The 144,179-nt window shown below is 39.6% G+C and overlaps 1 protein-coding gene and 2 long non-coding RNA genes across 4 annotated transcripts in view; 1 reads left to right on the top strand and 2 right to left on the bottom strand.

Moving 5' to 3' along the window:
• LOC116694299 (uncharacterized) overlaps window positions 1-336 on the bottom strand; it is a 731-nt gene extending 395 nt beyond the window's left edge. The window contains exon 1 of the long non-coding RNA XR_004333101.1: window positions 278-336. This is a non-coding gene — a long non-coding RNA (uncharacterized LOC116694299). The remainder of the gene's footprint in view (window positions 1-277) is intronic.
• A 26,769-nt stretch (window positions 337-27,105) lies between these two features.
• lrrc4ca (leucine rich repeat containing 4C, genome duplicate a) lies at window positions 27,106-92,462 on the bottom strand. 2 transcript variants are annotated; one of them, XM_032523956.1, is made up of 3 exons: window positions 92,327-92,462; window positions 48,869-48,942; window positions 27,106-32,867 (listed from the first exon to the last, which is right to left on the bottom strand). In XM_032523956.1, the coding sequence occupies exon 3, from the start codon at window positions 32,814-32,816 to the stop codon at window positions 30,873-30,875; it is 1,944 nt and encodes a 647-aa protein (XP_032379847.1). In that variant the 5' UTR covers window positions 32,817-32,867; window positions 48,869-48,942; window positions 92,327-92,462; the 3' UTR covers window positions 27,106-30,872. The 2 variants fall into 2 exon arrangements, with proteins under 2 accessions (XP_032379847.1, XP_032379846.1); XM_032523955.1 differs by lacking the exon at window positions 92,327-92,462 and adding an exon at window positions 83,137-84,743.
• Window positions 41,261-53,593, top strand: LOC116694302 (uncharacterized). Its single transcript, XR_004333102.1, has 3 exons — window positions 41,261-41,347; window positions 52,173-52,182; window positions 53,583-53,593. It is a non-coding gene; the product is annotated as an uncharacterized LOC116694302 (long non-coding RNA).
• Window positions 92,463-144,179: the final 51,717 nt, after the last annotated feature.

Here is a 144,179-nt window from a genome sequence, read left to right as displayed (position 1 = left end):
AGTGTTTCCTTTGTCTCTTGTCGGATCATTCTGTTTGTTCGCCTGTCAGCACGTCGCTTTGTCCCAGTGTCCCTGATTTTGTTCCTGTTTCCTTGGTCCTGGTGATTATACGTTTTGCCTTTTTTTTGGATGTTTGCTTTTTGCCTTGTATTCTGGGTGGTTCGTTTTGTTGAGGCTTACTTTGTGTTTTTTGGACAATAAACCCCTGGTTACTACCCGCCTGCCTGCCTGCTGTCCTCATCTCTGCATTTGGGTCCAATCCCCACTCCTCCATAACAGACTACCTTTTCAAAATTAAGAAGGGACTAGTTTGTTGACACAGATTGTTGCCAAGGTTATTGTTCATAGAGTAAGATGTATATAGCTTTGTATGGGTATGTGTATTTACAGTATGCAACATGTGTTTTGGCATTTTTGGCACAGCCTACTGCACACAGACACATGCACTTTTGCATATTCTGCTGTAATAGAGACCTGTGTGCAGTGGTGCAATGTCTACAATCTCATTCAACCATTTCACAAACTGAGGAAAGGGTTGTGACATGGGTCAGAGGGTATCAGAGGTCACAAATGATGGAAGAATCCATCGGCTGTGCTCTTATAGGCACCTTGGTGTCTGTATGGACTTCACGTTTTGGCTTGAAGGTCTGTGTTGAAAGTGTTTGTTATCATTTAGAGCAGACACTCACGGTGGATCAGAGGGTTTAAGTCATACAAGTCTGAATTACAGAGCATATTAATATTGGTCAGAAAGCATGGCGATATCTAAAACATCTAATTTAAAGTTTGCTTGTCAGGTGACAGTCATGGAATAGTATCCATCTCTCCAGGCAAGCACGCCATGGCATCCATCCCAAGTATGAGCTCTCATCGTCTGGCAGAAATATGTCTAAACTATGGGCCTAATTTCAACCTACCTCAATTAAAATTGTAATTAATATTGCCCAAGGCGGCAGGGGTTATGCAATAGCTTCATGATAGAATGCAAAGAGTTGTGTGTAGGTTGCTGTTGTCACTGTTTGTGAAAGATGAGCAATAGAGTGTGGCTGTGTGATGTGCTTCAGTCTGGCTACATATTACTTTGATTATGTTTTTTTTTTTTATTGTAAGTATATGGCAGAGGTATAATAAAACAATATGTCAAGTGTTAAGTGTGAAGCATTTGAACTCAAGTCCCTCTGGGGACAATAAAGCCTGCAAAGAGGTCTCCATGTTATGTAAAATGAAAACGTCGTAGGACTATAGCAAACACATTTTTGGAAAGGTCTTAACCTTGACAGTACCATACATCAGTCTGAAGAGGATACGTTACTCCTGCTTTGAATGTTGACCTCTGAACCTTGAACCAGTACATGTTTGAAGGCTTGTCATTTAGCAACAGAAGGTGCTACACACCTAGAACTAGCTGTTATAGAAAGCTCTGGACCTTAGCTGTCATGTAGATATGGTCACCAATGTTTACCCACTGTAAGCACTGTTGAATATTGTAATAAGCTATTTTCACCTATTTAACAATTCTTTCTTTTTTTATATCTGATGACACCAGTGTGTTCCCTATCCCAAAAGAAAAACACGGTGTATCCACAATTCTACACTGCCAACTTCTACTTATAAGAAATTTACCAATATAATTTAAAACTACAACTCCCACTAGAGACACGCCCCAGAACCTGTTACAAAGCTAGTGTACTTGTAGTTCTTCCGGGGTGGGTGGGTGGACTTGTTCGACTTTTGTTCTTCTGCTGTCTGCCGTGAATTGGCTTCATTCAATTTCAGATCGCCGCCACCCGCCGGCCGGCCGAGCAAACAGTACATCAGACTAATACATGAAACTGTATTTTATTAGGGCTCAAGTGCCGACAGCAGTGAAGGCCCTGTTGAAACTGAAGGAATTATTATTAACAGGAAGTCCGCCATTTAGAATTGAAATTTTGAAATTAGTTTTATTTGGGCCATTTCCACATGTCGTACTTTAATGAACTCCTTCTAGAGATTTCATAGGATTAACTTCAAATTTGGTCTGTGCCATCTTAAAACCTTAGAGATGAAAAGTAATTAAAAGAAAAACTTTTTCTGTCGTCATAGGGCATGGCCGTGGCGGGGCGGCCATTTTGTGCGTTTTGCCATCAAAACAGGTGCTGTGTCTCAAATCGCGCACTTCTGTACTAAATACTAACTATTTGAGTACATAGTGCGTTCACATTGTCGAAGTGCGTCAAATGCAGTGCACTTAAAGTACCCGGATGGTGCACTCAAAACGTCCAGACAGTTGAGTGCGGACCGATGGACACTTTCCACACTCAACGGTCGCCATCTTGGCTACGTAGCGGAAGGGGCGGAGCTAACAACCGTTGAAAAACTTGATAGCGGCGGCCGAAGACGCGATAGCGAGACCGACGGAGCAATACAAAGTTGAACGTGAGTCTTTTTTGCTATACATATAAGCCCCTTGTAAATGTATATTTGGTTAATTTTACAGTCGATAATAATTTTTATACCATGAATTAACGTTTATTAGTCTCGTAATTTGACGTGCTAGCAAGCCAACCTTAGCTAACTAACAGCGGCAGTTTAACCATATTAGCAAATAAGTTATAAGCTAACGTTACATGTGTTGTAGTATACTGTTGTTTGTGTTAAACTTTCGTCCCATTGTAGACGATTTTAGTGTTAGATGTATGATCTTAACAAGGTGTTCATAATCTGATGTGAGCGTTAGCTCAGCAAAATAGCGATCAGCTGATTGTCTGCCGGGAACTTTAACAGTAGCGTAACGCTAATGTTAAAACGTATCTGCTGTTACTGCCTCCACCTGATGTAGATCCTGTATATACTGCCTCCACCTGATGTGTATATACTGCATCCACCTGATGTGTATATACTGTTTATACTGCCTCCACCTGATGTGTATATACTGTTTATACTGCCTCCACCTGATGTATATACTGTTTATACTGCCTCCACCTGATGATTATCCTGTATAACCCGTCTCTTCAGGGACAAACGAGGAATAGAGGTCCATCATTTAGGGGCAACGATGGCCATCAGACCGTAGAAGGATCCCCTGGAGAGTCTGAAGTCCCCCCCTCATGTCCCTGTCCCCATCAGACTAGCTACGGCCTGGGGCGAGCCTGCAGAACTACAAGCACATTTTTAAATAAAATTATATTAAAGTATAACTTTGTTATCTTTTGTATTACACGTTGCATGACTGTAGCAAGCATATAATGAATATAAAGGAATGGGTCTATTTAAATGTCAATTCTGTTACCTCTGCTTTCTCTATTGTATTGTCACTGTATGAAGACCATTTAGAACAAAAATACAACTTATATAAAAGATGTAATGATGGTTTGTCTATTAGTAAGTTGTATGGTTAATGCTTCATAACAACAGTCTTATCTCTGGGCCACAATGTCCTCATGAAACCGTTGAGCATTAAAATGAACAGTAACGTAATGAAATATTTATTTTACTTATTTTTTAGAGCAGAAACATAAGCATAAACATAAAAGAGTGGACTGCAAAGAATAGGTATAATTATGAATTAAGAGTGCAGTAACAAGAACGAATATTACGATACAGTTGTGTGTACTGTTTTCAGCTAATGGGGGGGTGACATGACGGCGGTGTTGCAATCGTCATCCTGGCGTGACACGGAGCAATATATCACTTTTTTTTTTGTTAAAATATCAAAAACAAAGCAGAATAATTTTTCGCGAAACACAATAGCAGACTGGAACGCTCTCCCGAGGTGAAATTCCCAATTGTACAGAAGAAGAAGGGATGAAATGTGATCGTCATTTCCGGTAAGTGCACATGGAAGTGCGCGATTTGAGACAACACTCATCTGTCAAAATTTACGCACTATGCAAGATAGTACGTAGTGCACGAAGTGTACTTCTGTAAGTGCACTAAGGGAAGTGCGCGATTTGAGACACAGCCAGGAAGTGGGTGTAACTTGAGTGTACATTGTACAATTGGCTACATGAGAGTCCAACCCTGACATCATCTACTGATCGATATTGGTTTAAAGTCATAATGCCCCCTAGTGGCAACAGGAAGTAGTCCTAAAAGTCAAGGTGCTATACTTTAACAAAATCCTCCTAGAGATGTCATCCGATGGACTTCAAATTTGGTCTGTACCATCTCAACACCTTATAGATGAAAAGTTATTAAAAGAAAAACTTTCCGTTAAACGGTGTGGGCGTGGCGGCCATTTTGAGGGTAGCGATTAGTGAGAAAGTGGCTGTAACTACAGTGTACATTGTCACATCTGCTTGAAATTCCCAAACCCAACCCCAATGTCCACCAGTAACCCCAACGCGCACAGAGGAGCAAATTAAATTATTATTATCTATATTGTTTGAATCTTCAAATACAATTTCGGACAAAAACATCAATATTACGAATAATATGTATTTTTATCTTTCCTTTATGCTGAGCCTTTACGTCACTTCTGGAGTATTCCGCTGATTTTTTAAAATGCTATTATGGTGCATAACTTACTGGAACAAAATTGAGCAATGTGTTGTTGCTGGTGACAAAACCCCTGATTAAATATGTACTTTGAAGCAATACTCTCATCAAGACCCACTGATCACTGTCCGATTCTCTGATATACAGTAATGCCGGCATTGGATTGTAGGATATCGGCTTTGAATGCGCCCAGCTCGGACCATATTATGGTGTTCTTACATCATACTGTAATATTTCATCGGTAATAAGACTGAAATAATATTATTAAAATAAAGAAATAAATACCATGATCTAAATAAATGTTGATAGATGTAGTGTTATAGTTTTAAAAATATCAATAAACAACAAAGCAATCCAGCTTCCCTGGCCATAAGACCAAAATAATCACATTAAAGGAAATACACATGAACCATGATAAGAGCTGGTGAATAAATGTTGATTAAAACAGCAGTTATATGGCTAAAATACCAAGAATAGCAAAGCTGTATACAGCTTCTCTGCTGCAGCCCGACTGGCAGAAAGAATCTTCCTGTAATCACAAAAGATGCTTAATTTACATTAGTTTAAAAAATATGTTGACCATTGCACAAAAAAACTATATAAACATGTCTGTGTACACAAATCAATAGATTAAATTACGTGGACATTTCACCAGCTGCCGGGAAACTGGGTTGTACTAAGCTAGTAGTAGCCATGCCAGTAGAGTTAAACATTTACGATTAGGACATGGCATGATATAAGGCACTATAAAATGGGTTATCCAGTCTTTCTTATGACTGTCCCAGCTGCCAGCAAACACATCTGTAAGACTCTTGAAATGAGAGAGAGCGTGTCATTCCTTTGCACCTGATATTTCATCACTGGAGCCCATTCAGAGAGATACAGGACAAAAGCTCTTGGAAATTTTGAGCATCTCATTTGCCAGTCATCATCATGGGCCATAAAATCAACACAATCTCTTCACCTTAGTCTTGCATTGGCAATACGCGCCAACAGTATAAAATCACTCAATGTGTATCATTATGCAAGAGCATTATACACACATATTGAGAACCATTTAAGTTGAATTTATTACACTTGAATAATTCATCAAAGTAAACTGGTCATTATTGTTGTACATAACTCAAAAGTTACTCAAAGGTTCTCCATGACTAATTCATTCATACATTTCATTCCCTTAGTGGGGTAAAGTAAAGACTGCACCTTCTCTGCCGCTCTAGAAAGAGCCCTACATATTCTCCAGTATCTTCATGGCTATCTAATAAAACAATAACTTTAATTACATACTAGAAAATGCTGAAAAAACCGTAAGGCGCTGAATACAAAGTCAATGGAATGAGTCAAAGTCTGCTTTATTGTCAATTTCTTCACATGTCAAGACATACAAAGAGATGAAAATTGTGTTTCCCTCTATCCCACGGTGCAGACAAGACATATTTTAACAATTAGGTCACAGACAAACATAACATTCAAGTAAACAATATAAAAAGTAAAAGTGAAAATAAGAAGGCACATACAATGAAGAAAATAAGACCAGCAAAATTTGAGTTGAAATGTGCAGTACAGTAGACAGTCAATATAATAAAATAGTGCAAAAATCAGGCCAATAAATGGCTGAGGTAGTTCTGTTTTACCTAAGTATGCAAGTGGCATGATGGTGCAAGTTATGTAAGAGCAACAGAAGTGTGTTCAGAAGTGTTTTCAGGACAACAAGTTGCAAAGTGTGCAAGTATACAAGTGGAGTAGTGCAAGTGGAGTGGTGCAAGTGGAGTGGTGCAAGTCAGCCATTGTGGGTCCAAAAGTCCAGGTTATGTAGCTGAGGGTGGAGGGGGGAGAAGGGGGAGAGAGTTCAGCATCCTAACAGCCTGGTGTATGAAGCTGTTGGTGAGTCTGGTGGTGCGGGAGCGCGGGCTTCTGTATCTCTTTCCAGAGGGCAGTTGATCAAACAAATTGTGAGCGGGGTGACTTGCATCACTCACAATTGTGGTCGCCTTGCGGGTGAGGTGGGAGGTGTAAATGTCCTTCAGGGAGGTGAGTGAAGCACCAATATTCCTTCCAGCTGTGTTCACTATGCGCTGCAGTGCTTTCCTGTTGTATTCAGTGCAGCTTCCGCCCCACACAGCAATACAGCTGGAGAGGATGCTCTCAATGGTGCCTCGGTAGAACGTGGTCATGATGGCTGGTGGAGCACTTACTCGCCTGAGTTTCCGCAGGAAGTACAGGCGGCGCTGAGCTTTCTTCACCAGTGATGCAGTGTTGGTGGTCCAGGAGAGGTCTTCACTAATGTGTACCCCCAGAAATTTGGTGCTGCTCACTCTCCACCACAGCACCGTCGATGGTCAGTGGTGGAGAGAGTGAGCAGCACCAAATTGTAAAGGACAAAAGCAGATGCTGATTCACTCTGCTCTATCGGCTGTCTGGGAATGCAACTCATTTAACTGATCCCTGATCAGGCTGACCATTAAATGATCTGTGAGGGTGAGAGAGCACACCGATCTGCATGGTGAGAGGGTACTGTGAATCCCTCTAAAATGATGGCCAACAAAGTTTTGCTTTACTAGCAGTCCATCCATGCAAGTAATTCATGTGTTTTGTGTCAGGTGATGGATAGTGTAAAATAGTTAAACTCCCATTCTTTGTCTAGCACCTTTCGGAATTTAAGTGACAAAGATTTGTTCATGTCCGCAACACTGCTTTAACTCGTATTACATATGTAATACAGTAGCAATGTTTCGACCCTGCAGGGTTTTCTTCTTGCCTTCCTTTCAGAGTTTACCAACAGCTTCAGCTGCATTAGCACCACCCAGGAGTAGGGCCGACCCACATTTGCATCTAACAGGGGAAAAGCAAAAATAATTAGTTTTACTTCCTTTTTTCCATAGAGTTTAATGTTCAAACATGAACTACCCATTTAAGTTAAATTTTGAATGCATATTTACATTTGCAAGAATAAATGGCTGAGTTTTAATGGAACTCCCAGGCATGAGGATAAGTGTCAGTCCAGCCCTGGGCAAACACTAGTGTGTCCCAACCCGTTCTCACTCCAAACGCGTAAAATATGGACGTTTGGACAGTGGCTGTTCATGTCTGATGTAACAAAAAAAGTACCTTTCGGCATGTGTGTAGAATGTACAAGGGAGAGCAGCATCTAGACATGGTTTAGCGAGTAGTATGTAAGGGGAAAATTTTGCGTATGGAGGTTGGTCTGGGAGGTCTAACAGCGTCAAAAGGGACGCCAATAGTCCAGACCAAGCGCGTTATATGATGCTAAAGGAGACTTTTGGTGTCAATACCAACAACAAAGGAACCTGACTAAGCTTTCATATTTTACGAGATGGGAGTGAGAATGTGTTGTGTATCCACACAGGCCGTCAGATGTATGATATCCATTACTTTACTGGAACCTCTTACTGCTGTACTTTTGTGGCACACATTTAGCCATCATTTTCATGTAGAAAAATATAAATTCAGTGATAGCAGTGAATCTAACTAAAATAGGAGTGTCAGTCTGTCTGTCTGTCCTTTCCCCCCAATCGACTACACACTTGGCACATTTATTGGTAAGAACCCAAGAAAATGCTGTGTTGTGTGTGAGCTCTTGAGATCTATTGGGCATATTTCTTAGTAGTGTGTTATGTCTACGCTGTGTAGTGTATTGAGGAGGGACCCCTATTTGAATCAACAGAATATGGAGTATCAAAATAGTGTTTTCTAAGCAGAGATGGGATCTCCAGCATCACGTAAACACTTGAGCCCCCGGTAAGCAATGGGTCACTGCAGTTTGTGAATTCAAATCTCTGACAATAGAATCACTGACAATCACACAGATGTAGGACTCTGCAGTGGGGGCTTGCAGCAAAAAGACGTTGACTTGGCCCAGGGAGCGACAGGTCTGCCAGCTGACAGGAGGGATAGCCAGCTTCGATTGGTGACCAGAGGGATTGGTGCACCGGTCAATTTATGACAGAGCTTTTCTGGCGAACAATCAAAACGCAGCGCATACAGGACATTGTAGCATCATCCAAACTGGCCAAGCAAACTGCCGTTTCCAAACAGCAGCATTTTGAATGGTAGCAATATATAAATCTGTGTATGACATTATGCAAACATTTAAACAGCCGTTTTCTACAGGCCTCCTCATAGTCTGGCTTTGATTAATGTTACCTAGCATTCAGTGGTTAGATCCAAGGTCGTAGCGCAGTCAGAAATTCAAAAAATTAATAATCTGATTTAGCTTTACTTCAATATGTTTAATATTGACCTGACAGAAACAGATGGGTTCTATTTCAATTTATTGACCATTCCTTTTCTACAATGACTCATTTACACTATGTGACCACCACTACTACGTCAGTTACTAAAGATTCCCTGCAGCACCTGAGAATTTCCTCAAGAGACCCTGGTCAATTCTAAATTCAGTGTGAACTCCATCCCAGATTGAACAAAGGCCACTTTGCAAATTAGAATATTTGCGAAACTGTGTTTTATGGCCCTCAAAGAAATGTATAAGCACTGTCTGCATCCTTATTCAGTCCTCTTCTTCCACATTCTATGCAAGAAAAGACCAAGAAAGGTTCAGGCATACGAAAGATTCTCTCCCAGGTAAATTGCAAGAAAAAAAAAAGAATTTCAGTAAAGGAGTGAGTCACTTCTGTTATAACATAATTTACAATGTGAGATATATTATTTATGCATGTAATTGAGAGAGACAAAGACCCAAAAGATACCCCCTGCAAATTTATAATCACCTGATTAGTGACAGGGCTCAGGTGTACTATAGCCCCCTCCCTGACACTGCATCGATTTTCACTGCTGTACAGATGATATGCAGCTGTGAATTTCATACCTCCCAAAGATGTTAGCTCTAAGTGGTTCACTGCATTGATCACATCAACTTGTGAATGTCACAGAAGTCCTGTCAGCTACACAGAGGTAAGACACTAATTATTTGTTATATAGCCACAAGGTCTGTCAACAACATCTGGAACCAAAGCTTGGAGTAAATTCTACTGAGCCTTGATATAAAAATATAAGATCTCTTTTATCAATTTAAGGAATGTTGCCAGAGTACACACTTTTCTTCTCCAAGCAGAGTCTGAATGCCTTCATCACCAAGAAAATAAACTGTAAGATTACTGCAATTTATCCAAAAAGCATTGTGTACTGACAACACCAAAAGAAGAGCACAACATCTTTACTCTAGCACCCGGATAACTTTAAAGTGCTCATATAGAGAGATTCTTTCCCGAACTATTATGCAAGAAAAACATATTTTTCAGTAAGAACTGAGTCCTTCTTTAAAAAAAATAAGTTACATCACGAAGATATTTAGTTATGTATGAATTATGTATGTGAGAGTGAGAGTGAGAGAGAAGAGAGAGAGAGAGAGAGAGAGAGAGAGAGAGAGAGAGAGACAAAAGACACCCCCTGCAAACTTATAATCACCTGATTAGTGACAGGGCTTAAGTGTCTTAAAGCCCCCTCACTGACACCGCATTGATTTTCACTGCTGTACAGATGATATGCAGCTGTGAATTTCATACCTCCCAAAGATGTTAGCCCTAAGTGGTTCACTGCATTGATCACATCAACTTGTGAATGTCACAGAAGTCCTGTCAGCTACACAGAGGTAAGACACTAATTATTTGTTATATAGCCACAAGGTCTGTCAACAACATCTGGAACCAAAGCTTGGAGTAAATTCTACTGAGCCTTGATGTACATATATATGTGACAAAGTGGGTTTGCTCACCACTTCGTCCCATACAGGTCATTAGTTGTAGTAAGTAGACACACAGTTATCGTTAGTTTAGTTCCATTTTATTAGGTTGAAAGTTTAAACATGGTTTAAAGGTTTCCCTGTGTTGATACTTACAATTGTTTGTTCCTTTGTTGTTTGGGGAGGGGTAGGATAGTAGGATTTGTGCACCCGAGGAAACACGGAGGTGAGGCTGTGCTGCTAGGAAGCAACATGTCTGTTGTTAGCGCTGCTACTAGTTGAATGTGTATTTGTTTTAAGTTTTGATTATTTAATTATCCATGTACTGCAGACCACAGGAAATAAATTATTATCTCTGGAAACATACAATGTCTGAGTCTGCCTACCTATCACCATCCTTGCCACTCTGGCCAACCTACCACAACATAAAATTATAACATCTCTTTCATCAGTTTAAGGAATTTTGCCAGAGTACACACTTTTCCCCTACAAGCAGACTCACAATGCCTTCATCACAAACCACATTAACTGTAAGACAACTGCAAATAATCCAAAAAGCATTGTATACTGACAAGACCAGAAGAAGAGTACACCGTACACCTGTTCCACACTGGCTCATTCTCTGGCTGCACAGTGGTTTCCAAAACAGATCACAGCCGATGTGTCAGTAATCACAGGGCATGTGAGCTGAGCATTGCAATCTCATAGGAGGCGCAGCACATTTCTGTGCTAAACCATCTTTACACAAGCCCCCAGATAACTTTAAAGTGTTCATAGTATGCTTTTTTGGCGTTTTCCCTTTCCTTTATTGTGTTATATATATTTTTTTGTGCATATAATAGGTTTACAAAGTGAAGAAGCCCAAAGTCCACCCCAAAGGGACGCACCATCTCCAACAGAACACACTGTTCACAAACTACTCAAAACAGCTCTGTTGTAGTCCAGCCTTTACTTCTGTGATGAACAAATGGGTCACTTTGTAACACACATTAAAATGATTGCCTAGGCTAGCTGCTGGCGTGGCATGCCCTCATACTCTGCTTCTGATTAGCTTGTAGTTCTGACCTAGCTACTGCGAATGTGCAACTCCCAACAAAGACGGGACAGAAGTGCGATGCCTCACTCTGTAGCTCAAACAGAGAGCTCAACACACAGGGGGAAAAGACGAGCTGCAGCAGTGTGCAGTACAACAAAAATATGTTTTTTGAAAATTAAACCATGTAAAGCTATTCTGGTACAACCTCTAAATACAGTAATGAGCCTGAAAATTAGCATAATATGAGCACTTTAAAGGTCAATTTATGACGTGTCATAATGTGTTGATGTAAATCACAGGAAAAATTGTTGATCTTCATTTTTCAATAATTCATTTCATTGATTTTAATGTACAGAAGGTTCAATTTCCTTACATTACATTCTCCTTACAAAGATGTGTATAGGCAAGTTAATATAAAACGTTTTTTTTCTACTAATATTGTTCTCAAAGAAAACCAGACACGTCTTTTTTGGTTTACAATTTACTTTGCACAGTGAAAATCAGACCAGCTGTAAGTACTGTATTTTTTTTTCCTCTACTAAGTATTTATTTAGCCCCAACTCTTTTGATTGTTTTCCTTTTGTATTTGAATCAAAATATATCATATTTCTATCTGTCTGTAATTTATTGCTTTATGTGTACATGGTTTACATTACAGGGATTTTTGCCTGCAAGGGGCTGTGAATATAAATGTTCATATGATTAAAGGAAGTAAAATTACTCTGAAAAATGTATAGTTGGATAACTGGAGTATAAGGTTGTGACAGGTGCCAATTTTAAAGCGAGGATTTCTGTGCATGGCTAACTCTTGGCATGCTAAACAGGGTCAGGCAGTGCATCCTACTATCACAGTTTCCACGGGAACACAGACAGTGCTGCAGCCGTTTCCGCCTCCAGTAATCGCCCACACAGAACAAAGCCTGGCCATGTCCACAGAGTTTTTTTGGTAAATGCGTATGTGTGCACATATAAGAGACCCAGGGAGTGAGACAGAGGGTTCATATGGCTGGTCACCCACGTCTACCGTGTATGCATCTGTGTTGTTGCTTTGCTGCAATGCTGGTAAGTTTTAAAATGATGAACACACCCACAGCATGTAACTTTCCATAAGGGAAAAGGAAGCTCTACGATGAGGAGTTGGGTTTTTAGATCTTGCATGCTCAGAGTTTGAGCACTCCTGGAGTGCAGCAGGATGACAGTGGCTGCACTGGGACTTCTCTACCTTGTTATTCTTTAACAGACATGTCTGGGTTCAACGCATTTTCAGGAACGGGTTTGTAGGATATCCTTCGTCAACCACTGGCCGGTCATGTGACCCTGAACCTGTCACATTGCAGTTAACATTAGTGGTCTTTACAATTAAATTTAGCAGAGAAAGGCTTGTGAGCCGGGTACAGGGCATCGTGAGCTCCTGGTCGTTTTAGCGGCCGTTGCTGTTACGTTTAGCTGACATAAGGTGACTGTTTCAGCCGGCATTGCAGTTAAGTTTAGTTAAGTTAGGCCGACAAAAGGTGACTTTGCTGTGTCAATGACAGTCAAGTTTAGGCACCAAAATGACTAGTTGAGATTATAAAAAAGATTGTGATTTGTGCAGATTTTGTAGCCTTCCTAATGTTACTATTTAGATGATTGATCCTACTTTGCTGGAAATCCCCTTCTCCTCCCTCATTTGAGTCCTGGATCAGAGATGCTCTCCCTTTTAATAGGCTAGAAAAAATCAAACACACGGTACGTGGATCCTCAGCCAAATGCGTATTTAGGTAGCCATGCACATACTTAGACTTGGCTTACTTTTATACATGCTTCATTGTCCCTTTTTATTTCATTTTAATAATTACTATTTTTATTTTTATTTTATTTTTGTCCTATACACAAATCACAATTTTACTGAAAAGTACTTTTCTTGAATAAATGCTAATAAACAGAGTTTTTGAATGAAAAGAAGTACTCCCGGGACACACAGTAGGCTCCCCCGCTTAAAAGCCCTGGTTTTAGGACCATCCACCTTCACACCCCCCCTGCGTGGATATTTGTACTGTTATAAAGTAGCAGTCTTTGTGGTGGATAAATATGTAGAATACATACAACTCACAGTGCATTACTTTGCGCAGTTATGCCTGGTAATACGACAGAAGCTGCTGTCAAATTGTCAATTACCTGCAATGGCCGCAATGTCTTAAGCTACTCAAAAGTGGACCTCAGCTTTGCACACATCTCAGTTTCCCAACGATTTCCTGTTGAACACTGTGGCTGTAATTACATGTTGCCCTCTGGATAAGCAAGTCACCCTAAAGGCATTCTCTGCCCTGACTTTGCTTTCCTGTATGTCAGCCTCCCTGTGGCAATGAGCTTGAAATTAAAGTTACCTCAGGACCACACATTACTTTTCAATTTCTATTTTTCCAGATCTTAGGGAAACACAAAGATGACATAGTGATTTCTTTGCATTCCATTTTTTGGGTTGTTTTTGAAATTGACACATCAATGTTTAGATCTATTTTTCATGTATTCATGGTCAAATGGTGCAACTTAACCCATAGTGTAAGGAGGATAATAGGCCCTGGTGTTTAGGATTTGGACTTGGTATAACCAAAAATAGATAAAGATGTTTACCACATATTCAAATGAACTTCTTATATCCTTAGATTTTACATCTTCTTGAAAAGAAGAAGTTATGCATTTTAATTCTCATTTGATATCCTAAAGTTTAAATTATCAACGTTTCATCAGCTGTGAAAGCAAAATTAGTTGTATATCAGGACTGTGGTGTTGATGAAGATTTTCTGACTTAATATCAATTCTTTTTGTTTCTGAAATGTTGCTCGAGCTAATTACCATTTTAGATCTACAAAAGTGCTTTACATTTGAGTCATTAAAACACAGTTATTACGGTATGATTTGATATGATTTTGAAAAACTTGTTAATGCTTTTTATTTAACTGAACATTCTCTTTAGCAGGTTACTTTGTTCTTAAGGACATTGATGGTGATGTGATGGCTGCTGTAAAGACTTTTTTTTAATCACGCAGGCGCTTACTGGCTCTGCAGACTTGCTCCCTCACGACTGTGGAGCAGTAAGAACTGAAATTTGCATGGACACGTTCAGCCACAATGACCCCAACAACCCTACACAGTGCAGCCTGTAAAAAGAGCCATCATATCACAATCTGACATCCACGTTCTTCAAGTGACTTAAAAAGCAAAATGGCAAATGAGGGAATTACCTGCTGGCAAATATTCCTCCATTCCTAGTATACCTTTTGTCCTAGAATCACTGCTGCTTGATCCCTCGCTGCCAGGGAGTAGAGCTTGCTGCCGGCAATCCAGCTCCAGTTTTCCACTCCATATTGCTTCCTTCTCTGGCCTTATCTGACAATATATGCCTGGAAATCGGGGAATATGGAGCTCTCCCTCTCTTCAAGGGACAATACAGACTGTTTTTAACATTAGATAAACAAAGACTCCTCCTCTGTCCAAAATATGTCCAAAGCCTGCCTCACTTTCCGCTCAACCAGCTCCAACATCAACTTACTCAAGCCCTTGTTTTTTCTTGGATTTCCATTGACTGACTTTTTCTCACATCGGTCTGAAATGTTCATATTATCTTAGGTTCACACCCTGATTCCCAATACAATGTGCAACCTTTTGCATACAGTACATGCTAATAGGGTGATTTCGCCCTGTTGATAGAGAACACACTTTTCTTTGATCTCATTATGAGCTTGTCTGCCATGATACAGTATCTGAAGGAAAAGGGCAGCTACTGACCTCAAAAGAGGAACTGTCATCTCAGAGCATCTGGCTGCTTGAAGTCCCAGGGCAGTGGAGAATGTTAACAAGGGCACATCATCGAAATAATTAAACATTTTTTTTCTTTCTTTCTCTTCTCTTCTCTCGCTCTCTTTTAGGTTCTAGCTTATACGTTTATGAATCTAGAGCTTCACTCTGTGTAAAAAAGCTTACCAGATAACGTGTGTTGCATTCTGGTCTCCTTTGAGTTCGATGCTCGTGGTCTACACAAACTGCCCTTTTTTGTTAAAAGGGCCTTTTTTCCCAATTTTTTCTTTTTGGGGCAAAAGTTTTTAGATCTGTACCCGCCATTTGGGGTCTATAAAGTTTTTTTTAAAAATTTAAAAATTTAATATTTTCATTTTCTGGCGAAAAGTCTGAATTGTCTAGGGAGTGTGGGTTGGGCCCCTATATACTGAAACTGAGGGCTGCCAGACTATACCCGATTTTATGAAAAAGGGGCAACCCCCTTTTGCAAAGGGCCCTTTAAGGGGACAACCCCCAAAAAAACCTTTTCCCATGTTTTAAATAGGGCTACGTTTCCTTTTGTGTCTAAAAAAAATGCATTTAGGGCACAGTTGGGGGGGATAACTGTGGAAAAGAAAGTTAGGCAGCTTTTGGCAGGAAACATTAAAAATTTTTTAAAGGGGAAAAGTGTTTTTTAAAATTTAGGGACTACAGCTCGGACAGTGTGACCGGGTTTAAATGGTGGGGTTTTTCTTCAGCATACTTTAAAGCCCCCATATTTTTCAATAGGGAAACAAAGGTAAAACCCCTACCGGTCAAAGTATTTGGGGCCCCCTTACAAATTTCCATTTCCCCTCGATGTTAGGGCAGAATACCCGTGATCTGAGGGGGGGGGCTGATCTTTAAGGCAATATCTACAAATTTCCCATTTTCAGCAACCATTTAAACCCAAAATTTTTCCCAAAAGGGCCCCCCTGTTCACTAAACTGATATAAATTTAAAAAAAAACTTACCTGAGAAAAAATTGGGGAAAAAACCCTTTTGGGAAAAAATTTTAGCCAATAATGTTTTGAAAAATTGGCCCGCGGCTGGTTTAAAAAAAAAAAGGGAAATGATCTCAACTGGGTTTTTTTTTCTATAAGGAGTGAAAAAGGAAAATTTAAGTGACCCCAAACCTTTTTCCGGTAGTGTATATTTTCAATTTTATTTCATATTTTTTAAAAACATAATTTTTTTGGGAGATCCCATCCCAAAAAATATTTTTGCAAATCTAACCCTAAAAGGGAAAAGAGGAAAAAACCTCTTTTTGTTCACGGGTTTCTACATAAACTCAAATTTATACAATTGGAAAAACACTATCATACAAAACACAGCGCTGGCATTAAGCACCCATTAATTTACTGGAGCCACAGGAGCAGAATAAATAGGAAAATGATGAGTTTAATGGTGCATTAGTGAGGAGCCGGTTGAACATGCCCTGGGCCGTGTTTTGAATAGGAAACTATTATGAAAACCAACCTGTCACACACTTGAAATAGCAGACCAGTTGGCTTTGTGCACATTGTAACGCAATGCTTCCTCAAGGAGTAGTCTGCATGCTCATCAGTAGCTTGTTTATGACTGGATGACACAAATCCGGGTAACACTTTATAATAACCATCATTAGTGGATGGTAAATTGATAGTTAATTACTCTTTGTCCTTTAACTGTTAGCAAACCATCATTTTACTGTTAACAAACAATTACATTATAATTAATAAAATATGAGTTGTTCTGTAACGTAACTCATATACTATATTAGGTTTCGAGTAATGATTAAAAATCCCTTTTTAAGCCTGTAAGAAAACCATTTTTAAACTTCCTTAAACATACATAGATGATTCCCACCTTTGCAAGGGTATAGTTGTTTGAATGTCCTCTAAATCAGTGTCTGGATGGTTATACAAAGGTTGCAACAGATATAAAATACTTGTTAAATAGTTAATAAGTTTTTAAACCATTTACCATTATTTAGATAGACAGTTAATACTTTGTCAGTGGTACTGTTTATAGTAAACTTTTCTATAAACTGTCTGGATGGTTATTATAAAGTGCCCCATTAAAAAATATGTTTATACAATACAGTATTATGCAGTCATACTGTATATTGCAAAGGTTTTAGCAGTTTTTGACAAAATGCTGTAACTATGCTTTCAAAATCGACGTGTTATATTTTTTTGGTTTGAACAAAGAGATCTTAACCCAATATTTGGTGTGACCACCCTTCCCTTTCGAACCCTCTCTGTGTGTTGGCACGCTGCCGGGGTTTTTATTGGTTTACTATTTCTACCCTGGTTTTCCACGTAGTTTCTGTTGGCCTGCCTGTTTGCCGTTGTTTCCTTTTCCCCTCTCCCTCCTGCTGCTCCCCGCCTGTGCCCGCCACATGATACTCTCCCATCACCCCCTTCTCCTGCCGCCCAACCGCCTCCCATCTACAATAAAGATCAGTATTTTGACCCTCGGCTCTTCAGACCATCTTCATTTGACGTAGTCCACTAACCCTGGTGAAACGCTCACAAGCTCTATTATTTCTTGAGTGTTCTGTGCCTCTGTGTTGAATGTTGACTAACCTTTTTTGTTTTTCCTCGCAGTTTCCATCTCCACTCCTGTTTTCCTTCTCCGGTCTGCTGGCTTCCCCTCTCGGACCCCCTCCCACAACATCCTGCTTCCGCCTGCCTCTGTCTCCACTCCCAGCTCCAGAGTCTCCTCCTTGGCTCCACGGTCCCGGCTCCCCCAAGTATCCTCGCCCCCAAAACTCCCCAATTTTCCAGCTTCTTCTTCCCTGTCCCCGGCGTCTGCCTCCCCACTTCCCATCTCCCCATACCTTAATAAATCAGTTTGCATTTGAGCCTAGCATTGGAGTCTGATCTGTCACCCAGTGTAACAAATGGAGTTAATTTGTTAAGTTAGGTTCGGGAGCAGGGCCACGCCTAAACCACAAAATGTCTAATCCCCCGACAAACCTACTATACCGTGCTGCGCCAGCCAGGCTCGTTGTCTGTGATGCTTGACCCACCTCCTTTTTCCATCTCCTTCATCATTTCCTTCCTACTGCACTTTCTTCTTGTCTTTCTAGGTACGTCTGGGGCTGAAACTATTCGGGCGAAAACTGCTTCTGAGACAAAAAACCCCACCCTGAGTCCTTCCCCCGGTCATCACACATCCTCCCAGACCAGCCATCAGCCATCAGATGACATCCACATCCATATTGCACATTCATAATGTTCATTAAATCTTTAACTACCACATGGTTGTGGTGTGGTCCATGCTAGTGAATCAATTATCCCAGGTACACTTGCACACAATTTTTGAAGGAACTCGGCTCAGAGGTAGTTCCAAACCACAGCTCTTCTGTCGGTGTAGGTTTCCTCAAATCCTTCTGTCTCTTCATGTAATCCCAGACACACTCAATGATGTTGAGATCAGGACTCTGTGGGGGGCCATGCCATAACTTCCAGGGCTTCTAGTTCCTCCTTTACACTGAAGATTGTTCTTAATGACCTTGGCTGTATGTTTACAGTTTTTCTCAATTGTTTACACACAAATACTGGTACTTGAGACACAATGACCACAACATGTAACTCAGTCACCAACCCCCCGAACCAATTCTGCCAACTACAAGCACAATTCCTGCCTACACTCAGACTGCAGTTCTAAAACCACTTTTTTCAAAAACACAACCACAATTCTCTGCCTTTGGCACAATTTTCATGAAGAAATCTCTTGTCTTCACAAGGAAAACACTGCCTTTCAATATGCACTGACTCATCACAAGGCAAACACCCGTCACACACTTTACAGTTAGCAATCAAGCTTTAGCATAAACGGCAAAAGGTGAGGTCTCTGTTTTGGAGGAATGGATGCCAACATTGGAAACGAGGGGAGAGCCAGAGAGTGACAGTAGGAGGGGGACGAGGAAGAGGAAGAGGAAGAGGAAGGACGTAATCTCTGATGGGCAAAGAGTACAGCAGGTACACTGTAGCATACATCATCCCCAATTCCGAAATGGAATAGGTAAGAAATCTATCTCACTAGAATATGCAGTACTGCACAGTATTCCCACTTGTATTCCTTCACAGTATTTACAGTATTTTACTATTTGTTTGGCAGAACAACACAAGGGGTCGGGGAAAGTCTTCCGTCTCTTTGCAGGAAACTGAACTCATGAAATGGTCCTAGAAAATAATCCCTACAGAACACTACGGTAAATCAAAGAAAAAAAATGACATATTTCAAAATATTGACAGGGTGAGCTTATCAACACTGACCGTTTCTTTTGCAGAAATCATTCAGGATAAGCAGGTCTACAGGGGCCATTTGAACGCAATTCAGAAAGAGTCCAAAAATTGCAATATTACAGTTTTTCCAATTGCTAACACACTAAAATGACATGCACAGCACAATTATTAAACGACACACAGAGAGCAAACTTTTCCCCTCAAGTCTCAGAAAGTTAAACACATTTTCGCTTTACACACATTTGCATTTCAAAAAGGCACTTTTAAATGACTGAACACAGGTTTCCTGCATAAGACACAAATCTGACATAAAGTCACATGTTTGCCATTTCAAAACACTGCCATTTAAAATGACACTACATGAGCTAAATGACTAATTACATGTGCCACCTTGCCAAACACCCATTGTTAATTGTAAACACTCCCAATCAGGATGTTAGCACTATGAAAAGAAAATATTTAGGCTGCATTGTCCAAGCCCTATATATTTCTTTATTTGTTTTTTCTAAAAGGGCTGAAAACGACACCATGGTGGAGGAACATTGTTTCCTGTATACTGGATAACACCATATTGACAGATTTGTATGTTTTTCAGGGGTACTGGAAATGGATGCAATGCAATCCCACAGGTTGTCTTTATAGATGGGTTGTTCAACCTACCAAAGAGCAAAGAAGGGGGAGAAAAGTCATTGGGCCACAGAGCCATTAGATGTTCCTGGCCAACGTGGTGGGAACATCACAGTGTGCTCTGCCATCTCCAGAATGCATGTTGTCCTCCACCGTCATGTTTAACCTTGGACCATACAACACAGCACAAAATTCTTTACATTTCTGGACAACTTCACAACATTCTCACACAAACCGAGCTATGAAAGATGCAGACCATCAAAGGAAACCGTACGTGTAGAATGGGACAAACGTGAGCGTTCATCGTGCAGCCGCTGTACAAAACTGGTTCCTGACCACCCCATTTCTCGTGCGATACCTCCCACCATTTCACCATGTCTGAACCTCAAGAACGAGTTTTTCGGCATGGCGGTGTTGGAAGGTTACGACGCGGCCCTTTGTGCGCGCCTCTTGTGCAGGCTATGGAAGAGGCATGTGAGAGAGGTGTGGGTGCAATTCAGGGATGGATAAGGCACTCAAGGTGCTCCCCCCTCGATGTCTGTGGGGGGGCATATTGTCTGTGATGCCGAGATGTTGTGGACCGAACCGGCTGTGCGGCAAATGAAAAAAAAAGTAATTTTTTCTTGCTTCTTTTTTTTACTGTGATATATTTGTTTTGAATTTTTTTTTCAGTTTTTCTGTTTTGTAAGAATATTTTTTTTCAGTTTCCCTGTAAAAATATCTGCAATTTTTTGCACTGACTTGTTCACTGTAGTGAAACATAAAATAATGTTTTACCAGCATGTGTGTGTATCTGCAAATATTCTGTGCATGTGAACAATCTAAAACATATTTTAGTATTATGGCAAGGCATAGTAAAGATGAGGGTGCTTTTCATTATGCCCAACAGTGTGTAGTTGGTTAGGCAAAATCTGGTAATGTGAATGAAGTGTGTGGCATTCATGCAAAAGTTTGATTTTGATAATGCTATGTGTAGTTTTGGTTGCAGTGCTTCATTTTGCAGGATATATGAGGTGTTTTGCAGTTTGGGTGTGTGGTTTTGTGAATTGTGTTATGTATTTTGATAAAACCAGACTAGTTTGCAAAATTGTGTGTTAGCAATAGGAAAAAACTGTACTAACAAACAAATTATATTTGGTACAACGGAATTTTCCACAGGGTTGCTCTGGTTCCTAACTGGTTCACTGCCCCCCCAGGCTTTTTAGTTGTTTATCTCCCTCCATATTCTCCATTCCTCAATCCTATTGAGGATTTTTCTTCTGCCTGGAGATAGAAAGTGTTTGACCGAAATCCACAAATGCGTATACCTCTTCTCCAAGCTATAAAGGACGCATGTGGACATATAGCAGCTGATGCTCTTCATGGCTAGAATCGCCATGGCGATATTTCCCCCGCTGCTTGGCCCGGGAAAACATTGCTCGTGATGTGGATGAGGTGCTGTGGCCAGACCGCATCAGAAGACAGGATGGAGCATAGTAGTTTTTTTAGTTTTCTTTTTACTGTAACTGTGTACAATGAATTCTTCTGGTGTTTTGTATGTAGTGTATGTGCAACTTTGTGTTGGTTGGGAATGGGATGTTCACTGTGTACATGGTTTTTGTGGGATACATAAAATATATTTGTTACTGTGTATTTGTGTTTTCTGAGTATAAAAACAAATATTTTACAACACACTTATGTATGTACTGTCTGTAGTGTAACACTGAACAAAAAAACAGCCTAATTCATTATAATGAATGGAGAAGAAGTGTTTCCATTCATCATAGTGTTTTACATTGAGCACATCAGTGTTCAACTGGTTCTTATGAATGTCTGTTCATTTGATGGTTTGTGTGTGTCATTTGAAAACAAAATACCATTTTGAGAAGAAACAACATTGTTTCGAATGTCAAGTTTCATTTTGCAGGAGAATTGAGGGGTTTTGCCTATTGTGTGTGTGTTTTTGGATTTGTGTGTAGTGTTCTGAGAATATGAGGCATTCTTTCAGAAAATGTGTGTAAACAATCGAGAAAAACTGTAAAATGTATGTATAAATTTGGGGCCAATCATTCGCCTGCATGATGTATAAGTATCTGCCTGCATTTCCCAGCCTTGAGGACACCATTCATCCTGTCCAAATCTCCAACTCCAGTTGCAGAAATGCAGCCCCAAACTTGCAGGGAACCTCCACCATGCTTCACTGTTGCCTGCAGACACTCATTATTATAGCTCTCTCGAACCCATCAACCAACTTTTTGCAAATGTGCCTATAAGAATTGATGCTGGTTTGAAGGCAAAGGGTAGAAACACTGAATAGTAATGTGATTTAGATTTTTCTTTTGATCACTCACTTTTCATTTTGTAAATTTATAAAAATAAACAGTTTGAAAGCATTCTTAGCTTACAGCATTTTTTCACCCCCCCTAAGACTTTCACATCTGCCTCATATCTGACTTTTGCACAGCATTGTATAAACACATATATGTATTTATTGTATTTAGATAGATTTAATGAAGGCCACTAAGCACTTACTAACCAATAACTAACTATGAAAAACATCAGTTGGTACTTTACAATAGCCATCCAGATAATGTTTATAGATATTTTACAAAGTAAATTAACTATCTAACAATGTATTATAGTCATTTGTTGCAACTTTAAAAAAATAATAATATAGTCATAGTATAGCATGTTGAAAAACATCATAGTATAGCATGTTGAAAAAAAGTAATTAAAAGTTATAGTATTATATATCAAAAAAAGTAATAAAAAGTAATAGTATTGTATATAAAAAAGTCATAGTATAGTATGTTAATAATCTAATAATCTAATAATCTAATCAAACCTAGATCAGAATCTGCTGTGACTATTCACTGATTGCCTGTTGGATCCGTGCTAATCTCTGAGCCACTGTGCTACCAAAGAATTTGTTTTGTAAAAAACAATAGAGTGATAGTATATCCATCCATCCATCTTCATCCGCTTATCCGGTATCGGGTCGCGGGGGCAGCAGCTCCAGTAGGGGACCCCAAACTTCCCTTTCCCGAGCCACATCAACCAGCTCCAACTGGGGGATCCCAAGGCGTTCCCAGGCCAGGTTGGAGATATAATCTCTCCACCTAGTCCTGGGTCTTCCCCGAGGCCTCCTCCCAGCTGGACGTGCCTGGAACACCTCCCTAGGGAGGCGCCCAGGAGGCATCCTTACCAGATGCCCGAACCACCTCAACTGGCTCCTTTCGACTCGAAGGAGCAGCGGCTCTACTCGGAGCTCCCCACGGATGACTGAGCTTCTCACCCTATCTCTAAGGGAGACGCCAGCCACCCTCCTGAGGAAACCCATTTCGGCCGCTTGTACCCTTGATCTCGTTCTTTCTGTCATGACCCAGCCTTCATGACCATAGGTGAGGGTAGGAACGAAAATTGCCCGGTAGATCAAGAGCTTTGCCTTCTGGCTCAGCTCTCTTTTCGTCACAACGATGCGATAAACGGAATGTAATACCGCAGCGGCTGCTCCGATTCTCCAATACCAATCTCACGCTCCATGGTCCCCTCACTCGCAAACAAGACCCCAAGATACTTAAACTCCTTCCCTTGGGGTAAGTACTCATTCCCTACCCGAAGAAAGCACTCCATCGGTTTCCTGCTGAGAACCATGGCCTGGTGCTGATCCTCATCCCAGCCGCTTCACACTCGGCTGCAAACCGATCCAGTGAGTGCTGAAGGTCACAGACCGATGATGCCATCAGGACCACATCATCCGCAAAAAGCAGCGATGAGATCCCAAGCCCACCGAACTGCAACCCCTCCCCGCCCCGACTACGCCTCGATATCCTGTCCATAAATATTACAAACAGGATTGGTGACAAAGCGCAGCCCTGGCGGAGGCCAACCCTCACCTGGAACGAGTCCGACTTACTGCCGAGAACCCGGACACAGCTCTCGCTTTGGTCATGCAAGAGATTGGATGGCCCCGAGAAGGGACCCCCTCACCCCATATTCCCGCAGCACCTCCCACAGTTTCTCCCGGGGGACCCGGTCATACGCCTTCTCCAGAGCCAAAAACACATGTAGACTGGTTGGGCATACTCCCAGGCCCCCTCCAAGATCCTTGCGAGAGTAAAGATCTGATCCGTTGTTCCACGACCAGGACGGAATCCGCATTGTTCCTCCTCAATCTGAGGTTCGACTATCGGCCGAACCCTCCTTTCCAGCACCTTGGAGTAGACTTTAGTGATAGTATAGCATGTTGAAAAAAAGTAATTAAAAGTCATAATATTGTATATCAAAAAGTCATTGTATGTTGAAAAAAGTATGAAAAAATGAAAAAATTGATAATATAGTCATAGTATATTATGCTGAAAAAAGTCGTAGTATGGTATGTTAACAAATGTAATTGTATAGCATGTAGAAAAAAGTGACAAAAGAAGCACGATACAGTATGTCGAATTGTCGAAGTTGAAAAAAGTAATAAAAAAGTAACAATATTGTGTAATATTGTATTTAAGTCATAGTTATTAAAAGGTTTATATCTCAAAAAGCCATTCAAAAGTCATATTATGGTATGTTGAAAAAAATTATAATATACAGTAGTTATATTACAGTATGTTGAAAAAAGTCACAGTAAAATATTGACCAAAAGGCATAGTAAAGCATGCTAAAAAAGGGCAAAAAAATTGTACTGGCTATCAAAAAAGTCATAGCATAGTATGTCAAAAAAGTAATAAAAAGTTATAGTATAATATATAAAAAAAGTGATGAAAAAAATCTGTATTGTATATCAAAGAAATTGATAGTAAAAAAAAAAAGTGAAAAAAAGTCATAGTATAACATATATTCCTAGATCACAGTCTACAGTGACTATTCCCTGGTTGCCTGTTGGAGCTCTGCTAACCGCTGAGTCACTGTGCCATTAAAGACATTTGGTTATAGCTTAGTATGGAAAAAAAAGCCATGAAAAGTCATAGTATGGTATGTATGAAAAGGAACTCCCCGGACAGGGAACCGAACCTGGTTCAGAGTTTGCAGTGAGTACATGCTGGTCTGGCCTATTTGAGCAGTGCTAACGCCTGAGCCACTGTACCTCCAAAGAAACTATAAAAAGCCATTCAAAAGTCATGGTATGGTATGTTGAAAAAAATGACAAGAAAGTCATAGTATAGTATGTCAAACAAGTGATAAAAAAGTAATAGTTTTTTAATTAAAAAAAAGTCATAGGGGAATAAATTACTAGATTATAGATTAATAGAATACTGTGTCACAAACAAATGTTATGTTGAAACAAGTGGAAATATAGTCATAGTAAAGTACCTTGAAAAAAATCATAGTATAGTATGTCAAAAAAGTGTTAAAAAAGTGTTATAAAAGTCACAGTATGGCATTTTGCAAAAAAAATCAAGGTGTAGTATGAAGAACAAAGTCATTGTACAGAATGTTGATCAAACTCGTAGTCTAGCATGTTATAAAAAAGTGACAAAAAGGCATAGTAAAAAGTTATAAAAAAAGTCATGGTATACCATGTTAAAAAGTGTTATAAAAGTCATAGTATGGTATTTTGCAAAAAGAATCAAGGTGTAGTATGTCGAACAAAGTCGTACAAAATGTTGATCAAAGTCGTAATTTAGCGTGTATAAAAAAGGGACGAAAAAGGCATGGAAAAACGTGATAATAAAACATAGTATACCATGTTAAAAAGTGTTATCAAAGTCATAGTATAGTATGTCAAAAAAAATGTCATATGAAAGTCATAGTCATAGAATCAGCATTCACACAATTAGTGAACTGTCTTTGTTACACTGGTGTAAGAAAAACCTGTTATACGTTATATTATATACTGCCCCTTGCTATCATTCATTATTTATCTGACTGTTGGACATTTTGCAAGCCAATGCTATAACCATTGCTTACATTCTTATACTCGCTATGGATTGGCCCAAAGGATTGTCATCACTCTTAGATTAAAATATTGAATGTGCGCCTGGCTATGTTGGGATATGACTTGGTCACATGGTGATCCCAATCCCAATCTTATGCTATTTGGCTAATTAGTGAATGGAACAACACCTCACAAATGCTAATGATGGAGCGATTAATTAAAAAATGTTGTTTATGTTGCAGTGGAATCTGCTCGGGAAGATCCCAATCACATGATGGTTTACTGATACGGTTTTATTAGCTCGCCATGAGATAACACAATGGTACATTGTTTGGATTTTAAAAATAGCACCACTAAGTGTCATTAACTGCACTTTGAGTGTTTGAGTAAGATATTGGTTGAAGTGTAAACTGAAAAAGGACTGATCCCCTCATCTTTAATTCGGTAAAACAAGGAACATGTTTAGAATACATTATGAATTCAACTTTAAAAGGGAGGTTTAAAAATTCCACTTATTATCAGTATTGTGTATGTGTAATGCAATTGTAATATAGTACAGAAAACCAAAGTGTTTTCAATAGCTCTTTTATCATTCAGACACATTTTTTCAAGCCATTTTTTTTTATAAATAAATCACATATAAGGTAATCAGAGCACTGATTTATGTAAAGACACATCATTTTAACTTTTCTTTTGAGTTAAGAATATGACAGCATATTACAATGGATGTACTGTGTGCATTATAAGTTGTCTCGTATAGTCTAACATTGCAAGGTATTTCAGGGTTATGCATGTCAGTACGTCCATCCAGCAATGGCACGAAGATGAAAGCCTTCCATTTCACTCTACTTGCTGAACTGAGTCTAGTTTTCCACTAATGCCATGTAACAACACTTTAGGCATTACGATTGTATTGTCACCATGAATCTACATTTTCATAAATATTGTTTAAAACAGTACAGCCATTTATTAAAAATAGGTAGAAAATGTGGAATCAAGCCCTCAAAGTTCTTTTTTTTTTGTTTTGTTAGATTATGAATGGAAACAGTTATAAATTAATCATTATAATCAAATTTGAAAATTTCGTCAATTGAAATGAACAACTTACAGGTTTAAAATATCATTTTGATAAATAATGACATCACAGATCATACATAGTTTAATTGTGGAGGGGGAAAGACAACGTACTGTACTATAGCTTTGCATCTTAAAGTGTGATACTTCCACCCGTTCTCACTCCAAACGCGTAAAATACGGACGTTTGGACAGGGACTTTCACCCAGGAGAGCGGGGGGGGGGTTGTGTCCCGCATGTGTCCTTCGCCGTCCTGTTATTGCTGCGTGTCAGGGAAGCCGTTTTCTTCTTTAACCGGCCCGTTATTCCCGCGTGTCACGGAACCGTTAGCCCACCCACGACCTTTTCCTAAACCCAACCACGTCAAAATGGACGCCAATGGTCTCGACCAAGCGTTATATGTGTTATATGACGCTAAAGGAGACGACCAAGCACAATAACGACAAAGGCACGTGACCAAGCGTCCATATTTTACAAGATTGGAGTGAGAATGTGTTGCAAGATACTTTAATACTGTTATATCCCTACCAGTTCTCCTGTGGCACAAGATGAAAGCAAGAATCAGACAATACAGAAAAAACAACAATAGTTTATTTTAACCATATTTTGTGTATGAACTACAAACTCTGGTTTCTATAATCAATCTCCATATCTTTTAAAGGTCATGAAAGAATGCTTACATGAAAATCAATCTCTTATTCTTTTACAGCATGTTTCTCTTTTTCACTATTAGAACAGGTTGTAAAATCAAAAAAATAAAATAAATAAAAAGTTTTTTATTTTGTTTTATTCTCAAAATGTATTTTATATAAATCTACCACTAGAACAGCATTCCCCCTCAGTAAAAAGAAAATTATGTGAAGAAAAAAAAAAAAATATTGACCAAAAATATTTAGATACCATACATACATGAGACAGCTTGACTAAAAATGCAACAAATTTACCATTTCAATTTTCAGACGATTTACCTCTAACCAAAGGCAAAAAGAGAGGATGGTTAAACTCTTACATAAACTAAGTGGAACTGTGATCTGCATCCCACCGCTAAGAACTCAAACACAAACTAAATGACACACACCCATGTCATTCTATTGTTTACAAATGTGCCAAACTCCACAGAAGTGCAATTATGGGATAAATAGTACACATGATGAGGGGTAATCAATTATCTCATTCCTTCTGGACTCAAATTATCTAGGGGGGGGGTCTTGAAATTTAGGAATCTACCCACCGCCCCCATCCCCCACATCAGTGTTGTGTGCTGCACATTCAAAGTGAATAAATCAATTTATTGAACAAATCTCCAGAATTGTCTTAATGATCAAATTATCTTGAAACTTGCAGTAAAGTGGGTCTCCATACTGAGTGGATAGTGGACAATTACTTCCTGCATTTGTACCACAAATGGTATCAAAGCTCCCATTAAGTCATTTTTACCTACCGGAATACAAATATTATAAAAAGTTCTCTGTAAAATATGAAGGGCAATTTGAGTTTTCATTTTACTACCAGATTACATACAGTACACGGATTATTAAAAAATATAATCTAGGCAATTGTTGTATTACATATCACAAGAGGGTCTTGTGGAAATAGATTATTACCGTACTGTTTAATTCAATTTTCCTTTTTATACAGTATTTTAGTCATGAGATCATGCGAAAGCTACTGCATCTTACTTACTCTGCCTGTTTGAAAAATGTGGATGCATTAAAATATGAGAAGTAGACCATCTTTTAGGTAAAACAAACTGTCTTTCTGTGTAGAAAGCACTCATCCACTAAACCCAAATTGGCTTAAAAGGTAGCTGTAAAAGGTTTCTAATTATGTTTGTTTGTTATTATTCTCCAATGTGGGATAGTGAACTCTTGTCAAACTTGTATTCAGCTGTACTCTGCTTTGTTTAAGGAAGTTGAGAGTAAGGCTAGGCAGTATAGTTCCGGGCGGTTTTGAACAATAGAAGGGCTAGAGGGAGGTCGGTGCCGTAACATGCATGGATCTACAAACAATACAGCTCGTAAGCTTGACAGTGTTGTGTTTAAACCAAATGGTGAACTGTGACTGCTGATAACAAACTGAGCATGCAGATGGACAGCAGAGGTGTTGATTATTCAACAGGGCTAATTTGAGAAGTGTGCACCTGTGAAAACCACCATTGCAACCACTTAATTCACTGTAACCACCAATAATCCAAGCCGACAACTTTCAAGCCTACGGAAGATATGTGTGTGTTTTAGGTGGAGGACCACTTCCAGTTTTAAGGTTAATGGAGAGCATGGCGACTCCACAGAAGGTGAATGCCAATATCTCTAACATGAGTTTTTATGAGTCATTCTACTCTATGTATTTCCTAATTGTAACACATTGATTTAATGCAAACTAAGCATGTCAGTGGCCTAACCTTTTTATATATATTAGTGTTGGGGGATAAAAAATGCCTTTATTTCCTAAAAAATAAAGCTGGGGCATATCCCTAAGGGTGTGATCTGACAAATGTCTACCTAACCTCTGCACTGATGGTGCCTGCCACCATTTGTCACAGTGGGGACTTTGAAATGGTTTCCAGGGTATGGGTGCCTGCAGTGCTGTGTTCATCCAAAGCTCATGGGCACATCAATTAAAATGGAAATTGCGTTGACGCAAAGGGATAGGGGGAGAGGCAGGTGCAACACAAACATCTGGTTGATGCCCTATCCCACACATTCACCCCTAAAGCCTCTAGCAGTATAAACCCTGCCGCTCATGGCCAAGTCCTGTGGTTGGCAAGGGTAGGGCGTGAATCTGGGGCTGCCAGGCATCGCCCATGTGAAAATGTGGCACACAGATGACAGCCAATGTGCTCATACAGCTGTATAAAGAGGTTAAGCTCTTTCTTCAGCTCATCAGTTTGCTTCTGACAGCACTCAGTCCAGCAATATTGCAGATGAGGTAAGGGGTCCCTGCATGAAAAAGGTAGCTTCAAAGAAATCATCTTCATATGCCGCATACTACAGCCCTGTAAGGTAAAGGCAAGGCCATGATACATTGGAAAGATTTGAAAGCAATGGATTTTTTCCAGAATTTAAGAGATTCTACATTCTTCACAATTGTGTAGAATCTAAAGTAGCCATTAATGCTACTCCTGTATCACAACCCTCATAATGTAAATCGGTTTCAATTCAATTAATACATGTTCTCTATAATAATAATCAGAAGACGTCTCTGAGAAATTGGAACTTGAGTAGAAACAAGTAGAGATTAGGGATAATATTTTGCATAAGATGAGAAACACAAAAACTAATCTAGTTTTTTTCATAGTTAGGTAGAATTTAATTGAACTAAAATGCACTTTTAACAGTGAGCCTCGACTTTTACAACAGCAGAACGCAGGAAATTTATCCCTCGTCTATTGGTGACAGAGCAGAGAGTGCGTAACACGTATGTGACAGATATGATCAAACAGTGAATTATGATAAAATGTTGTCAGACAGTTCTGTCGCTCATTGTAACAAGTGTTCAATTCATCTCAATTACAGATGGTCACAAAATGTTTCATCACTTAATCTACAGCTGGAGTAAATTACTTATTTGCACTAGATTCCTTTGATACATGGGGTAAATGAGGTTACTATCTTATCAGATCCAAAGACTGCAGTTTACCAAATAAGAACAAAAATTGGCTTCAGGAGTTTTTCTTCAACAGATTTCTTCAAACAGAGTTTGAAAGCATATTAGTAAACCAATCCCGTGAAATGAGAGGAAGGTGAAAAAAACATGAATTAAGTGCTGAAAAAATAATTGCAGAATACAGTTTTTTCTTGGTTTAACCACAATAGTTTTTTTCTTAAATAAATAACTTCTGTTTTGTAAAGACACTTTTTGAAACAGTAGGCATACCCTAATTCCCAAAGTCACTGAATAAACATCACCAGCCACTGATTTGCCAAACACACAAAGTCTGTTCTTCCATGTTAGAGCCATAGTTCTCACAACCAATTGTCAGTTATGTCCTGTCAGTAATGTCTTCATGTAATTCCATCAGTTTTATAATGTCTCATTTTGAAAAAAAAAGTATTAGATTTGGGTCTCTTGTACATTGTCTTTCGAGCTGGCGCGGATTAACAAAGGTTCGTGCGCTGAGCTGTGTATGGAGTTGATGGTGGAGGCATGGTTGTAAGCAGTCTTATAGGTGTTGTAGTGGTTGAGGTGCTCGTGCTCTAGAGGAGGCAGGGTCAGATGGCCCTCCATGCCCGGGCCTCCTGTTACACAGTCCTCGTCCACATTGATGATCTCAATGGTGCGTGTGGGTGCGTGGTGGTTCTGCTGGTGGTGCTGTTTGCGCATCTTGTAGAAGATGATTAGCATGACTGCTGCCATGAGTGTGATCGCAACAAAGCAGCCAATGATGATCTTGGTGGTCTTCATTACCTCATCCAAGCCATTCAGCGAGCCCTCCCCACCCAGCTCTGTGACGGGGATTGTGTAAGTCTTCTCTGTAGCGCGGGTGGAGAGCACGGTCCGGGCTGTAGTGGTAGTTGTAGAGGTGGGTGAAACAGACTCCCATGTACCAGCAGAGGGTGTGGGCCCCACCTTCAGCTGCACAGCAGTGGTGAAGCCTTCATTATGTGGTGTTTCTATGGTCTCCACTGTCACTGTGGTGAAGTAGCTGAAGCTGCTGTTCTCTGTAGAGGACACATTGAGTGTGGCAGATGCTGTTGTGTTACCCGCAGAATTACTGACCATACATGTGTACGTGCCTGTGTCTTGCATGGTAACATTGGTGAAGTTCAGAGTGCCATCATTCAGCACGGAGATTCTGATCTTGTAAGCACCATGTGTCATGATGGAACCATTGGGTGTAATCCAGCTTACAGAGGTCAAAGAACTGGCTCTACATTTCAACTCTGCAGCGCTTCCCTCTGTCACATTAAGGTCTGTGGGAGGCTCCACAATAACAGGAGCATAACAGTGAAAGTAGTTCTGGTCCAACTCGCCAATGTATCGTCCCTTATGCTGGGTTGGTGAGCTGCAGCGGGCACAGCAGCTGGTGTTTGCTGGCACCATCTCCTTAAGCCACCAGCTTAGCCAGAGGATGTCACAGTTACAATTCCACGGGTTGTGGTGCAAGTGCACCCTCTCCAGGTGATGTAAAGGAGTAAAGAGATCATGGGGCAAGAGGGTAAGGTTGTTATGGGCTAGATTGAGCTCCACTAGTGACTGCAGGTCATCAAAAGAGTTCCTTTCTATGGTCTGGATCTGGGCATGCATCATCCATAACTTCTGCAAATGGATGAGCCCTTTAAAAGAGCCAGGTTGGATGACGGTAAGCTGGTTTCCCGACATCTCCAGCTCATCCAGCTTCACCAGGGGAATAAGGTTGGGAATTTCCTTCAGATTGCACATTCCCAGATTTAAGTAGCGCAGATTGCTCAGCCCTTCAAAGGCCCCCTCAGATATGTAGGAGAGCCGTTTGAGCTCCCCAAGATCCAAACGCCTTAACGAGGGAACTCTGTTGAAAGCATAGGAGGGAATGCTCTCGATGGGGTTATTCCTCAGCCAAAGCTCCTTTAGTTTGGACAGGTACTCAAATGCCCCGTTTGGGATAGTAGTGAGGCGGTTGTCAAAAAGCTCCAAGGTATTGAGGCTGGCCAGCCCATTGAATGCCCCCAGCTCAATTTTGCGTATGTGATTTTTGCTTAGCTGCAGAATCTCCAGATGTCTTAGGTGCTTGAAGCTGTCCACCTTTATGACCTGAATGAGATTTTCTTGCAGATTCAGGTAGCGTGTGTTGGTAGAGATGCCATCAGGGACTTCCCGCAAACCTCGTCGGGTGCAGATGACTTTGCTGAACTGGTTACTACAGGAGCAGACAGAGGGGCATGTCTGTGCACGTACCAGCCCTGCCACCACCAGCAGTTGCAGGGCCAGAAGCACCACAAACAAAGGGTCGGACAAGGCCCGGTTCCACCTAGGACCTCGCATCATCTGCTGCTGCTGAGAGGTCATCTTGTTTAACATTCATAATTTATTGACTGGTCTTCCACTCTTTGGAATGAGGATTTGGGCTCACTGGAATGAAAGAAGAGAGAAAAAACACATTAGATAATTGATCATTGAGATTCCCTTTGATCACTTCTAATAATAAGCACTGTAATATTAATACTAATTTAAAAAAAAAGTGAAATTATAGGAATCCCAAAAAGTCAAAGTTGAAGGCTTCCACCTATAGATATTCTTTAGGTTTGTGTATCTGTTAAAGCCACTAAACACACACACACACACACACACACACACACACACACACACACACACACACACACACACACACACACACACACACACACACAAAACTCGCAACCTTGAGAGTGCCTTATATCCATCTCTGCTTCTGGGCGCACTGTCCTCCATGCACTCGGAATCTCAATCACGTAAAATAAAATCACAATGAAGCCGCCAACTTCTGTGCTTCTGTGTATCTCTGCGGGGGGAGGAAGGGAGGGGAAAAAAAGCAGCTTTGACTGCTGTGTTGTGTGATTTATATTTGAGACTCAAGACATAAATAATAAGGAAGCTTGCCACCCACCAGTCCTTCAATCGAGTTGAGATATCTGAAAATGTCTGATTACAAATTACAGTTCCTCAAAGGCACGTATGTGACTGGAATGTCAAGCAAGCTAGCCAAAATGGTACCGGGGAATTTGTTTGCGTAACTTTTTATGTCTTAAGCCAAAGGAAACTGGGGGAATACAAACAGCGTATTCTTTGATTAAGATTTGCTGTGTGCAAGAGAGATTGATGCTGTGGCAGCAATGGAGTGTGACTAAATGGCAGATGTTTATTTAATTGATTTAGCATATGTTAACTTCCCGTTTTCTATTCAGCAATACCAGTATTCCTCAAAGTTGGTCATGTTTTCATGGTTGCATAGTGAATAATGGCAACAAAAAGTGCCATTCATACAGTATAAATGACAAGCTGGACATAAAAACTTTCACCAGTAAAGCAAAAACCTTAAATCATAAACTGAAGTTTTAAAAGTGACCTATACGTAGAATGACTTACGACGATACAATAATTAGAGGCATAACAGTATCATCATAAGTACTTTCAAAGTGAACACTATACCATATAGTATATCTAAAGTATTGAGATGGTGCTTCTGATTGAATACTACTTCACAGAGTAGTATTAAAATATCAAAACCCAGACTTCCTATAAATCAATTTATATTATAACTTCATAAATAAACTTATCAGCACCTACTGATGTTAAAGGGAGTGAATTATATTTTAACAAATGCATTATTAAACACTAGATAAAAGCTGAAGTGTTCACTAATACATATACAGTAAGGACTTACTTAATTAATGCTGTTGCTGTTACTATTTTAGTAGTGCAATTGCTTGTTGTATAGCTGAAAGATTCATTCAAACATTATTTTCCATCTTTGTACAAAAAGCTGGATTCTTTTCCCTCTGTAAGTGAAAGGCTGGTCAGGTCGGAAGTGAGTCACCCAGCTAACATAGATAAAGAGAAACATTTATAGAGCCTCTAATCTACCTGACGTGAATGTTTTTTGAATGTGGGAGAAAAATGGAGCACGTTCAGAAAATCAATGTGAACATGAAGAAAAAGATGTGCACTTCACACAAAAAAAGTGCTAGAGTTACAACCTGCACTGACATGACAGTGATAAACAGGGTTGTTCATCGTGTTGAGCCACAAATAGCTACAGCAAAGCTGTCCGACTGTCACACAAAGGTTTTAATATAGAAACAGAGTAATCATGTGCACTCTAAGAGACAATTCTTCTTTTGGAACGTGTTTGATGGATAAAGTGAAACAGCTGTCATAAGGTTATCAAAAATAAATGTTGCTATTTTCACTGACTCAAGTGTCGCTGACATTGTGAGTTTACAAAACAAACTAACAAAATCATAAAAATTCGAAAAGGGTGTATGATGTTTTAAAAAGGCTCCCTTTTTAAAACATCATACACCATTTTCAAATTTGATCATTTTGTTGTTCTTGATCTTTGAAATATTGACAATAAAGATGTGCATTAACATATTTTGCTCAAATGGGAATTGTGCTCACACAGGAACACACACACCCGCATGAACGTCCGCACACATAAACATACACACAGACACACGAATGAACGCACACACACACACACACATACACAGTATGGCAGTGTAACAACATTAGCATGATACCTGATTTCTGAAAAGAATAGAATAACAATTGCGTACATGAACACAGTTGTGGGATTACAGTATTTTCTTTATAGTTTGTTCAACACCCAGCCTAATCCGCAAGAAAAAGCTCTTCACTTACAGTAAGAACGAAGAGGCTATTAATGTAACTACTGATTAATTGCTTGATTACTGACGCCATTAATTCTTCAATTACAAAATTTAAATTCCAAGCAGCTAAAACCTGAGGGTGGAGAAAGAAGGCATTTCCACACAGGTGTCAAGGCAATGGGCAATGGCAACTATTCTGAAAATCACATTGCTTTATAGATAACTATAAATAATTATATACAGCTTTTTTGTTTTTTGTTAAGAATAAAAACCTTGCATTAAACGACTAGCTACAGTACAATCCAGGGTTCTTGCAACTGATATATATATATATATATATATATTACACCTTGAAAAATATATATATATATATATATATATATATATATGTTTTTTGATAATTTGTAATTTGATTACTGTAATAATATTACCAAGTTGACCAACTAGAAAATATTCTGCAGTTTGGATTTGTGGATAACTATCATTGTCTTTAAGATACTTAATTATCCTCCTTTTCAAGAGATCCAATCTTGAAAAAAAGATTTAAGAAATTATGGCAGCAGAAAAGATGAAGTTGATATCCAAAGCAAACAATGTGTCCTCACGCTGACAAAGAAAGCAGCAAAATTGGATTTTTGTAGTGCAGTGAAGGAATTAGATGAAAAGAGATAAGGAAAATGAGATTAAGAAAAGAATGCATTTTCAACTTTTTTTTTTCTCCTAGCAGATTATAAACTGCCAGCAGTCTCTTTGTCTGGGAGAGAGTACTAAAGCATGACCCAGATTAGCAGGACTGCAGACAATTGAAGAGCAAGATCCGCAACATTTCTGAATTCATTTCTGGTTTATGAAATGGAAAAACTTCATACTGAAGCCAAACATACACATCTCTGTATGTGGACTACACACAGCCATTTAGCAGCATAGATGACAAACAAGCTAAACACACAAATCAAATCTTACACTTGTGGCATCAAAGGATGCTACAATGTCAATTCATCTGATTCATATGATGAACAATTATTATTGTTTATTATTATTTTTATAAGAAAATACAATGACTGACTCGCCAAAAGCTATAACATATAAATGATATATAAAATACATATATGGTATAATATTCAAGCGGCAGTGTATGAGAGATGCATTGTAAGAATAGTTAGTGCGGTGTGAAAGATGCCAAACAATAGCTGCATTAGCCTATTATATATAAACACAAATCTTTGTGACAACACAGTGCATTTATATAATAACAGTGCCAGCTCTGACTGGTATGAATCAAATACTGTACAGAAAGCACTTGTGTGCTTTATAGAATCTCACATGGCACACTACTCCTTACATCAGGGTGTAATTACAGCAACCAGCTCTTCACTCCTTTTCCCCCAAACCCTCCCTGAGGATCTGCCATCAGACCACTTAAAGGTAACCAATGGGGATTGAATTTGGCAGCCATAAAAACAAAAGACATGTCTCTTTGCATAACTCAACTAATCAATATTCATACTGAATAAATAAAATGGCTTTTTCGTTGATATTACTGAGAACTACGGGCACACCAAACAGATATATTTAGATTCTTCTCAGAGGATTCATACAAAATAGACAGTATGTTTCAGAGACACAATGGTTTTGACACTTCTTTTTAATGTAGCATCGACAGATAACTGGGGGTAATACGGATGAAGCTTTTTCACAATGCTCATTTGTATAAAATCAGCTGGTTTTATTAGGAAAAACAAGTTAATCACATAAACTACTGACCCATAGTCTACCATTAATTCACAAGTAGAGGACATCTATTCAGCTAGCTATGTGTGTCTCTACACTAGTTATATTCTAAATGTATGTTACGCTTGTATAAATCCTGTTTCATCATACCGTTCTTTTAGTTTTTGGCTGAATGCACAGATTTATGTAGCTGGTTTCACCAGTGCACATACAACGCTGCACAGCAGTTTCCACTGGGTCTTACTCCTAGCCCATTTCATGAGTAAAGTATTTCTAAGGGCTGTATCGTATTTTTGCATTATAAATCTGCCAGAAAAGCCAGAATGAATTATTTAGCAGGGCTATTGGAAATTCTAGTGGGGCCAAAGCCCCCTAAAATAGGTCTGGTGACGCCACTGCTTGGCAAAAAGCACTAAGTGATTTTTTTTCTGTCCTCCTTTTTGGGTCATCAAACACTTCCTGTCGTCAGTCTTTACAAACAAATGTATGGCTTCATTTAAAAGGTGAGGAAAGTGAAAGGGGACTTGACCTTAGGCGTTCTACACTGACTTAATGCTTGAGTGCCCACTGATTATGAACTGTTTAGTGAGTGACAGACAGAAGTGTTGGCTTTAACACAGCATGGCAGGAAGGGCAAAGAATGATGAGAGACTGTAGAGGGAGAGACATGTGTGACAGAGGAAGGTCGGCGTGTATGGTATGGACAGAGAGAGAGAGAGGAGAGGGAGAGAGATTGAGAGAAAGGAAGAGCAACTGATAGATAGATACCGAGAGTGAGATTAATGAGATATAAATCAAATCAGGTCACTTCTTGATAATGGCAGCAATCTTGTAACAGCTCCAAATATAAACCGGAATTCTTTATGGATTCCAGTGCGGGAGGGATACCCACTACATGAATCGTAAGCCTTGTCCTTTCTTCCTTCTCTCCAGCATTACAGCATAAACATGCAGGAAGTACCCTGACTAGTGCAATGAACTGGTTGAATAACGGCAGTTTTGTGAGTAGATGCTTTTAAAGTAATTTTAAATGACATGGAGGCAGGCACATCGGGCTGTTAATGTTTTTTTGACAGATTGATTTGTTTTATCCCTGATGTAGATAACTTCTGACAAACATTGATAAATATTTTTAATTTTTTATGATCCTGTAATGTATTATCTATTTTCAATGGGGAATTGTAAATATGTATTATGTCTGCAACTGTGTTAATTGTGCTGTTGCCTGTCTTGCGAAACAGATTCTTTATCACAATGAGTCAATTCCTGGTTAAATAAAGGTTAATTTAAAAAACAAAAAACATATGTAGGGAAATGTTTGTGATGCAGTCATGTTTTGCATACAGTGTTTTGTGACTCATCTGACATAAGTATGAATCAACTGTTTTGCTTCTATATAGGGTAAGAAAAATTGACCTTTTGTAGATATTTCATTGATCTACTGTATGTCTTCTAGTGTATGTCATTTTCCCTGCCTTATAATCTAATTAGAATTGTTATCAAGATCCCGGATTAATGTCAGTGATGGTCTTCACTAACAGCTAAAATGGTAAGACATCTCACAAGAGACTTGCTTATACACATTAATTTGTACACATCAGAAAGAAAGCAATAGGAATGCGGGGCTAAGTTTTTCTCATAAAAAGTATATGTTAAGCTCTTTTTAACATAGCTCCAAAACTATTAATAAATTACTAAGTGTTTAATCTGCCAATAACCTGTTGGTCTCATTTACTCTCTCTCTCTCTCTCTATATATATATATAGCATATTTATAGCTACAAAAAAGTAACATTCTTATAATGTTACAGATTTCAAGTAGGTTCAATTTCTGATCCTATGCAAATATGATAAGGTGCCAAATACTGCAAAATCAGAATTTCGAATGTATTAACAGCAATATTGCAACCAAGCTGTTTGACCAGTGTTTAACTTAGAGGCGAAAATTTGATTAGTTCTTCTGTTTTTTCTCTATTTTTGCGATTGCCCTGTTTGTATCTGACTAGTATAGTGCCTAAGTCTGAGAAGAGTTTCACAGCTGAATTAATTAAAAATACTCATTTTAGACATGTCCAGTTTTAACAGTGTTGTGCAACTTAATTTTAACCATATAACCAAAAGAGTCAGTATTGGCAATGCATTGCTGTAAACACTCAAAGTATCATAATTGTAGTCCATTGCATATGAATATCACATACTGTACGTATGTATCTATTTTGTACATTGCAGAGTTTTACACTTGTAAGTACAATATTCAACAACGTGTGTACTGTGTATTGACACTCTGGACTCCCATGTGTGCGTCAGTATGAATTGTGTACAACTAACCTTTGTCACAGCTTAAGATACAGAGTAATGCATTGATACTGAGCCCCATACAATAAAGTGCTTATGGAAAAAAAAAAACGTGACGATGGTCACACTGTTGGTCTCTTTCAGTGTCTTTTGTTATAACCAGCCGAGCAAAACAGACAAGCCGAGTACTTTGAATTGGTGCTTACTAGCCAAGTGAGACAAACTGACAGCTGCTCCCCTGCCCGCAGCCTGACACGTTTCCACTCACAGCGTGTCTGTCTCATCCATAACAAGATGGTGAAATGAATTTGATTAATCCAACAAACACCAATTCTTCCAGCAATCACCGCATGGAAATGTATTAAGAAATTACTGTATAAAAGAAGCAGTCCTCATTTAGAAGCCTACCCTTGTTGTGTGATTTCAACTATAGCCGCACTTATCAACAATTTTCATCCCATCCTGTATGTGTGTGTGCAGTTACTTGATTAACTCTGTGGTCCTTCAATAACATCCTCATCCTTGCACTGTTTTCATGAATCTCCTGAGGTTCAGTGCTCTCTATTATTTGCTTCCTCTCAATTCCCAGTTTGAGTTTTATGTGACGATGGAAAAAGCAGAAAAGGATTTTGCCAGCTCATTATCATCAGCATACAGTCCTAATTGGAAACGTACACAATGAAGGGGGAAAGAAGAGAAGAAAAAAAGCCATTAGTAGATGCAAGCTCATCTAATGAGCAGCAGTAACGTCAGCTACAAGTAAGCATTCTGTCTCAGCTCATCTGCCTATAACCTTTATTTCCCTTTCTTTATTACAGTGTATATATAGACATAGGAAATGTGGGGAAGGTAAAGGAATATAGCGTGCAATAAAGGTCTCCAGCCAGATTGAATTGGTAATGTTGCGGTTATGTGGCATGCGTTTTAACCACATGGCTGCCGGATGCCTCCAAGCAGTTTTACTTTTAATTATCAGTGTACTCAGATAAAAAGCTCATTTTCTACAGACTGCTTTGTTTATCCAACTATTTATTGGACTGTGTTTATTTAAAAACCTTTAACAAACTTATTTAGTTCTCAATGGTTGAAAACACAAATCCATAAATCATTTGGACACAAATTGAAGCAGGGTGAATTTGGCCTTACGTCAGTAGCAATTTTTCTTTGTGTAGTTCTGAACCTGAAAACATTGGCATTACTCAATCGGTAATGCTGAGAGCCATTATTAGCGGAGACAAGGGTCACATGCAGTAGTACGCGCAGAATTACTTTGCTTGCCCTTGGAATATTACTTTAACCTGAATGGACCTTAGATTATAATTCTGTGTATTTCATTTTTACCATAACAAAAGAACAATCTATTTGCCTTGACAGAGCTACAGTTGAAAGTTGTACACAGCTCGGAATTTCAAATGTTGTTGTGAAATGAAATCAAAGGAATGGAAGCCATATAATTAATTAAAGACCACCTTCATGACTCTGCTTGGAATAACAATTAGTTTTGTTTTCTCACAAAAAACGTTTATTACGTCATCCAATGTTCTTAAAATCTTCTCCTTTTCCCTCAGTGAAAATTCCAAAACCATGAATACGTAAATATTATTCATTTCAAATGGACTCTCAAATGTCTTTTCTCCGTGTACGTGCACTGGAGGATTCAGGTTTCCACAGTACACTTGTTTCCAATTTGGCTTCAAACTCTCATACATAGGCTACTGTAGTATTATCTCACTGTTTACAATGATGCGTCATTCTCTATGTTTTTATTTTTTATTTTGTTGGTGACGATGCTTTACTTGTGAGTCAACGTTCCGGTATCTGCAAGAGAGATTGGTGTGTCACCAGAGCGTGAGGAGGGCGGTGTATCATTACTGAAGGACATCACTGACACTTGTTATTCAGATGGAGGCCAGTTCTACAAAGAGACAAGTGAGCAATTGGCCTAACCCTCCATCAGAGAGTGACACATACCATGCAACACATTTTCCTGATAAATGAGTTACAGTGATTTCAATTGGACTCTTTGGACACAAGTTCTAGACTGGGTAAACCTAGCCTGATCTTCTGGCAATTTGATTTTACCCTGCAGCTACGGCTGGAAACCTGTACATTTGTAATTTGTCACACCTCTGATGCAGTAGAACATACAGAGCACCCTGACTAGTGTTCAATCTTAAAAGATTGAGCTTGGTCTGGTGATAGCCAGACTACACAAGTTCTCGACCAGGAGCTCATTTAGGGCAGCTGCCATTGAAAATACATGCAAGAATACGTACACATGTGCATCTGCAGCTGCATGAGCTGGTACACACACACACCGAGAACGGACATACACGTTAAATATGCAAATGCAAATGTGAACACACATACAGTAATAATTGTAGTAATGATGATGATAATTAGACTGGGTAAACCACGCCCACTCTCCATGCGATTCGATTTTGCCCTGCAACTCGGTCTGGAAACATGCATGTTTAATTCTCCAGCTTTAGTTCACAACTTTACGGGAACCAATCACAAAACTGGATTATCTACCTGGTGCGCTATTGGCGGGTTTAACACGACAACAATAGAGAAGCAACCGAGCAGCTTTTTGATTACTTTTTGAAGGACTATCCAATTGCGTACAGTCATTTGAACTATGCCCGTTGGTCACGCCTCTTGTGGAGAGAAAATACAGAGCAGACTCCCCAGACCAACGCTCAATCTCAAATCTATTGATCTTGGCTTGGTCTGGTGATGGCCAGACTAGATGATAATTATAATAATACATCAAATGTATATAGTGCTTTTCTAGGTATTCAGAAGTAGTATAGGTGACGTGTCCACACAAGTATCCATACAGTACAGTCAATGTCCATTAGACATTTGTCATCAGAAACAACCATGGTGATGGTCATGCTATTATTCCTGATAAAAACATAGTCTTCTTTGGTCCTTCTTGCACAATATTTTGATTCCTGTTATTCCTGTTGAATTCCTGAATTATAATAAATTAAATAATTTGTACCAACTGCACAGATTATCAACAGAAGGTGTGTACCTGTGAGAATGTGTCAGTGGTGTATGCTTTTAGCATGTGGAAATCTTTACAAGCTTTGTACGTGACAGGCTTATTGTTTCCCAGTGAGCAGCGTATTGGCCGTGTGGGCTTGCGGGTGACAATCATTTGTCACCGTGTGAACATTTAAGAGAGGCTGTGGGCAGCAAATGGCTGCTAACTACTAGTCTTCAAGGATGTGGGATGAAGGAGTCTGCCCATAATACCGCTGTCATTCCGGTGTCCGGTTGAGGTCAGGGTTAGAATGCATTACTTGGAGTCTGACCGAGCCATACAGAGGTCATTCCAGGGCTGCAAAACCCCGAACAGGCAGCGCAGTGTCCCTGCGGTTGAGTTTGGGGCTTAAGGGAACATGTGAGATAAGAGGGAGATAGGAAGCACATTGATGATATCTACAAACCAGAGACAAAACCGGAGGCTACAGTGTCAGAAAATATAACAAAATTAAGTCTGTTAAGATTGTCCGAAATTTAATTGTACACCTATTATCCTTTGGGACTGACACTGGAACTGGATAAACACTACACCAGTGTTCTCCTTCTCTGAACATATGACTGATTTTAAAATCTGTTCATTGTTGACATATTCTAGGACACATGCTTGCAATGTCTCCTTGATTGATGTGTTAGTACATCTGTGACATCAGTTGGACTGAAGATCATCTGCTATGAGAATGTTAGCTAACTGACAAGAAAAGCAATATGTGTGGTAACAACAACAATTGTTGTGATGGTAACAATGAGAGTGGAGGGACCTCTGGTGGTTTGGAAACACGTCATTCAAATAAAGAAACCTTTACAACAAATATATCCTCACTCATCTTGATTTGTATTTTCCTGAATATAAATATATGCTTAAGGGGAAAATATTATTTCACTTTAATTAATAATTTAAGTACGATAAGAAATACCTAAAAAATGATTGTCAGCTTTGTAATGTGTGTGTGTGTGTGTGTGGTGTGTGTGTGTGTGTGTGTGTGTGTGTGTGTGTTTCTTTATGGGTTTGTGTGTGTGTTTCTTTGTGGGTTTGTGGGTTTGTGTTTGTGTGTGTGTGTTTCTTTGTGGGTTTGTGTGTGTGTGTGTGTGTGTGTGTGTGTGTGTGACTAAAAATGCCACCGACAGATGACAGTGTGCCTAATTAGGGTTTAGGAAGTTTTACCTAGAGTCGTATCTTGTCATGCTGGAAGATTGTGGGATTTAAAAAAAAAAGAATTGCAGCTAACAGTGAAAGATTTAGAGCCCTTGTTTATTTCACAATAACACCAATTTTGTTTCTCTAATTGATTAAATACACTGAAGAAAGAACAAACCTAACAGATAATTGTATTTGACACCTTGCAGCTTCTCCGCTCTGAATCCTGGATATCACCATTGTTCTACTTAACAACACTGCTGTTAAAATGTTTCTAACCACAATTTAGAACTTAGACTTTATGACCTCTAAATACTACCTATATGTGTATTGATTTAATCTTATATTTCCAAATAGTACGCCACAAAAAGTATTAATGAAAAGATAAACTGATTAAATGGCACAATACCATGTACTTTAACTGTCTCCCTTCACAATGCACTTCCTATTCATACACACACTATCCTAATTTGGAGACCACACAAGGCAAATTCACAAAATGATTGAGTCGGGTATGGGTGCAGCCTGGATACCTCCTGTATCATGCCCTCCCGGGTGGTGCCTTCCCCCGAGCTTCTAATTTTCAAAATAAAAGCTTGGATCTGGTCCTCTATGTCTGTGTACTTCATTGTTTTAGATGTTTTTTTGAATTAAACAGTATCGCAATCATGCTAATGAAGACAATTATTTTTTTCAACAGATTTCTTAGATACAACACGACTGAGCAAGCAAATCAGTTTTGTGTTTGTATGTGTGGTGGGATTTACTCAGTTTGGAAAACTACAAAGTCTCTACAAAGCTACAGCTCAAAATGCCTGGCTTTCTAAACAGGGAAATATTACACTCGAGGGTACACTTCAGTGATGCTTACGGACCTCAAAATCAAACACTCCCATGTAATATGGTTTAAACAAACGTCAATGTTTAACGCTGATGCAGTTTTCAATGTTTCTTGATTTCAGAAACGAGGAGGTTTCATATTTTATCATAAACCAAATTTTACAAATGTCATATCTATAAACAGCTTTTAAAATTATAGATAAAAATATGTATACTAATAAATATGTAAAGTATTGGTTAAAGGTCCCATGACTCTTTGGATGCTTTTATATAGACCTTAGTGATCCCCTAATACCATATCTGAAGTCTCTTTCCCAAAATTCAGCCTTGGTGCAGAATTACAGCCACTAGAGCCAGTCCCACATTAAGCTTTCTTAAGTATGTGCCATTTCTGATTCTGTAGCTATAGAGGAGGAGAGATTTTGGTCATTTTAAAGTCATGATGTTTCTCTCTCATGGGTGGGCCAAATTCTCTGGGCGGGCAAAGCAGAAAAAGGGGAGGTACCTGCCCCCTATGGCCTCATAAGAAACAAGATTCCAGATTGGCCCATCTGAGCTTTCATTTTCTTAAAAGGCAGAGCAGGATACCCAGGGGTGCACACCTATCGCCATTTCTAGCCACTGGGGGGTAGGGGAAAAAATAATAATGATACAAAAATCTCATGAAGTGAAGTTTTCATGCTATGTTACTTTTTTATGCCTTTAACCGACCTAAATTTTAGATTATATCAGATCCTCTTCTGGTGGGAGGCATGGAAACTTGTTTTTATTGTAGCCTATTCTTGTGTGGTCTAACTGTTATGTATTTACAATTTTTTATTACTGCTTTATTTGAAAAGTCATTGCAAGTTTCATTAAATATACAAAAGGCTATACGTTTTGTTTAGTTTTTTCAATGCATACGTCACCATTATGTGTACCTTTTAATTTATAGTGAATGAGTGCTGTATGCTGGCTGTCTTTGTTAGTCCTATGTCACCTGCCTATGGACTACAGATGAAAAGTCATTATTCTTTACTAATTCTGGCAAATTTAAATGGGACGAGAGGTCTCCAAGCTGCAGCCATACACTCTTGGAATAAATGGGGAAAAGAAGGTGAAGAGAGTGACATCTGTCTGCAGTTGAAAAGTAAAATAGGACATTACATTAAAAAACTATCAGATACGTTTCTAATTGAATGATGCCAAGAATCAAAGAACAGTAAGGCTAAGATTCAGAAAACACAGATTGCGTCTCCAGGGAGGTCTGTTGTAAAGTTCTAGCTGTGATAGTCCAGAAATAAAGTAGGACTAATTATGATGTTTTTCATTCAATAAGACACTACCCCTTGTGAATTGACATGCTTGTTTTTTTAGACTTGTAACCATGGGAAAAGGTGACATTAGGAGGAAAGAAAAAACAAACAAACATGTAAATTGATTCCATTGCATCAATTCAATATCATTTTCATGAAAAAACCCAGTCTCCCGCCCCACTGGGAAATAAATAAAGGGTGGAAGAAATAAGAAAAACACCACATGAAAAGGAGCTTTGAAGTAATAATTGTATTAATAGAATAATGTGAGTCATAACAAACAGGATGAATGCCATTTTGCCTTTTTAAAGAGCTCTGACAATCATCACTGTTATATGTGAGTCTCAAAAGCAACGTGGCTACTGACAGCCTATCAAAGAGTCCAGATAGTCAGTGATTGATTTGCTTCTGTATCGGCTGTGAAAGAATTCCAGAATGATTTAATGCGGCAGCAATAATAGACGCAAAACTGTAAATGGACTGTTCTTATATAACGCTTTTCTATTCTCAACAACTACTCAAAGCTCTTTTACATAGTACAGGAACCGTTCACCATTCACACGCATTCACACGCTGTGGCCGATTCTGCCGTGCAAGGTGCCACCTGCTCATCAGATAAAAACTCGCACACATTTACACTCAACTCGGGGTTCAGTGTCTTGCCCAAGGACACTTCCACAATGGACTGCATGCCAAGGATCAAACCATCAACTTTTCGATTGGTAGGGGACCGCTCTACCACTGAGCCACAGCCGCCCAACATTATGACAACATATGATTAAAACAGACAAACATCGTCAGCCAATCCGGTCTCACTCCAAACTTGTCAAATAAGGACATTTGGGCAGTGGCTGTCCGCGTTTGATGCGACGAAAAAGACACCATTCGGCGTGTGTGTAGAACGTACTGGGGTAAGCAGCATCTAGACATTGTTTAGCGAGTAGTTAACCGGGGTTAACCGGCCCGTTATTGCCGTGTGTCAGGGAAGCCGCTTTCTTCTTTAACCGGCCCGTTATTCCCGCGTGTCAGGGAACTGTTAGCACACCCACGACCTTTCCCTAAACCCAACCATCCCGTTGCCGCAAGTCGTAAAGCCAGCCACGAGCTTTTCCCTAACCTAACAGCGTCAAAAGGGACAGCAATAGTCCCGACCAAGCACGTGCTATAAAACAACAACAAAGGCACCTGACCACACGTCCATATTTTACAAGATGGGAGTGAGAATGTGTTGCATCAGCCTAGAGTAACAGTGGTTGTAAGTAAATCTCTGTTCACACCAGTGGCGTATTTATTCTTGCAGTCAAAAAGCTTTGAGAAAAGAAATATCACCTGACACAATGTGTAATATATACTGTATATATTATAGTGCATAATACATGGTACATAAACTTCTTACAGTGTAGGCAGAGGTACCAGCATAGAAGCATTGCTTAGAGTCATACAGTTCTGCTTCTTTGTGTTTCCACTTCAGTACCTTTATATTGTAGTTTCTTTCCATTTTCTTCACAGGCTTACTCATGCATCAAAGCAGCCACGTGTCATTTCTCAGTCAGTGCCGTGCTGTGATTGGATGAAGCCTAGACAATCTAACTTTGTCCTTGTCTAACAATCAAATCCTTTCTTAAACCTTCAATCCTTCAGGAACAGAGCTGATATTCATCCGCTATATAATAAATAACAAGTATAAATACCAATAATCTTGTTTTTAAATTGTATTTAAACACATTATTGTACTCAGCATTGACAACACTAAAGCTGGAGATTAAAGGTCTGTATGCTTGACTCTGAATCATGTGGGTGACTATGCATCTACTACATGTACAGTACATAGAGTAACAGAACTTTGAAGATTGCTAGAAAAAATGCTGATGTATTACCTCACTACTTAATCAACACAATTGTTGCAACTTTAACTTTAAAATTGTATTTCTACCGCGTAAACGTAAGTTACCATACACAGTACTTGTCAGTATGCTGGCCTTGAATAAAAACTGTTGCAGCCTTGCCTTTGTGAAGGCTAATGGACCAAGGTGCATAAAGAGCATTACAAAAAGTCTGAAATAGTCTGATAGTATAGTTAGGGGAAAAGTCCAAGAATGCCCACAGTATACCCACAACACTATTTCCACCTATTAATCATTATTGTGGATGTTAGCAATCTTTTGGGAGTCATCATGTTTAATAACTGCTCTGCATGATTGTAAAAGTGATGCTATTTTAAAGGACACAGTGCACTCTATGGTGCAAATGATGTTCCATGTCCACATTTTCAAAAACTGATTTTTCCGAGAAAACCAGGCTCCGACAGCTTCTGTGTCACACTGACCGCTACAAAAAGTCAGTCCTACCACAGGCAATACAAGTTTTTAACACTTCATCGCTGATATCACAATAAGTGCAACTTGTACAAACAAAGGTTTTGCTTCCATTTTAATACGTAGCATTTAAGTAGGTTGTGTGTGTGCTTCTACATTCGTTCCTTTGGATTTTTTAAAATCTTTATTTATGAATAGTTTTCTTGAATTCTATCCTATTTATAATTTCTAGTTTATTCTGTATGTGTGCTGTGTGTCATGTATTTTGCTGCTTTAGCACTGAAATTTCCCAATTTGGGATCAATAAAGTCTATCTAATCTAAACACTCAACAGATCTAAACATTATTACGTTTTATTGATGGAATAAAACATTCTCTTTAACACAGACTTGCAGGGTGTTACTAAAAGAACAATGTGCCCCTAGTAAAAGTAAATTCCAATAACAACGTCCTTGAACTTCTGCGATGATGCTGTTAATTTGACTGACCCCTGAATATGATTAAGCAAACTTATGATGATTTAGAAGGTACATAATGTATCTTGGCTAAGTCATCAAATAGCTCAAGTAAATTGGGGGAAAAAAATAGAAATAGTATACAGTTAATTCATTCTGCCATTTATTTACTTTCCCACTAAATCCTTTTCATGATTACAGAGGGGCTCAAAGCTAAGACAGAAGAACATGCTGGTGATTTATAGTTTCCTCTCCGACAGAATTAGAGACCTTTAGACTGTGCTGTGTTCCCACTATTTAAGAAGTGTAGTTTGCTGAGGTAATACGAGTGATTTATTCTGGCTGAAAAGGTCTATTCTCAGTGTGAGTGAATGGTGTATCCGTACCGAAGAGTAACTTTACCTCTGCAGCTCCTTTTTTAAATGGCTGAATATGATCTGATCAAAGGCATGAAAAGGAGATTGCTATGTTTTACCTCTTTAGAGTTTAGATTGACCACATACATTTCTGACATGACAAACAAGCAGAAAACATCATCTTTTTTCTTTTAACCTTTCTATTTCTCCGCAAAAAAATTAACTCTGCACATGTCCTGGGGATCCATGTTCAGCTTCTGCTACTGTCTATTTCACTTCATACCTGCCAATTCAATCACAGTTCCAAGGGCCTCTGGTCATCCTCATGTTAACTTCCAATCCACCATAAAGCTGTCTCTGAAAACACAAAAGGCAAACTGTAAGAACACTTAAATATATAGTGTGAAACCATCTGTAGCTACTCCGTTTCATGGGCTCCATGGAATACAGATGAATAATGCATGTTGGGAAAGATTAGGATGTATCTACTCAACTACCAAAAATGCAATTTTTTTGAAACCCCCAGGATAGAGTGCATCTAATTCGAAATTCTCTTTACTGTTTCTAAATAATCATTGAGTCATCTTGTTAGTTTTCCCTTTAATCACTTACTCAGCACTGTTTCCTGATGCTGATATGTTAGTGCCTTTTGAGAACCTCTATCTAACAAGAGGAGCTTTACAGTACACTATTGTGAGGAAAAAGAGCTCATTCCCCAGGGACAAGTGGACAGTCAAAGCCATAATGCCTCAAAAAAACAACAACACACACACACACGCATAGCAGGGACACAATAACACACATATGCCAAACACAGAGGACAGACCCTGCTGAATAAATTATGGGGGACAAAAGCAAACGGAGATAGAGCTCTCCATCTCGCCTGCCATCCATTAGTGCAGAGCAGGAACTGTGAGTGCAAATAAGCTTATGTTTGAACCGCTGGAACATTATTGTGTACACCCATCATGACCTCAACCTTTGTTTTAAGATAAGGTTTTTTGCCGCCTCTGTCTCATATATGCAGCATTGCCAACAAGTCCTGTTTTCACATCACTGTTGTATTTCACCTAGACGACCAGCAGCTAATACAACACAGCAAACATACCTTAAACCATCTAATGTGCTGCTGATGACATAACAGAATAGAACCAAATAGAATTATATTTGAAATAGGGGACCGTTGCTAATGCATTTGCCGGTTTTAGTGAAATGGAACAGTTTTGCAGAGCTTTTTTGCTCATACTGTAACCGGTTCAATAATTGAAAACAGCTGTGGTAGTAAGTATAGCACATTTTTGGCGACTAGTTTTAGGCACAGGTTTGGTGCTCTAGTGAGCATTTAAGACAGCAGGACAGTGTACGTGGGACTGACTCAAATAAAATACATGGCTCACTTTTATCTTAACACAAGAACATGTTTTTGGACAATGAAGCTTTATGACATTGAGGAAAATATCACATATCATCAGACTTTTCTCTCAGCCACTCTACAGCTCTGCAAAGCTATGTGCACGGAAATAAAATGGTACAATGACGCTAAGGAACAAGATAAAATTATTCACAAGCTATACACGTAACATATGTAAAAGATGACCTGGTAATGTAAGTGTACATATTGTAAAACAACGTGAAGCACAGCAAGTTGAGGAAGAATTATCCAATTCTCTCGGGCTCAAACTTATAAGAGTGACAAATTATGGCTGCAGATAGTGATGGATATGGGCTTCGTCGTTGCAATCATCATCATTGTTGTTATTATCAACAACATCAATATTGCAAAACACACACACACACACACACACACACACACACACACCACACACACACAGCCCGTGGCTTCCTACTTCTTTGGCAAAACCCTACATGATTGCAAAGCTTTTCTCGGGTCAGTGTTTAGAAGGACTAAAGGATGCATGTTCTTGCTAATTAAGAAGAAAGAACAACACTCAAGCCTGTCAGTCTGGTCTGTCAGAGACAGCTGCTGGTTTAATGGCAGTTTAGTCTTTGTAAGCAAAGATATGAAACTAATGTAATCTGCTACTTTATAGTCTTACTATGCACATATGATTTTTTTTCTCGCTGCCACTGTCCAAATTTGGAAAGTCACACGCAATGCCAACGGGCAGCAGATTGGTTATCTGTGTGTGGCAGATCACGGTGGACTCGTTGCCTCTTGAAACACTGAATCCCCAAAAATGTAGTTAAAACTAATTGGAATGAAAATCATAGTACCTAGGTTGCAGCAATTACATTTAAAGAAACATTTTATTGCCACCTTATACTTCGCATGAACGCCAGGGCACCATCTGTTATCTCATCACATGAGACACCAGTCATTCCAATAAACTTGTAGTTGTATCTTTAGGGGTCTGCAAGACATCAAAGATCTGCTAAGCCATTTGTTTTCTTCTCTCTTTATCTCCAATGAACTCACAGAGATAACGTCCCTCTCTGGAAGAGCAGTACTCCAACAAATCAAGACTAATGTCAGTGCCTTCTGCACCAGATCACAGCATATTTTGACCCACAGGTCACACTACATCACCCACTGGAAATGACCAGAAATGCATGTCAGGCTGAATCAATTGGCTGCACAGCCAGTCGTTCAATTAAGATCTTGGGTGGGGGTGGTCAGTGTGGTTTGCAGTGTGGTGAGTACAGGCTCCCAAAGGAGCAGTAAGTGCTGAAATCAGCTCAGCCGTGGCTGCCATTTGTCATTATCTAATGGTAAATCCATCTGTGTCTGGTAGAGGGCCCTCGCCAGGCCAGTTTTTTAAGTGCCCTGACAATAAGGAAAAAAGAAGGATAGGGATTAACAGATAGCTAGATAGCTAGATAGATAGATAGATAGATCACATTTAAAATATCAGATATTAGTTCAAATGTACAATTTTGTTGTTAAATGACTACAGAATGACTCTATTCCACAAATTAGGCAGAGAGATCATATCAAGAAGTTTAAAAATATCCATGAAATCTCAAAGGTTTACTTTGACATAATGCAAATGCACGCAGCGATGCCATGGTGACGAGATAAAACAAATTAACGGACTTTAAAGCAGGAATTAAGATGGAATACAATTATCTGGAACAAAGAATGCCATTTTGTTATTCTCAATTACATGATCTGTGACTTAATTAAATTAGAATGCGGCTAAATCAGTACTTTAATATGATTTTAATTAATACACGTCTCAGCTTTGTACACCATTTGTTTTTAGACAATATAAAAAATAGCAGGCATATGCTGTTTCTGTTTATGTGTGTGTGTGTGTGTTTGTACAGTATTGCTTGTTTCTGTACTGGATCATGCATTATCAGTTGATAATCAAATCCACTGACAACCAGACTTTCTAGAAAAACTGACAAATATGCTTCCAAACTGATAGTGATTCAGAAGTAGTGTACGTTGATGCCAGATTTTCTCATTTGTAATTGTCAAACTGGTGCAAGATGATGTCTATTTATTTAAATAGGGTGGCTTCACGTACTCATTTCCAGGATGACACAAAACATGGATATCTACGAGTCCAGTGGTATTAAAATGGATGTAGGGCTGAACAGCAAAACATGATACACCACAGAACGCTGCATGTAGGGTTGTGGCCAAAAGCCACATGCCATACACCCGTTGTCAACACGTGACTTTTGTTTTAAAGAGATGCTTTTACCGACCCCCAGTTAGAACATTAGTTTCAACTTGTGCTGTACCAAAAGAATGCCACTAAGAAACTCTAGTACTAATTAGTGCAATGAGGGGATATATGGAATTAATATTTCTGATTAAGTGCCTGACTGAATTAGCATTTGAAGTCCAAAGAGAGTTCAAGGAGGAGGGGAGGGATGAGGTATGTTTTGCAGATAGAAAGGAATGCTGACAGACTGGGCTTTACAAGGAAAACAACAAAGGGGAAAGGTAGGATTACTGTGCTATGAAGCGTTTTACTGTTCATAGAACATTTTTTGGTTCTTGTTTTCACGTAGGCCAGTCTTGTCAGTTTGATTCCTTATTTTTGACAAGGAATTGTTCCTTCTTCTCATCTGCTTGTGAAATGGATCCATAGTCACCCTCCTGTCTTAGGCTTTCACCAGTGTACAGACCAGCTGTCAGTTGTTTATGATGGGAGAGGTAATGGGCTTGGCCCCATCAAAAATGTTAGTCTTTGAAGACATTGTGATCTCTTTTCCTTTAGAACCCGTCAAAAAGGATGAGAGAACGACATGGGGACGCTTACACTGAGAAGACGCTAAAGGTGGCACACAGAGGGACGTTTTCAGAGAGAGACAAATAGGGACACACTACTCAAAAGGCAGGCTTGAAAAGTCAGGCAAAAGGTAGTTTGAGGAGATGCAGGGAAGATGAAAGACACAGACTGCATGGTTAGCCCCAGAGAGAGGAGTAAATTACCAATATGAAATCTCTCCCTCGAAACGTCGGACTCTCATATGAAAGGCTGGCCAAAGCCTCTGAAGACAAAATGAATGAGAACGGATGCCATGGTACCACAGGGTGATACAGTAGTCATAACATACTAAGCCAATAAGCATATGCAAATCGATGCAAAAGCAATCTGGGATTATACAATAGAAAAATAACTGTTTGCAGTTTCAGACAAAATTTGACTCTGATTACAATTCTCGATAATTAATAAATGTGAAAGAAAAAGAAGAGACGATCACTCGTAAAAAGCAGTGAATTGAGGTAACAGGAGAGAGGAACAAATTCTAAGGTAAGGCTGATAAATGAAACCTTGGAGTGGGAGAAAGGGACAATACAAATCAAGAAGAAAAGGCAAAGTGGTATATAGAAATCTCTGTGGTGAATGAGTGTGATATGTGAACAAAACGGGTGAGAGACATATGGAGGGAAAAAGAAAAAGCGTGAGGAGGGCAGTAGAAAATTCCTTTTTTGGATTATCATTCATTTCATTTTTTGGTATGATGAACATCATGGTGAGTCACTGGGCGTGTCTGTCTCCAGGAAGAGATGAAAGCAGTAGCTGAAGTGGCTAGCCTGCTGTCCCATCAAAGGAACATGGCAAACTGACAAATTAGAGAGTTAATTTTTGCCCTTCTGTTCTTTCTTCAGATTGTCCTCATTTGGATTTTCCTCCAGGAAATAAATAGCTGTCTTCAATTGGTGCCCGGTTTCATTTAGGAACAACATTTTTTGTACAGTCACATTAACCTGTTATGACATAAAAAAGCCTGTATCTAACCATGCTGTAAAAGCCAATTCTGAAAATCTGGATCATCAAGTAGGCAGTAAGAGCGTGCAGACAAAACTGCATAAAATGTTTAATAGTTTGTTTTGTCAGCAGAAGCATGGTCACTGCAGATTGTGTTTTTGCTCTGTTATTGACAATGCCTACAGACGGTAATGTCGATAACCAGTGCTGTGATATTTACTATGGATATTCAAGGTCCACAGAGAATGGCTCAGTTGATATTGGTGACACTGCCACATCTTTTCTGTCTGTCACCGTTTCTGAATGTCCTCTGCCTTCAGTCTCCGGGTGAGCTGCTCAACATCTGCACGGCTTTCTACGTCACTAGCCGAGACAAGGTGGCTAATTGTAGCATGCTAGCGCCAGCATGATGGCTCATTCTCAATGGCAAAACACTGCTACTACACACTAGTTCACCATAACCTACAAAAGAACTACTTCCATGTCCCTGTTCTGCGGGTATTCCACTCAAAGTTAGAAGTGTGCCCTCGTTTGGCCGAAGTCTTCAAGCTAATCCTGCCACGTACTGATCATAGACAGTAAAGAAAGTAAGAGAAACAGCTAGCTAGCTGATGTGATCTTACCTAGCTACGACGCATATGCAACTCTCAACAAAGATAGTATAGAAGTGAGATGTCTCACTCTGTAGCCAAAACAGAGACCTAAACACAGAGGGTGAAAAGCGGAGCTGCAACAATGTGCGGTACAACAAAAATATGATGTGTTCAAAAACGAAACCATGTAAACCTATTCTGGTACAACCTCAAAATATAATTATGGACCTGAAAATGAGCATGATATGGGCGCTTTAAACAATTTAAACAATGTAGGCGCTGGACGCAAAATTGACAACTGCAGTCTTAAACTAACAAAGACATTTGCATTGTGCTTTGCGCTGCGCCGGGTGCAAGATAGGGCCCCATGAGATTTTATCTGAGCTATAATCCCCTTATGATTTTAATTTCAAGCTTTAGACCAAAAAAAAACAAATAGATTATTCTACTAAAAAAACTCAATTATTCAATGTGGATTACAGCCGCTTTGAATAATTGTGGTCCCCAGAGCATAAATCATGTTCTTGGGTCTCTTTTCTATTCAGATTTCACAGTGACTTCCTGAAGAAACACAGCTTAACTGAGTGGTGTTTCTTGCGTCTGCCAAGCAAGCATTCCCATTTGAACTATTAAATCCTAATTTGCAGATTGAAACTTGAATCCGTGCTCCCCAGAGGATGAACCCATTTAACTTTGGTGACCCCATAGCCTTTCCTCTTGTTCCTCTGTGTTAACCTTACAAATATTAAATCTCATAATTGTATGAGGCATATTGAAAAACAAAAATGCTAAATGATGCCAAGCAGATAAATCCATTTGATTTTAATGACCCCATGACCTTCCTGAACACACTACCCTCTGGAAAAAACTTTACATTCAATTACATATTTGCTTAATATTTTAAATAGCAGGGTGAAATGAATATGACATACTCTAGAGACAGCTTCAGGGCTTGAGACTTGAGTGTTTGTTTATGTGTGCACGAGTGTATTCATTTGTGTTGAACAACATTTTTTTTGTGTTCAATATATGCCACGATTTTGCTTTGGAAAAATCTTACCTTTCACTTTGTCTCAGCTTCAAAAACCCAGTTCATAAGCCAGCATTACACCTTCTTAGTGTAAGCATGTCTGTTTACTTATACTGACACAATTCTTCAGACATTTTTTCTGAAAATCCACGTGGACATGTTTAATTGTGAAGTGCAAAATCCAACAAAAGACTTGTCATCAGGCTACAAATTGCAACAATGCAAAAGAGTGAGCACGCAGGAGAGTAGCTACTAGGGTGACCACCTGCTAATAAGCCCAAGGGGGGACAAGTGGTATGTTTCTGAGGGACAATGTGGGACACTGCCTGGCGCAGCGGTGCCCCCCCACGGGCAGACTCACTGATACTGGTTTACCCATTTCTAGCACATACCACCTTACATGGTGTATTAATAATGCCCTATGCCCCTGAACATGTGTAACTGCTGATGTAAGCTCATGAATAGGCCAACCAATGTGTATTTTTTTCTAAATAAAGATTAATATTTTGAACATTCATACAATTATAATATAATTGACAGATGCACTTCCACTTACGATTTACTTTAGCTATTTAATTTTATTTTTCATTACAATTTATTCACTTTAAATACATTATAATATAAAATTATAGGACTAACAGGAATTGTAGTTGCTCAACAGGAACAGTTTAAACAAAAGAGTCTTGCCAGTCGTCCTTGTACCCACCTTCTCTTTGTAACTGGTGGGGGGTGGGGGGGCCTCAGACTGCTCAGACTCGGGCTCTTTCTCCATTTTTTGAATTGGAAAGCGCGTTCCTAAAAGTCCCTTCCCAGTGTCTGGTATGCACGTGCCTGCGCTGTCATGACAACGAATCGGAGGGATTTTAACTATTTGGCTGATTTAAAGACATATTCTGGACATTCTGGCTGTTAGTGGCGTTTAGAAGTCAGAGAGACTAAATCCGTTCAGATCACAGATCATCTCCAGTCTGTTGTTAATTAAAATCAGCAACAGATCACATGTAGAACATTCTGAGATCTACAATTAAAACTAGAGACTGTTCCAGCTGATATGTGGGTCTGATTATATTTTATTAAATCGGAATCGCACCACATTGTTAAAGTCCCTTCCTGTTCTGGAATCGGCTGGAAACTGTCCGACTTTACCGCAGCTTTTAGTGTCACCCCCCCACCACCCCCACCACCACCCCCCCGGCTGCTGCCGCCGGCTCTCGTCTACTTTACAGGCGCAGTTCATGTCCAACGAGCCTAATGTTCGTTTGGCTGCCTCGGGCTCCAAGATAGAGCGAGCAACTTTTTTTTTTTGAGCAAGCGTTGATTATGCGTGACACGGTCTCAATTTGCGGGACGCGTGAATTGGGCTTCAAACGCTGTGCGCGCACGCGCTACGCGGGACGGGTGGTCACCCTAGTAGCTACCCCACTCCCTGTTGGGCTCAACTCTTGGGATCCTAAGCAGATTTACAGTGCGATATCAGCACTAAGCAGACAATCATTACAGGTATCAGGAGTAGAAGTTGATAGTGGAGTTAGGAAAGGAAATGCTGACATGCTACCAGAGAAAGGTTGTAATAAAAAAGACCAGATTATAATGATAATTACCATAAAGGCAGGCAGTGGAATGGAGAGATAGAAAGAGAGAGGAAGATAGGCAAGCATCTGTATATTAAATGTGTTTTTCGTCCTAAAGCCAAGTTAGAACTGTTGTGATGACTATGCAAGACATGTACAGTGTAGAAGAGGAACATGTTTGTATTAGACGTTCACAATGTTACCATGTGAATTAGCAGAGCATGTGCCAGAAACCATAGAAAATTATTGCTGAATTAATAATAATGCAAGATGTACAAGTATTTGTGTTTCCATTAGTGCTGTCAGTTAAACGAGTTCTTAATGGCGTTGATGCAAACCAATTTTTTTATCGCAAAATTAACGTTCATTTTTGCCAAGCAAACTTTGTAGTTTTTTACGTCACAACAACTAGTAACGTTAGAAAAGCTACAACACCACACCAGATCTAGCTAGAACGGACACAAAACAACAGGCACGCCGCACACTAGTTGTTTAATTTCTTACTGAACCGTAATCTCCGCCAAAATGACCAGCAGCTCGCGCTGCTCTGTCCCCGGCTGAGAGTCACTTAAAGTATTCTCTGATAACTGAACCACCAGCTCTGGCTGACCTGAAGGAGCACCATGCGGGGCACCAGAGGCGGTGTTGAGGAACCCTTTTGCGGCTCAACACATCTACTAAAAGCCGCTGATACGACCGAGCTGTGACGGAGGTCTGTAGCAGTTGCCAATCTGTAGCACGCAGCTCCTTCCTCTTTGACGTTTGTTTTTACCACTAGTTACTACCATAGACTGTATATTAATATTAACGGTCTATGGTTACTACGAAGGAGCTTGCTACAGGTATGCTACAGTCAAGAGACCAGTTACTCAGCAACAGCTGAAAAAATTGGCGAGGTTGCACAATAACGTTAAAATGACTTTTAGCAAGTGAATCACCTGTATGTGTGAAAACAGCTTTTTCTCATGCATCCGTTTTGTTGTTGTTGAATATACAACATTTAGAATAGTTAAAAATGTGTGATAATCACGATTTATTGAGAGTTAACCATAACATTAATGCCATTAAGCGTGATTACATATTTTAATCGTTTGACTAGTTTCCATCAAAGTGGACAATCAAAACTAGACATACAGTACACATGGGAGACACCCTTTACTCAGCTTTTTGCATGAAAGCCCAGGGAGAAGCATAAGATAGCAGATGCACTCATGCACAATCAGCAATGAGCCTCTCTCCTTACAATGCTTTCCAGAACAATCTTGCACCAGACTAGCCTTAAGCTTGAGTGCCCGGCAGCACCAGCTGCCATGCCCTGCCAGTCGTGCTTGCACAGGGAACAAATGCACCATTGCGGGAGAGATAAGTAAATGTTACTTATTCTGTTTTGTACTATGTACCTTGACACAGGCTGATAACACAGGCGTGAAGCAGACAGCACTCAGAGGGCGGAGGCAGAATGATGCATCTCATACGTTAGTGTGTGAGTCATCATGAAGCTAAATGTGCTTAAGTGGGGAGGGAAAAAGACAGAAAGGATGCAGGGTGAGTGTTAAAATCTGTTGTAGTTGTAGTTATAATAATATAATAATACATTTTATTTATAATGCCCTTTACATTTCACAAGGAAATCTCAAAGGGCTACAGTTAATAGGGAGTTAAAAACAGTTTCCAGAGTACGATAACAATTTACAAGCAATAATAAAACACCATAGCCTCATAGTTGTGGTCCCTTTATCTGTGGGCAAAACCCTCTCTCTTCGATGACCAGACTTACATGTGAGAGTATTTTTAACATAATACAGTATTGTACTGGTCTGCAAAAATGTTCTAATATGTACTTTATAGTGAATAAATCATGCTCTCTACAGTGTAGTTAGCATGGGTTCCGGTCCATGAATGTGTTTGAATTTGTGTTTTAAATATCTTTACCTTATGCAAAATGAACAAGTTGTGGCCATCTACTTATTCAATACATATGGACAGAGTGATGTGAAAGTTTGTGAAGAGGTAAAGAGGGGAGACAGAGAGATAACTACATGGAAAGTGAACACTTCTCCTGGGAAAGCTCTCTTTCTCTCTCAGAAAGGAGAGGGAGGCCGTCTGAAGAGGTTATTATTTTTCATCTGGAGATGGAAACTGAAGAGCGAGGGGGAGAGCCCCAGTGGAATTACTGACTGAAGATGTACCCTCCTGGGGCTACTGTCTTTCTCTTCTCCGTCTTTCTCTCGCTCACTTTCCATCTCCCACCTTTCTGATCTCCACCAGAGCGCTGCCACTGTCTCTCTGGGAGATGGGGCATTCTCTATGCCATCTTTGCCTTTCTCACTGTCAAACTCTATTCATCCCATACTCCTGTGGTCTGCAGAGCTCTGCTTGGCTTTGCTCGGCTGTAACCGCATCCAGCAAGCTGAGCCGAGTTGTTCTCCAGGCTCCTCCCAGGCTTGTCTAGCTCTACGTGGGAAGCAACGCATCCTATCCCAGCCCTCCTCATTAACAGCATTCCCATCACACACCAGAGTCATTAAAAAAGCCACTTGTCCTCCACCATCCCCCCTGGTGTTTTTCTTTCATCATTCCATTTCTCTGTTTGGATGAACTGGTGGTGTGCATGTCTTGGCTGACACCTTTACTCCACTAGGACCAGAGTGAATTATTGGGAGGCAGAGAAGTGGAGCTACATAATCTTTGTAAGGCTGCCTCTCCATGGCTTGTTACAGGCATTCTTGTGTTGTCATGGGAGTCCATGAAAGGCTGCCTTTGGTGCATATTTCTCTTAATGAACAAAGGTGTCAAATGCATCCTTACATTCAAGTCATTTGGGAGGTTCCCCACAGCTACAAAAAGTCAAGATACTAAAAATAAGAGGGCTGTAGAAAGTATGCAAGACAACTCAAACTTTCAGACCAATGCTAGGTAAAGCCTTCCCCTTTCTACCATCTAGGGAGGGATCCAGGCCTTGTGTCAGTGCAGGTTTTCAGCAAGTACATAATTAAGAGGACATTGTTGCTACAGTAGAGTAAAGTGCTCCTTAGCAGCAAAGCTCCTTTGTAAGAATTCTCACCTGGCGAGTGTGTGGTACCGCAGTGGTTCGCCCTATTCCACATCCTGACTACTCAAACCCACTCCACTATCCTATTTTATACGATGGATAAAAAGAGGATGAGTAAATCATCACGTTTTCTTTTTTACATTTCTATGGAGGAAGAGAGAGAAAGGGTGTGTGAGAAGAGGGACACTAATAAAGGACATGCTGCAACAGTAGATTGGGGTTTGTATAGGGACATGCTTTACATCACTCCTCAAATAGAAACAAGCCCAGCTTCTGCTAATCTCTCTCACAACAGTAATGAGAAAATGGACTCTGCTTTTGCTGCCTCTCAAAGCCACGAGCTAACAATGGATGTAGAAGAAATAAAATTTGCCCCCATCCCTCCCCCCCAAGCAATAACCTCTTTATTTTCTTCTTCCTTCTTGTGCCTGTCCCTCCCTTTGCCCTTCTCCCTCCCCTCTGTCGTTCTCTGCACTCCATCCCGTGCCTAGTTAACTTCAATGGTTGTAGAGGAAGAATGCTGAGGATGCAGGACTATGGTGAAACCAGCATCAATTAGACTCTAAAGTGCACTTTATTTTTTGTTTCACCCCCCCCGCCAAATTAAATTACGCTATAAATTACAAAAAAGCCCAATGGAAAAGCAATGAACTTTAATTATCGAAGCAGATCCTCAGCATGGGTCACTGCTCACTACACTCCGGTTCACCATGTGCTTTCACACTGCACATGTGCTGGCTTGGGGCCACTGTTATGATCTGCTCACAAATGTAAATTTAAATTTGTGGGCAGATCATAACAGCGGTCCCAGTTTCACATTTAATCATCAAACCTACCCAGTCAGACATCAGTTTAGTACATCCCCCTACATTGCTCCCATACATATTGGTCCAACTAATTGTCCAAACAAATTATTCAAATTAGCATTTAACTGTCTGTATTTGTGTCTGTATTTGTCTACATCACTGAAAACATCCTCTAATTACTTACAAAATAGTAGAATAGGATAGGATAATAAGATAGACTGACTTATACCCATTCAAAAAAAAACAAAAAAAACGTGATATTCTAACATTTACAAAGGAAATTGAGTAATTATCATTAGATAATAAAAACCTATAGTCATTTTTTCCTACTGTTGTTGTATGTAACAGAAAAATTCAGCTGAGAACACGAGAGACACAGTGGGAAACAAATTTAGCATGCTAACTAAGCCCGTTTCCCCCCATGTGGATTGGATAGATGAGGTAACGCATGTCTGAGAGCAAGCGAGACACAGAGAGGAGAGATAAAGCGCAAGACAGCAGCTGTGACTCCCCTCTATTTCTTTTTTGGGAGGACTGCCAGGTCAGATGGCATGACAGGACGTGACCTGTGTAAAACGTTACAACCATTTGCAAGTGTTTTATCTTTCTATTTTTAAGTGTGCAGTGTAAATTCTGACCTGTACTGAAATATATGTGGAAGGTCTGCTTGGAATGCCAACAGCAGCCTTTTGGGTTAAATCCACTCGTGTTTCCTGCTGCAGTACATTTTCAAAAGAGAGCTGAGAAAACCTGAAAAAATAAAAAGCTTCTTTTAGCATATCATGACTAAAAGAAGCATTGTGTTACATGTCACAATAAAAAAGGGTAAAGATTTGTATGCTTTCTTTCACAAGGCATACGGTTGTGTAACAGCCCAATTCCACTGAATAACAGGTCTTCGAGGATTATTATGTAAATCTGTGATTTGCTCCGTATATTGTATTGGGCCTGATGTTATCAGATTGTACATAGATTATAAAGATGCATGCACTGATGTGGAATTGTAAATTTAATCTAGATACTCTACGTTGTTTGGCTTCATCAAAATGCAGCACTTGAGGATTTTGAGGACATCCAGCAAAATAGGAGCAGTGAGATGAGATGAATGATAAAGCAAGCCATCAGTCTAGTGTTACAAGGTCAGATAAGCATGCTGAAATATCATTGTTTGGGTGCGGCTTTCATATGCGGATATTGAAGATTTTTTGTTGTTGAAGAATTGGGATCAAACACTAAATTACTTATGTAACAATATAATGGTTTTGCATAAGAAGTCAGCAGTTATCAATAGAAAATATAGGTGAGCCTGTGTAACTTTTTCTGAACAGCGGCCCAACTCAAGGGCATCACGATGAATGCAAAAATGTAGCGGAGTAGCACAAAGAAAAGATTCATAAAGTCAGCAAACTGACTCAGTAATCTCAGTTATACACAGATTTCAAAATCTAATTTGCTAACATTGGCTTACATTTGCCACCATAGGCTCCTGGTCATCCCCGGTTAATTACATACACCCAGACCAGACCAGCAAAGGTTGATTTTATTGTTTATAAATTTAAATTGCCAACTGATACTTTTTAGCTTGCGCAATAAGGCTTCTGACAAGTTCTTATTGAAAGGCGGCTTTTGAGTGGTTCATATAATAAAAATTTGGAATTGGGTAAGAAGTAGTACCAAGCTTGATTCCATTTTGGTCTCAAAGAATCTCTGTATTATTCAACATTGAAGATATACAAAGATCTTTACAATTCCACCATTAGACACTTTTAATAAACACTTATACAGTAGTTTGGTAAACTCCTGCGATTTGGGGGTGTCATTTAGTTCAGTGTGCGTTTAGAATGCACTTTGACAAAGGCACCCGATATTTTAAACAAATGGCATATGGTTGAACGTGTTGCTTGTTTATTGGACAAAATATTCTCGAATGAAACTCGCCAACACTTCCTGGTCGGAGAAATATTGGAGCAACACCAAATTTTTAACATTTTGGGTTTTCTGGTTTTGTTTTAGTGTTACAAATATTTTAGAAGAAGTGTAATAATTCCCCAGTTGTTTATCTACATGGGAAAAACAACAATACACTCATGCATGTTCCCCATACATAAAATAGCCGCTACCGACGATGGACATGGGCAACCATTACAGAAGCAGCTGACAAGACAGCCAGTGAAGGAGGGGGCGGGACCTGATGAGAGAGAGATTTTGATGGGCTGTCACACAGACAAGGAACAATATATGGTCGTAATAGGTTATGTGTTTAAAAGTCATCATCCCTTAAATCACATGTAAGTCTGTAAATTGTGTCCAAGGTTGAAATTGCAGGTTAGTAGACGCACTGCTTTTTTGGTTCACTTTGTACATTTGGGTCTAATCACGGACGCTTCAGTACAAACATGATCCAACCTCAATCCAACCCAATTACCAGGTGTAATCCCAAAGTTTGAGCGAAATGGCATATGTAGTTAGGCGTGCTTTGCAATCTTGGATGTGGCAGAGCATGCAAACCGTAGCAGCTTGCAATGTTTCTGTCACACACTGCGGTTACACTCGCCGCTAATCGTATCTCTGTGGTCAAACCAGCCACCGCTAAAGTTGGAGATACATGGAGATGCAAGAAATATGAAATAAACCAGAATACAGGACCTTCTTCCTGTATTTAATTTCTTACTCCGGCCCCAGACACATCTGACCAATAAGGGGAGTGAATGTTCTTGAGTGGTTTGTAGTGGAGCATTTTGGTTTGCTTGGATTTTTCTTTGTGTGAAACCAAACCGAACCAAGGAGGAAACGCTCCGAGTTTACAAACTCCTCAACTGATTCAGACAAGAGCAAACAAACTACAGGTGTGAAAACGATCTTAGATTACCTTAACCCTCATGTTGTCCTCGGGTCAAATTTGACCGTTTTGATTTTTTTTATCACAAAAAATGGGCGTTTGAAATAAGCGCTGAAAATGTCAACATTAGAAATATCAAATAACTTTGGATAAAAAAACACCAAAAAAAGCACCCACAACACTAAAATAGTGACAAAAATGTCGGAAAAAGCAATAATGATGTCTCATGGTTGACGGGAAGACAACACAAGGGTTAAAAAATGCGTTACCACTAAAACTTACAGTCACTAATGCAAATGTTTCAATGAGCAGGAAATTGAATAAGCGATGAAGCCTCCACCTTACACATTCTCACACTCACACACCGCCTCAGATTTCCTTGTCGAAATAGGTCTGTTGTACAATTGAATTATGATGAATCATTATTCGTTGGTGTTGTCTCCTGGTGGTTTACATAACCGGGATTTAATAATAGAACAAGTGCGCGAATGCTCTCCCACAATACTACTGGTACTGCTCCCTGACCAAGAAACAGTACTCAGGTTTGTAGCTCTATTCTGAGAATGAGTCAGAGAGAGAGGAGAGAGAGAGAGAGAGAGAGAGAGAGAGAGAGAGAGAGAGAGAGATGAAATGAGCCGAAGAAGAACATTTCCCCTGCCACATCCCTGCCGTTCACCCTGCCGAGTCACAGGCATCTTGGCCTCTGCGGTTTTGCAGATGCAGAAATGTCTCAAGAGCTTGTGCATTTCATTTGGCATCAACAACCACGGATCAAAACAGTGGAGTACACAGCTTTGTTTCAGATTTGCTCAAGAGACAGGGTGATGTTTCAGCTTGAACTTGAACACATATCCTATTACAGATGATGCCGGAGCACTCAGTGCTACAAGTTGTACATGGCACACGTCTGCAACGCATCGTCAGAGAGTGTGACTTCAGCCGTTAATGAATTCTTGTGTGAAGACACCGAACAGACATAACCACATACACAGTATAACTACCTGACCTGTAACAAAACAAACAGAGAATCGTGTTCAGATCTCTGCACACACTCTCAGTGTTCAACTACAAAAAAAATTATTTACATTTCTTGACTGTCTTTTAAAAATAGAAAATGTAAGGTCATTAAAAATTCAGAGGGAATGTTTTTAGACAGATCTTCTGACAAATTTGGCAACCCTAAACCTTCATTCCTGACAAATTACTGGCGGACAAATAACAGAGCTTCAGCTGGAGATGAACAAAAGCCTGACTGAGGGACACGCTCAGCTGGCAGACATTTAACTTTAACTGAGACCCCGGGAGTGTGTGTGTGTGTGTGTGTGTGTGTGTGTGTGTGTGTGTGTGAGTGAGTGCGAGTCTGAGACTAAGACAGACTCAATGTTAGCAGTCACATCACATCACAGTTTGCAACCACATTGATTAAGAGTCACCATGCAGACTAATTTGCACTTACTATATATCAATATATTCTCAATTTTTTTGTCACTCTTAATGCAGCTTTCATTTTTTAAATTAATGTCCTGCTTTAGTAGGCAGTAGGGAATAATGCATCCACTACGCACATGTGTGATTATATGTATGTAGACATGTGTAATCAGTCATTTTGTGTGTTTGTGCACATCTCTGTTTTAGAGTAGGGGAATTGAATGTCAGTATGTTGTATATACTGTATATGTGTAGGTGTTTTATTTATCTCTCTCTATTGAGGATGCAGTCCTTTGAGAGACTCAAAACAAATTCTATTGTAAACCCCGAGCTACTGAGGGACTGCGAGAGGCAAAGCCATCTATCAGAGCTGGACATATCCCCCGTATGCAAACAAATGAATTAGAGCACTCGCTTCCCACCAGACCCCCATCACAGCAGAGCAAAATAAGATGCAAGGATGACAGGAGAGAAGGGATACCGTATAATAAGCTGGAGATTAGAAAACTCTCTTGTGGGGGCAAAGCGAAAGGACATGCAAATATAAGGATAAATGAGGAGTAAGGTCAAGTGAATTGGTTCTGTGAAAATGAGAGGAGGCCAATATCGAGCGTTAAAACTCTTCACCTCTTGTGAAGTGAATGGCGCTGGAGACAGTGTGGCTGTAAGATCTGTGGTTATCATTTAAAAGGTCTGTAATCATTGGAAGTGGGTGGACAAGAACCTGACTGCACACAGCTGCGTGTCGCTTTTTGTGGCACTGTGGTGCTGTCGTCCTCTAGGAATGATTAACCCAGAAGAGCTTAATATAGAAAGAGAGTAAGAAATAGATGGTAGCGAAGGATGAGAGGGAACGAGAGAGAGGAGGGCATGGAGGACATTATTGTATTCCATGGAGAGTTTACTCTTTACCTCTGCACATCAAACCATGTTCACCGCCGTTTAGCAATCTGTCTGCTAATTAATCATGCACTGTAATCAGTCAGAGGCACTGAAATACTGTGTGTAAGTTGGGCTGTGGGGGCATCGTGTGTGTGGGTAAACAGGTGCATACGGGTGCATACTGAGAATAATAGCGGCTGACTGTATATCACTGCTACTGCAGTGTTCCTGTCTGTGGCTACAATGTTCATGCAATCAGGCTTTGATATTTAGGGTATGGGTTAAACTTTTCATATTGCTTCTGAAAATGCAGTACAGAGGTGACTTTATGATATATTATCATTGTTAACCTCAGACATCAGAGCAATGAACAAAGGATAGTGTAGCTCCTGATTGTGGCAAAGTATGTAATCTACTAGGTGAAAACGTTTGCAGTATTCATGATGCTGCTAATCATCGGCAGATTGGTCGTATCACAGTGATTGGAGATGGATTGACTGCGTTGCCACCAGGGCGAGCAATCATGTCTGCAGCTATTCTGGCTAATTGTGACATGGTGGCAGTGGCAGCAGGGGTGGGCTGGGTTAGCATCCGACACAGAACACCAGCCAAGCCTGCTAGCTCACATGCAGCCATCAGCGCTAATCTCCCGCTATGTGCTAACAATAGTGCTGATGTGCTTGCTTTCTGGAGCAGCTTTGCTCCCCCCAAGCTTGCCTTGTTTGTGCAATGCCCCAGCAGCCAGCCGTCTTTAGCTTTCCCATTACAGAGGGAACAGCAGAGCTAAAATCAGCCGGGGTAGTGATTGAAGGCATGCAGGTTACCGGATTCGGCGTCACATGAGCTAAGAAATGTGGAGGATGTGGATAAACAGTTCTCTAAACCAATTACTTTGCGTAAAGCACACTGAGATTAGTGAAAGAGAAAAACTGTGAAGCAGTACAGTGGAGATGGGGAGAAGGAAGATACAGTACTTGGTGTTAAACATAATGGACATGATACAAGAGGGAGACAGAGAGAGAAACTACAGGGCCCAATACAAAATAAAAATAAACACCCTTTAAAATAATGCTATGAGTCAGCAGGAAATGGTGATGGTGATAAATGTGGAAACAGATCTTTTTTAAATATGTACTTACACGAAAACACTGAGCATCAATGCATCCTTTTCTAAAGGGTACCTTACAATAGCTGCTGAATCATAGGTAGGCCTAGAGCAAATTGTTTTCATATTTTACCGATTTTCACTAAAGACAATTACCTTAAAAGAAGCTGATTGGTCTAATTGTACATGACTTTTTTGTTCCATTCACATCAACATTTTCTTTCCTGATATCATAAGACACTGTTCTCCAAAGTTTGCAGTCCAAACGTATACGCCACCACATAACCTATTGTGTTGGTATGATTGGGCTGTAAGGTTTACAGTATTTGAAACACAGAATCTGCAGAATGCATTATGCACAGTGTCTAATCAATCATATCGTATATCCAAAATGTTGAGATCCCAACGCTCCATCCAGGGACAGATGTGCAAACAATGGACTATTGAGTCATGTAATTACAAGGTACTTTCCAAATGAATAACATCAATAAGTATAATCCTTATAGTAACCAATAGAATCTATTAAGTACTTCTCAACTGATTATGTAGAGTACAATATGTGATATGTTAAAATGTAACAATTACAATGTAATCAACTACAAGTGTTAATTTCCTATCGTAAGACAGGATGAAGGAGACTTTTAAAAGTGATTATGAGAGTATATGTGAACAGGATGCATGTGAGAGGTAAAAGGGAAGTGAAAGAAACATGTTGAAATATGACTAGGCCATCAGGAAGAGATGAGTGTATGCTTTCAGTAATAGTATGTGCTTACAAGAAAATTGGAAAAAGAGGTGTATGTGTTAAAGAAAGGTCCAAGGGAGGTTTTGGGTGTCTAGCTGAATATAAGGCAGAAACAGACACAGAACACAGAAACAGATCGGTGTTATTCCTCCGCAGATCTCAGAGGGCGTTAGACTGGACAGGACATCTGGACTGGACCCAACAACCTAAAATAAGAGTTGGGATGTGAACAAGCAAACAGCTAAAGAAAACTTCAGAAATTCTCTTCAGTGGATTTTACGAGACAGAAGCCACAAAGTGTAACCACCGTGACCAAACCAACTGGAAACTGGAGTTTCTCTCCTGTTCAACTGCCGCAACAGCTGAGGATTAAAAAGACATTTTGAAAGCTTTGTAAAAAGCTTCAAATTTCTAAAGGATCATACGGCTCGGCAGAAGAGGGATCCAAAGTCCTCCCGGCCAGGGCGACTCACTCTCAACTATTGAAAACAGGTTTTACCCTTCAACTATTTCAATCAATTATTCATTTTGGATTAGTACAGTTTAAATTAACTTATATTTTCATTACTTAATCGATACATTTCAGTTTAATATTTTAATCAGATTTTGAATTTTAGTTGTAATCGGTATCATATAATTAGTTTAAGTATTGGAATCATTTTAATCTAATCATTTTGATTTTATTCATTAAGTTGTATGCTCGCCCTGGCTCAATTCTGCAATAAAGTATATAATTACTGCATTTAAAGTACAAGTAGTAGACATTGAACATATTTCTCTCATTAGGTAAAGGGTTTTTAACATATTTAAAGGTTCTTATAGGTTGCTCTAGCCACTGAAATTAACTTATCCAAGGGGCCTATTTTTCCTGGTTACTAAAAACAATCCTAGTAACCGTACCAAGTGCCCTGATCAAGAAGAGTAGAGCTGTCGTTAACGGGCGTGGCTGGGGTGGTATCTGGCTCTAGGGCTATCCAGTCAAGTGCCATTTCAGAGTAAGAAAGGTAGGGATTCGGAAGAAGATAGTTAGAAGCTAGGCGAATCTTTTCCACACCAGCTTTAACAGTCCTCAATCACACCTAATAGGGTAATACCCATAGTCCCAGAGGATCGGCCCCTTTAAACAGAGAGGTGGTCCAGTACCTCCTGAACAGGGGTAAACCAGGATCTAACAGGTAATACATAAACAAATGCACTGGTACTTGTTGTATATTTCAAAAGTAAAATCTAGGGCGGTCACAATTAACGTGAAAATAATGAATTAACCCAAAGTCCTTTTAACACCACTAATTTCTTAATTGACACACATGCGCTCTGTAATTTGGGCCTTTGGCCACTCCGTAGTTTGGGAAGTCAGAAAGCAATGCAGCAGTAACGGCTAACAGAAACAAACTAAAGAAACTGATGAAGAAAAGGGTCTTTTGAATGGGAAGTTCCATTTCAAATGCCTTCCAGATAGTTATCTCACAAGGCTAAGGTTATTTGCACTGTTGATGGGAATTGAGTTACCAAGTACATCAAGTCTCAAATACCACATGCTGGCCAAGCATACGGCTGATGCAGAGAACCCTTCTTCCCCTCGCCAAAGACAGGCCACACTGGACCATTTTCAACAGAGACGCCTGGACAACTCACAACAACTTTCAACAGTGATAGCATGAGTTATTCATTGTTTTGTGTTGAGCTGCTTAAAAAAAAGCAATGTTTAGTTAACTTTTGCAAGTTTAAAGCTGGACACCACATTGTGTTAGTGTCACCACATAATGTTAAGGAAGAGGTTTTTCTTGAGAATGTTCCAGACACTATTTCAAATTTTTTTGCCATGTTGGAATAATAATAAACATTTGCGTAAAGCAAGCTTTATGTGTCCAGTCCCATGTTGATAAAACTGAAAAAAAATTTAAAATTTTTTAAAAATTAAAAAAAATTTTCGATTAAAATTTTCAATTAACGGGGAGTTAAAGGACTAAGTACATCCGGGGGTTTTTTTTTGACTAAAAGCCCCCGGGGAAAAAAAATTAACCATAAATTTTAAAATTTTCTTGGGTAGTTTTTATCATATGTTTAATTTTCTTGCCCCCTTGGGTTCTCTTATTTCCCAGTTTAATAAATTTTTAATATTTTAAACAGGAAAAGACTTCCTTGCGGGTATGCAAAAGGGTTGGGTTGAACCCCCCCATAAAATGTACGATTTTTTGGAGATTAAACCCCCCCCATCTTTGTTCTTTTACGGGGGGAAGGGAAAAGGACATTTCCCCCCCCCCACCCGATTTTAAAAGTCGCCGGAGCGGTTTTGCCCCAAAGGGGGAAACCCCTTTTCCCCGGGTGACAATGCTGGGTTTTGGGGGGGAGGGGGAGGGGTTTCAGCCCTTTGGGCCCTTAAAAAACAGCTGACAGCTGCAGGAAAAAAAACCCCTTTTTTAAACAGGGAAAGTAATTCTGTGATTGGCTCGTGAATTTCAAGCCGATTCTATTGTTTTAACCCGAAAAGGGCCCCTCTAAACAGTGATTTGGGTTTTTTGGGGAAAGGGGCGTGGGTTGAAGTCTCCTGCAACAATTTTCCCATGAGTTCCCATTAGCCTATCAATTTTCCCCTTGTACTTTATTTGTTTGCCCACTAATTTTAATTTAACTTTTTCACCCTGCACTACAAACACCCTGTACTTACTTTTCATATGTTTAAGCTATTGGCTTTTGCTTAGAACATTGCAAATTCTTGGGACCTTAGCTGCACTAAAAGGGAAGCTTTTGTAATCCTATTTTTTAACACACAAGTTTTTCTTATTTTGCCTCTTTTTTTTCCCCCTTTCTTGCACCTTGAGGTTACTCAAAGACCACCTGTGGGTAATGTCCAAGGTATGGTCTTTTCTGTAAATGCCATTAAGGATTCTAGAAACTGCCACCGAATGTCCCTCTTCTATTGTATTTTTTCCTGAAAGGGGCCCTTCTTATGCAGACCTTCTTGTTTGGGTTGGAAACAGAAAAAACCTTTCCCCAATCCTGAAAAGCTGAAGACACCAAAGAAAACGTAGAAAAAAGTGGACGGGGCAATGTCACACATAACAGGTTAGTAGGCACCCCGGGAAAAGTGAACATAAACTCGCTGCTAGTTAAACAAGCTGGTCTGACACACCAAAAAGCCACTCAACCAAAAATTTACAAAAAACCCTTTGGACTCTTCTTGGCCTTTTCCCCTTTTTTTTAAAGGAGGAACTTTAAAACAAAAGGTAATACTTTTCCCCAAATCAAAAAAAATTGTATTGTCCCTTTGCAAGTTAAATTCCCTTAAATCTAAAAAAATTTGGTGATTAAAATGTGGAAACTTTTTTTTAAAACATTTTCTTCGATGGAAAGAGGTCTGAGCATACATGCATCAATGCACTATAGCTTTATATCCTAGATCCATTTGTTCATGCCCAGTACAACAGTCTTTAACAGTACTGGGTTTGGAAAAGTCTACGGAAATGCAGTGTATGAACAATTTCCTTCCATTTCAGAAAATTTATGCTAACTATTTTTATTGAAGCTACAAACAATACAGTTTTTATTACCCCTGGTCCCCATTTCTCCCTCAATTTTTTTGGTTAGGGTCCCCTTTCAGGACTGTTCAGATACAACCCTTCCTTGATTGGGAACAATAGTACAAAAATGGCAGAACGGTCTTATGAAGATTTGTTCCCTTATTTTACCACAGAGAAAACGAGATCCCCCCTAAGTCAGTCTCTTCCCTCACAATGATGAAATCCTCTATTGTCACGTTAAATGAGACGGTTGGAGAATCCTAGGTTTTTTGGGTGAAGAGAAAAAAAAACTCCTCTACACTTTCCCTGTATGCCCAACCATCCATTAAAGTATATTTGCATTTTTGACATTTATGGGTGTGCTTCCTACACTTGCAATATAATTTAAATGACTTATACAGCTCATTTACAGATTGATAGATGCCATTCTTAACTGCCTCTAATGAATGCCTCATCACTGCAAAAAAGTTACTCTGCTGGATCTGACTTAATGCCAGAGACTCCAAAGAGTCACTTTCATTCTTCATTACAATCTAATTTGTCTTTGAAAGGCAGAAGACAGCGTAACACCCTCTGTTTTTTTTCTATGCATCCTTTTACATGGAAACACAATTTTGGCATCAAAATTGAACACTGAAATAAAACAAGAATAATAATTCCAAATATGGAAAAGTCCCATAGAAAGTACAGAGCAGGGTGAAGTGTGTGGTCCATTTTTTTCAATACAAACAGCGATAAGGAACTGGCGAGGCAGCGGTTCCTAACTTCTACATCCCCACAATCAGGACGTGCCACTCATTTGTCCTTCCAAAGACCTTGTCCTTTCTTATCAGTCAACCAGTCGTGTCCATTGTGATCTTGTCCTGACTACAATAAGAAGAACGTGTATCTCTTCTGCCACCAGACTGAAGTGGTTTAGCCTTCTTAGCCGTAAGGGACACCTCACATTCATATGACCTTTTTTAACGACAAAACCCCACATTCCAATTCAAGCATCGCTAAAAAAATAAAATAGCACAGGAGAATTGTGCCTTAGAGCAGAGAAATATGCAATATGACGGCCAGGGCATGATAGGGCCTTTATAGAATACAGAAACACCTGGAGATGAAGCTAATGAATACATAAAGAATCTGACTATCTTTTATGCTCCAATTTGTGTTGTGCAAATTCAGAGCACACCGGTGGGGGGGAGGAAGAGGAAGGATTGCGTGCCAGAGACTGTAGGGGTCCCACCTGTTTCATCAGACACAGAAGACCCTTTTAACCTGTTTGTCAAAACAGCCACAAAAACACACAACACACACACACACACACACACACACACACACACACACACACACACACAACACACACACAACACACACAACACTTTGTCACCCTCTGCGGAAAAAAAACGCTCATTCTGGATTTGCTATTGAAATGGATGATTTAACATAGACGTTTTCCTCGTTCTCTTTTTCAACCTGATGTGACACATAGAAAGCCGATTACCCTTACAACACTTGTCTGCTGATCAGATGCAGATTTGAATCAACACACACCTTTTATATCAGTGGCATTGGGGAAAGGGAAAGCCAACATCACAGAAACAAAGCTGCAAGCGCTGTAACTGCTTTTCAGGAACACACAAAAGGATATATTGAAGAAGACCCGTACACAGTGATCGACCTTTATTCACTAAACTTATGCACACATCCACATTAACATAACAACTCTATTGTTCTCTCTCACACCACACACACACACACACACACACACACCACACACACACACACACACACACACACACACACACACACACAACACCACACACACACACACACAAACCTCTGTGCCATGCAATCCCATATAGAAAAGGCATTCCTCACAACTCATAAATATTACAATAGGCTGGATCTGGGTCATTAATATGATACAGTCGTTACACAGGAGCCCAATTAGCAGTCAACATAGCGGCTGGAATGCTCCCCTGTTACTATACATAATAACTAAATCACTGTGGCAGACTCCAGTGCAGCGAATGATCAAACCACACAATCGCATACAAGAAATATCAAAGACTACACTAGATGAGGAGTTTGCAGCTGCTTGAGAATATTCACTCAACAGCCTTTAAAAATAGTATACCTGCTCACCTGACATTCACTGCGTGAAATTATCTTCTATAAACAATTATATATTATATATTATATTATATATTGTGAATTCTGCCTCGTTAGTGTTATGCCCACAAAGTCAGCAAGCCATCAAGCAATCTTCCTTTAGGCCATCTCCCTATGGGGGTACTCCTAACTCACATTTTATGGGAGGTCTACACATATAACAATGCATCCAACAAAAACCACTATAAGTCTTATTACAAGCAAAAGCACACTGCAACTCCATACTATATTCTCAGCTTGAAATAATCAATAAAACTTAGGAAATTCAAGATACCTGAAATTTGATTATTTTACATTTTAATGCAGGTAAGTTTAGAAGTTATAAGGTAAAAGGTACAAGGGAGAATATTATACGACATAGAGATAAATTCCTCCGGGTGCCAGGGTAGCTCACCTGGTAAGAGCACACGTTCATATATAGAGGTTTACAACTCAACACAGCGGCCGCAGATTCAACTCCGACCTGCGGACCTTTGATGTATGTCATTCCCTTCTCTCTCCCCTTTCATGTCTTCATCTGTCCTATAAAAATAAAGGTCTAAAATGCCCCCAAAAAATAATCTTAAAAACATGAAGAAAAAAAAAAGTGATACATTTCTCAACCCCTTTCATAAAGGTTCACACAAAACCCGCCAGATCAGATCCTTTTTTTGTGCAGTCATCCTAATCGAGGACAGCAACAATAACATGATCCATCACCGACTTTCCACATACACACATTGGCAAAAAAAACAATTTGAGGCCAAGTTGGAGGCATCACTGCTGGGAATTTAGCTCTGGTCTCTGCTATGTGGACGAGGGATTGGCTGCTGTTCCACTTGTGTGTCCAACATGAATTCTTAAAGCATTCACTAACATCCACGCCACTTCCTTTTTAAAATGGCCCAGTCAGCTTGTTTCAAGACTTTTGTGGGATCAAGGGTGATCCGTATGTCTCGGATGCTAGTGTAGCAAAAAAAAAAATAATTTCTACAAGAAACTATTTCACCTAATCTTACCTCACTGGCAGATTCTTGGAAAACAAGGCTTTTGGAACTCAATAAAAGACAAAAGACTTAGCAAGAGAGATATTTTGCAGCGACGGCTTTGTAGGAGATTTTCAGCAAACATGTCTCCTCCAAAATCCAACCCAAAGAAAGATTGTTATCAAGACAAGGGCAATGCATTTATTTGAATTCAGTCAGCTGGTATTGCAGAGTCATCACTAGATAATTATATTCACAAAACAACAGGATTTTAAATGTTGCTATTCTGTGATATTATCCTACTGGCTTGGATCAGTTTTGTAGTGCATACATTTGACACAATGTAACTATGTAAGTTTCCATTGAAACTTATCTGCCAATTGTTAAACTATGTCAATGTAATCACTTAAAGGAAATTAAATATGACAATGCTTTGAATGTTGTGTGACTAGTTTCTCTCCTCAGTGACAGACGGGCTGGAGCCAAATGCTGAGGAGTCTGGCACGGGCTGCAGGAGGCTAGCCATGGGTCTGCACACACACACACACACACACACACACACACACACACACACACACACACACACACACACACACACACACACACACACACACACACGCACACACCACACACACACGCACGCACACACCACACACACGCACACACACACACACATCTATCAAGCATGATTGGCTACCTCTCCACCGCCTCTCTTGACTTCTTATTTCTATAAATTTAATTTTGTTGTTTTTAATTGTGAGGAATATTACCTGCTGAAACACGGATTAACATTTTCATTCTTTGAGCACCTCCAGAAGTTGCTGTTGTGTGAAAATGTGTTTATTTGACTTAGTGTAATAATTATGTCTGTATTGTTTGTATTCATAATGGCCTTTATTGCAGCCTTATTATGAGCTGAGTACATTTTAAGGACCAAGAAGCCATGACATTAAAACTTAAATAAATCTAATTAACATGGAAATAAAGCTTTTTTTTGGGGGGGGGTGACTATTCATCTTGATTCCTGACAAGCTGCCTGTTTGGAAACAAGTGCAAGACTTTCATTTTAGGAGGTGGCATCTGCTCAGGATTAATACTTGTCGTGTTCGCGGGAGGCTACCCATTAACCAGGCTTGCATGAGCACCCTTAATTCATCCAGGCCATTCTGCAGCTAGTGTTTCAACGCTCAAAGCCTTTATTTTTTCTCTCACGCATGCAGTAGAGGAGCGGACTGACAGCCCCTGTCACAAGGCCTTGACCTGAGCAGTGCCTGACTGGTACCTCAGCAGACTCTGACTTGAATTAAATCAAGTGTAAGTCTATCCTTGTCAGATCAAAAATATCATAGTAGGGCAGGCTTGCCTACATACAGGTGCTAGGATGAGTGACACATTAGGGTCAGACACTAACAGTGTTAAGTAGCAAGAACAAATACACAAAGATACCGACACTGACACAGATACACACTCAGATTAACACATTCATCGTGTGCATACTCTATGTATGCACATGCACTGCACTGTAAGGTTCTTGTGTGAGGTAAATATTTCACAACAGGTGTGTTTGCTTGTGATTTAGCACACTGGTGTGTCTTTATGGGTGTGAAAATCTGTAGATATGGACAAAGTTTTGTTTTACTCCCCCTCAGAATGATCAAAGAGACATTGTTAGTATAGCTCAACAGTCTGAGAATGTGTGACTGCCAGCTGGGTGTGACTACGCTCTGTTGTATTGTGGGGCTTTGACTGATGACCAGATTCCTGCCGCGAGGCTGAGCTGAGCTACCATCTCACTGCCAGCCTGATTGGGTTTATGAGTTAAAAAGCAGATATGGGAGACTGGCAACAAAGCCTGATGTCCAGATCTCAGACACTCAGTCTGCACCCCTGGTTCTGCAGAAGGCATCAGTTTAGGAGGGCATTCACATGTGTTTTGAAAAAAAACACACAGAGACACGCACACACACACACACTACGGTCGCGAAAATCTACATAAAAAATCTTCCTTTTGAGCTTTCTGGTTTTGAAAATTGTCTTGTATTCCTAACTCTCCAGACAACACTGCACAGCTTTTGATTATGGTACATTTGATGTACACTTGGCTGTCAAAAGAACATTATCACAATGTGCATACAGTACTGTGATAATGAAAACCAAATACATACACACATACACAATCACATAGGCCAAATGTACCATTTCAATTCCCATGCTAATCTTGAAGTGAAGGGGATTTAATTCAATTGTGTACCCATCTATAAACATCTCTCTTTCTCTTCATTACTTCATCAAAGCAGAAATTACAATGCATTTGAAAACATTATACACCCAAAGGGAAGTGATATTTCTCTTAACCAAGAAATGAGCAGCTCCCTGTTCAGTAGTCCCAGCATATTCAGACAAATATACTCCTGCTGGTGTTAGTGCAGCCCAGCTCAGGGTCAAACGCTGATGAAGGCTACTGAAATGCATTGACTTTTAGTAGTACATCTTTTAAAAAGTGTAAAGGGGAGCTAAATTGTTCAACCTTCAGTACAAGCTACCTGTATTTTTTATGATTTTACCTGAGGAAGCTATTGTGAAAATAACGTGGATCCTGGTGAAATGCTATTCCTGCTTTGTTGGAGAGCCAAGCACAAAATCTTTGCAACTACCCCTGCAGATAAAGCTAGCAATTTGTTATGGACAAAACACTGTAAGAAGGAAATGCTTCCTCTCCACTGGGAGAAGCCCATCAGGTCTAACAGGTCAACTATTCATTATAGACACAGGGCATTTTCTTATCATCTCAAAAACAACACTGCAAGTTAAGTGGTAAGCAGTACATCCTCTAGCACGCACGTGTGGCATACTTGATTGTGTCTATTATAACACAGCTTTTGACTTCAATAACACCTTTCAGATTATGAAAGTGACTAACATGGTTGACAGGCTAGAGACTGCAGGTGAAGAAAAAGCCCATAAAAGAACCTACATCCTAGAACATGAAGAATCTCCATTTGCAGTAGACTAAGTCCGTGTATTTTAAAAGTCCCATGGCATGAACATTTTACTTCATGAGGTTTTTTAACATTAATATGAGTTCCCCCAGCCTGCCTATGGTCCCCCAGTGGCTAGAAATGGTGATTGGTGTAAACCAAGCTCTGGGTACCCTGCTCTTCCTTTGAGAAAATGAAAGCTCAGATGGAATCTGGCTCCTTATGAGGTCATATAGGGGGAAAGGTTACCTCCCCTTTCTTTTTTTTTTTGCCCACCCAGAGAATTTGGCCGACCCATGAGAGAGAGACATCATGGCTTTCAAACGAGCAAAGTGGCAGTTGGTCAATGCCACCCCCCCCCCCTCTCCTCCTCAATAGCTACAGACTCAGAAATGGCACATACTAAGGAAAGCTCATTGTGGGACTGGCTCTAGACTGTAATTCTGCACCAATGCTGAATTTTGGGAAAGAGACTTCAGATATGGTATTAGGGGACCACTAAGGTTTATATAAAAGCATCCAAAGAGCACCATGTCCTGGGACATTTATATACAGTTTTTAAAAAGATTATGTATTGGCTTTGTGACTGAAGGCTGGTGTCCACTGACAACCTCTAGCCTTTAGGTGGAGCTCATATGCTGCCTGGGGATGCGCTAGTCATGGCTGTTGCTATGCGACCACTAAAAACCTGTTTGAAGGGCATCTCTCCATTTCAAATGTTTTAAACTTTGACTGTTTAGAGCACAGAGCGCCGGGCACGGTCAGCTTACTCTAAATTCCACTGTCAACAATAGAAAATTGAGAAGACTGCACCTGAGTTTAAGAGGTCTCCTTTCCTGCCCTGCCTTGACTTCAATTTTCTTTTTTATTATCCTTTGCTGTTTTTCTTAGGAGGACTTAAATATCTTACCTCCATAAGGCAAAAACTGGGAAAAGAAAGGTGGGCAGTATGAGATAGCCCGCCTTCTTTCCCAGTCCATTTAACCTTTTAATGTAGCAGCAGGAATAGATGGGGTGGCCAGGGCCAGTATCACTTTAAACAGATGCTTCCCAGGTGCCCTGAAGGCAGGATGAATGGCTCCTCTGTGGTGTATATGTACATACGTGTGTGCGTGCGTGCGTGCGCTTGTGAGTATTTGCAAGCTGTAATTAACGGAGCCGTCAGTATGTCCTACCTCGGGTGCTGTCACTCTCATTTTAGCACCATGTGACATTCCAGTGTGGTCGATAAAAGAGGGACTGGCAGCTGAGTGGAAGGTGACGATTACTAAGGCAAAAAAAAACAAGGTGGGTGATGTAAGGCAAGTGGTGAGTAACGATGCACCCTGAATTCAGGTCAGTGCTCTTATCTGAATTTTACGAAGGAAGCGAGGAAACGGGGAGATAGCGATGGAGTTGGAAGAATTCCTTTTCGGCCCTGAGTCAGAGCAGCAAAACGATATTTTAAGCTGTAGTGTTTCAAAATAGCCAAAAAAAAAAAAAAAAAAAGCAAACACCTCACAATGTTGCTATATATTGCCTATATTGCATTTTATCCAATTCTGCTCCCACTGTAAGAGTGGCAGTGGAGAGAAAGAAGGCGAAACAAACAGAGCAATGCTCCCTGGCCTCTAGAATGACAGAATGACACTTTTATGATGTCTCCCAGATTATTCCCTGAGATGGATGGGCTGAGCTGGAACACCAATTGATTAATCCATCGACTGGCGGAATGTGCTGTGGCCGTCCCCCTGCTCAGCTGTTCTTTGCCTGGACAGAGCATTCAGCCAGACATGCTAGAGAGGATGACTAATGAGTGGGACTGCTGCAGATACCGTTCATGTCTGTCTGTGGCCAAGATGCTTGCTCGGGTCTGGTTGATAGAGTAAATTATAGTATACAAACTTGAACAACATACAGCCTCAGGTTCAGATGATCATCCACAGTGGTATAGGAGGATGTAGACAACTCCCTTTTTTCCTCAATAAAGAATTGTATGGGGATGCTATTGTGGCAGTAGGCTTTGCAGCGACAAATTGCTACATTTTCTACAGCCAACCAATCTGACCACAACAATCTCTTCAAAGCAGTGCATGCGTCATCTACCAGCAGCACAGCAGAGAAGAAACTGAGGTGGGTTCGTATCACATTCACAATAGCTGCCTGGGATGCAGACTTGCAACAGCGTGTCAGTGAGCTTAGTCACGGCTGGCATTTGATGACAGCATCTTCCAAACGATGATTCCTTTAAGGTGAATCTCTTCCCCACCTACATTTGAAAATATGCATGATTTATCACCACCAGACAGACCTTGTGTATAAAGGCAGCGTTCATCAGCGTTAATGCACTTTGCAAAACCTTCAACTCACCTCATTACTACATTCGCCCTAAAGTCCCTTTTTTTCCAAAGACTAATTTGCAATAAGTATGTGGGTTGTCATAAACTGGGTGCAGGATAGGTAATATTAGGACAAATCTTTATTGTTTTGCTAAATCTATATGCACTTTGTCAATGAGCTAGATATAAAAACTAAGTGCTTGAAACCTGGTGTCACTGCAAATGTTCCAGTGATTTGAATTACGGTGTCCTTGGTTAAAAGGACACATTCATGTGTAAATTAACCTTTGCTAATTACAATAGAAATATGCTCTGCTGGCAATTGCAGGAAGGAAAATGCAACAAACGAATATTTGAATGTGGATCATGAACAAACTTACAATACTTATCATGTTTAATTCCAATTTACTGTATACTGTTTATCTGAATTTGGTATCTGCGATCCATTATGCGGCGGTCAGCTTCATCTTCAAATGAAGATGCTTTTTTCACCTCCAGCATTAGGCCTTCCAGCTATTATCTGGCCTTCCACTTCAGACCCCTTGCATTGCACTACTGGTCTCCAACACAATATGCAAGGGAGTAGATAACGGATCACTGTAACTGTTCCCTTTCTCGTTGAATGAAACCCCCCGAGAGATTTTATACCCACAGAAAATGAAAAATGTAGGGGTAGCTCCATTATTGATACAAGTCCCCGGCAGTGAAAGAAATGAATGCTAATGGTGTCCTAAGCCGGGCTTTACAGAGATTAATCCGATTTGAGAAATGAACATTTTATTATATGGCACAAAGTGCTGGCCCTGATCTGAACTGAGTCACAGGGTAAGGACGGGGAAAAAATGACAAAAGGAGTGTGGAAAGGGAACATGGTTATCTAGTCTGTCGTTGTGCAAGAACCTGGCACCTTATTTTAGAACTGACATGTTTATTAATTTTCTGACTGGGCTGCTTGGGATGATTTTCAATAGATAATTTAACAACAATGACTGGAGAAATTGGCCATAAAACAGATATCCATAGGGATATTTCCATTATTATCAGCTGAGGACTGGCTTTGTGTGAGCAGCAGGAAGTCCCTCTTGGTCCCTTTGCTTCTCCTGCGCTAAGACTATTTCACACTGCTTAGAAGGGCTAATAGGAACACACTGTGGATACAGCTGTTGTCACTTTAGCACAGTGAAATAAAACAAACACTGAACTGGAGTTAGCCAGTGAATCGGTCTGTTTTAAAGTAAGTTGTTCCTTATGTTGGCTAAAGCTTTATATAGCCTATGACATCCCAAACCTACAGCTCCCATCCATCCCCAAGGAAATGTCCACATGGATTAGAGGGTTTGAAGAGTGTTACATGGGGAGGAGGAACAGTCTATCTACTTATTACTATGAATCACTCTGCACCAGTGGCCAACAAACAACTGCAATATTGGGTACATGTAGGGAGGATATATCATGCTAAAGCCTCTGAAGGAGCAAAAACATCAAATCAGAAGTCTAATCTGTCTCCCCAAGGTAATGTCACTCCATCATTGGAGGGGCTTTTCTTTCAGTGGGTGAATAATGTCCGCCATGTTTCTCACTTTCACAGGTGAGAGATGCAATTCATTCTTTGTCTGTGGAGTGACAGCAATCTCTATTTATGCTTTTACCACCAACACTGGTTTATCACCAACATGACAGACATCTATTTTTAAAGCTCACCTTCTGCTGAGTTCAAAAGCACTGATGTGAAAATTTGAACATGTGCTTGTACTAACCTGCAGGGGAATACTCATCCTAAAATACTCGGAATCTTTAATTCAGAGAAGCATGTTAGGGGAGATACTGGATAGATAGATAGATAGATAGATAGATAGATAGATAGATAGATAGATAGATAGATAGATAGATAGATAGATAGATAGATGGACATTCATATACTGTAGACAGATAGATGTATAGACAGACAGACAGACAGACAGACACAGATAGATACACAGATAGACAGATTGATAGATAGATAGATAGATAGATAGATAGATAGATAGATAGATAGATAGATAGATAGATAGATAGATAGATAGACAATTAATGTATACAGATAGATATATAGACAGACAGACATATATACATACAAAGATAAATACACAGATAAATACACAGATAGATAGATAGATAGATAGATAGATAGATAGATAGTAGATAGATAGATAGATAGATGTGCTTGCACTAACCTGCAGGGGAATACTCATCCTTAAATACTCGTAATCTTTAACTCAGAGAAGCAGGTGAGGGGAGATACTGGATGGATAGATAGATAGATAGATAGATAAATATATAGATATATAGATAGATAGATAGATAAATAGATAGATAGATACCCTATAACTTAACTTGTAAAATTGTGTTTTGCAATGCAAGTGCAAATCCCATTTTGGCTTCTCCTATATCCCAAACACAAACCCTTAAATGTGTAATCTGTTGCTTCGGTGCATACTAGGACATGATTATATTCAGCACACTACTGGCTCAGATTTTCAAGCCATAAACTACAACAGCCTTGCCTTTTCCAGCTGAGCAGAGGCTGAGCGAATATGGCAGATTTTAATTTCAGCACCACGTAAGAAGGACAGCTCCCTCCCAGGCTTCCACAGAGGCAGCGAACAAGAGCCTTCTGTGTGAACCATGCGAGGAAAAAAAAGGGGGGGGGGGGGGGAGCGGCAGTTTAACGATTCATACATTAGTCAGAAATTCCAAAAATGCAACCCTTGGATTTAAAATTCCAATAGTGAATGTTTTATAGCATATACAGTATATCGTAAATTATTCCTCAAAGGTCACTATGGCATAAAATACTCGTGCTAAATATGGCAGATTTCCAGATACTGAATGTAGGTTGAGAGCATGCAGGTATAGACTGGATGGATGGATGGATGGATGGATGGATGGATAGGTAGGTGGATGGATGACTTTTGCTTTTTCAGTATGTTATAAAAAAAAAATTTAAAAAAAAGAAAAAAAAGAACCACTTGCATTTACTTCTCTTTGTGTTGCAAATACTTGACTGGCTCTGTTTTGTAGAAAAGCTAAACTCTTTCTTGTTTCACTGTTGGTGACATCTACGCTCGAAGCTCGCGCACTCAACTCCCACGCGAGCGCGCGCATCTGTTCTTTATATTCCAAATCAGCGCATGATTAGAGATCTTTTAGATAGAGGCCGCAATATCAATGAGGGTTACGCCTTGGGAATGATGTGTCCTGATTTAGTTCATAGCACTGCAGTAATGAAAAGAAGGAGAAAAAAACTACCAGATTTGGACATCCAACAGGGTAACCAGGCTGAGGCAGTCAACATCTTTCTATACACTAGAAAAACTAACTTACTTGTTCACGAAGACGCCGAGGTCTGCAGGGTCTCTGCTTTAGAAGGAAAACGGTCCCTCTCCCGCTGTCTTCCCCCAAAAAACTGCATCGAAAAAACATCCGCAATTCTCAGGCGATCTGGTCGAATCCGTGGTGATGTTTTCTCGTCAGACACATTGTGCTCCCACTCTCAAAACGACGTGGTATGTAATCCACACATCAGTCTGAATTGACATGCTATTAACTCTCACAGTGATGATAATGCATCCGATATTTCCTCTTTTTTTGTTCAGGACGCACACAGCACGGAGACAAGTGCCATTGTTGGAACTACTCTCCCGATGTTAAAGCGATACCCACTGTGATCCCAGCTTTTCTCCAAATGATCAGTTAGGTGACAATTGAAGTCACGCTATTTTTATTTTCTCTCAGATCTAAACTAAATGTTAAAAAAGTAAACCTCTCCACAAAATGTAGGCTAGAGCACGGAGAACCTCATGTGGTCAATTCCCAGATGGATAAATCCTGAAAAAAAAGCCAGTCATTAGACTGCATGACAGCCCATCATCCATACATAGAGGGGCAGAGGTGGTCTTATTTTAAACGTCCCGCTCAATGTCGTTTTCAAACGTAACTTTTCTTCAAGTCCCTATTACAGTCATCAAGCCTGATGAATCTGATTAGATTTCACCTCACAACCCAGTGCGGACTTCAAGACGCTTATCTCTATTTTCCCTCCTGGTTGTGTCGATGAAAGAAGACACGCAGTTCAGTGCGTAAATAGGAATCCTATGTATTGCAGAATTGATAAAGTTGTCGAGAATACACTACATCTCTCTCGTCTCTTCAGGGTTGCTCCGTTCTCCATTTTCGAGAGGAATGATGCGTTACTGTGGGATGCAAAAAAATCCAGCAGGTATCCTCAAGAAGCATTTAAACTCACATCAGAAATTCAGGTAGAGCAGTTTCAAGAGAGAGGAGTCTTAGTTGTACACCAATTCTTCCATGCCCGCGCCGAGCCTTCATTCACCCTGTCTGGACGGGAGTTGTAGTTCACCGAGGGCGGTCATCACTTCCATCTATGCATTTCGCCAATTCAAGCCTCGCCTATCCATGGATGTGACACACACGAGGGTAAGGAATCACAAAGAGCTTATTATCCACAGCGCTGCTCGTCCAAGCACCGTCTTCTTTTCTGCCCACTGCAGTGGGTTTTAAGCTGCTTCAGTGATCTACAAATTACCCCGTTCCAAAACGCGCACGCAGGCTGCATCCACCAGTGCGCTTTACAGTACCTCAGCGCGCTAGGCATTTACGTACCCAAATAAAACGCACGGCGCAGCGGCACGGATGGACACTAGAATTGATAAGTGCACGAGGGGGGCATCGTGTAGGTTACCTCCCACTGACAAGCTGCTCTCTCCGAGTGAGAGTAGTCAGCCGCAGGACTGTAGCGGTGAGGGCAGGGACTAGCGTTCCCCCTCTTTTTTACTCTTCTCGTTAGAACTTCTAGGGTTCCGCAAATTTCACCACCGCATGCAGCCAATGACACGCATTCATTCATTGATGCTTGACCTTTGTCTTTCTCATTCGTTGGTTTTTAATAGGGGCAAGCGCGTTCAAATTTGAGTTTAAACCCTATTGCGTGTGTGTGTGCGCGTGGGTTACAGAGACAGAGAGGGAGGGAGAGGTTTGGATAGACAGGGGAGAGAGAGAGAGAGAGAGAGAGAGGAGAGAGAGAGAGAGAGAGAGAGAGATATTCCACCCATGTGTCTCTGGCAAATGGGGCACGACTGCCACCTATCGACTCCCCTCGCCGGTATGCTGTATGATAGTGGCCTCAGGCTGATTGTGCATAGGATTGCTCTCCCATGACAGACGGCACTGTGTTTATATTGGGTTATATACACTATATCTATTTGTATTTTTAAAAGGCTGTAGGGTACAATAGGTGAAAAAAAAGGCCTTTTGTTTATGGGGAATATAAGAGTAACCACAGTCACAGAATGGAATAAATGTGAAGGTAGCGCTGTGACAAGTCTGACAATCCAGAATACAGTTTAGTATGTGTTATAATCTTTCTTAGGCTTCAGCACTTTAGACCCCATTTATAAATGCTGGCTGTGTGTTATGAATTATGAATCACACTTTGCAGACTTTTAGCATGGCGGCTGACACAGGAGACTTCAGGTCTTCAGAAAGATTATTGCTTGCGAAACAGTTATCTCAAGCAACCTGCTGTACGGCACATATTCTGCTAAACTCAGCTTTATTATACAGATTTCTACAACATGTATAATGCTGGAGCTAAAACATTAGGAATTTAGTGTTGGGAGCGTAAGCACACGTCTCATCTGCGAAGAGGATGCATTCCCAGAAAATGTGATAGTTGATGTGAGAAAACATTTGAATGCCAGACCAGAGATCTGTCCATCACGCTGTCAACATTTGATCTCGTTTCCTTCTGTGCTGAAGGCGTTGCATCATTCATCCGTCTTCATAACTGTCGACCTGCCTGTCTGTGTCTCTGGCATGCGGTAGTAAAGAGCACCGCCCTCTTGCTTTCCAGTCGAAGGAGACATCATTAAATAACTCAATGTTTTCTCTCGCCTCACATTTTCCTCTGCTCTGGCCAAACAAAGAGATTGAAACCTATTATTGTGCAAACCCACTTGCCACTCTCCAAGATAGTGGTGCAGTGTTTTTTGTTAAATACCCTTTGAATCTACATCCTTTCCGTGTCATTCATGTGACTCCTGAGGTCACTTTTGAATGCTCTCTTCCATAATGTGTGTCAGGGTACTATATGGCAGCCTTGCCTAATGTTTTTCTTTAAACCTTTTACTTTTCCATCAGCCGGGAGCCTATGGATCTCTGGTGACCGCTCCTTACTACTTTAGGTCTTATTTGCTGTGTGGGAACAATCACTGGAGGCCATACCCTTTATCTTGATGCATGTAGCTTTTGAGATCACAGAGGATTTGCCTGTGGAACACCTGCTTCATGAAAGTTTGGGGTTACTGAGAGATTGTTGCCGAAATCCATCATCTCTCACACTATATGTTCCTGTGGTGTTTTTAAAATCCATTATTCAACATCATTTTAGATGCCATGTTACATGAATTTACGTTTTTCCTGATGTGAGTCCTGAACACTATTGAAACATCACAGTAAAGATCCCTCTGTCCTCGGGGGACATTAAAGAGGTGTGGTGCTGCCATTGTAAACAATGTGACCTTGTTCCCTGAAAGGGCAAGCCACATAAAAGACTCACGGGGCCAGTTATTCCTGGAGTGGCAGGGGCGGGTAAGAAACCTTACTTAAGGGAGTGCTTCGGTATAGATTATTGGTTATGCTTTCAGCATCCTCGTAAAAACGAAGACTCCTTGACATTAACAATGTGAATTATAGACGTGGTGGCGGTGTAGGCTTAAAAATGATCTTTTTTTTTTTTTTTTTTTTTACTGCACCATGTTCTTTATCATCATTTTAAGGAAACCACCTGGAAAAAAAAGCTGGTGTTTTGACAGAACTGAGGAAAAAAGAAGTAAAGTGCCATTCAAAGGAGGCTTAGAGCACACAGATCTTTTTCTGTCCCTGAGAGTATTGTAATAAGAATAATAATAACTTGAATTTATATAGCGCTTTTCACAAACTCAAAGCCGCTTTACAGTGCAGGAAAAAAAATAAAAACAGTCCCTGTTGTCATGGCCTGAATAATACATGTGTCGGGATGCAATTAGATAATGTAATAATCATGTTTGGTATGCCATGTACAGTAGGTCTCAGTCCGTGATCAAAAGGAATGTACAACTCAAGGCTACTCCTCGTGGCTATTAGCTCTGCCAGGATTCAGTTTTAGCTGACATTAAAAATGGGCGGACATTTATACATAGCGTAGGTTTATCAAAACATAAGGAGTGAAGAAGAACATATGCACAAAGCTCCGTGTAATGCAAGTTTTAGAAAAGTGCTGACGGTGATGCCATGTTACATGGGACATGCATAGCAAATACAATCTCGTCTACTTGCTGTGATCTACAAATGTCAAATTTAACTGCTGAGAAATTTGTCTCACACTAAAACATTTAAGTGTTTTTTTTTTTTAAAACACACATTGCAATACCTCTCCCACTGTCTTATGTTCTTCACAAAAACAGTTAAATCAGAGACCTCCCTACAGCTGCCTCTGAATACATTAATAATGTGTGTTATTTATTTTGAGATCTGGTATTCTTTATTCATCATGTTGTTTTGGAGGGCATGGGACATCACTACTGATATCCTCAGAGGCAATGCAATAATGTAGTCAGGTGCGTTGTGAGAGGTAAGACCGAGAAGCGAGTCTGTGGGCCTGAGAATGTGTCACGTGTCTCTCGTTACCATTCTGCTCCATCAGTCTTACTGCCACCTCGGGTTGTGTAGCATAGGAAGCTTGTCTTTCTCCATCAACTATTTGATATCCCTCTTTGCTTTTTCCCCATTTGCCCTGTACTCGCCGCAATTTCACATATTCCAACCACAAAACTAGTATAGAGTCAATGAGAGAAATTCCACAAACACCTTATTGATGATGTCTCTGAGATTCAAGGCAATTAATCAAATTTGATAATTAGGTGCATCAATGTGTTTGCCCCTTATTTAGTCTCCACTTTGATTAACACTAATATCCAACTGAGCTTCTTTGGCCCATAGGGCTTGTTATTGAAGGGTAAATTCTTAGTTTCCATGCTATGCCACTTTTGGCTCTGGTTCTTGCTTCACCCCTGTATCTGGAGTAAATTAAAAATAATTCAAAGCATGTTTCACCCTAATAACACTCCCTAAGCTGCTTCGACTGCATAATATAATGGTGAAGGAGACTGGATGACTGGTTATTGGATAATGGCTGCAGCTCAAAGCTGTATCAAGAGATGAGAAGGGCCACACTCACTGAAGGATGAATCAGTTGATGATTATTATATAATCAGTATATTACTAATCATATCATGGCACATCATCATCTGCCAGTGGTGTAATATCTTTTATTTAATATGTAATATGTCTGAATTAAATGTCTAAAAACGACTAAACCTACAGTATGTTACGTATATTTTTAGATGTGTACTTAAAAATTCCAAATTCTTCCAACAATGTTCAAACCCAAGGAAATCTGTAATTTTAAACAATGACACCGAGTGTGTTGTCCGATCCAACGCCCAACATGCTCATCAAGTTATTTTTTAGAATAATTGTATTGGCCACAGTTAACAGCTCTGGGCTAGCCCACAATTAACCATGCTTTGTTCATCACATTTAGTTACTACTCATATTTTCTACGTACCCTTTTGTAAAGTGTTACAAGTAATTCTAATGGCTTTAATGAGTAAGGTACATATTTGCAGAGAGAGCCTTCTACCACTGCGCCAGTGTTGTTTAGTGATGTATTTGAAAATTCAATGAGCCGGTTCAGAATGACAATTTCACCAAGTAAGTAAATAAAGCTGTCTAAGAATTAGCACCAACAACTTGAGAAATAAAAACCAACTGATTAGCCTTTGAAATATACCACCTAAAACTAGTTAAAATAAAATAAGCCTATCCAGATTTTTGTAACACTCTCAAATCTCTGGATGTATAAAAAAAAATCTGTGAAGGGAGATTTGTGAATGTTTATGATTGCAAATGATTGAAGTCACGCTGTTTGCTTTAATCAAATTTCAGATGAGATTATTCTAGTTAATAGGGTTAAAACGACAACGCAACTTCCTTCTGTTTTAATTTGAAGGAATTGTACAGTGCTATGATTATTTGTAAGGGTGGGGGTAAAATATGCAGTTGTGACCATGTTGACCCACCTGCAGCCTCATTCCTCACAAAGGAGAAAAATAAGACATAAAGCAATTTGACCTTAATAAGGCTCCAAACCCATAATCCAAATAATGGGAGAGTGAAAATAAAAGTTTGATTCGTGATTTTGGAAGAGCTCCATTTGCTCAAAGTGTGAACATTCAGAGGATAATACAGTGGGGCTAAAAAGATTTGGCACCCCAGGTAAAAACTTGTATTAATGTGCATTAGGAAGCCAAGAAAAGATGGAAAATCTTGGAAAAAGATGGATTTTTCCATCTTTTCTTGATTAAAATAGACATTCGTATAATATGTCACAAAAAGTTAGATTTTACTTCCATCATTTACACTTTCAAAATAACAAACAAAAAAATGGCATCTGCAAAAGTATGGGCACCCTGCAGAGTTTATAGCATGAACTGCCCCCTTTGGAAAGCTGAAACCTGACAGTGTCATGGATTGTTCTCAATCATCATCTGGAAAGACCAGGTGATGTCAATATTAAGGTTTTAAATGCCCAGACTTATCTGACCTCGCCCCAACAATCAGCACCATGGCTTCTTCTAAGCAGTTGTCTAGAAAATTTAAACTGAAAGGCACTAATAAGATAGCAAAGGGTTTTCAGATGCCAATAGCCTGTGTTGGGAATGTAATTAAGAAATGGCATCAGTAACAGTGGAAGTTAAAGCAAGATCTGGAAGACCAAGAAAAATATCAGACAGAACAGCTCGCAGGATTGTGAGAAAAGCAAGTCCAAACCCACGTTTGACTGCACATTCCATCCAGAAAGACCTGGCAGACACTGGAGTTGTGGTACACTATCCCACTATGAAGAGATACTTGTACAGATATGGTCTTCACGGGAGAGTCATCAGAAGTAAACCTCATCTACGTCCTCACCACAAAAATCTGTGTTTGAAGTTTGCAAATGAACATGTAGACAAGGAGGTTAAAATAGAACTTTTTGGCCGGAAAGAGCCATAACCCACGTTTGGAGAAGAAAGGGCACAGAATTGAATGAAAAGACCCTCTGTCCAACTGTTAAGCATGGGAGGGGGGGGGGGGGGTTGTGCGTTGGGGTTGTATTGCAGCCAGTGGCACAGGGAACATTTCACGAGTAGAAGGAAAAATTGATTCAATAAAATTTCAGCAAATTTTGGACACTAACTTGATGCCATCTGTGAAAAAGCTGAAGTTAAAGAGAGGATGGCTTCTACAAATGGATAATGATCCTAAACACACCTCAAAATCCACGGTGGATTACATCAAGAGGCGTAAACCGAAGGTTTTGCCATGGCCTTCACAATCTCCTGACCTCAACATAATTGAAAATCTATGGATAGACCTTAAAAGAGCAGTGCGTGACGGACAGCCCATAAATCTCAAAGAACTGGAAGACTTTTGGAATGAAGAATGGGCGAAAATTCTTCAAACAAGAATTGAAAGACTCTTAGCTGGCTACTAGAAGTGTTTCCAAGCTGTGATACTTGCCAAAGGGGACAGTACAAGGTATTAACTCTGCAGGGTGCTCAAACTTTTGCAGACGCCATTTTTTTGTTTTCTGTTATATTGAAAGTGTGAATGATGGAAATAAAATCTAACTTTTTGTGACATATTATACGAATGTCTAATCTGTCATTTGATGCCTTTTGGAGATTTTGTCCATCTTTTCTTGGCTTTTTTATGCACAATAGTACAGTTTTTTTAACTAGGGTGCCCAAACTTTCGAGCCCCAGTGTATAATCTACAAACGTTCAGGGGTTTGGTTGTTAAAATGTGTGGGCATTCAGAAATGATGCATTCCTTTCCGGTTGTGTGCAACTTCTTTAGAGGGACATGACTAAGTGCCAGTATCACATTGTTGTGATGCAAAGATGATGTAGGCAGTGGAAATATAGAGTGTAAAATTTGATGGAGAGGAAGGCGATAGGGAAAGAGAAAATTATATGGGTGCTACACAGCATGATGAAATGTGGTTTAGTACAATTTAGGATCCATCCCAAATATATTTCTTAAGGCTGGTTGCTTGAGCAAGCTTGGTCACTTTACTTGTGCACCATGTCCATCCAACAATGTTGTCTTTCAAATGGATACAATCTCACATCTTGTCCATTTACAGAAAAGTGTGTGCAAAACACCAAATATAATAGGTAGGAAATTAAAAGACAATGTAGTTCAGCATTTATTTGTCAAGACTTACACATTTTAACACACAATTGAAGTATTTTTTTGTTGGCTGAGGATATGTTCAGGAGACGTAAAGTTTACCCACCAAATCTGATGGTTGTAGGACTTTGGATGGAAGAGACAAACTTGAAGATAATAGATGTGAACATGTGCCAAAAGCTCCACATTCCTCCCATAATGAAATGCATATTGCAGAGAAATATCCTTCCATGCTACACTGTAAATGAAGAAACTATTAAGCACATAGGGAGATTATAATGCTGAAGCTGGAGCCATCCCCAATGCTTTTATTTCAGGAATTAAGCTTGAATTTATTAGTCATTAGTGCTTTCCTCAATCATTCATTACACATTTTATATCCCCCAATCAATATTTTTAATGTCCTCTTCTCAAATTGTAGAGCGCTCCCTGCACATTCATATATTGTATTTCTGTGTATTATATATCTGCCACCCTGGCATATGGTCACCCATATATTACAGTGTAGAATATTACATCAAAATAGTTGTAGGAAAGGATTACTGACAAGGAAGTTGATGTCCTAAACTCATTTACAAAATAATATCACTCTTTTATTATAGTGACAGAAATAGGCTTTGGAAAATAATTGAACCTTAATAGTTTGTTTTTTGTAGAACTTATCCACCATAATAAAGTCAGATGTTTTAAGTCAAGCATGAAGTTTCATGTGCCAGTGAACGGAAGCACACCATGCATAACAAACCACCAAGGATGATGTACAACTGTATGTACAAAGTTTGAAATGGGTGAGGATCTATTCATTGTACTTATGATAGTATATAAGCAAGCATCAATGGATTTTTTTTAAATCCAACATGCACTGCAGAGTCAGGAAAAAAAAGAGCCCATTCTGAGCTGCAGCCATGCAACCACATACAGTTCAGTATGGGTCTTCTTATTGATAGCACAGCATCAGTATGCTGTACTTCTTGCAACAACTCCCCTATTCCTGCTAGAGTTGTCTATTAATGCACAACCATTAAAGGCTTACTAAGTTTGCTACTGAGAAAATCTTGACTGACAATCAGAGGATAAAGCTTTAAGCAAGACATAAACCTTATAATCCTGTATCATAGCAGATTTGGACTTGGTGTAACCTCAGTTTCAGCATGTTTATCTCCTTGGCTATGTCTCTGTTCATGCAAAACAAGCACTGCTCTAGACAATGGCATACCTATTCACATGTGAGGCAGGGAGCAGATTGGCAGCATCTGGATATGACGGCCCGATCCTCTCTCTCTCTAATCCTCTGTGTGGTTGTGTGCCTGCTCGGAGACATAAGGGATCGAGTGGGCCATCCATTCACATCCTGGCTGCCATAGGGCAGATAAACAGAGGAAAACAGAGTAAATGGCCACACAATCAATAAGAAACATTATAAGGAACTGCATATGTCATTGGCTGTGCTTGCATTTTGTTAGTTGGCAAAAATACACTGTTCACATTTAGCAGGCTGCAGGTTGATTATCTCTGAAAGTAAAGCTGAATCTCATGTCTCTGTTGTTCCCCTTTCCCTTAGTTTTGTGCGTTCACATGAGAGTAAGGGCTGTCCCTATACACATTTTGATTGAGGGGTAGGGCTAAGGGGAAGGGCTACATACCCCTTAGTTTTAAGCAAATTTGTGAGCTTACTTGAAAGTAAGGGGTACCCAGAATACACTGCGCAGCCGGCAACAATGGCGACCAGATCGACCAGAGAGACCCATAAATGTAAGTATTTTTGGCTTTAATAATTGATTTGAAAAGTCTTGTTTAGTGCTCTATACGGTCCTGTACATAGATACTTGCAATCGTGTTCTTAATTGAAATGTTTTTAAAAATTGCTAGCTTGCTACGCTAACGGTTATGGTACACTGCTGATTTGCACAACTGACCCGCATTTTTCTGATTTGAATGTACTCCATTCATGTCTACAAACTCCATTAGCAGGGAATTTCATATGATATCAGTGCATAACACAACTGGCTTTCAGAGATGTGAAGTAATGTACTGTACTCAAGTAGATTTACTTTACTTTACTATTTATTTTTTGGCGACTTTACTTTTACTTCTTACAGTTTAACATGAAAATTAGTACTTTCTTCTCCTTACATTTTACATAATTGGCTTGTTACTTTAGTTTTGTACTAAAGGTCGTCTATCAGATGTGATTCTGAGTGCATGTCGGAGAATAGCGCGGACACGCGCCCCACACTGCGAGTGGGCGTGCACGGCACACGGAGAAAAAAGTGAGAGAAAAGAAAAAGAAACCAGCTGTCCGGAGGTTAATCAGTTGAGATCGTGTGCGTCTTTGAGAACTGTAAGTCTTATAACTGATGTTGTCAGTTCATTAAGCCTGTTGTTATATTGGTCTGTAGTTCTTGCAAATTTAAAAGTTAGCTTGTTTGTGTTCTTCACCTGTTACCTAGGTTACACCTGTTACCTAGGTTACATCTGGCTGTTGATTTGATATAATGGAGATTGTTGAACGTCCTTGCTCACAGCCTTGCTCATTAAGATAATGTAATTAATAGTGGGTCTATTGTTATTATTTACCAGCATATATGATTTCTATGCATTGTGTATGTAGCCTTTACAATGTTATTTATTTCTTTTATTACCACACAAACACACAGCCACAGCAGAGCTACCCAAGCCTATGTTGTTGTAAACGTGCTGTATTTATATAGCGCTTTTCCAGTCTTAACGACTACTCAAAGCGCTTTTACATCATACAGGAAACATTCACCATTCACACACATTCATACACTGTGGCCAGGGCTGCCGTACAAGCAGGCTGCTCATCAGATAAACACTCATAAACATTCACACACCGATGCACAGCATCGGGGGCAACTTAGGGTTCAGTGTCTAGCCCAAGGACACGTCAACATGGGACTGCAGGGCCAGGGATTGAACCACCAACCTTCCGATTGGCAGGCAACCGCTCGACCACTGAGCCACAGCCACCCTGCAGCCGTTGTGCAATAAAGACATATTTTTGTTAACAACGAAAGTGTTACTGAACGTCAATGTCATTCAAAACGATGATAACTGAAACAGATATACAACACACCATGCACTTTGTATACAAATATGTATTACAAACAGACCTAAGTAGTAGTCACAGATACTACACAGATAAGAACATCTGCACCACAATCTGCAATAAAAGAAATATAAATATACACATACATATGACACTGTTGTCAAAACCCACACAAATGACATACACTTGTAGATGGCGTCTTGGAAGTTTGTTTAACCAAGTGGTGTCTCATTTCATAGGGGTGTGTTTTCATACCTAGCCTTTACCACTCGGATTCGAGGGCTTGGGGCTAGGGGTAAGACAAAGGGGAAGGGGTAAAACGGAGAAATGGGATTCAAGTGTCAGGCTTGTATCACAAAAACGGTAAAAAGCATGGCGTGGGAGCATGAAAGTGATGAGTTAAGAATAGAAAAGAACATGAGATTTTTGCAGTGGCTTCACTTTAGCTGTGAGATGGGATTTATACATGCACGCCTTGCGATACCAAAACACCACGGAACATGCTGTATGTCCTTTAAGTTTCCTTATTAGCACTAGCCTTTATAAGATGTATACAAACAATTATACAACAAGTAGCTCTGACCAGGCAATCTAATCGGTCCACTGCAAATTTAGAAAATGCTCAAATAAGCATGACAGCAAAAACCAGAGCCATTTGAGCAAACCAAGCTCATCACTATAAATGTTACTCCGCCATTTCCATGTAACAGAGTCTTTTAAACCTTTTCATTAATGAAAATAAATCACAAATCACAATGGAACAGACAAAACGCTCTCTAACATAAATATTGAAAATAATTCATCAGATTATACAATGTTTTTTTTTTTTTTTTTACAATGTCCTGGAGTTACCTGCGACTGGAAATGTTTGGATCACATCAGAAGCTATGTTTAAAATAGCTTGCTACATGTGAAGTTTGCAGGCGTATAGAAGATAAATCTGTCGATGGAAAACTATTTTTCAGCAGATATTTTACAACATGACTGAGCTGGTAAACCGGTTTTGGGTTTCAATGCAGGGCTCTCATTTTGGTCTTTTGTCACGCACTCCTCCACATTGTATTTCTCACGCGGAAAAACTATAACATATTTAATATTCCTGGAGTTCTTAGTCAAGCCTGCCACTTATCAGACAATCAAAAAATAAATAAAGGGGCTAACAAAAAACCAATACACTCTTTTTGGGGTAAGTTGTTAATACCTTAAAACACGCAATTGTGCAATTTCTACAGGCAATATTAATTTTTAACCATTCTTTTCATTACTGGCCTATTTTTATTTTTTTATTTTGTACTTCCCCTTTCATTAAAGTCCCAAATTCTTTATTTTTTAATCTATTACTTTTCACACAATGGTTTAAAAGCTTTTTTATATAAAATTAATTTGCTCTAGGACCAGGACGGCACCGGCCCCCCCCCCGCCCCTTCATTTTTCTTAATACCTATACTTTATTTTTTTATATTAATTTTTATATTTTATTTTTCAAATTTCTTGTACTGCTTTTGGGTATAAGACAATAAGGCATTCTTTTTTTCAAAACGAAAAACCAAAATTAAAAAAAAAATGTCCTTTGCCTGTTTTAAAAACTTGGGCCCCTGTCATGTGTGCAATATTTTTTCATTTTGGGAAATCCACAAACCAAAAAGAAACGTCACTTAATTGGGCTGGCTCACTAACAGAAGCCGAAAACCCTTGTTGTTTTTTTTTATTTTTTTTTTTATGGGAAGCGAATTGCTTTTTGCCAGAAAGCCCCAAAAGTATCACGAAGGGCCCGATATTAACGTTAATCACACCCCCTTCGTGTAAAGTTGCTTAATTTAAAACATGGTTTTAAACACACATAATGTAGATTAGCAGATACAAAAGCATTTTTGTTCATTCGCCGTACTTGTTCTTACTGCTTATAAAAAGCTAAACAGGGAATTCAGAAAAAAAAAAACGACACATAACATCATAAATGCCAAATACCCTTATTTTCTTGGAGAAGCAATATAGCCTAATCTGAGTTTTATTTTGCTACTGCAAGGTATCACCTTGAAAGGTTGGAAGTAATTGAACACCATTAGGTTTTTTTTCCTGATTACCTTAATCATCTTTCTCCTCGAAAGGTCATTTTACAGTCTGGTTAACTACGGACAATAAGAATCAATGACTGGTAATTGATGACATTCATACGAGCTGCTTGTGGTAATGTCTAATGAGCAAGCTAACACTATTTTAAAGAGATTAGCAAGATGAGGAATAGAATACAGAGCCAGACGTGACCTGGCATGACAAACTGGGACCATTTAACACAGAGAGGAAGACTGGAAAGTAATTCACCACCTCTGCTCTTGTCCTAGATACTAAATGGTCACTTCATGATCACTTTTTAACCTTTATAACCATTAAAATAAATCTGACAGATTGGGTGGTCCCTACTAAGTAATTTCAATCAATTTGCATCAGTAATATATTTTGTTTGGAAATAGCACAAAAGATGGCTGTTGTCATATAAAAAGCTTGATGGTCATTTCAGATGATATGTAGAAAATTCTAATTCGGTTTTAATACAGCATGTCGATCCCTTTATTATATCGGGTATACTTGATTACCTCCTTAATTTTAATTTCAAGCATAATTTATATGCTACAACATTAGTTACAGTATATGTGTAACCAGTATTAATGCACTTAACACCCCCCAAAAAAAGGTTTTGTTGCATCATTAGTTTTTCACTCTGAGCAAAACTTAAAGCATTGTACATCGTGTGTGTCATTCACATACACACATGCAAGCACACACACACACACACACACACACACACACACACACACACACACACACACACACACACACACACACACACACAAGCAAAACACCCACTGCACAATCAATCTTCTCCCCACATTATGTAAAAATTCAATTTTATTCCGTTATTGTTTTGTCATCAAAACGATTTTTCATCTCATGCTAGACAGGTATGAGGAAAAAAATATTTTAGTGATATCATAGAATCCAATATATTTGTAGCGTCCTGCTACACATGTCCACACTTCATCAAAACACACCAGTATTTCAGATGGGTGTTCCTTTCATTGTGAGTCTACATTACTTCTGCAAATGGACAATCAATATGATGAACTGGAGTCAACACTTAACTAAATGTGGTGGGCATTCTGTATGATATTCCCCATGAAATGCTTTCAGGCATTTATCTGCTAGCTTCCGCTGACAAGCTGCTCCACTGCATCAGAAAAAGCTGCTGCCTAAAAACCAACAAAAAATATCACTTGATCTCTGCCACTTGCAGTATTAACAAAAAAAACAATATTAAAAAACTTTGTTTTCCGTTTGGATTGGGAAGAAAGTGGAGTGGGTAAACTGATTCCTGTGCCAAAGAAAATATATTCATAAGTAGGCTGCACAGAGTCAAAGTGCAAAGCAAACTTTGAGCAGCTTCTAAAAACTGCGTCTAAACTGCAGTCATGGCATCAAAGTTAACTGCTGTTCAGAGTGAGGAACTATTTAAAAGAAAAGTATCACACACATTTCAATTACAAAATGTATTGTTGTTATTTAGCGTTTAACACAGAAATGACACGTTTGCAATAAAACTGATTATAAAAAGTTTAATTAGGATATATTTCAAGGGGTTGTACTGGATTGCGTGAGATGTGGATGCATATTCTGTATGGCAATCTGTAAAAAAAACAACACAACCACATACTGGAAGTCAGTTTCTGCTCTATATTTACTCCAAGTGGAGGAGCTCAGAATGACCCCGTGTGGAAAGCATTGTGCAAAAAACCCGCATACACCAGTAATAAGCTTCCCTCCAAACTCTCTGCCAGAAATTTAAGTCTTGGTATTTGCCATAATCCCTCCCAGACTCACTACTGGCAGACATGCAGAAGAGTATCTATACCAACTCAAGTTCCCAAACTGTGCTCTACCGATAATATTCTGGAATATAAACTGAGCTACTAGAAAATGTTAAAAGGATGAGCGATTACAACAACACATTTTCTCTTTCAATGTACATATGGATATGTGAGTGTTATTTTAAGACTTGAAAAAAGTAAACCTATCCTTAAAGTGTTCAGACATTATAAATGGAATGTTTTAGATGTGTATGTCGTATTTTAACGTTGTAGTCTGTAAGAATTGAGTTAGGTTGTTCCTAGCGACAGCTTTAGCAGTAAGATGTAATGGCAGACAGGTATTGGTGGGCAGATCAATCCAAAAATTGATAATATTGATACCAATGTTGGTATTGATATTGATCAATACCAGTGTAATGAGATCGATACTTTAGTTTCAGTTTCTCTCCAGTATGCACTGCTGCGGTTTCATCAAAAAGGGCGACCTTGCTGTCTGTGTTTGTGTACCGCTGCTTTCAAGTGCCGCTCCTGTCACAGCGCGGAGCAGGTACACTTTGCCCCTCCTCCCCCCTCTTTGGATTTGATGTTGTACCGTCACGTTACTCAGGGGCGCCAGGCAAACAATCAAGCAAGCAAGCAGCCAGGCCTGGCAGCAGCCAGAACCACACACACACACACACACACACAAGCAGCGCAGAGATGGAGCAGAAGAATGGCAGAGAGGAAGAGGAGTCCTATGTGGCTTTATTTTCGGGGCAAAAATGAAACTACAGCAATTTGTGGTCGGGTTGGTTCAGTGGGTAAAGCAGGCGCACATTTACTGAGAGGTTTGTGCCTCAATACAGAGGTCCAGGGTTTGAATCCGACCTGTGACAATTTCCTGCATGTCTTCCCCCTCTTTCTCACCTAGTTGTCCCATCAAATAAAGGCGGGAAAGCCCAAAAAATAATCTTTAAAAAAACAAGATAATAATACTAGTTTAAAACAACAATAAACAAATTTGTTTATTTAATTCTGTCTTATTTAATTCTGGGTTTTTAACTTATAAATAATCTAAAGGTAATATCACAAAAACACTTGAGGTCATGAAAAGTTATTCAGATTTTGCAATTTAAGGATGATCCCACCTAAAGGTGCTCTAAGTGATGTTGGGTGACGTTACGTCTTGTTGACATGCAGAGTATTTTCAAACAAAACGAGACTAGCTTGCCCCTCCCTCCTCCTCATCCAGTCCCCTCCCCCTTCCCTTCTGTGCTTCTGTGCATTTATGAAGTCGCTGGCGGCGCCCGGCTGCTGCTGCTGCTGCTGCTGCAGCGGGCGGCGATGAGAGCCCAGCTGCTCTGAAGCTTTACAGGTGGCTCCCTATCATTTCCTGATTGCACGTCCCGAAAAGCGACTCCATGGAGAGAGGGTGGTCCGTTACAGGGAGGACAGGCCGAGCCAGAGGTGTCTGTGTCCCGACTCCCACCTGATGTGAACACATAGACCTGCCGCGGTCGATGGCAAAGGTTGACATGTGATCTCAGTCAGCATCAGCTCGGTCCTCTTATGGGTGTGGCAGTTTAGTTTTTTTTGTTTATTCTTCTTCGGACTCAAAGTTAAATGGTTGGCTCTCTCTGTCTGTCTGTTGGCTCTCTCTGTCTCTCCCTCTCTGTCATATGAAATGTTTCTTTGCATCTTTCCTTGTCTGACTTTCACAATTTCCGAGTACAATAGAACGCGGCATAACTTGCACTGACATGCTCCACCTGGGCAGACGGGTTGAATTTAGGGCAGGAATGTTGCAGCAGACACTCCGATTGTATTACTTGGCAAAGCAGCAAATTCAAGCGCTGTCATCAGTGGGTCAAATGCTCAGTCACCATTGTTTTAACTCACTCTTTGATAGATAGGAACTTATCAGACAATTAACTAGATGAAAATCTTACGGGCTACAACTTACTAATAACGCTAATAGGCAAACTTGAACACTCTGCACCCATGCACTTTTTACTTTGTTGCAAGATATTTGTTCCGTGGAACATGTTTTTCTTTAGTTCAGAGGGCATCGCTTTACATGTCTTCCATTCCCAGTTAGGCCAAGCCGGCATGCAGAGTCACCTCTTTAACATTTACCACTACTTTATCCCCAGAGTGAATTGGAGGCAGAGAAGTGGTAAACAAACAGACTGAAAATTTCTAAACAATCAAAGTTTAAGATCAAGGTTTACACATCCGCTGACACGCTGATGATTAATTCAGCTCTGCCGTTCAGTGGTTATTGTTTCTCTTAATTTGAAGTTTATAGTTCACTTTGATCTCTGAGTGCCAGTTGGGATATTTTGATCCAAAGTGGTATGGGTTTTAATCGTGTGAGTGAGTAGTAATGGGTGCACATCTCTCAGTCAGTCAGTATCAGTGTCAGCAAACAGGGTCTTACTAACAGAAAGATCATAAATCACAATGCAGCATGATTTTCTTTTTCTTCTTTTTCTTTTTTGTCCAATCAAAAGGCTAAAGCCCAAAGAAATTAACTGAAAACTGATTATTATGATAACTATGTCTCCGTCGATCGACAAAACGATTAATTGCCTTATTGTTCCAGCTCTATTTGGCAGTACTACATGGTACATACACACGCACATATCACACACACACATTCTGTCTCCTTTTCTGTTCACCTTATACACCACAGACTTCCAGTACAACTCAGAGTCATGTCACCTACAGAAGAAAATCATTCATACCACAGGCAATAACACTTTTTAACATGTCATCACTGGGTGCTAGATAAGACTTTTGGGCACCACACTACTGCACTAAGTACAACCTGCACAATTGGTTTATTTACATTTAGCATACATCTTATCATACTATTTAAGCAGTTGCACATTTTTGTTTTCCATATCTGTACATATTCAAATATTTGTTCTTTTGTTTTATTCATATTATTATTTCATGTATATTGTATGTATGTATATATTTCCTAGTATTTCATTTATATTCTGTGCTTTGTGACTGATTTTGCTGCCGTAACACCGGGATTTCCCATTTTTCTTGGGATCAATAAACATCTATCCATCTATCTATCTATCTATCTATCTATCTATCTATCTATCTATCTATCTATCTATCTAACTATTTAATTATTGGCAGTAATTCTGTGTCCATGTTTTATGAAAAAAGTGTATTTTCTGCATGGCCTGTCCATGATATGCGGAGGTCTACCATCCTGAAAAAGTATAGCTGGAACACTCAACATTGTTTTTAAAAATTCCTTTGAACTATGTGTCACAACACATCTGGTGTATATATTTTTCTTCGTCTCCCTTTGCAGATTGATAGCCTGGTGACTCCACGGGGTAGATCGTAAAATGAATCAAAAACAAAAGCCATCACCATGTCCAGATCCCTGCCATGAAGCAACTCTATAAACATCATCACACGCTCCACTTATATGGCTATGGCTAGAGCTGTTTACATGTGATGAATACATGTCAGCTGGTCAGTGACAGCCTCTCTGTCACGGACCACTTTCCTTTACCAAACAGATCAATTTCACAATTGGACACAAGTCCAGCCGTTATCATCAGAAGAGAGCCAAATCTGCTTTAACATTTTTTATTTTTTATTTTAAAACAAGCTACTAAAAGCGCTGGAAAACATCTGAAAAGAAAAAAAAGTCATTACAAAAACACAAATATATAATATCTCCAACCTAAGTGCTATCCAAGTCTGTGTGAAGCATTGGGTAAAAAAAAGAAGAACTTACTGTCACTTTGCATCAATCTCTTATGTTCATGCAGTGCCAAGATGTGTGGCCCAGTGCTCAGCTCTTTGGCCCATAAGACAGCGAACACATCATAGACACAGTTTGAATACACTACCTTTGCACTATTAGAATTACAGTACCTGTAATGAATCATTTTTGCAACTTTGTTCAGTGAAACAGCACTTTACCAAACACATGAGATTACATTAAACAGTGGATTATAATCATGGTTAAATATAGTCTGTATCCACAGTTCACAGACAAGGATGTGCATAGACTCAGAAACTCAACAGGGAATACCTTGAAACCTAAACTCATAGACATAAGCAAGCAGGATATAAGACAGGAGACTTGAAAATAAAAGCAAAAAATAAAAAGCAAAGGTAACTGGTACAAGTGAGCAGGATGAAATACCTGGCTACCCGCTGATGAAAATCCAGATGAAAATACAAACATATTATTCCCAAAGCTGCCAACACATGATAAGCGATTTGCTCTCTGTGCACTGCTAGGCAGCAAAAGGCAGAGAGCAAAGCGCATCGCAGGTATTCGTCATCGAGGGTGGCAAGGAAGCCATTTCCCATTGCTAGGTAAAAACAGCTGTTATCTCATTGGTTGCGCTTTCAAAAGATCAGCGGCAACTAGGTCACAGTTGAAATAATTTGAACTTTGAGTGCGGCGCAAAGCGGCAAACCCGAGTAGTTGGGCCGCTCTCCCCATAGGGAATCAATGGACTGGAATTTTTTTTTTCCATTTATTATGTGTAGGCGGCTTAAAAGAGTGCCTGTGTTGGTCTTGGGGCGGGCAGTGGGATCAGCACCATTGATAGCACTAATGACAGAAACCATTGTGATGCAAAACTCAGTCTCTGTTGACAAAAGGAGTTTAAATCTTTGATTGATTTCTGTCCAACTGAAAACTTTGACATACTGTCAAAACTGAAAGTTATTCAGTGTTACAACCATAACTGCTTCAATTCAAAGTTGTTGTTATTCTGAGGAACTTGTAATGTATCTACTAGCAGTGTATACTGCTGTATATATAAAGTATCTACTTGCTGTATATTCTGCTGTAATATATAATGTATCTACTTGCTGTATGTTCTGCTGTGTGTATATAATGTATCTATTTGCTGTATATATTTAATGTAGCTATTTGCTGTATATTTGGCTGTAATATATAATGTGTCTACTTGCTGTATATTCTGCTGTGTGTATATAATGTATCTATTGCTGATTTCTGCGTGTATATATTGTATCTATTGCTGTATTTCTGCTGTATATATATAATGTATCTACTTGCTGTATTTCTGCTGTGATATATAATGTATCTATTGCTGTATGTCTGCTGTATATATTAATGTATCTACTTGCTGTATATTCGCTGTATATATATGTATCTATTTGCTGTATATTCTGCTGTGTATATATAATGTATCATTTGCTGTATGTTCTGCTGTATATATATAATGTATCTACTTGCTGTATATTCTGCTGTGTATATATATTGTATCTATTGCTGTATATTCTGCTTGTATATAATAATGTATCTATTGCTGTATGATTCTGCTGTTATATATAATGTATCTATTGCTGTATTTCTGCTGTATATATAATGTATCTACTTGCTGTATATTCTGCTATGTTATATATATATTGTATCTATTTGCTGTATATTCTGCTGTATATATAATGTATCTATTGCTGTATTCTGTTTCTGTATTATATATATTGTATCTATTTGCTGTCTATTCTGCTGTGTATATATAATGTATCTATTTGCTGTATATTCTGCTGTATATATAATGTATCTACTTGCTGTATATTCTGCTGTGTATATATATTGTATCTCTTTGCTGTATATTGTGCTGTATATATAATGTATCTACTTGCTGTATATTGTGCTGTATATATAATGTATATATACTTGCTGTATCACTGAAGCAAGATGGCGCCACGCGTGAGTGGCAGCTTGTTACAGCAGCTCTGTATTTTTCTACCTCTTTTTAGTGTTTTTACTAAATATTTTGTAGTCATATCGACATTTTAAGCAAGTGTGCAGCTATGGATGTTCATATTGTTACATTTGTAGTGTCTCTTGCTGTTTTTGGAACTTTTTGGTACGACTGTGGGAAACTCATCCAACATGGCACCCCATTCAGCCACTGCCCCATTGTTTTACACCCGGGGTCTCTCTGTGCGGAGCGGCAGCAGATCCCCAAGGAGTCACGGAACAGGAGAAGAGGATGCAGAGTGGGAGTAAAGCACAGAGAGTGGAGATGACGAGCTGGAGATTTACCAGCTGTCATCATGGGGAACGTTAGATCCCTCAACAACAAGATTTAAGAGCTGACGGCGCTGACCCGGCTGCAGGGGGAGTACCGGGAAGGCCGCCTCATTGGGTCCACTAAGACATGGCTGTGTGGACTTTCTCCAGATTCACACGTCACCCTGGATGGTTTCAAACTCTTACGAGAGGACAGGAAAGCAACGGGGAGTGGTAAGAAGAAGGAAGGGTGGATTGTCGTGTTTGTGAACAATAGATGGTGCCACCTGGGACACATCAGTGTGAAGGAGGCACTCTGCACCAGAGACTTGTTAGCGGTTAGCAGTTAGCATGAGGCCATACTACCTCCCGAGGGAGTTCTCACAGGTTATTGCTGTGACACTGTCGTTTCTCAACTCTCAACACCAGCACCCCCATTCCCTCCTCCTCCTCCTCTCCGGGGACTTCAATTATGCTTCCCTGTCCTCTGCTCTCCCCACCTTCACCCAGTATGTGAAATGCCACACCAGAGGCGTTGCAATTTTGGATTTACTGTATGCAAACATCAAAGATGCATACACCTTATCTCCCCCTCCCCCCCGCTCGGCTGCTCAGATCGCAACCTCGTCCATCTAGTCACAGACTACTCCCCTGTGGTGACCAAACAACAACCCGTGAAGAGGCTTGTGAAGCAGTGGTCTGAGGAGGCCAGTGATAGGCTCAGAGACTGCTTTGAAACTACAGACTGGGAAGCACTCTGCAGCCCCCACGGCACTGACATTGACAGCATGACCCAATGCATCACAGACTATATCAACTTCTGTGTGGAGGACACTGTGCCCTCCAAGTTGGTTCAGTGTTTTCCAAACAACAAAATCAAGTGACCTCAAAGGTCAAGGCCCTGCTGAATGACAAGAAGAGGGTTTTCTCATCGGGGGACAGAGAGGAGCTGCGCAGAGTCCTGAAGGAACTCCGGCGGAGGATCTGGAGGAGGAAGGACATCTACAGGAGGAAATCGTAAAAGCGGCTGGAACAGAACAACGCCAGGGACGTCTGGAGAGGGCTGCAGAACATCTCAGGCCAGGCAAAGGTGTGGGGAGAAACCAAGACAGCGGAGACAAGGACTGGGCAGATGAACTGAATCTGTTTTTTAACAGATTTGACTCTGCCTCCTCCCCCTGCATACAATGCATACAACACGATGCAGTGATCCACCTGCTGCACAGATTTGCTGCCACACCTGGAGGACAGCGGGAGCACTGGGAGAGTCATGTTATTTGACTTCTCTAGTGCTTTAGCGCCATCCAACCTTCACTGCTCATTGTGAAGATAGACAGAGTTGGAGTGGACCAACACCTGGCTGCATGGACAACGGACTACCTCACCAACAGACCACAGTAGGTGAGGCTCCATCACTGTGTGTCTGACGTGGTGCACTGCAGCAAAGGTGCCCCTCAGGGTACGGTGCTCTCCCCCTTCCTTTTCACCCTCTACACCTTCACTCACACCATCCACCGCCACATCCAGAAGTTCTCCGATGACACAGCCGTTATTGGATGTGTTTCTGAGGGGAACGATTTGGAAAACAAGACAGTTATCAGGGATTTTGTCAGCTGGTGTGAGCTCAAGCTGCTACAGTTTAACACCAGCAAGACGGAGGAGATGATCGTCGACTTCAGGAGGAAACATCCCATTTCTCACCGGTGAGCATCCAGGGATTGAACTTTGAGGTAGCGGAGAGCTACAAATTCCTGGGTGTTTACCTAAACCATAAACTTAACTGGACTGATAACACTCATGCAATTTACAAGAAGGCCAGAGTTGCCTCCATCTGCTGAGGAGACTCAGGTCCTTTGGAGTGTGCAGGACTCTCCTCAGGACTTTTTATGACTCTGCGGTGGCCTCTGCCATCCTTTAAGCTGTGGTCTGCTGGAGGGGGGGCAGCTCGGACCGGGACAGGAGCAGACTCAATAGACTGATCAAGAGAGCGAGCTCTGTTCTGGACTGTCCTCTGGACCCCATGGAGAAGGTGGGGGAGAGAAGGATGTTAGCTAAGCTGACATCCATCATGGACAACACCTCTCATCCCCTATACAAAACAAGGCTACTCAAATATAGTGATAATTTAAAATCTTCCTTAACCCTTGTGTTGTCTTCCCGTCAACCATGACAAAAAAACCCAGTTTTGGTCACTTTTTTTCAACATTATTATCACTTTTTCTGACATTTTTGTTACTTTTTAATGTTGTAGGTGCTTTTTTAATGTTTTAATGTTGACATTTTGCGCGAAGGCCCATTTTTTCGTGACAAAAAAAAGAAGAAATTAACTGAAAATGGGTCAAATTTGACCCAAGGACAAAATGAGGGTTAAATAATTAAGCTATCATTGAAACCTTTAAACAACTTTTACAAAAAATTGGCTTGGCGGAGGCTGTCTTTTGATATTGTACCTTCACTTTTAAAAGAAACGGTACATATATGTACCTTTTAATGCTTGGGAACGTACATGTACATTTTTGACCTTCAAAAAAGGTACATATATGTACCTTGAGGGCCAACAATGAGCCCTATGGGGTACGTACAGATGGTACCTTGGGGGACAGAAATGGACCCCTACTGTACCCCTATCTCTGACGGTGTACATGACACTGTGGGGTCCCTGAACAGCTCCTTCAGCAGCAGACTGACACACCCCCGGTTTAAGACGTACCGCAGGTCGCTGTCAGACTCTACAACACCTGCACCACCTGATAATGTTGTAGTTTTTGTTCCTGTTTCATTTACCCACCACTCACCATGGCTCTAGGTATATTTTTATTATCTGTATTTATATTTTTCCATTACGACTAATTTTACGATTAACACTTCAATATCATTTGAATATTATGATTACTTTCTTTTGCTTATTAGTTAATTACATATTATTCACTTTAATTTAACGCCACTTACTTACTTACATTGCAATATTTTTTATAATCACTACCTCTCTTTACTTTCCAATTCCTTTTATAAAAAGCCACTTTACATTTATTTGGTACTTTTTGCACATTGTCTGTTGTTTGCCTGTTGTTTGCCTGTTTTTTTGTTTGCTGCTTTCCTTTTTACTGTGGAAAACTGCTGCTGTAACAAGGAAATTTCCCCATTGCAAAATGAATGAAGTATAATCTAATCTGTGCTTGCCTTGATGTGTGTAGACAAGAATAATTAGAGGGCATTGTCTACTAATGTTCTTTTGTGTTTAACTTTGACCTTGCTGACAAACCTCATGTTGCAGTCAGAAGCATAACAGCTGAAACATTAATGAGGACTTTGTACCAATAAATAAATAAATAGTCTATACTTAACTATTGTTTTTAACCACATTATATACAATGGTAATACAATTCTGAGGGTAATGTTATTTACAATAGTCAACATTATTGTAGAACTAAAATAAGAAAACGTTGCAGTGTTATATTACAGTAAATGCAGCCAGAAAGGCATGCAATGGGGACACTGACGGACATAGACGTCTCAGTCAGGTCTCAGTAGGTGAGTCAAACCTTTTCTCACTGACTCTCTGTCACACACACACACACACACACACACACACACACACACACACACACACACACACACCACACACTTCAAAAAGTGTTGTATCCTTAAGAAAGCAGATTTGTTTAATACTAGCTGTTGTCCCACACAGCTGCAGCCATGCAGGGTTTTATATAAAGCAAAGCAGTGCAGACAGATTTTGCAAATCACAAGCTGAATCGCAACAGAAGCCCTGTAGCCCTTCCCTTACCAGAATCCAGCAGCATGCAATAACAAAACAACCTCCACATATAATCTCCAGTGTGTTTTTAGATTACTGAGTAAGTAAGATTATTACATTACAGTAGAACACTTCATAAGCAGGTTCGCGGTGCATGGTGTACAAACAAACAAGTGTATGTGTACAATAGCGTGTCAAGGGTTTTCAGTCTTCACTTGTTTGTGGGTCCAATAATTCTTCCCGTCCAACTAGTAAGAGATGTAAAATTGCATTGGGAGGCCTAGTTTTATTCTATGCCTGGTGGGAGCTCCATGTAGACTTTCATTATAAGGACATTTTATGTTTTCATTCAATGTAAAATTAAACATCTAACACATTAATCTTACTAGAAGCCATGAAATCACCTCTCATAAGGTCCCAAACCCTATGTGTAGTTTCATATAAAGGGCATTTTGAAATACAAATGAAGTCTGTTATTGTGAAAATATCATATTCATTTATATGTTTTACACATTGTAAAAATGGTTGATGGACTAGGGGCATTAACCATTTTCTCATGTTTGTTTTTCCTCAAATGTAATGTGCTTTAAATGTCAAGACACAACAAAGGCCAACCGAATTTTAACTTAACTGCGTTAGTGTGTCTGTGTTCTGTTGTGGCAGTAGCGAGATACAGGGAGCAACGTTTGTGATGCAGCAACATGCCCCTTAATCTTTCTAGTCAACGGGACATTGATTGTAATGTCTTGGTTTTCAGCTAAAGAAGGAATATGGATAATTTATGTTGAGGAAGAGATTGAGCAACTTTTTGAGGTTGGAGTTTTGTTACCCGACTTATTTAACTTTGACTGCATCATGGGTCGCCAATATTCAAGCATGTTTACTCACAGTTTTTTTGATTGCTAAACCACAGTGGGCACAACCAGGGGTCACATGTGCAAAACTTTAACTACAGTCTTTACTTCAACAGTTCATGCAGACCAAACTCTAGTTCCTTTTTCATTGCTTTAACACAGTTTTCAAATCTCTACACACTTATGCCATGGCTTACAGTTTTTTCTCAGTTGATTTGGTACATTTCTCCAAACTCAGGTAACTGTCTCTCCACAATTGATCATGTTCTGACGATGCAATCCAAATGAAGCAAGTATACAAAGTGCCCTTTAAGAGGAACTTTGTTAGAGTGAAGGAGTTGCGATTCCACTTTGTTCAAGTATGTGCAACCCAATTACTGCACTTTTACTCTCAACACAATGATATATTTTTCCCGAATTTTAACAATGTGTTCATAAACTATTCCATGCTACTGTAAGTGAAATGATTTAGGCATATCTATGTATACTGCTGCTTCAAAGTGTGAACTCAAACTTCAGCAACAGTTTCACAGTAGTATTGACTGCATTCAATGCCATTACTGTAAAACACTGTATTGTACCTTGTGTTCTTTTTACTCTAGAGAATCTTTGAGTTGGATAGCAGTGCAACTCAGTATGTGTACCTGTATATTGATGAAGCAGGCTTCAATCTTTATAAAAAAAGGGGGAGAGGGAGAAATGTGATCAGCCATCGTGCTAAAGTCAATGTCCCTGTACAATGAGGAGGCAACATCACTCTGTATGCCACAATTTCTACAACTGGTGTTGTGGCCCGCAATGCTGTCTTGGGACCATACAACCCAGCAAGGCTCATACATTTTTTTTTAAACCTCCTCAATGAAATCCTCTTTCCGCAGGGTGATCAGGAGCAAAAGGTGCGGAATTGTGTAGTTGTTTGGGCCAATGTCCAATTCCACCATTCAGCACTAGTGCGAGAGGGGTTGGAGAATCCCCCACATTTCAGGATGGTGTTCCTTCCACCATATTCTCCTTTCCTGAATCCAATTGAGAAATTCTTCTCCTCTTTGACATGGAAAGTACATGATCGCCACCCTTATAACCAAGTAAGTCTTCTTCAAGTGATGGCAGAGGCCTGTGGAGATACTGGGGCACAAGCATGTCAAGGATGAATACAGCATTCAAGGCGTTTTTTCCCCACGATGCATGACTCATGAAAATATTTGCTGTGATGTTGAGGAAATTCTCTGGCCAGATGTAATTGAGAGGCATGCTCCATAAATTAATTAATTCAATGAATGCAGTACATTTTTTATTTACCTATGTACTTATTTGCGTAATATTTTTTTGTGTGGGGTGACAACTCATTGTTATACACCTGATCTCCTCATGAAAGAACTTAATAAAAAACATGTATTTTCATTGATTTCTTTGTGTATCTTCAGCTGAATTTGTTATCAAATCAACAGAGAACACACTTTTAGTTTTGATGTGAATATTGAATTTTAATAAATGCATTACTAGATTAAAATGCTGTGTTTCACTGTGCCGTGAGTACTGTCTCGCCACCATAAGAGTGTGTTTAGTTTGTTGTGTTAATTGTTTTGAGAGCAGTTAACTGAGTGAATGAAAACATGAATGAAACATGAAACATGAATATGTTAGCAAACAGTTGCCTATTTCCACTTCCACCTTACACACCTGCCCTTGGTGTGATGCTCCATGAAAGGCGGTGCACCCCAAAGCCCCCCTTTGGCGATGGGCTCAAATAGGATTGAATTAAAGGAGTAAAACTGTGGGTAGCACACTGAACATCTGTGGAGTAGTCTGAGGGGAATTGGAGGGATAGGTAGTAGTTCAGGGTGGAAGCCCATTTCCAAATAAAAATGTAGACTTATTAAAAAGTCAAAGATAATTGACTTAAAGGTGAAGTCATAATTACAAGATTGAAACTTTAAAATTTCAATCAAAAATGGGACCTACAATGAACTTCACAACTACTTTTATTTTTCTGGCGTCCCTGCTTTAAACTCATGGAAAATACCAATCATACAAAAAACATGTTTATTAAGTGACCTTTGGATGATGACGTCATGAACCTGTCACCACAGATTACCTTTATAATTGCATGAATATCTGAAGAGCACACACCGTAAGGAGGGTAGACACCACTGAGTGTGTCCTTTGAGATGTCTCCTTCAGTTTTTAGAATCCAAACACATATGTTCCTCGGATATCGTCTCTCCCCCTAGGTGAACATCAACATATGGCTGAATTATGTGCTACATTACTTCTTAATATCTCCAGTTGCCCGCTCATGTCTATGCCTAATGCATAAACCCTTTGAAAATAACCTGATGTAGAACTGATGTGCTTCGCTGCCCCTTACACTCTCTCTGTCTCTCAAGGATGCTCCTTTGCTTAAAATCAAAACCTCAAGAGAGACACATCATGGATGATAATGGTTACCTTGAGTGTAGACACTTATTCATATCCTGAACAGCAAAGTTAGCCAGCCGATAATCATTACATGGTGTGGGCGAACACTCCACAGACATCTTCCTGAGGGGCCAGAGCCTTGTGAGTAACAGGTAGAACAAATCAATACCACCAAATGGCAGCTTGCAGATCCCACATAATTAGACCGACACACGGGGAGAAAGAAGAGAGTGCCACTCGCACAGAGAGATAAACATTACATGAACAAGTGTTTTCAGCCTGCCTTTTACCATGTTTATCCCACAATCATTCCCTTCCTATTGACTGGCAAAGCTACTCTCTCTCTAAGTGTGGACTGACTGGCAATTGGATGAGATCCAAGGTATACCTCAACAAAGTAGCTGAAAGGCAGCAAACAGCAGAGGTGTGGCCGGGAATGCTAATGAACGCTATCATCTATTCCACTCTGCTTTTATTTGTGTAGAGTGATTAAGAATCTCTGGGCATACCGGACGCTCAGACAACTTTCCGCTTGTCCTGTCACTGACCCCTGGATATTGTCACTAAGACTAGATAGACAGGACAGACACACAAATCTAAATAATAAGAGTAGGAACAACGTTGTTTGAGGCAAATAAGTTACTCTTGTAACTTATTTGCCTCTGTTTGATTTTAAGCAGCCTATAATTGTGGTATAAGCTGTGGCTGGGAAGTATACCACTTTGAAGAACCCCTTTGAATTTAGTTTTTCAGGTTGTTTTTCTTTGAATGCCATCCACATATCAAATATAGTGCTTTATTCCTGCTTCTCTATCTGTGGCGGCACTTGGATGTTTAGCCTTACATGTACTTTAATGACCTATCTATAACAAAGGCAGTTATCTTTGCTTGTTTGAACAAAATAAAATCTGTTTGGACTCAATAGCAGACAGAATCTTTAGATGGTTATTTCTAAGGTGCAATGGAGGATGGATGAATCAAACAATGGAGGAAGAAGGAAGGGAGCGTCGCTGAGTGAGTAGATGTCTCTTTTGTACATCGCTGTTATGTGATTGTCCAACTACCAATCCATCCAATATCACCATGTGTGTCAGCATGTGGCCTTTCAAACTACAGAGACGGCCCTTCTGTTGAAATATTGGCATGGCAACAAAATGGTATACCTAGTGTTCTGGGTATTACATTGTGTGTGTGTGTGTGTGTGTGTGTGTGTGTGTGTGTGTGTGTGTGTGTGTGTGTGTGTGTGTGTGTGCGTGTGTGTGTGTGCGTGTGTGTGTATCTGTGTTTGACAGCAGGAACTAGCTCTCTTACTCTTTCTTGTCTTCCTTCCTTCCTTCCTTCCTTCCTTCCGGGCCATTCATGCATCTGTGTCTTTGTTTACCTCTCATTATGTTGAGTGGACAGTACCACTTTAAAAAAAAAAGCCAAATACTTCCTGCTCAAACTGTACTTATGTCATGACTCATATGCCGTCAGAGTGGTAAATCAGCCCCACTTTAAAATCACAAGCAAAATATCGCTGTAGGGCAGAAAACTTGTATCTCCATATTTCAGCTTTTTTTTTTTCATCAATCATACATTTTTAATAATGCTATTGGTCCACCTTTCGGATTGTCTGTGGGTTATATAGAAATGTAAACAGTAAAGAGACAATATAATTATATAATATATAATCTATAATTTTTTGGGGGTAATATTATACCCGTTACACTCGCAGTAACACGAGTTACAACGTGTTTTAAAAATAAATTTAGTGGCGTTTTGTTTTTTAAGAATTCACCGACACCGCGAAACAAGCATTGTATGCTTTACTTTACCTTTCATTTATAACTTTAATTTCATTGCAGATTCAAACTATTAACACAAAACCTTATGGAAATATAAATTATGATGTATTAAATTTGATAAAGATGAGACTTTGATGATCCAATGATGAAATTCACAAGCTACCTGCCAACTATTTTGGTAAAAGTAACTCAAAAGTAACACAAAAGTATTATAAAGCATTACAATACAGAGCCAGTAACATTGCAATGTAAATAATTACTCTCAAATGACAGTAACTAATAAGCTATAATGTACTACATTTTGGAAGTTTTATAAAAGTAATTGTGTGCACATCCCACCTTCTGGCAACTACAGGACAAATGAGAAATACTAAAGTGAAAGAAATACCACTAATGTAGACACGTTTCCTTTGCATTCAATTACGGGAGCTTAAAGCAGTGTTGAGGACATTTCATTTTTTTCACTTTTACATTTAGGAAGTAACTTGCCCAACACTGGCAGTTTTTCCAATAGCTAATATCCTTGGAAAACAGGTGTCAACACTGTAAGCACCTTTTCCTGCACCCTTAGTTTAGAGCGGGTCATGTGTGATATTCCCGCATCGCTAGATAAAAGCAATAAGTAGTAGCTAAACAGCTTTCATTACAAGAATTGGTAAGAAGAGGGAATAAACTAAACTTTTAGCACCGCTCTTGGCATTTATGTGTATGCTGGAAAAAAAAAGCACATTCATCTGGAATCAAGGCTGTTCAACTACACCATTTCTAATGTATCTCTGCTTTAGTCAGTCATCCCGGGGACTTGCTGCATTTGCATTCCATCCAAATGGATAATGGAGCCCAAACAACAACAAAACACAACCCTGAGGGCTTTGAGTTCAGTTTTTTTCCAAAGTTTGTGTATATTGAACATTGTTATTTTAGAAGAGCTGCCACCAATCTCTGCTGAAACTTTGGAACTGTAACAAGAGGTTTCTGTTTGGACTGTCAATTAGTTGTTTTGTTGTAGGCCTAAACTTCTGACAGCCTTTTGTGAACTGTGGAAAGAGTTTGTGCAACTTGGAATACATAATCAGAGAGAATCAAAATTACAATAAACTGAAATAATATTGCAGTTTAGGAGTAGAAAAATAAATGTGTTAATGTGTTTACTGAATATCATGGAATGGCAATGTCCCGGCTGAAGGCCCATTGAACTAATAAAATACCTATTACTTCTAAGTTGTAAAAGACAGGGTTAGAAAGTTGTAAGAAATGATATTGCACAGAATAGTAATCCTATATTGTCTGATTTTACACATTGTGTTAATCTTGCATATCTGAAGATGCTGAAGATTTGGTCTGTAAGAGTCTATTAAGGCTGCCATGCTGCTCAATGGTATGTCTTGGTAACCATGGCTACAGAAGTGCATATGGTGCACTAACCTTCTTATCTCGGCATTGAGGTTTTCAAAATTAGATGACACGCTTGAACGAACAGTCTCTTGAATGATATACTGTCTATAGGTCAATATAGAATAAACATGACAATGGGAAGAAGAAAAATAAAAACAGAAATATATAATTTCAGAGCAAGGATATAAATCTCTTTACTAAAGCATACAAGAAAAGCGACACTTTAACAATTTAACTCGCCTTACAATATTGTCCTTTCCAGTAAATGGCCTTCATGTTTCAAATGTGACAAGCAGGTTTTCAGCTAATGCATGGATTATTGTTTCTTTCATTATAACCTCCATTCTCATTCATAGAGGACAGCAAAAGTTCTCTCGCTATCTCAAAATACAGTAACTTAGGAAGACAAGGTTGCTCTGTTTCAAAAATGCCCTTATCCTTTAATCCTACAGCATGAAGTCAAGGTGAAATTATAATTACGCAAGGAAATGCAGACAGAAATAAGAAAAAAAAATCAAGTTCCATACAGTATGTTGGTATTACTTACGTGTATTTAATGCATTACTCCTTTACCACTATAGATGCATACAGAGAATCACCTCATATAACACTATAAAACTAGAGCTTTAAAGAAATAACAATGATGGATTACATCAAAGTGAATTTGGAATAAAAAAAAAAAAGAACATACGCTGATCATCTGCAGATTGGAGTGCGAGAGAGCCGCCTACGATATGACCAACATGACCCTGAGGCAACACATGTCCTCGGGAAGGCCAGGTGTTGCCTGGGTAAAAGGGGATGAACTGTGGCTGTGTGATTTCAACATGCAAAATTAAATAATTAAATCTGGTCCCTGTCTGTGAAAATGCAGCTTGCACTAGATGTCTGATAAATTCAGCATGTTCAAACCATTTCTTGGCATTCTCCTTGTATCTAGTAGTAGGGCCATCTGTTTCAATGAGTACTTTAAAATCCATGTTGTGTGTGAGATGAACTTGTATTTGGGTGTGGGTTGGAATAATAGAATATGACCGGTGTGTAAACCAAGCAGCTGCCATGGTTCACAGTGGAAGCCAATGCACAGATGTAGAACCCAAAATATGGAAAAAGTGATTAATGATTTATTTTAATTTGTTTTATTGCTACTTTAGGGATAGTTAGTTTTGTATTTGTAAAGTATTGAGTCATTAGCAGCATTGCTTAAATGAAAGGGCCGTAAATGCTTCTTGAACATGACAGCTAATACAGAGACCTCTGTATAACATTTCATTTATTGAATAATAGTGTGATACTGTGTTCCTAATCCAAAGTGAAACTGAAAGCTTTCCAGAATGTCTCCCTGGATAGTAGAGGACTCAAAACAAATCCTAACTCGGTTATTTGAGTTCCATTCCTTTACACTAGTGTCATAAATCTTGAACTTTTATATATCATAAGAAATACCTTAAAGTTTTGAAGTAGGATGGATTCTTTAAGGATTTTCCTGTTGGATTAGCAATGGACATAAAGCTCAAGAAAAGTCATAGTGAGCCTATTCTTACTACTGTCAACATACCAATATTACCAATTAAAAAACAGACGTTTCATGCAAGCTATTTTCTCTTAGCCTCTGAATCTATCTTTGAACCCTCATGTTGTCCTCGGGTCAAATTGACCCGTTTCCTATATCAATGTTCTTTTTAATTCCACAAAATAACATGATTGATTCCACACAACGCTCTTTGCTAAGTACCAATCTCTACAAGGCAAGGCAAGGCAGCTTTATTTGTATAGCACATTTCAGCAACAGGGCAAATCAAAGTGCTTTACACAAAATCAGTTAAAACACAAGTAAAAAAAAGTTAAAAATCATAAGCATTAAAAACCAGTAAAACACATGAATAGACAGTTAAAAAATTGACACATAAAACACAAGAATAAAAGTTACAGTGCAGCATAAGAAATTTAAAGAAATGAGCAGTCATTTAAAGAAAGGCAGCATCAAAAAGAAAGGTCTTCAGCCTTGATTTAAAAGAACTGAGAGTAGCAGCGGATCTACAGGTTTCTGGGAGTTTATTCCAGATATGAGGAGCATAGAAACTGAAAGCTGCTTCACCCTGTTTAGTTCTGACTCTGGGGACAGAAAGTAGACCTGTCCCAGATGACCTGAGAGGTCTGGGGGGGTCATAGTGTAGTAGCAGATCAGAAATGTATTTTGGACCTAAACCGTTAAGTGATTTATAAACTAGCAAGAGTACTTTGAAATCAATTCTTTGAGACACAGGAAGCCAGTGTAAAGACTTCAGAACTGGAGTGATGTGATCCAGTCTCTTGGTCTTAGTGAGGACTCGAGCAGCAGCGTTCTGAATCAGCTGCAGCTGTCTGATTGATTTTTTAGGGAGACCTGTAAAGACCCCGTTACAGTAGTCAAGTCTACTGAAGATGAAAGCATGGACCAGTTTTTCCAAGTCCTGTTGACACATAAGTCCTTTAACCCTTGATATATTCTTAAGGTGATAGTAGGCTGACTTTGTAATTGTCTTAATGTGGCTGTTAAAGTTCAGGTCTGAGTCCATGACTACACCAAGATTTCTGGCTTTGTCTGTTGTTTTTAACTTTGTTGTTTGAAGCTGAGCGCTGACTTTTAATCGTTCCTCTCTTGCTCCAAAAACAACCACCTCAGTTTTTCCTTCATTTAATTTCAGAAAGTTCTGGCACATCCAGCCGTTAATTTGTTCGATGCACTTAGTCAGTTTTTGTATTGGACTATAGTCCCCTGGCGATAAGGTTATGTAAATTTGTGTGTCGTCCGCATAACTATGGTAACTTATTTTGTTGTTCTCCATAGTCTGGGCCAGTGGGAGCATGTAGATGTTAAACAGAAGAGGCCCCAGAATAGAGCCTTAACTATCCTTAATAACTATTCATTAATGTTGGGGCGTCTGATTTAATTTGATAGCATTTGAACAAAAAAATGTAGGCATTTTCTCCAGAGTATGGAATAAAAGTTGACATATTCCAGTCTGTGATTGTCCATCAACATCCATTCCTTTCATTTTAGTCTAAATAATTCAGAATTTCTGCTTTTCTAACTCAAACATTAGGTATAATTTCCTATGAATGAGGTTTATTGACCATAAATTCCAAAAATAACTGTAAAACTAAAATTAATAAGTTAGTGTTACGTAGGGTTGAAAACGTCAAAAATGTTGAAAAAAGGGACAAAAACGTAAGAAAAGGTTGAAAACATCAATAAAAAGCGTCAACAAAAGTGTGGCTTTTCATGGGAAGACAACACAAGGATAAACAACACAGCTGCCCCAGGAAGACTCAGCAGTAAAAGCAGAGGACACCTAGAAAAGGTAAAGTGTTTGTTTTACTCTACACCTTGCTGCTGCAGGTTCATACTCGGGCAAAAAACTGATCCTCCAGTTCACACAGAAATCCATATATGACACATTTGACTCTAAGCAATGGATATTTGGATATTTAATATGTAATTATCCCTTAATCACATGATGTTTAATTTCTGTAACCTTATAAGTATCAGCACCTTCAAGGAATAATACTGCTAATTCCTAAAACAATGGTTGATGCTAGTTAAAGCTCCACTGGAATATTTGACGTGAATACAATAACTAAAATGAAAAGATTCTTTTTACGAGCAGTTTTGGAAATTGGGAAGGTACAGATTCAATTATTGGCAATTCATCAAAAATGTTTTATCAATATTAAAAAGGTTATGAATATGTGTATAAATAACTTAACCAAATTGACAAACAATCAACACAGTGCACCAGCTCGAAGTGGGACCCTGTCTCCAAAACGGAGATGAAGACTTTTGTCGGGCTGTGTCTCGCCTTCGGTATTTTGAAGCTGCCAGCGCGCAGGGATTTCTGGAGGCAGACAAAATGGTTGTACCAGACCAACGTCCCCAGGGCCATGGCAAGGGACCGCTTCGACATGATCTGGAGGCAATGATCTGTGTTTTCTTTTCTTGGGCTCTCTTCCAAGTTCCGTAATAATATAATTATGGTGATGATGATTGATAATAAATACAATAATGTTAATATTTAAAACAATACTAGCATTTTAAAGTAATAGCATAATAAATGGTAATGTAATTATGGTAATGATGGTTGATAATGATAATACATACAATAATTTAATATGTACACATAAATAAATAAATACAATCATGGCAATACTTTTATTTAATGTAAAAACATCATTAATCTTATCATATGCATTTTCAGATATCTCCATCTCCAAGATAACATGGACCCTGCCGTGGACAAAGGGACAAGCTCTGGAAGATCCAGCGGTGGATAGACCTCCTGCGGGTTAGATTCCAGGCACTCTATGAGGTCGATGGCTTCGTGACCGTGGATGAGTCCATGGTGACGTACAACGGACGCCTGGGCTTCTGGCAGTACCTCCCCATGAAGCCGGTGAAGTGGGGAATAAAGGTGTGGGTCATGGCGGAGAGCAAAACAGGCTATGTCAGCCATTTCCAGGAGTGCCATTCAGGGTAAGACGGAGAAAGACCCGGGTCATTGAATAGTCTCAGACCTGGTGACTCCTTATTACGGGTCCAACCTGTCCGTATACATGGACAACTTTTATACCAGTGTGAAGTTGACCTCAAGGTCAGGGGAGTGCAAGCTTGTGGAACGGTGCGTGCCAACAGGAAGGACCTCCCCAAGAAATAACCAGCTCACAAAGAAGGCTGAGTTGAACAAGCACGAGTTCAATGTGGCACAGCGGGATGACTTGACCTTTTGCGTCTGGCAAGACACCAAGGCAGTGAAGGTCCTCTCCAACTACCATGACCCGACAGCTTATGGGTTAGTGAGGAGGAAGGCCAATGGTCAACGCCAGACGGAGGTTCGGGTGCAAGCATGTCTTGCTTTCTATCAGCAACAAATGAAAGGAGTTGATCTTCTGGACCAGATGGTGGGCTACTACCAGATCCATCATCGGTCTACGAAGTGGTGGAGGAGACTGTTCTTTTATTTTGTTACAGTGGCATGCTACAATGCCTTTGTGGCACCGGAGAAGCCAAGGGGAAGTAGGCTGGAGGATCTGACCCAGGAGCTGATCGTCCCCGTCACTGCGAGAAGTGCCCCCAATGTGCTCCCCACCAGCCCAACTGGAGCTTCTGCTGAGCATGACCTGGCCCAGATCAACAACAAGAGGAAGACCTGCAGGGAGTGTTCTCTGAAGCACTGCGGCCCCAACGTGCGTCCTGGGTCAACGCTGATGGGGTGCAGGCAGTGTAACCTTCCTCTACACGGCGAGTGCTTCATGTACCACGTCCTTCGCCCCAAGGAAAAGAGATGTGAGCCACGGAGCTCAGAGACTGAGACTGTTCCCAGTTCCCCCTCAGGCCTTTCCCCACCTCTCTTTCATAACAAGATTCCTTGTTCAGTGTGTTGACATGTTTGAAATGCTATTTGTTATATTTTATAAAATCAATTTATATATTTTTTCTTGCCCATCTGATTTTGAGAATTTTTCGAAAAATGTGTTGGTATGTTAGTGCTAAGGGAACATGGTGTGATAGAACCTGTTATTCTTCCCTTTAAAATGTATTTTATTTCATATTTCTATGTGCTACAGAGGCTTATATATTAAAGTTTTGGTAGACGTTGATATTCTTAGTATTTTTTCACAAAAACCTCAGGAATAAGGATATTTAGCCCAGAATAACATAGGTTTTTAGCAGGCGTTTTAGGAGTAAATGGGTTAATAAAGATAAAGTACTGTACATATATCTATTAACTGAATATCACACACTAAATATCAAAGAAGGTTTCACCACGTTAAGTGTTGATCTGAAGTATCTAAAGTTTACAGTTTGTTTCTGCCACACCGGCTGCGATATTTCTTCCGTGAGCGTATACAGGTGAAACTCAAAAAATTTGCATATGGTGCAAAAGTTCATTCATTTCAGTAATTCAACTTAAAAGGTGAAACCAATATATTATATAGACTCATTACATGCACAGTGAGATATTTCAAGCCTTTATTTGATATAATTTTGATGATTATGGCGTACAGCTTATGAAAACCCCAAATTCAAAATCTCAGAAAATGACCATGGGATTACTGTGCTTGATTGGCCCGCAAACTCTCCTGACCTGAACCCCGTAGAGAATCTATGGGGCATTGCCAAGAGAAAGATGAAAGACACAAGACCAAACAATGCAGAAGAGCTGAAGGCCGCTGTTGTAGCATCCTGGTCTTCCATAACACCTCAGCAGGGCCACAGGCTGATAGCATCCATGCCACGCCGCATTGAGGCAGTAAATCATGCAAAAGGGGCCCAAACAAAGTACTGAGTACATATGCATGATTATACTTTTCAGAGGGCTGACATTTCTGTATTTAAAATCCTTTTTTTATTGATTTCATTTAATATGCTAATTATCTGAGATTTTGAATTTGGGGTTTTCATAAGCTGTACGCCATAATCATCAAAATGATATCAAATAAAGGCTTGAAATATCTCACTTTGCATGTAATGAGTCTATAAAATATATTAGTTTCACCTTTTAAGTTGAATTACTGAAATGAATGAACTTTTGCACCATATGCTAATTTTTTGAGTTTCACCTGTATGTCAAGCCAGGTAGGTAATTACATACTGGAAGGCCACAGTGCAGCCGGATACTTTACAAAATAAGACAAATTTCAAAATAAAGCACCCATGTTTATGGTTATTTCAGCTGTCTTGACTTCTCAGCAAGATACGTGATGAGGCACACAGAGAGAGAGACTGGTGGACGGACAGACAGACCAAGATAATGACACGCTGAGAGAGAGACAGACACAGACACACACACACACACACACACACAACTAAACCCTCACAGGGAGAGTGAGCAGTTCAGTCGAGTGGAGAGGAGCAGGATTACTTTGTGAATCGGTGGTGTGTTCCAGGCGTTAGCTGTAGCTTGGATGGCAGGTGACATAGCTTTGTGTTTTCATTAGTGTAACTGTGAACATTAAAATCAGAGTAACATTGCTTTTAGTTTTGTCACTTAACATTTACACATGAGGAAGCCATGTTTAAGGAGGACATTGTCATGATAGTGCTGCTAATGTGTCTGAGATTTGATGGCAGCTACTCAAGTAAATGGACTGTAAATGGCTTGTTTTTATATAGCGCTTTGCTAGTAATAACGACTACTCAAAGCTCTTTTATGTAGTACGGGAACCATTCACACACCTTCACTCACTGTGGCCGAGGCTGCCGGGGCAACTCAGGGTTCAGTGTCTTGCCCGAGGACACCTCGACATGGGACTGCAGGGCCAGGGATCGAACCACCAACCTTCCGATGGGCAGGTGACCACTCTACCACAGCTGCCCTAAGCCACAGTGTGAGCTGTGAGTGTTGTCACTGTTTGGGTAAATCATGAATTTAGTTGTGCCGGACCTGGCCCGGAGCATGCCAGCTTGTCACAACAGTAAAAAGAGTGAAAACGTCTTTTTTGCAGTCCATCATGTTCATGGAGGATTTTCTTTGTCATGACAGGAGTTATGTAGGAGCAAAAGCAAATTGCCTTACCCCTGCAAAGGATTGAGACATATTTAACATTAAACCTGATGCTTATCTTTTCTTCTGTACTGAGACAGCAAATGGAACTCTTCAAAACACAAACTGCACCTTAGCAAAATCAGTCAAATGTCTGACACAGAGGATGTGAAGCATCTATGTGACAAATGGTTTAAACGTGTGTGCAGCCCTTCCTTACCAAGACAAAAAATGCCAACTTACATTGACAAAACAGTTAAAAGTAAAGATTGTCATTTTAAACATTAAAGACACATTTTTTCCTTTTTGACCCCATGAATATTACGTCCATCAGATAAATTTGCCTACATCAAATATGTTTTTCAAGTAGAAAAATGATGAACTGTGAAAGACTGCAGTGACACTGAAATGAACAATGACTGAAGGAGCTTGCCAGAGGGTGTGTTTCTGTCTGAGCAGAAATGCCTTTGATACGTGGGACGGGTCTTAAAATAAAAACAACACCAGCTATTTTATGTCACTATACTTAAGTTTAATTCATGCTGTACGTGTAAAACTACATGACAGAAGATCCAAAGGCTTAGTCAAGCAAAGAAAGTGTCAACAGTCTGTGTTGTGGAGCAGCAGTGTTGTGTGTGTATGTTTGTGTGTGTGTGTGTGTGTGTGTGTGTGTGTGTGTGTGTGTGTGTGTGTGTGTGTGTGTGTGTGTGTGTGTGTGTGTGTGTGTGGTGTGGGGCTATTTCTGAATGTCTATTTCTGCAGTGTTTTTTTTCTCCAATACACCACACACATTGTCCAGTGTCAACACTGGCTTACCGGTTTGGAACAGTTCACTGTTTACTCCACTGTGGGATGGAGTCCAAATCAAAATGGCAATTAAAATGGGACAGTCCAAATGAATGGCATGGGTTTTAGTAGTTGCAGCCCTTAAAAGCACTTGCTCTTGGTATTTTACACCATATTAAATTAACTTTAACCCTTTTAAACTTATCTGGATAGTACTTCAGGTACTTTGGCCAAGCACAGTGACAAAACTGCAATGTCCCGCCATTACTCTGTGGACATTTTTCTTCTTTCATTTAATTAGCTTTAATTTTGTATGTATACTCTGACCGAAAACTACAGTATACTGCAGTCTTAACAAATAAAACAATATTTGGAATTAATTTGTATTCATCTTGTGTGTAACATATGGGCTTGGGCCTAAGAGACTTGAGAGACAGACTAAAGGCCAAAGTATGCTCAAGGTGCCGTCCGACCTCATTCAAGGGCCAAAGTGTTTCTAGCTGCTCTGAAAAGCCTGCTGTCATCAAGTAGGGCGGGACAGGATTAGTCAAACATATAGGGAAAATGGCGCACACTTATGGACAATCCTCAAAGACATTCAAAGACATTAATTCATAGGAAAACTGGCATAAGTAGTTGTCTGAGAAATATAACTCTGCCTGTAAAATGAAAGTTAAAAAAAATCGGCGGAGGCAGCATGTTGCACAGCTGGTGGACAATGAAACCCCAAAGCTCAATAAATGGAATGCATCCAACCATTCTTTTAAAGAAAACGGTTTATTGATGTCTTACTGCAGATGAGACAATCAATATCAGTTTAATTTCTAAGCTTTCAAAGCCTTCCTCATTACACACTGTATCCGGTGTATTTAAATTCAAAGACACTGTATTTAATTACATATTGCATCTTGAGGGTAAACATCAACAAGTCAGCTTTTTTGTTTAAGCTTTGAACTTTACTAGGATGACCAGACTTCTAAAATGCTGTGTCACTGCACCAAACTGGCGTTGGTCAAGAAATACAGTAGTTTCAAAGGTCCCATATTGTAAAAAGTGAGATTTCCATGTCTTTTCTGATTATAAAGCAGGTCTAGGTGCTATATTTATACTGTGAAACTATCAAAGCACTCAATCCACAGAGCACACATCTGCAGAAACTGTTCCTATGAACGAGCCATAAGGACTCAAGGTTGTGATGTCACAACTATGCTGCATATTGGTAGAAAGCCATGCTACAGTCCTTCTCTGGATTAAATGACAGAGCAGAGAAGCAGAGAGCACAGAGGCATAAGACCTGGAAACTGATCAGAGCAGAGCTTTTTCAGGAGGGTAGCTCAAACTGACAGGCACTAAAATGGAGCATTTTAGACAGCTTGAAAACAAGTATATTCAGACAGTATGAGAAAAATATAAGTTTTCTGGAGTTAAAGCATGTAAACACGTTCTAGTAGAAACCCCAAAAGAGCATCATATGTCTCATTTTCTGTTAGCTAACACCTTCGTAGGACAGTCTTGTAGTTGTTGGAAGACATATTTCTTTCACTGACAAACATATAAATTCCTCAAAACCTTTCTTTAACCACTGCTGCTCCCCTCAGCATAAACAGTAGCTCATGTCTTTCCTGTGTAACGTTTATTAACAGGTTTCTCAGTTACCAAGCGTGTAGCCACCAAGGGGGTAAGCCTCTCCTCTCTAAGCATAGCTCCTATGGCGCCATTTTGATGCTACCAAGCCATCACCCATTCCATTGACCGCCATTCATTTTTACGTCACTTTGACAGCAAATAACTTTACATCTAAAGCGTGTAAAGACTCTATTTGACCGTTGTTGACTCTATTTGTCCATCTAAGGCTCCATTATCTTGTATCTCACGTTATGGCTCCGTAGCAGACATTTTAGTAAAAATAGGGTTGATTGTGTCGTAACCAAGCAACTTGCTGTTGCATAGTCAACAAATTACCGTATAGTACAGGGTAAGCTCGCAGACAGTTCCAACTTACTTTAGCTGTTTACGTTTAATTACTAATGTAAACTAGCAATTTAGTTGGCAATAATTAGCATGTGCCAATGGTATCTCCTCTGCTGATTGGGAATGATTGAGATTTCTCTTGGCACAGCTACCAGAAGACTTACAACTTTCAGACAGGTTGCTCACGTCACATCTACGTCGTCAAGCTCAGTTGGAGGCTGCGCAGTAACGCTCAGCCATCACCAGGAAAGTGCTTCTAATATCCTTCACTGGTCTCCGTCCAGAACAATGGTATCTGTTGGTCCATTTCTTTAACTGTCTCTGGTAGCAACCAACTCTGCAATTTGCTTCCCAATTGGGTTTGCTGTGCACTAGAAGGTACGGCTGCAGCCGGCTGTTACAGTGTTATTAAGTTACTTTTCTCTTTCTGATGCTCCTGGCCTGTTTCTGGTCCAGCGTAGGTGTGTCCTGGTAATCACTGTAAAACATCCTGGAGCTGTTCTTTGATTGGCCTACCAGAGCACCACTCGTGGCTGTCATTTCTTATTTAGGAAAGAGAGGATGTTCATGCCCTAAGACAGGACAATATTTGATTGGAATAACTCTGGTGTGCACTGAGCGGGCGTAAATGTCCATCTTCACGGTGACTGCAGGATGCTTTCCTGAAATGCAGCTGGCATAGAAGCCAGCTAGGTAGAGAAATCCCTTTTATTTAAATTTTGTGGATCATATTGTACACATAAATACCAATATGGATCATATACTGTATACTTAGATTTGAGTAAGCTAAAAACACAATCTAGCATGCTTTCTTCCCTGAAACCTAGTTTACATCGTATCATTTTGTTGGGTTTCATTAGAGGAATTCCAGCTTTGCGAGGGATTATTGTGTGTGTGTGTGTGTGTGTGTGTGTGTGTGTGTGAAATCACTGAATAACAAAGGATAAGAAGTGAAAGAGTTTTTCATATTTATAGCGTGACCAGGTTAAAAAAAGAGAGCCCAGCAACAGAACCCGGCCTGCATTATAACTCTGATCCCTTGATGCATGTCTGTTATTATTCAAACAATATTATTCCCCTATTTCAAGATAACGTTATTATTTCTGTCGTTTTTTTTTCTAATTTCCTTTAACTCTGTGGGGTGTTGTGGTCACATTGGTGTCTCTACAGCATTTTTAGTCTTTAAAGACAAGCTTGTCAGAGTCTGGACAACCTACTCAAGCCTGACAAAGTCAAGCTTGTTTATGATTACGCACAAATTAACTTAAGATGTTTCATTTTCCATATTCATGATTCATACGCATGTGTTACTGTTTGAACACAGGAAACATATCGAAGACAGACTGTGACACACTTCTCCAAAGGGCAAATACCCCACGACTTTGATTAATCAGTCTCATTGAAATTATGTCACATGTTCTTTATTTTCTCATACAGAGTGCACGCAGAACAGATGGTATCTGGGAGTAACATATTCTCATTAGGCGGTCCCGAATCTGCATATCTGAAAGGGAAAACGAGTGAAAAGGGAAAGGTGGGGGGTAAAATCCTCAGAGTTTTGGCACAGATCAACTCTCTGACCTTCTGTCCAGTCTGCTGGCCGACAGGCAGGAATGAAAGGATGGAGCAGAAAAGGAAAACTGACAGCCTCTCTGTAGCAGAGAGCTCCAGATCTGAGTTGGCCTAATCAGTAATCACTGATATGTCGCTTTCACCTTTTACAGGGCTTTTGTTCCGAGAGAAAATCAATAAGCAGCAATAGTCTCCAAACAAATATAAAGGTTGAGTCTATACTGTAACTACATTCACAATAATCACGATTACCATACCACTGGAACGTGTTGTGTGTTTCTATATGAGGGGGTGGGTATAGGAGATCACTGCTCGTGTATAACAGCATCAAGAAAATCATAAACTATCGTATACAATAAACTATCCCCAGCGCACCATTACCATTCAAAAACACACATTTGAAAACACATTATTATGCAACGTGTTTCCAGCAGCTTGAAAAACATGAAGATTCACTAATTATTTGAATCTTAACAAAGGCATAATTAAAAAGTATCATGTTTCTCTTTTGCTCACCAAGCGTTTGGCCTGAAAGTTTGCCTTTGTGTTTGTGTGTATGTGTTTGTCTAACTTTTCTAAGAGGATGTGGTGCCCTTGTGTCTACCTAACACCACCTGGCAGCTAAACGGCATGACATGTACTATGACTGATGTGTCAAAATGGGAAGACGGCAGTCAGCTCCAATCGCTCTCTCTGATTTAAATTCATTGCATCACTTACAGCAGGTTAAGTGGGTGTGTCTTGCAGTGACAACAGTGGAATGTTTTCTGCGACTGCATCATTGGCATATAGGTCATGTCTGCTCTCAGTGCGAGTTAGACTCTGCCAAGGTTGTGCTTCGTCACCTATTCTCTTTATGACTTTCATGGGCAGGGTTTCAAGCATCAATCAAGAATTATAAATTGTCCAGTTTTGCCTGGCAGGATAGCTTCACTGCTTTTTGCAAATGAAGTCGTTATGTTGGCTTCAGAACCCGAGCATTGACCAGAGCAGGATGGCACCCTTTGTAGCCACGTGTAAAGCTGTTGGGATAAGAGGCGGGCCCTCTAAGATTGCCTGTGATGAAAAAGTGCTTTATTTCTTTCTGTTTGGGAGTTTGTTGCTGCCTCTAGTGAAAGTGTACAATTATCTTTAAGTATCACAAGTAAGGTCAACGTGGTGAAGAAAGAGCTGAGCATAAAGGCAAAGCTCAAATGATTCCCACACAATCTACTTTAAGTCCTTACCCTTACTACTGTATACAAGCTTGTTCCTGTAGAGACTGAAAGGTGAAGAACATCGACACAAGCTCCTGGTGTTAGTTTACTACACAGGTTGTGTACATCCATGCGTATAAGCAATGAGAGGAGCTCACACATCCTGAAATAGCTCAGAGAAGAGGTTCTGCTTATTTGCATTGAAAAGAGCCAGTAAGGGTGACTCAGGTATTGATTAGGATGTCTTGTATGCAACTCCTTTTGGAGGCACTAACAGAAAACGCATGGAAATGCCTCTGGATTCTCCAAGAGTAGGTGGTGACTTTAACTAGAGGTCAAAGGATGTCTGGTTTAGTTGGCTATCACTTAAACACAGACCCCAGTTATGTGGTTGAAAATGGATGGAGGATTAAACGTTTGAATTGTACACTTGGTAATTCACAGCAATCAGCTGTGTTTGCAGTCCTTCTGTCCGTTACAGTTCCCCCAACTTCCATTGATTTGTCTGCATGCCTCAGGTCTGAGCTTCATCCTGGAGTACATCAGCTACCACTGTATGCACACTGCATACCAGTCCCTCCAGGATTTTGCAGCCTTTTTTTTAGATTGATTTTGCTGGATCGTTTGTAAAAAAAACTGAAATAGCAATAAAAGTCTTTTGTATTTTTGTTGCAATGAAGTTGCGAGAGACCGTGAAAAATTGGTATAGTTTTTAAAAAAATTAAAGGAAACTTGTTTCGGGGAGAATAAAACTACTCTGGGTTGAGTTTTACTAGTAATCTTGCCAAAAAGCCTCAAGATGATTCAAATGTTGGTATAATATGAACGTTGGCTGGTGGATTTAAGACAAAAAATATTTTTTTTAATGTTGGTAGCTAACTTATTGTTTGTTGGATTTGCGAGATCTTCAATCAATAAAACTGGATACCTCACAAAACAAAGTGTTAGTCCCCAGTACTATTTTTTTTGTTTCGTTACAGTCCTATGGGACACACATTCATTCGGTTTGATAAAGGACTTATTGGACTTTAACTTTCCTTGCACTTACAATAACCAGCGTAGCTTTCCTCCTGTATGGCTTATCTCTGGTTATTCCTGCGCACACCGTGTGCGTTTGTGTTTTTGCGCGCGCATCAGTTGCGGGGGGGAACTGAGCAGCAGCCCTGCCCACTGCAGAGCCGACAGGATTGTGACAGCAGCAGCTTTCAGCAACTTTGTGAAAAAACATTACAGTGTACATGATGTCAAATTGTATACAGGTTGGCAGGACGGTCTGAAATGTTTTGCACGGTATTTTACTGTATGTTGGTACATGTGTTGTTGGTAAATGTGAGATGCTCAAGTCACACACATCTCTTCTTCATATCAAAAACAAGGAAATTAATTTGGCGACGTATACGGTGTCAGTGGCTCTCAGAGTCACATACTGATGCCAAGTCTGGCAGGTGGGACTGCTGTGATTGGTTGAAGTTGCGGGAAACTCAGGTTATTGGTCAAAATTGCACAAAAGTTGCTTTGATCGGTCAAAATTGCGAGTCGCACAATTAGGCAGAGATAATTATAATCTACCTTTTTCACCTGACATCACGTCTTTGAGAGCATTCCCCTCAGGCCCGAGGCTAAAGATGAATCCTCGTCCAACCACAAACTGGAAGTATAGCTGTAAAATGAACCTGATATGATAAAACAGTGTTCATGTAGCGCTTCAGTAGCATTTTGCAACTATGACTGCCATGCAGTATCATGTAGACAGCACAAACCCAACCATATCACCCACCCACACATGCATGATGTGAATAACACCCGGAACCTGTTTGTTTCTTCTCCAGACCCCAGAGCATGAGAGAAGTGATGTTGTGCCCCAGGACCTGCCGGTGGGGAAGTGGCCTGGCAGAGCCCTTGCAGTTGAGTGACTCATTCTGTGTCTTCACACAAGAGCCACAACAACAGTCACAAACCACCGGTTCTCTCAGGTAAAAGTCAGATCAGTTGAAGCTTTGGTGCCAGCGGGCCAGCTTATGAATAGCAGTGCTGACTGCAGAAGAAAAAGCAGAACCCAGAACCACATCTGACCCCTTCATTGCAAAGGAGAAAAAGAAAGGGGCTTTTTTTTTCTCTTTAGCAACTGTCACTCATGTAAAAATAAACAACCAAAGATGATAAAGGGCATTTCAGTCTTTCAGACTAAAACTTGCAAGTTTTATTGGTAGTTTAGATACATTTTCATAATTTTGACCAGCATAACAGTAATGCTGTAGAATAAAAAAGGTTTTAAAAGGAATACCAATAATAAAACTGTTCTGTTTTAGTTGTACTACAGAGTTAGCTCTATATATTTAATACTCCCAAGGTAAATGTAAGATCTATATTTCCATACTTTCTGATAAATTCATCTACTACTTAATGATTTATGTTGGTGTAATTCAAAAGCAGAGCAACTACTATGCAATGGCAAAGACATCATCAAATAATAATGGAATGCCTACATTTTTGCATTAAACAATAAATGTAGAATTTGTCTCTTGAATCTCCGTGAGTAGTTACCCCATCATCCCCTTCCCTATCATAGTTTTAGAGAAAAATATCTCTAAAATGACAATACCTTTTATGACCCACCACAATATTTGAGAGAAAATCGAGTTTCCCAGAGTCCTGCAGGCAGTCCTCATCCCGGCGTTTATTTTAATTTAAGTAACAATAGTTCAATCATTTTAATCCTATGTGGCAATCAATACAATAAACTCTGCCATTTTGCCTCAAAACATAAGAGGATAGGACCAAAAGAGTACTTATTGTTTATGTCCCAATTCACCAGCAGACCTTTCTAAGTAACACTGAGAGAGTCTCCATTATCATCTAATTCCTTGCCGTGCACTGCATTGGCCTTTCCATTTATCTATTATTGTCACATAACCTACACTTATCTATCTCTGCTCAAAAGACACAGTCATCAAAGAAGCATGTGCAACTTAAAACTGCCTGGCTACTAAAATAAATATCTAAATAGTAACTGATCTACACAAATAAGTTCTTTCCTTAATCTTCTTTAAACTTATTGTATCTTCTTTGATAGGAAAGTGTGTGTGTGTGTGTGTGTGTGTGTGTGTGTGTGTGTGTGTGTGTGTGTGTGGTGTGTGTGTGTGTGTGGGGGGGGGCAATATGTACAATATACTTTTACTTCTTTATATTACTCTGTCTCTCCTTTCCTTTAGCTGGCCTTTTTCTATTTTCTGCTGCAACAATACTTGTACCAGAACTTGGCGATGTGATTACATAACCCCCTGTCTTTTGAACCTCCCCGCTGCACTGCTTTTTAAGCTCAGAAAGTGATTTTACATATTCTCAAGATTATTTTTAAGGCGCAACTGTATCTGGCTCAGGCTATAATAGACCCTTTAATCCTATAGGAGCTGGTGCGTTGCCTTAAACTCAAGAAAAAGCAAGATAGCTAAAAGAAAGAAAGTGAAAGGCATGGAAAATCACTGTCTACTTCAAATGTTGTAAATGTACAGTATCTATGATGGATTCATGAGAGATCCTTTGATAGCATTTAGCTGTAGCATAACCACCCCATGCCTTTCATTGCCTTTTCATCAAAGTCTGAAAATCTTCTTCTGTCTATGGTAAAAAGAAAATTTGTCAAGGGAGCCTAAGAGATGTCGCTTCCGCCCTAATTGCATAATTTTGATGGCTCTGATCTCCACTTCTGTGGTTTGTGTACTTTCTGCTCATGGTTTTTATATCTCTAGCCTCCATAGATGGCTCTAGATAAAATGTTCTGAGATAGGTTTGTTTTAATGGCAAAGTGTTATGCTTGAGTTTGTTTTTGTTTTTTTAACAAATGCCTTTTGCTTTTCCCTTCAAAAGAGGAGTCAATCAGTGCATCTTGTGTTTGCAGACAGGTGGACAATCCATTATTTAGTTGCATTAAATCTCAAAAAAGCCTCCCGCAGCCCAGGCAGGATGACAACAGAAGAGTGTCAGCTGGAGAGAAAGTCACAAATATGTTTAATTGATATTCAAACTGAAAAAACCTTGAAAATCTGGCATTGGAAATCATCATTATCATTTTGGTAAAATTACCCAAAGTCACATTCGTAAATCAGCGCTTTATTAATCCCAGACACATTATATTATAGTTATGACGAACATATTTTAATGTGATGTCTTTACTGAAGGTAGAAGGAGTCTGGGGCAAACATGCGATGTTGTCTCCTGTGCTTTCTGTTCCTTGCTTGCAACAACATTTCAGAGCTAAATATCTGCCAATTCTGACACCAATCCTCGCTCTGAAGGGGAAATTAGCTCCGTACTAACTTTGCAGCTGTCCAGAGCCACACCATGTTCACCAGTGGCTCATCACAGCTCTAATCGCATAACTCTCTTCACACCTGTATAAAGCCACGTGCTGGCTCCCTGGGTTACCTACTTGCGTGACTATGCTTGAAAAACGAATCTGACAACCTAATCCTAAAACTTAAGCCTGGCACTGCTGAGTCCATGCAAGTATGTTCACTTTTTCGGGAGGCTTGAGGATGGGGTAGGAGGAGTGGTAGAAGGCACTTTTGCTGACCACAACCTGCTTAGTTATTTATTTATTTCGTTGTCAAGTCATTGCTGGTTCACTCTGATATTTTTGATAGCCGCCTTATTTGGAGCATGACAGGTTTAATTTAAATAGCTATGACACAGGATTGCAAAAAAGTGGCCCAATTCCACTGTCTGAACAGATGTAATCGGGTGGTGTCAGCGTCATATACCAATGTGTTAATGCTGCACTTTTTTTCTTTTGTTCTGTCAAGCGGTTATATACAGCATGCAAGTGTGTGTATAAGAGAGCGTGTGGCAGTTGAGATTTATCAAAATGATATTATTTGTGCTGAAGTGCTTGCCATGGTCAGAACAACTGGCCTGCCTCAGCTTAAATTTCTCCATATGCAAGCTGTAATAACATGTATTTATAGCTGTTTAGAGCATGAATCTTCATGTCACAGTAGAGGACTCTTTTTTTTAGTGATGCTTAACCCTTGTGTTGTCTTCACTTTCCGGACCCTTTCGTATCCCTCGGGTCAAATTGACCCGTGACTTATCTGGGGTTTTAAAAACAATTCTGAAATCAAATTTGACTTCATAATCTATAAACAAATATTGTCTTTATCTCAATTTCAAACAATTGATATAAAATATATATTTAGGGAATGCAATCAGTCTCTACTAGCACACATTTAAAAATGGAGTGTGCTTTGTTTTTTGTCATAAGGTTATAATTCATGTTAAAAACCCACTATGGAAAAAACACAAGGGGTCATATCTAGAATAATTTTTTGAATTGAGTCAGGAATACATGTTTATCACAGACAATAAGGTAAGGCCATTGATTTTCAGGTAGAAAAAATGTACTTCTTCTTGTAAAAATTTGAAGTGGGTCAATTTGACCCAAATACCATTCATGGGTTAAAGATACAAAAACACAAAACATCGTACATTGTCATGGTATGAGAATACACTTGTCCATACAAAAACAAGATACATACAAAAATATATATAAAATCACATACATAAAGATGAAAACTTTTCAGGACTGCGTGGAGGAGACACGGAAGCCAATCATTTTTTTTGGGTCATATTTAATTAAATGAAGTGATTTAAGGAGCAAATCTATTTTTAACTTAAATACCTGGAATGAAGGCTGTCCTTTTACCATTTCTGTTTATGAATAAAAAAAATTAGCTTGCAAAACAAAAAGTTAACTACATATTCTAAAGTGTTTTAGGATTATCATAATAAAAAAAAAAGAGAGAGTAAGGTGAATCAAAAAGGTGACAATTTAAGTCCCTGAGAAATGTTTTAGTTTTCTCACATTCAAAAAACAGGTGTGATAGTGTTTCATCCATATCACCACAGAAGGAACAAGCATTACTTATGTATGCATATTTGGCCACAGTAACATTTACGGGGTATATTTTATGAAGAATTTTGAATTGAACCTCCTTCACTTTATTTGTAATGCAGTATTTACTATGTAACAACCAAGCTCTTTTCTAGTTACTGTCAGGAATTAAAGATCCCCATTAGAATTTCCCTCTAGGAGTTATTCTTTTTCTAAATTTTAAGATCTGAAGAATATGTTTATTATCACATTTCTTATCAAGCGCACCAATCCCATTCCAATTGAACCTGTGTTGTGTTACATTGTCCAACCCAAAAGACAGGGGACTTTTCATAAGATGGATTGGGATCGCATTAATCAGTGTGTTAAATTAAAAAACCATGACACAATAAAAGAAATGTCATAGGTTAAAATAGCGTCAGAACTATCAAATAAAGAAATACTATTATGGATGCCACCTTCAAACCATCTAGAGAAAAACAGGGATTTGTTTTCATTGTTCGAAATAAGTGTTTTATGAGGCGAGACGTTGTGAATGAAACACAGTTTCCAAGCCAGAAGACACTGTTGGTGACATTTAGATAACTTAACAGGTAATTCTGAGGGAGCATAGTCACATTTTTAAAGGCAAATAACCTGGGTGGAGATCCTCTGATTTCCCCAAAACATTCCCTTACAATGAAAATATTTAGTTTTTAAGAAGTCTGGGTCCTCATGGGTCATCATGGTCTACAAAGTATATATATATATATATTTTTTTTCTATGCACAGTTTTACAGTGTTTTTCTTGGATCGTTGTTTTTTGTTTTAGAAAAGAAACAAAAAAGATTTGGCTTAAGTGCAAGTTAGCAAGTGCATTGTTTTGTTATGGACACCTGGAGGATGTATGACAAGGCTGTGAAACTGTTCCAGGAATAATGTAACCAAAAGAATTTCATGGATAATTACTCCCTGTGTGAGCGCGGGCCGAGCCACTGCCCGTGTGCGCTATTCTTTGCTGTCCCTACTGAGTACTCTGCCAGCACCACAATCCCTTCACTGCAGTCCTCACTTAAAAGCATTTTAAGGTCGCTAGCTTTCCTGTTGTTGCTCAAGGTGGTAACTTAGTAGAACAAACAGACAGTCCGGCTAAAACACATTTGCGTATAACTGAAAGAACATTCCAGATGAATACAACAGTACAGATGTAACAAAGCCATTTAGAAATATCCCGGCTAATTCAAATCAACCTTCTATTGAAAGGGAGAAGCTCAACTTTACAAGGTCCGCATTGGAAAAATACAAAAGACACATGACTTGGGGGGAAAAAAATTGCTTTCTCCCCCTTCATTTCAGTAAACATGGTCCAGGGCCCTCTCATTTTAGGTCACTCTTTAATGTGTCAACATGTTCACCTTTTTGACATGCCATTCAATCAACACTGTGCTTGAATGCCTTGATGCCATCACTAGATTACAGTCACAAAGTTTGCATAGTTGCATAGTTCTGATTTTCACCATCTTTCATCTTAAGTGGATTCAATTTAATTTAATTTTAAAACTAAAAAAATAAGACTTCAGTGTACTATTTTTCTTCCATTCTACTTTTTCCGCAACAATTTTAAGTGTATTGTTGAGCAGCATACAAAGTCTTGGTAATTGCTTTCAGACTGACAACTGATGAAAGCCTTTTATCTTTTCATATCACATTAGCTACCTTGGGGCATTAATATTCATTAGGCCTCAGACCCTGCTATGGAGCAACACCAGTTCACAGAGGAGCAGAACAGAGATGACATCAGAGCAAAACAAATGGGCCGCTAACTTGTTATCCAGCACCTTCCAAAGCCCATGTTTGAATTTAAAACAATTCCTCGTTTTGTTTTCCTCTTTGCCTTGGTGATCTTTCAATGATGGAGGACATCACCCTGGAGACCAGAAGACTTTTTGGTTCAATTGTGTGTGATTGGCAGACTGAGTGTTGAGCTACTCTTCCGTCCATCTGGATTGGGGTTTGAGGGAACAGGGGCCCATACAAAGGAACTTTGCATAACCTAAAATCCCCAAAAGATGGATTTAATAAGACATGCCTTAACTGACCCAATTATGAGAATCAAAAATTTATATATCTTTCTATACCACATTTCGGTACAGAGAGCGCGTAATCGCAAGCTTATCGGTCCTCCCTGCATATTGACAGAGAGTGGAGCTCCGACACACAAACATACACACGCACGCGCAGAGGTGTGGATGGAGTAAACTCAAGCAAAGTATGTCGGTTCTGCAGTTTTGTTGAAGTCACAGTGAGTCACGGCAATGCCAATAAATCGGTTTCAATCGTGGTTACAGTTATTCAAAACACAGGCAGCGATATGATATTAAAGGCGAGGCGAAAGCGTTCGCCGTGCTGTTGGCGTTGACAAGCAGGCTCAACAGTGGCTTCTATGCACTGACAGGCTGATGTTGAAGGGCAAGGCAACTTTATTTCTACAGCACCTTTCAGCAACTAGGCAATTCAATTACATTCCTTTGCACTTGAGTTAGTTCTCCATTACGGTAGTTTAATGTTGACAACAGTCACCAAGTTTATTGTTAACGGCGTGTGTCATTATGCAGTTTGCATTATAAAGTCTTTGTTGTTTACGTTCCTTCGAATTTTAGTTAGATCAATATTAGCCTGTATGCAATGCCATTAGATTATTCATTTATTATTTATAATATGTTCAAGTTGTGGCAAAAAGGTTTCTCTTTTTTTGTTAATTTTGGTCCAGTTGGGATTGATACCAATCCTGAGTATCTGACTCGCGCACCCCGATCCAAAAAGACAACCAGTGTTATTAATGTTACTCTGAGTAACCAGTGTTACCAACAATTTTAAATTTTGATAACTGTTTTGGTTCACAATAAAGGTAGAATAGAATAGTAATAATAGAAGTTTTGTGTTTATTGGATTTGTGTTGATGCAAAAATGGATTTTAAAACATACGGTATCAAAAAAAGAATCATTAGGAACCGGTATCGAAACTGAAGCATCAAAATTGGAACCGGATCGAAAGATTTTGAACGATGCCCAGCCCTACAGATAAATGGATGTCTGTATCCAAGCATTTTTATTCCAACTCCTAAAATAAATTAATTTTACTTTGGGTATTGGTTTTGGCTGACTTGTATTTGTTTTTGTAATCAGTTGCCTAAATGACCAAAATCAAAAATGTACCCTAATCATTTTTAGAATGATTTTAAAACTGTAGCTCCCATGAGGCATTTAATCATGCTTCATTACAATGTTAACCCTTGTGCTATTTTTGATGCAAAACCTGATAGTATTGCGTCTTTCAAAGGGGATTTTCTAACAGGAAGAAAGGCCAAGAACTTCAAAATTGACAGCCTGACATAGCTAATTTAAACTAGTGTAACGGAAACAATTGCTTTTTTTATTCCATTAGGATATGTCATCACAACAAATGTCCCAGGATAAGTGGAAAAGCGCAGCTCTGTTCTAATGTGCACAATGTGATCATCTGCATTCATCCTCTTTAAATTACAGGAGGGGAGAAGGATTAATAATGACTTCAAGGTTGAGGGCACAAGAGACGGGGAAGTGAAGAGAAAAGTAAAGGGAACGTTGTTACATTTCATCTCTTCTTCTCAGAGAGGCCAAAAGTCATTTCAGCTCCTGAATAGGCTCCACTCAGACTCGGAATAAGCTTGACTGAGGTTGAGCGATAATTTGGGAAAGATGATGGAGATTTGGGTAAAATAAATTCAACTCAATGCTGATATTTGCAATGCTGTAGAACAGATGTGATGGCCCCTAAAACTGTTTAATAAAGCAGACACATTGGAAAAGAGCTCCATGAGGCTTCAAATTGACACAAAATGAAAATATTTTGCTGCTTCCACGTTGGCAATGCACCTTCTTTTTAAGCTTCCATATATTTAATGTAGGCAGCTAAGCTGACCCAGTGACATTAGTTTCCTTACTTTTCTGCCCTATCCAATTAGAACTGGCATCCCATGTCTGTCTATATGCTTGTTGTGTACAATACATGGGGTGGACACAACAACATGAACACCTTGCAATCTACCGAACTGCAATCCAGCACAGTAACACTATATACCGCCTCAAAAATAACCATAGCGTTCCTGATACTGTATTAACAGCAAGCTTCACAAAGGTAGGATCTGTTGCATAGCTGTTGCATTGGATTGCATAACACTGTTATATGTATTAACGTTTAATGATAATGACAAACCCAACAAACGTCTGACAGTCACTGCTCAATGCAAAAAACACTCAAAGTGAATGTTTGATGAGCCATTTGTAAAAAAAAAGTTCTCCAGACAAAGAAAAATAGGAGTGCCAAAGATGTATGGACACGGCTCCATCAGGGGACCAAATTCCTCAAACAAATTGTAAACTTATCTGTCTGTGGTAGTTATTTATTTTTCTTAAAAAAGGCAGGAACAAAAACAACCTACAATCGAATTTTAGCTGGACTTTAAAAAGTTAATGCTTGAGCATGTCTGTTATGAAATCACTATTGATTTGTACAAAGAGGAAGGGTCAATCATACAGAATGAGGATGTACACTCACTGCTCATTTCTTTTACCAACTGAGTTTGTCTGAATTAACTGACAGCCCAAACTAATATAAATTCAGGGCTAGATAAGATTCAAATAAAAATGGAAATTCACCACGCACACCCACGTTTTTATCCTATGTTTTTTATCTGATACTGTTGCACTTTGACATACAGTACGCATAATACTATCTTCAAATAATCTTTTCGTATCAGGACAACAACTCACTATATATGTTTTCCCTGCAATACTGCAGACTATTATTACCACATGAATTAGAGCATAGTAAAGCCAACGCCATAGTTTACTGTCACAATCCGGTGGTAATGCAGTATAGTGCCTTTAAAGTTCCCTTGTCAATTCTTCCTCCGGATGCTACCTGCCTTAAATTTGAATTTAATCAATTTAAATGCATGTCAGATGTTCTTAGAACTTGAGTTTGCTGTTGGAATGTTGTTTTTGACAACTGGACATGCAACAAACTGATATTTTGATGCTGGTAAGCGTTTAAATCCAATGGTCAAAGCTTGCAAACTCGTCAGGAGGACTCAGTCAAAAGGCCACTTCTGTTGCCAACATTTGGGAATACATCCAATAGACAAAGGTCTATGGGTTTTCTCAATTAAAGAAAAAATGTCTCATCAACAACAAAACATGACTAAAATGAAAGACAATGTACTGATGTGCTGCCTGTTTGGTTTTTTTCTGTCTTCTTTTTTTCCCCATTTGGTAGTGAATCTGTAAACTGTGATTGGAACCTGTAATCATGTGTAGCTAATGCCGTTTCAGTAGAGAAAAATACCCCTGTGAGACTACAGCTATACATAGTAATTTGAGCAAACAAGCAATTTGAGCAAAGATATTGGTAACTTAACAGTGTGAGACTGCTTAGATTGTGGATGTCGATCTCTGGCGTGTCCTTTTTCATCGTTAAATGAAACAATCTGCAAACTGCAAATGCATATTTCCTTCATAAAATGCATACATTCAAGGGACCTTACTTTTGCTCAAAATTGATTTTTAGATATTAGCCAATGGATAGAGGAGCTCAGATCACACACATATTAAGGTGGATTTAAAACAATTTAAAAACTTGCTGGTACTACAGAGAAAATTAAGCCGGGTACCCAAAGTGTGTATTTTAGTCCATATCCAACGGCAAAAGAATATTTCAGATCGTGACTGATGTCATTATAGATTAGTATATTTCCCTCACTGAGGTGTCTACTGCAGTGGGGCTGAAATCCTGCCTACTAATCTAACATCGGAGATCAGTTATACTGGGGATATTCAGTTCAGTAAATTTAATATCAGAACTATTCCTCATCTACTGATTAAGAAACACAATTAACCTTGGTCACTGGAAACTTAACTACAGCTTAAATGTCCCTGGCACAAATCCAGCCCGGCAGCCCATAACTCTGTAGAGACCTGTAGTATTATAATACCAATCTTGTCTGGGATTTACTGCTCATACTCAGAGGAGTTTGAGAGATATCTGAAGTAGTTAGGGTTGGGGATATATTGGCCCGATAAACCTTAAATTCTATTAGAGCAGTGAAAATAGGGGAAAGAGTGTGTTTTACGCATGTTTTTATTTGGCTCTAATACACCCTGTGGTATTAAAAACTGGCTGCGGCCATGCAACGAGGATAGGTGAACATGAAGAATACATCATGAAGCAATTTGCTTCCGCATGTATTAGTGGAGATGAAGAGGTTTCAAGCATATTACTTGAATGATGAGTACATCTCTGAAATAGCTCTTCTACCAGCTTCTAAAAAAAATGATTTCTGCAAAGGCTCACTAATAGAAAGTTGCACAGTGAGCCCAGCTGTCAAAGCAAGGCCCACATTCACCTATAGATGAATCTTGATAAAACTGTCTTTCTTGTTCAATATCAGCACTCCATTATTCAATTATTTAACCACAACAAGGATCTCCATTTAATCCCATTATAAACTATTAATGGGCTTTTATAATTGTTCTTTCTAATGGGAAAAAAGAGATGGGTGTTCCTACTGCCACTGCAGTGCCTTCAACACCCCTGGGCCCTGCTGAGAACAGCTAAGCCTTTGATCTTGGTGCGTTCTCATGAACGGGTCCGTATGATAGCATACAGAATCAGGAGACCACCGGCTGGTCACGTGACGCCAGTTGGCTACAAGCTCCATGACGCCGAGTGGCAGTTGCTTGTTGGTAAAGCCGCTACAAAGCTTTGTGATGCCGGCTACAGGCCTCCGTTGTATTAGCGGTAGTTGGTGGTGACTTTAACACCCGGCTTAAAGCACCGCGAGATGCCGGGCGTTTCAGTGGATATTATGGTTCAATTTTGGCCACAAAATATAAGGTAAAAGTTAAGATTAGGCACCAAAATGACTAAGATTAGGAAAACGTTTGAGGTTTGGATTAACACATTTGAAAGAAACACGCATTTCCTGGGTTAAAAGCTTTAGTTTTTCCTGGGAAGCGAACTCTTCTCTCTGCCGGGTGTTGCGACCTAGAAGTGTTTTGTAATTTCATAATTTCCTAGAATAGGGATATGCTTAGAATTCTGTAGGGAAATCACTATTTTAATTGTAATTTAATTTGATAAATATTCTGGATAACATTCTGATTTATGTTACTGAGAGGGGAAAGTTCAGTGACAATGATGTAATAAGCCAGCGCTGGAGTGTAGTTGTGAGCAGAGCCAAGTGAAGGCAACCTAGGCTATATTACTGATGTTAGAAGATGTGTTGCTTTGTGTAAAAAAAAAATGATTCCAACAGAACTGACAAAATAAAGTGGCAAAAGAGAAGACGACGTCTGTTTTAAATTTGCAACACCTCGAAGGTTCTGTATGTTGACGAACACCCATCACACCCGACCTCCTCCCTACACGGCCAGCCACATGCTTACAGCCGCCGTCAATGTAAAGACTACAACAAAACAACAAAATGCTAAGAACTACGGTGCCTAATGTTTCGTAGCTTTTTGAACGAATGGTTCATGATGACAGGCTGAAAAGGAACAAGGGGAAGTCATTTGGATGGCTAAGTATGTTATTTATGAAGATTGTGTGGGGAGAGGGAGGAGGGGGGATACAGACAAAGAGAAAACCTATTGAATAAATGTTTAACTGTTCAGAATCAACATAACAGGTGACAACTTGAGAAGACAAGTTATCTATTTAGATCCAATTGGTGGGTCACAATAGGGAGACGCTGTGTTTTCCTCTATCATGGAGGCGGCAGAAATACGAGCTGTCCCACGCTTGGTTATATGAATCTTATGTGCTAACCTCTGAAAAATCCAGGCACTGAAAGCAGCATTGCAGTATTTATCATATGACCTACATTAGGCAACAGTAAGGGCCCTCAGCACATTTTAGTTTTTTAAGTAAATAAATTACATGAAGTAAAATTCTCTTAAAAAACAAAAAAGATGTCCCAGAATCCAATGGCAAACAGGAGGCAATCCTCCCAAAACAGACATCACATAAGCCCTAAGCAAGGCCCTTGAAGTGCAGCAGGGGTCCCAGAAAAGCTATTTCTCCCTCGACATCACCAATATCACATAACACTTTGTGCATACTGCTCTCATATGCACATTGTACACTCATACAATTCTCATAAATGGCATCACATCAGATGAAGAAAAACTCCCATGTTAGCACGTAAGACCAACGTTAAATAACAATTATACCAATACACTGGAGGAAAAGAAACTAATGTGTGTAGCACTTATTCAGAATCAAATGAAATTCATATCTGACATTAATATCTCCCCCATTGTTCAAGACCTGGTACATAGGATAACGATGTAGAAGATGTTTTCTGTGTTCAGATAAGAACCAATCAGACCTCAAATCAGATTCCCCCAAGACCTGGATGATCTGATGCTCACATGAGAGAGTAAATCACACCTGAGATAGAGCAGCAGCACAAATATGCTATAGTATATCGATGCAGTTTTTTGAATACTGCAGTCTTTAGACAATGGGACAAAGAGCACAATTGACAAATGGGATTAATATCAGACTTTCGCTGGATTTCTGTGTCACGAATAACCATGGAATATCTTGTGAAATTGTTGAGTCATTGGTATTAAAATTGCTCACAGCATTGCTTGTCAAGTTTTGCTCCCATTATAGAGATAAATTCATTACTTAACACAGACGTAGATTGGTGCAGATGTTGTGTTTGGTCTGGCTGTTTCACAGAAAGAAAGAAAACATATTTGGAAGAAAATAATTCAAATCAAAGTGCAAATTGAATCAGGTACAGATAACTAATTTTGCTTTGGTCTTCAATCTCATCCTCACATTTCAGATATAATGTAGCTGCTAGCAAGAACATTGTTCAATGTAAAATTTCCACGTTAACTGATTAACTTTTTTTTTTAAATAAGTCTTACTTTTAAAGTTTGAGTAACAAACCTCAGTGCAACTACAGTATAAGTATGTGAGAGTGATGACAGTAATGTAAATCTGAGTTCTAGATTGCAGTGTAATATTAAAGACCACCCACTTGCTGTCAAATGCATGGCATCATGAAGACAACATACTTGAATCCCCTGAGTTTCAAAGGCAAATCAAATGGCTCAATAATGGCATATATGGCTGTTTATGTCTACGCTTAAATTAACAGTGACTATGAGCCATACTCACATGACAACAAAGCCTTTGTATTTAATACAAGCAGCACACAACTTTTCATAATAAAAGAGGATATCACCTTTTCCTTTGTGTCCCACCATTTAAGAAACTGCGGTATACAGAAAGCTCATAATCCCTTTCAATGCTTTCATTGTTTTTCAGTCCAACCCTGCAGAAAAAGGGCTTGTTCGACAAGGCTTGATGAAAGCCATGCTGTCTCTCTCTCATGGGGGGGCCAAATTCTCTGGGCCCCTTATGACCTCATAAGGAGCAAGATTCCACATCGGCCCATCTCAGCTTTCATTTCATACCCAGGGCTAGGTTTACACCTATCGCCATTTCTAGCCACTGGGGGACCATAGGTAGGCTGGGGGAACTCATATTAATGTTAAAAATCCTCATAAAGTGAAATTTCTATGCCATGCGACCTTTAAGGAGATAAAACATCTTATGGGAGGTTTCCAACAAAGCTGGTGGTCACCGACAGAGGACGTAGAGACAGTCCAGCAGGGTAGAAGGCTAATGTCCTTCAGTGTCTGCAACACACTTCTCTACTTGTTCAATCAGTCTGTTGGGGGCAAATTCACTGCTCTTTACGATGGTGTAGTAGAAAAGAAAAAATGAAAAAAATAAAAAAATGCAGACGGACTACAGAGGCAACACATCTCAAGCTCCGTGAAACTGATCTCCAGCACTTGAATTCAGCTTCTGAATCCATAACGTCACTGTGGCTCACAGAGTGCTTCTGTCTTCTCTTTCTCATGTTCTGCATATCGCAGTATGTTTTTTTTCTGCTAAAATGTGGTTTATTATCATTTTGAAACAACAACTGCACTGGGTTTTTCATACATTCTGTATCTTACTTTGGTTTGCTTGAGAAATCTGAATTTTTAGAGTAGATATTTGTACATAAACAAAGGCCATCTAAACCTCCTCTTGTATTGCATGTGCGTATATGGAAGTAATTGGTATCATAATATTATGTAGAATCTCAGTGCCAATTATTTATGTAGTAGCCTATATTTCTGATTTGACACCCTTGTATTGTGCTTGAAAGAAAGAAAAGAATACAAACAAATGCTAACCAATCTCACCAACATGACAAAAATTAATGAAGGATTCCAAGAAAAGCATCTTTCATCCAAGCCCCCTGCAGAATGTCCTCATTTTGTATTGGAGTGTTGTTCCCAAGTTTTAAGCATTTTTAAACATTCTTGCAAAACACTGATAATGAAATCAGTCAAAACTAATCGATATGAGCAATAGAGGAAGATGAATACCAATGGCAGGTTCATGTGGATTAACAGTGAAAATGGAGTCAATATTGCAAACAATAGTTTGGGAAATTATAAATTCTGTCACATTTGTGAATATAGGACAGATATAGTCGGAACACATAAAAACTAGCTTAAGAACATCCTTATAATTTGAAAGTCAAATCACTGGATTGGAGAAGGTATTATCGTCTCTTGAAGTTCATGGAAGTGTTATCTGTGAACATGAACAATAGTATCCCACAGCTAGACAAGAGAACACTGCAACCTGAACTCATGAATGAATGGAGACCGTTTAATGAAAAAAGATATGGCATCTTTCCCAACTAACATGGTGGAGTAGCTCTTTAATGCAGCTGCACAGTCTAGAAAAAAAAATATATTTAAGTTCTCAGTTATCTGGTGTAGGTGACTGCAGGAGACCCTCGGGTGCTGTCTGGTGTTAATAACTTTGGATTTTTAGTGTTAGGATTGTATTGGCCGGTCTCTGGGGAG

This window comes from Etheostoma spectabile, chromosome 8 (genome assembly GCF_008692095.1).
Source record: "Etheostoma spectabile isolate EspeVRDwgs_2016 chromosome 8, UIUC_Espe_1.0, whole genome shotgun sequence".
NCBI classification, from domain to species: Eukaryota; Metazoa; Chordata; class Actinopteri; order Perciformes; family Percidae; genus Etheostoma; species Etheostoma spectabile.
The sequence above is the reverse complement of the archived record's forward strand: the minus strand, read 5'-3'. Positions and strand labels throughout refer to the sequence as shown.

Excerpts from the sequence above, each read along its gene's own strand:
- lrrc4ca (XM_032523956.1), bottom strand. The coding sequence starts at position 32,816 with ATGTTAAACAAGATGACCTCTCAGCAGCAGCAGATGATGCGAGGTCCT.